Source organism: Lytechinus pictus, chromosome 17, assembly GCF_037042905.1.
Source record: "Lytechinus pictus isolate F3 Inbred chromosome 17, Lp3.0, whole genome shotgun sequence".
Taxonomy (NCBI): Eukaryota; Metazoa; Echinodermata; class Echinoidea; order Temnopleuroida; family Toxopneustidae; genus Lytechinus; species Lytechinus pictus.
This window is the reverse complement of record NC_087261.1, coordinates 20,899,860-21,044,038: the sequence shown is the minus strand read 5'-3', so window position 1 is coordinate 21,044,038 and position 144,179 is coordinate 20,899,860. Positions and strand designations below refer to the sequence as shown.

The following is a 144,179-nucleotide window of genomic DNA, read 5'->3' as shown; positions in this document are numbered from 1 at the left end:
TGATTTTGATTATAAATTAGTGTATTCATTACTTCTAAATATCATTATAAAAAAGCGATGCCGCTAATTATGATTGTCAATTTTGATTGCCCAAATCGAGAGAGAAAGAGAAAGAGAGAGAGAGAGACCACTAAGCGCTCAACGAAGATGAATTATCATAATGATAATGATAATAATAAGCGCTTTATTTACCTAGGGTAGCCACTTCGGTTAGGAAACTGCTCCACCTGCGGGCCCTGAATATCATATCATCATCATAATTTATTATTACCCTTCTCCAATCTTAATGCTGAGCGCCAATTAAGAAGGCAGAAGGTCACATTTTTATATGTCTTTGGTATGACTCGCCCAGTGATCGAACCCACGACCTCCTGTTCATGAGGGGGGCGCTCTACCACTGAGCCATCATGCACGGTGAATGAATAATGTCAGATCTATTTTCTGTTCTAAATCAGATAATAAGCAACATAAACAATTGTTACATGATACCAGCTACAAATAGATGTTGTAAGTCAAAATGAATATTTTTATTACAGGCACCTGGCCTAATTGTATGCAACCTATGAGATGGGTTGTCAAAAATGATCACCGCCGTCGTAAATAAAAAAAAAATCACAAACATTTTTTTTTTTTTGTCCAGCGACCATGTCGTTGGTTATCGTGTGTAATATGGTTGTGGAACTTTTTTTTTATCAGTCTCTTACAGATGGGGGTGCTTGGTGGCGCTTGCCCCCCCCCCCCCCACACAAAACAAATCCCGAGAGTTTTTCTGAATATGTAAAAAGCTATAACAAAATATGATTTGTAACAAAAATGTCTACATTTTTGCTTCCTTGCATCGCTCGGTCGCAACTTTTTTTAAACTTTGCCCGATATGCCATATTGCGCCCCCTCAAAACTTTTGGCTCCGTACGATACTGTTTTTAATCCATTATGGATCTTATCGTTTTGAATAACATTAACTTTGAGGAAATAATTTTCACTCATAGAAGTATTATTTCTTTTTGTGGGTAAGGATGAAGTCATTCTGGTAGAAGTACTCAACTCCCCAGGATCGCGTCCAGTCGTTCATCGCATCAACGTGCTCAATCTGATTAACATCAAATGAATCTGGAGAGAGGAAGAAATAAAAGAAAAAGCGGGAAAATGAATTTTGAAGTAAGAAAGAAAGTTCGTAAATACATGGATACTGTGAATAAGTATGGAATTACACATAAATACATAAATAGAACACAAAAAAAACATTGCTTTTAACATAATCATTGAACTAGTTATGGTGTGTATAATGGAGAATGTTTTAAACTTTGTTTTTGTTTGTTTGCTTGTTTTCTTAATTTTCTTTTGTTGCTTTGTTCTTAGAAAATATGATTTTTTTTTGTCTATAGGCATTTTTTTTTCGTTTGGGGTATGGATTAAAATTGGGTACAGAATATTAAAGATCAAAGGGACCAGAGTATTAATTCATTGCCTAAAAGTATAATTACCATATAATTATAATTATATAATACCGTATAATTACGAATGAACATTATAAAATTTAGCACATCACAATCTCCTACTGTATAAAGCTTCAGCAAAACAGATTTCATGCTCAACAAATTAGACAATTTTCGCCCTCAACGTACGGATGGTTTTAGAACACAGAAAACAAATTGTCAAATGCTCTTAATGAGAAAAAAAAAAAAAACAAACAAACAAACAAGAATTCTTTGTCGAAAGTTGGAAAATCAGAGCAGCAGTTTTGTCCTTGACTATTTGCAACTTTTCTTCAACTCCGAAACTCAAGACGTAATTGCTGTTCGGTTCACCCCCGACTGTCTGAATTACTACATTTCGCTTACCGAAATACCTCTCCAAGTCTTTAGGATCTGTCGTGTGCGGGGGACCAGCGAAAACGGAATGTTCAAGTTCAAAGCAGTCCAGGAGATACCGTCCATCGTCTTTGAGTAACTTTGATATGACGTCACAGTACCTTCAATAAGATATTAAAAAACATCCCTCATTGATAGTCTAAAATAAGCCATCGCAAGAAAATATTAAAGAACAAACACAACAAAACCAATAAAAATGTGACTTGCTTCGATCATAATTCTGTCTAAATGATAATTACAACTGGAATTCTTATATTTTTTCCGTTTTTTTTATTAAGTATTCAGAGGCTTTCATTGGTGTGTTAAAAAGTGAATACCTTAATAAAATCTCATAATTCCCTATAGTGATAATAATGCCTAGAAAATGTAGATGTCTTATGATTTTGTTTAATTGACTTCAATTTTCGTTGTTTTTCATAGGCCCCATTTCCGTATTATTTTGTACAGCCCCCCCCCCCCCCCCCCCCTCTAAGGTGGTTCGGGGTATTCAAACGCAAGTATGTCACTAACTTTATTTACTTGAGAGAAATGTTTAAGTATTATTATTGTTCGAGTTCATTTATTGATTGTGTATTAAAGATAAATTCCAGTAGTTGCAGTAAACACTGATTTCATGAGAAAGTCTGTAAAACCAGGCTTAATTGTCAGAATATCATCGAGGATCTAGATCTGGTACAGTTACATAAACTGAACTTTGTGAAATCTAGAAATCTACGCTGAATAATGTTCAGACTGAACTTCCCCAACACAGATAAGCGCACGTGGGACAGTGTATAATTATTGCTTCGAGCGTCGGGCCCGACGCTCTACCCGAATCCTGTGCTTATTTGCTGATTTCTAAGCAATTACACAATTTCTTCCAGAATCCTTTGGCACATGCGTTTTATTTATACAAACAGACAGTTTGGTGGTCATTTCATTGGATTCTGTACGAACTCATTTTGATATCGTTACCAAAACTAGCATTTACCTTTAATGTTTGCTTTTGTATATTTTGATATTATTTGATTCAATAAAAGGCCTTTGGAGGGCTAAAAAGTATGTCACTAACATATAATATAGGCAAGATATATTACTAGTATTACATCACGGCAGAATTGGAATTGATTATCGAATAGATGAAGTGAGGATAAAAGGTAAAGTATAAAGTGAATAGATAAACCCAGAACGTATTGAAAAATAAAAAAAATGAACAGTGTGCTTCTTGAATAAATAAACAAATAAATAAATAAATAGATATATAAATAAATAAATAAATAAATAAATAAATAAAGTACATGTAAATTAATAATTAAATTCATAAATCAATAAATGAACTAACAAATTAATTAATAAAAAAATTAATGAACGAACAAAACAAGTAAATAAATAAACAATTAAATAAAAGAGCTCATATATAAGTTTATAAATAAAGAGGGTAGTAAACGTAATTTAGCATACTACAAACCTTTGTCTATCTGATGGATTCATCGCTGCATAGGATCCTCGGTCCCAGATACAATCAAACTGACCAATGAGGGCGCTCGTCACACTGAAGAAATCACAGGAATAAAGTCGTATATCACAATCAATGCCCTGAGAGAAAGTCAGATAACGGGAAGAATGTTCATTTTAGAAAGAAGCCAGTGGCGTAATGAGCCAAATATTTTGAGAGGGCTAGATATGGCGTATCATGCAAAATTCAATAAAAAAAAATTGCAAGCAAAAATGTCGACATTTTTATAGCAAAAAATCTTATTCTGTGATAGATGTTGACACTATATTCTGAAAATAATATATTTCTTCCTTCTCTCTTTACTTTTCTTTCCTCTTAATTTTTTTTTTTCTTGGTAGTTAAAAAAAAAATATGTACGCCACTGAATGAAGCACAGTGCAATTGAGTATAGGTTATATGTGAGGATTATCTTTTCTTTGGGGGCCGGGAGGAGGGAGTGGATTAAAATTGTGTAAAAGCTAATATCAAAAGGGAGATATAACTAACTGCAGAAATTAAATAGAAAGGAGAATTCAGCAGCCGCGGAACGGTTTTGAAAGTGTGTGTGTGTGGGGGGGGGGCTTTCCACGAAAACAATCATAATCAGTTGTCATTTTCACGTTTTTGTACTAGTTTTTGGGGAGAAAGTGGGTGCTGGAGGCCCCCAGTCAGTTCCGTGGCCACTTGAATTTACATTTGGAACAAAACGTTATATAGAAAGCGAGGGGCCAAGGGGGGGGGGGGGTAGAGAGAGAGATACAGAGAGAGGAAAGGTGATCAGACGGGGGAGCGTTCCATATACATTTTGTCCGACCTGACATCTTTCCTTGATCGCGATTGGCTGAGAAGCACTGTTCCTATGGTTACTCTCGGATAAAATGGGACTTGTCGGATAAAACGTCTGACAAGTCCTGTCAAACGGGCCTATTACAAGAATGAATTTTGTGAGAATTTTGAAGAAGTGTTTGCTTCTATACATGCTATATGGGTCGTCAGCCACCATTTTTTTAAAACCAATGCACACCTTGTTACCGATAATGCATATAGCTTTTCCATTTATTTGAAAGCAGGATAAAATAGCATCGTAGAGTAAATGCCTTGCTCTCGGGCATAGGTGCTGCGGCCGGGGATCGAACCACTCGGCCACGGCACCTCCACAACCATGACAACAGTACTTTAAACACATAGAATACTGAATAGCGCCTTCAAGAGGGAGGGGGGTGGAAACAATATCAAAATAATGCTAAAACAGATCGTAAGACATGTATGTGAGATGGTCGACGCGTTAATTTTTATCATTTTGCAGCGTTCATCAACTCTGAATGTAGCATTAGGGCTTGGTGGGGGGGGGGGGGGGGGGGCTATTTGGTATTTGAGACTACACATGCATCGAGAATTGCCGAACAATCGGTCACTGTGTTTGTCATAATCAAAGCAATTGAAGGGAGAGAGAAATATAACTTATGAATAACTTGGGCACTGTCTAAGGTATTTATAATCCGCTTAAATCTACTGGCTAGACATACATAATTGAATAATATTAATGATAACAGTTATTAAATTGCCACGATTGCTTTAAAATATTCGTAGATCTTTCTTTCCATGTAAACCGCCAAAATCGGAGAAGCCGTTCCGAATTGGGCCAATCAGTGTTGATAATTAGCCAAGTCCATTGTCATTAATTAAATCCATTCTTGGATGATTATTCCCTGGCCAGGCAAAAGAAGAACAATGACAGCTACCGTGTGATTCACAACCCGACTTATCCGAAGGAAATCCACAGTTTAAACTCAGACAATGAATATGGGGCATAATTCATCGGCCACTCAAACCCCACCCAACATGATAAAGTTTACGCCATGTTAACCGTCAACATGGTTAGGTGCAAACACGGCCGTAGTCCGCCGTACGCATTTTTCTTTTAAATCAAGTTATTAGAGTTGGTGGAGGGGGGGGGGGGGCACGACGCGTAAACAAAAAAATCGAAGAAACCCAAAAGCAAGAGAGCGAAGTGATCGAACTTGACATGGGGGCGCTTTTGCATTTCTGAGGTGAAATTGAAGGTTTTCGTCCACACTTTTGGTAAATTTCGTAAAAATGTATAATTCGTGGAGATGGTGAACCTGGAAAACATAAATTATGGTGTTGGTTGGTGTTTAAAATAGGATAACACCATCGATTTTACTCCAGTGTAAATTTGTGGGGTTAGTTCAACACCCATGGGTGTTACTTCAACACCTTCAGTGGTTACTCTTACCATTCTTACAGTCATTGGTGTTATGTTCAAACTCTAAGGTGTAGTTCTAACACCTTTGCGTATCGTCATTTAGGGACTTCAATGTATCATGTTTATTCCAGTTCTTATAATGTGCATGAGTTAAACGCATAATGATACAAATAAAACAACTTAGAATATGCTCATATTTCTTACAACGCCATGTACAGGACACTTAAACTGTCTTTATTTCCCTCCTCAGCCACCCCCCCCCCCCCCTCCGCGCCTTCACTCTCATACATTAAGATGGAATTGTTAAATATAATTTGCATTTGTTTCCAGGGTTGCCACAAAGTCAAGCTATGCTTAATATAGTGCCAACCCCTGCAAACTTGTTAATACTCTTCATGTTATAGAAATTGCAACCTTGTTCATATTTCGTTATTATTATAACATATTTTGTTATGTATTATCTATTTTCTTTGTTATTCTGTATATTTATAAAAAAGTTGAAGAAACAATAAATGAAATGAAAAAAAAAAAAAATGAAATCATCGCCACGATTGTAACCGGCTACATTCAAGTTGATGCACTACCAGACCTTTCGAGGAATGGGCATTACTACTATGCCATGGCTGGGATTCGAACCTACGACATTGAAAGGCATGCAGGAGTCAGAACTACTATACGGTACGGCAAAAAATAAAGGTAGTGCATGGAAGGGACAGTTACATTTTCATGAACGCAAAAGCAAATGGTTGTATTTTTAAGAATGAAGTACTTCCAATATCTGACATCTCTCGGAAAATCACAGTTTTGAATGTCATCGTGCCTCGTGTCAACGGTTGTGCATATCAGAGCACATATCATATTTCAACGACGAATAACAGCGGGGGTTATCATTATAATTAATTTTTCCTGTCGCGTAATCCCGATCAGAGTGATGACTCAGGAAGCGTTATCAACTGACTTTGTCAAAATGTGAAAGCTAAAGGGGGGTATAATCTTCCTTTGACAATGGTGCCCAGGATCTGGAAAATGAGACGATTGCATCAGCAGGAGAGCGGGGCGGGGAGGGGAGGGGGGGGGGGGGTATGATTGGGAATGGACATAGAAGGTTGGTAGTGTCGATCGTGGGGGGGGGGGGGCATTGCAGCACGTTTTTCGTGAACGCCAAGTTGCCCCCCTCCCATTCTGGCTGGATCCGCGTTTGAAAGCTTGTATAAAGTCAGTGACAACATGATGTTTTCGGGGGGGGGGGTAGTGTTATCTGTGTTAAGGGGCGGGGATGTTAGCAGCATATTAGATAAACATTTTTGGACAGAGAGAGAGAGAGAGAGGAGGGGGGTGGGGGGATGCAGACAAACATACAGATAAATGGTCCGACAGAAATATAGTCACAAAAGTAAAACAAAACAAAATTAAATTTTAGAGGATTCAAATTGCCGGGAGCTGGGGTATTATTCCTCAAACCCTTATTACATCCCCTATTTGCTTCTGCAGTAGTTCTTGTAATCCAGTATTCCCCCGATCGAGCAAGCACTGTGTGGGCCTAAATGCACTGGCATGACTGGCTGCACGTGTTCACATATAGATCACAGTGAAGCAGTATGTGACTGTTTAGCTAATAAAAAGAAATATATAAGAGATACTCTAAAAGAAAAGGAAAAGGTTCAACAATGCACCATTAAGGTGCCTTTTGGGGGACACTCAGATCACTGGTCTTGGAACGTTGCACCTTTAAAACCACAAAGGTTCGAATTTTACATTTACATGGTGCGTCCCATTGGAACCTTAGTGGTTTTAAAGGTGCAACGTTCCAAGACCAGTGATCTGAGTGTTCCCCAAAAGGCACCATAATGGTGCAAGGTTGAACCTTTTCCATTTCTTGGAGTGTATCTCTTACATTTATACTCTCCAAGAAAAGGAAAAGGTTCAACCCTGCACCTTAATGGTGCAACCCAGTGCCTCTTTGGAAAACAAATGTGGAAACAAAGGTGGTTCTTCCACAAAGGTGGAAGAACGCCCTCGAGGCGTATCAAAACCTTTTTCGAGGACTCCATCATGTCCATCGGTGCTGAAACGCCCTTATGCAATGCATTATTGTGGAAGCTGCAGCTAGGGGTGTTTTTGCGCAAACGTGTTGAGTAACCAGCGTTTTTTGGATAAAAGTGTAGAGTATCTCTTATATAGTTACCTTGAAGAGTTTCCCCTGTGGTCCATCTTTGATGTCTTCCTCTTCGTATTTTATGTCGTGACCATCGAAAAATTGTCTGCAAGCCATCTCAGCGATCTCAACACCTACCACGGAATAGCCCTTGTCAGATAACCTAGGAATACATTTAATGGAATCATGAATATAAAAAAATATTTTTTTTTTTCCTAATTGGGGGAGGGGGGCTAGATGGACTTCACGCTTTTCAATAAATTAACGAGATATTACCGTGGGCACAGTTCATAGTTCAGCTAGTATAGTTGAAATGGGCATTTTTTTTCACACAAAAAATCACTCATTATGTACTAACATTTTATATTAGTTATTTCTAAAATTAACTAACCAGCACATAGGTTATTTACATTTTGTTATTTCATTTTCTTTCAATGCATCTGTTTTGAAGAACAGAAGATACCCATCATCTATATTTTTTACAGGAATTTAAGTGTTAAAATTTTGTTACACATCCATTTTGAAGGTAAGATTATATTTCAAATGTGATTATTCAATGATTTTGCCATTATCTTTATTTCATAATTGTTTCCAGAACAAATATCGAACAACGCAAACTTGAAACAAAATTGTAACCAAGCGCCCTCTGTCGATGTGGTTCGGACAGTAGCGGCAACCAGATATTTGAGTCCAATGGAGAAGAACTCATGTATTACCATTTTATGTCGAGCGATTTCCCGCAGCAAGGTAAGAAGAATACCGGGTTCGTCTTCCCTTCCACCAGCTTGCCGTGATGCTTCACTAACATTCTAGAAGGAAGAAGTAAACATAAAATCAAATTATTGGTGTTAAGTTTATTAAACTACTGCATGTGTGTAATTGAAGGACAACACCTCAGGATGTAAAGTTACACCCTGAAACTTAAACATAGCACCAATTAATGTTAAAATATTAACCAAATGTGTTGTGATTGTTAAACTTATACCATGGACTGAATACTGGAGCAAAACACGTGGCACGCGCTCTAATAGTTATGTATACACCAATGGTTTAGGGTGTTTCAAATTCGCTGCAAAGGTAAAATCATCATGAAGTAGGATATTAAATTTAGTAAAAGTTGACACCTTTTCCGTTGCTCTGATACACAAAATGACTAAAACACATGATTGTATTCATTTTTCTTATGAGATGACTATAACACTATATGACATTTGACCTCTGACCTGTTCGGAACCTTCATGGTGAACCTAGTTTTGCCTTTCCTCCACTGCTCAAGCCAATCCTCTAACGACATGTGACCGTCTGACACCTCCCCGAATTGATTCCTCCTCACTGATTGGTCCGTAGTCTCCGCTTCTGCCTGCCCATTGGCTGGCTTTGACTCCGCCCCATCGTTCGAATTTTCCGCTCTCGTTACAACGGCGCCGTTTACAACTTCAGTCCCAGACACTGTATTTGGAGTTGTCTCCGTTGCCGTATCTCGCTCTTTTGATGCTGTTGTGGTAGTTGCGGTTGATGTTGACGAGACGATGTCTCCATTGCCATGATTGTCAGTAGCCTGTGTTGTAGGAGCATTTAGACGTGTTGTAGGAAGGCTGGGTGTTGGTTCGCTGTTGCTGTTGCTGTTGAAGCCATTCTCTTGATTTTCTCGTGATTTTGCTGATGAATTTTTCCGCCTTTTCGGGCTCGGTTGTACGTCCTCCTCCAGCCTTGAAATCGAGCTTGACTGACCTGATGAACTGCTCATGATGATGATGATCAATGTCCCGAATTAATACAACGACCTTGTCGCTCCCTGTAGCCTAATTATTCTCCTGCAAAAAATAAAAGAAAGAAATCATAAACGAAAACAATGTTTTTACCTAAGGAAATTAAAGTCCCACTTTACCTGACCGTGCTGACAGTCTCAGTAAAGATACAACACAACAGAGCAATCGATTTACATCATTCCCATTACAACACGGCATGCTCATAAAATGGACATATCATTCTGGACCCTAAAACATGACTTGATTTATGCAATATATAATCATTTGATTTGTATGGTCGACATCATTCATCATAGACTCACATCTTTTAAAATAGATTTTTAAATAAAGTTTACGGATGTCAAAGGGGCATCGAAATAATTTAAAAGTTATATATCAATGTTAACTCTTACAATCAACACATATAGTAGATTTTTTTCTTTAATTAATTCGTCAAAATTTTGCCACATCGCACTAAAAAAAAGATAACAAGAAATAAAGTAAAAACAAACAAACAGACAGCAACAAAGACCATGGAATAATTGAACTCCCGTAAGACAATATTTCATTGTATATATTTAAAAAAATATTCAAACGGGAATTTATTTTAAAGGGGACACTTTGGGTAGACTTATTTTGGTTTTCCCTACCCTCACCCCCCTCGCTGACACAAATGACCAGAGGTTCAAGAAATGCCGGTTGCAAGAATACCCAGAAGCCGGGACTCCACCCCAACAAAAAGTGGATTTAAATAAAAAGAGAAAAATCCAACTAGCATAACGCTGAAAATGTCATCAAAATCGGATGTAAAATAAGAAAGTTATGATATTTTAAAGTTTCGCTTAATTTCACAAAACAGTTATGCACATACCGGTTGGTATGCAAATGAGGAGACTATGACGTCATCCACTCACTATTTCTTTTGTATTTCATTATATGAAATATGAAACATTATAATTTTCCGCATTGTCCTGTGGAACAAAGTTTTACTTCTCCCTGGACATGTGGAATTACCATTTTTTAACATTTTATGGTTCAGTCAAGTTGGTTCTTATTGTCAAATCTGTAAGAATTGAAATATTGTATAATTCAAACAATAAAAAACAAAAGAAAAAGTGAGTGAGGGACATCATCGATTCTCTCATTTGCATGTGACTAAAATGTGCATGTAACTATTTTGTGAAAAATAAGCGAAACTTTGAAATGTCATAACTTTCTTATTTTACATCCGATTTTGATGAAATTTTCAGCATTATGCTTGTCTGATTTTTCTCTATCAATTCAAATCAACATTTTTCTTAGGTGGACTTGACCTTTAAACAATAATCATACAGGAACATTTCAATTAGGCAATGAGTCCATGCGTGCGAATTGCTACCGCAAATTGAACGTCTCGCCTTCTCCTTTCTTGTCAAACCAAACCCCAACACATCATCGGCTAAATCGGTCCCAAATTAGCGCTTTCTAACAAGATTGTCAATTTTGTTCCAATTGCCGCTCCCTCGGATAATAGGAAAACGGATTCTGAATATGATTATGACAAATTTGCACGTTGACAGATCAAAGCACGGCGATACACCGAGCCCAACCATCGCTGATGAATAAATTTTAAGCCCTGGTTAAGACTCATAATCAGATTGACTATAATACAGGGCCTACTTGTCAACCATATTGTCTGAACTGATTAAAAATTGTATTGTTCTTGTTGTAAGTACAGTCACACAAAAAATACATAACGAATCAGCTTTGGTTAATGAACTCAATTACTTATTCAATCATTTTTTAGACATCATTTTTTTGAAGAAAACAAAAAATCCGCTGAAATTACATTTGTTACTTTTTCCTAATGTTATCTTTATCTTATTTCTCGTAAGCCTAATCTCCTTGAAAGTATGATGACAATGAAAAAACTTAATTTCATGTAATAAAGAAGCGTTTCATCAATCGACTCAAAACTATCATTCTGCATAATTAGAATTAACATTAAAAACAACGTTTCACTTTATAACAGTGAAAATGTACTATCATTTCATTTATTTATTCATGTGTTATTTATTCATTTATTTATTTATTTATTTATTTATTTATTTATTTATTTATTTATTTATTTATTTATTTATTTATTTATTTATTTATTTATTTATTTATTTATTTATTTATTCATTTATTTATTTATCTATTTATCTACTTATTTATTTATTTATCCATTTATCCATTTATTTCTCAATTTAATTTAAAAATGTATAAATTCTATTTAATTTTGATTTTTACAATAATTATTGCCCAGGGTTACGTGCAATGGCATGACTAAGATCAGGACATTTTCAAATATGCCCCCATCTGCCCATAGGCCTACACTAACCTGAATGTAAATGTACAGTATATATAAGCGGCATTTCAAGTACTTTAAACGTGACAGGAACATATCCACTTTTTCCACTAAATTCCTTTATAATTTTAGGAGCATAATAATGAACAAAAATAGATTCTGGCACTGGCGTACAGATGGAGGGGGGGGGGGGGGCTTGAACTAAGAAAAAAGAGGAAAAACAGAGGGGAAATGGGTGAATATGATGAATAATGATATTTTCTGAATATGGATGTCAAAATCTAAAACAAATTTAGAGTTTTTGTATCAAATGGGTACATATTGCTCGCTCGTAGCTTTAAAGATATGTTTGCTTATATGCCATATCTGCTCCCGTATTTTATTTTATTTTTTTTGGGGGGGTCAACATCCTGTAAAAAAAAATCTTCAAATAATTAACTTAAGAACTGAAATAAGGCTACGTGGATACACTCAAGTTCATGGTTTGTGATTCGCGAGCCAACTGTCATGTGCATTTCGGGAAAAAGCGTGGGTGGCGATAGAATATTACAAGTTCCGGCCCCACAAAAAAATAATATGGATCAAGTGTTGGTTTTCATGGGAATAGTACAAAATAAAGAGAGGAGGGAAGGGATGGGGATGAAGAAAATAAGAAAGAGGATAAGAGAGAAGATGTTGGTGCGTGACAACTTCCTGAATATTACAGATTCTGATCAACAAAAATATTGAATTTTATGGGATAAGTAGAGCAAGATAGAGAAGAAGAGAGGGAGGGATGGGGGAAGAAGGACAGAGAGAGAGGGAGAGAGAAGGAGAGGGGAGAGAGAAGAGTGAAAGGGGTCGGTGTCGGTGGAAAAGAGAAGGGGGCGGGGTCGAGTGTGTGTGAAAAAAATACCACACACGCAAGAAGAAAAAAATGCTTCATTTATTTTTTAATGAACGGATGACCGTGTTTCTTGATGTCGCCGCCTCCTTAGCAGGGGTGCTGACGTCACTACTATGCAAATGAAATGAAGCATGGTGGGAGATGAGTGAATGAAATATATATGAGTATATCGACACAGGAAGGTGACATAGTTACGAATGGTTTATGATAAACTAGTTTGGCCAACAGACAATCTTGAAAGGTCATGTGCATTTCATGGAAAAACCAAGACATGTAGGGGATTATCACGTACATCTTTCTCTGCGCCCCCCCCCCCCTCCCCATCTCACATGAAAGTTGATCAATATCTAGTGCTACCACAGAGCAACGTGTTTGATCACGAATGGACATACATACAACAGGAAAAAAAATAGTTGCTGGTAATATATCATTTACGAGTATTGGGCGATTTTGTATTTTCTTATCTGATTCGAAGAGATAGCTATGTAATGGTAATTACATGTATTTGATTTACATATCGTCTATAGTGTGACAACGGGAAGCTGTCCAAGCCCCCCCCCCCTTCGCTGCCCCCTCCATTCTCATCGGCTGACAAAATGCTGGAGTTACGATTGGAAAGGAATAGAAACAATGACAGGGTGTGATAAAAGGAAAATGAAACATTAGCATGAACAAATGAAAAGTAAATTAAAAAAAAAAAAAAAAAAAAACCAAGGAAAAGCAACAACTTGTGAAAACGGGCCTTTTTGTCTCTCCCAATATGATTTTTTATATGAGCTTAGCAAAATGTCAGAAAAACTCTTTAGAATGAAGCAAACTTGGCAAACTGAACAAAAAGAGAAATGAGCAACGCAACCATAATGTGTATGACATGCGTGAGGCAACCTTTCAAGAAGTCGCTGTCATAATCATGCAATATTATATAAATATTATATTCTAAATAAGAAGGGCGGAATTTCCTAATCATTTCACTTGTTTATCTATTAATTTTATTAATTAATTCATTTGCATTCATATATACACTGTCTTATTTATTCTTTCATTCATGCTTTAATCCATCCATCCATTCATTCATTCATTCATTCATTGTTTTATTCATCCATCCATTCCATCGTTCATCTCATTATTCCATAACTCTTTCATTCACTCATGTATCTATTTGTGAATTTATTGATTCATTAACTGACTTAATTGCATCTGTCCTTATTTCCAGTTCTAGTCGTTCACTCTTATAACAGTACCATGATGTATTGTTTGTTTGGAACGACTTTAAACAATATGGCGTTCATGATGATCTGATGAGATTTAAGCACAACCCACGATTGTATTCATTCTTTCAACATACACAACCTATTTCTTCCTGAGCAACTTGGGCCGTTGCACCAGATATGGTTTGTTATAAAAAGGAATTTCTGAGTAACATAAGACCAAAAATTGCCCCCTTCCTTCACACAATAAGCCCCCCAAACACCGACCCCCTTTTCAGCGTATACAGGCCTGTACGACCGTGGTCTATCAAATTACAGTTTAGCGTTGCCAATTTTGCTTTCCGAATTAGGCTACAGATTTGGGCGCAAATCTCGGTTCAGGGGGTGTAGGATGCAAAAGCATGAAAAGTGCAATCAACCTCATTTAACACCAGAGGGTTTTCAAGAACAATGTTGAAATAATGTAATTGAATCTGAATAAAGCGATAAGGATTCAATACATAGTAAAAGCGGGAGAAAGCTTACTGTTTTTTGTTTGCTTGGTTTTTTTTACCCTTTTTTTGCTGTGTACTGTGCCTGAGCATGGCCCTGGGTGCTGGGGGTACTGGAGGACCCCTGGAAGACAGTTGACATCAACTTCATTTGGGAGCGACCCCCCCTCACCTTCTTTGCTTGTCAATTTTTTTTTCGTACCAAAATCACCTTAAAAACAACGGCCCCTCTTGTAAAAATGGTTCCCATGATCCTGTGATTGAGATGGCATTAATACTTTCAATCATCATATCTATTTTGTAATTTTATCACCATATTATACATACAAAATTGTGATAAAACAATTATTGATTCAATTGCTTACTTTTATTGTATACGATTGTAATTATCGGGATCAGAGTCATCGAAAGCAGCTTGCGAAAATTCAAAAGCCTGATCGGGGCGATGGGGAGATATTAGCAGAAAATCTCTTCTGATAAAATCGATGATACTGACGTTAAGAAAATATAAAAAACATAGGCCCTATACCACTTTAGCTGGAACAAAACCAATATAAAAATATCTAAACAATGTTAACTATTATCCATGTCGGATATGACAATAGTTTTAATATGTAAAAATATATTATAATATAAAAATATATGTTTTAATATGAACAAATATATTTGATATGGTTAAAAAAAAAAAAAAACATTAACATTCATAATATCTTACGGATGTCGTGTTTTGCTTCTTTGGTAATTATTTTGCACTGTTAAAAAAATATAAATAAATAGACATTTCAGTAAACACCTTCAAAACATTTTAGACTTAATATTCTTAAAATGCAAGTTGAGGAATATCATGAGTATAGAGATGAAAAATTGTTCTACATAAGCGTTATCAAATATTACGTAAGAAAATATTTCTGAGACCTGTTGGGCAATATAATAAAAACATGATATGGTAGCTGGAATAACACTCCCCTTTTCTTTCAACTTCTCACCCATATTTCTCATCATTTCCATTCCTATCCGCGTACCCCACCCCCCCCCTTTTTTTTTTTTGCTCATGACACGCAACCCTTTTGTTTGGGTGTGGCCGTGAATCTCCCCCAAATCTACTGGATTTTGGCTCTTCAACAATTGGGTAGGATTATCCTCTTAGCTGAGGTCAGCCCAGCATGGGTTGATCCCATACTAAAGCTCTCCTATTTAGTCGGCCAAATTTCCGTTTCCAAGAATATGTGATTCCAAGGGCCTTTTTCACACGTGAATCTTGAATCATCATTGTAATGATGATTGCTCGTGACTGTGATAAGCGTTCGTGATTATAATCATGTTCTGGTTTGGTTTCACACGTGCTAAATATTCGTCATTAGCCTTATTTTTTCACTAGAGTCATCATTCAAATTACGATTTTTTTTAACCGTATGAAAGGGTGGTTTATCACATCCCGTTGAAATATACATTGTGAAGCGTCGTGGCCCAGTGGTTAGACTCCAGACTTTTTGAAACAGAGGTCGTGGGTTCGTATCCCAGCCATGGCGTAATTTCCTTCGGCAAGAATAAGACCTCCATTGTGCTGGACTCATCCCAGGTGACGCAAACGACTACCTGGCAGGAATTTATTCCTCGGAATGCTTGTGCGCTGTACAGGCATATGGGAATAATGCTATTGTCAAGATGATAATAATATCAGATTTCTTTGAAAACGCCCAGAGTTGTTAAATCGTAAATGGCCATGCGCTTTAATAGAACCAACAATTATTATTCCTTATCAGCTTTGCGATGAGGGAGCGATAATGATTGTGATCCCATATCTGAATGCGTTAAAAATGATAAACTAAGAAATGGGATGGGGGTGACGGGCTCTAATCTCCCCTTCAAATTTTATTATATAATCTGGACATGAAAAAAGACAGTTTCTTTCAATTTACTAGTGTTAATTTCTTATCTGTTCTGTTTGAAATTGTACTTAACAGAAAAAAAAGTACACCTGGGGTCAAAAATATATTAATACGCCTACATTAAATATTTCCGTGACAATAATATGTGCGTGTCTTGCAAGAACTGTTATCAGTAATTCATGCAGATAACAATTAATACGGTAAAGAGAAAGTTAATTAAAAAACACATACGAATACGTCACACACGTGGATGAAGAATTAGAAATCGATAGCTCATTATGCGTAGCTAATGATCAAGAATTGATATACAGAAGAGCATAGTGTTGAAACAGAAAACAAAAATGGGAAAGAGATGGGTCAGGTACATTTTACAATACGACTTTTGGCCCTTCTCCGTTTGACGATCTATTTTCTACTTGAAATTTCCTTACATCAGGGAGGGTGCCGTGGCAAGATCGGTCTGAGGCCCCTGACTGACACTTGCAAATCAGGGGATCGATCCCCCGGCCGGCCACGGCACCCCCGCCAGTGAGCAGCGCATTTAGCGCTGTGTTATCCAACATTGCAAACAAATAAAAATTCTATATGTATTCTTGGTAACTATTATGTGTGCCCCCCACCTTTTGTTTTTAAAACGTGAAATATCTATAGATAGCCCATGTTCAGAAGAGGAAGTTGGAAGTTCTCGTATTGATTTGCCCTAAAACAGCTGTGACGTGGAAGATGGGGAATACCAAATGTGTTTTATTGGATACTTTCTCAGCAATCGGGTTTGGAAGAAACCGAGCTGAACATGCTGAAGTGCAAGTTGCTGTTCCAGTTGTTTTGAGCAGCCTCTCTTATGATGGCGTAGTCTAAAGTTCTGATTGCGAAGATGATTGCCAAGCCAGGCAAATGTCATTTAAAACTATATCAAGCAAATTACTTGCTTGAATAATGCCCCTTTTATGTTCTTCGTCGTAAACGGGAGTGGTACGCCTTTTCTCTGTTCCGATTAAAAAATGTTATTAGTACCTGAAAGGCTGGACTGATATTCGAGCATCCGGCTATCCGGAGTATAGCTGGCCGATATATTGATGATGGATGAACGACAATGACACCCCTGCCATGCAAGTTCAAAATATTTCAGAGAGCTATACTGAGTTCACTAGCAGATTGTCATAAGATCTTAATATTGCATCCGACTGCCGACTGGCTAAATATACGAAATATACGGATACAAAATCAAAACACACAAAGAAAGAAATAAAGTCCGTCATAGAAAAGCACAATGCTTTCAGGCCATATACTTGGAAATATTAAATATACAGGGAAAATTATGAAATAAAACCAAAATCCAATAAGAAAAGAAATGATGCACAGGTAAGAATTCTTATTATCAGCAGGTGTTTGCCACGCTTTATCGGCATAGATTGAAATTTTAAATTTAGAAAAAAACGAAGAAGACGGGTTTCACTCGAATAATTAACAAATAAATAGATAGAAATAGAAAACTGAAACAAAATAAATGGGGATGGGGCAAACAAGAGAGACACATTTTAGAACACCAGTTAGCCATCCCCATCATTATCATCACCACCACAACCACCAACATTACCAAGATCATAATTATGCATGGCAATGAAAATCAAGCCACGGCTCTAGTAACGTATACATTTATTTATGTTTTTATTAACCAAGTGCGTTCTAGTTCAATTCACGGTGATTTTTGTTTTCATTTGTTATTGATATCATCAGACAATAGTGATATTGGAGAGAAAGAAAAAAAAATGAATAAAGTTGAAAATGATTCGACTTCATTGTCTTCAATAATTGTTACAGCTGCCCTTGACGATGTAACAAGCTAGATAATCATACCCTTTCTTTGTCCTTGATTTCTTTGTTCGAAGTCCGTACGACAATTCTATTTTGGAACAATTATTGTTAAATTGCTTGGGTAGCCATTTTATCCCCTTTGTGCGGTTTTAATATGACTTAAAGTTTGGATGAGTGTGCGCGTGGGGGACGTCCGCCACAATTGTAACAAATACAAAAAAAAATAAAATAAAAAGGGGGACAGCGTTAACGTGCATCGATAGTCCTGAGGTGAAATATACTCTGCCTTTACATGACGGGACGAAACTCATGCTCTCTCTCTGTAAGTTCGGTTATTTTCAAGTTACAAAACACCGGTGAAACGCAACTGACACGACTATTTTGTATTTTATAAGACGAAGTGATTATATAATTAGAGCCTTTCATTTTCGAAGACTAGATAAATGAAAATGAAAATTCGTATTTAATTGTTCGAAATAGAAATCAGAAAAACAAATTGATCGTGGACACGGCAGCCACTGACTGAGCAGCACCGGGCCCGTTTCATAAAGAGCAACTACCATGGTAACCTTGATTTTGATTGGCTGTTGAGCCCTGTTGCCATGGTAGTTGCCATAATGGCAAAGTTACAACAGTTGTAACTCTTTATGAAACGGGGCAAAATCGTCGTTGCCAAACAGGGTAACAGCGACTCCTTGCTTTTAACGTCTTTTTGATCTGACAGGTCCGGGGCGAGAACCCCGACCTCCTGGTTGCGAGACGGACGCTTTAATCACTGCGCTTGATACTTGGTATCATATTGCTACCCTGGTTGTAAGTGAGCAGCGTTCAGGGAATAAATCCTACCGGGTACTCATTCACCTCACCTGGGTCGAGTGCAGCACAATGTGTGTAAATTTCTAGCTGAAGGAAAACATGTCATGTCATGGCTTGGATTCGAACTCACGTCCCTCTGATTGAAAGAGGGGAGTCGCAACCACTAGACCACGATGACCCACACTGAGCCTACACAAAAAAGTGAGGGGGGGGGGTCAACACCCAAGACCCATGGTAGTCCCTGTTGGTGTGCATGTAAACTTTGCACAACTCTACACGTATCGTAAATCGAATAATATTGCCGTAGTTTGTTTACAAATAGGATATATTTAGTACTGAAAATAATTACACTCATGTTCAAGATATCTACACAAGCCCAATGCTTATCATTTTGTATAACACTTTATCTTCAATAGAAGCCTGCACTCTTGATAATACGCAATTCAAAAAGATCCGTTCAGGATATGTCAAAGAGACATAGGGAATTGAGGTTTGATTAAATTCAAGATATATTGATATCAATTCATACAAATGATGATTAGGTAACACAGTCAAATTACCTTCGAATTTGTCCATTAGCATTCCATTTTCGGAGAAAGCCGAAATGAACTTATCGAATATGAAATGAATACATTTCTATTACTTCTCTATAAATACGTATGTTATACTACCAATAAGAGCAATTTTATTTGAACAGATTTCCATCTTCTCTCCCTTTTCCAAACGTTTCCAGCATTTAATTTAGGCCTATGATCATGATGGCATGATTGTATTTCATTTGATGAATTCACAATTATTATTTGCAAATTATTATAATTCGTACTGTAAACATTTTGAATATATCTCATTTAATATTGGAGATAAAGAACAGAAAATGATACAAAAGTATTATTGCCCAAAACGACTGGATATCCGTCTAGCCGAACCAGTTCGTAGTTACATCAGGGACAGTTTTGGTCAAATGACCTTTCATTTATTTCATTATGATAGGCAGATTTCAAAGCAGGATATAACATATGCATGCCTTACATAGCAGGATGAAGAAATTGAATTATACCAGGTGACTAGAATAGCACACCATTGAAGACTCCATGAAGGTATTTGTTGCATTTCTACTTTGAATGCATATTGTAGCATGTTGTACAATGTACTTGGCAAACTCGCATTTTTGTTCTTTGTGGATGCAAATGAAAAACACAATTGAAAATAATATATGAATAATCAAGACACCATAAAGTTGGTGCTTATCTCATTAAATTTTAAACCACCATGCCACTTTAGTACAAATGACCTTTCTCTGATCATGCGCAGAATCTTCTGATCATGCGCAGAATGGAACTACGAACTGGGGGGGGGGGGGTACAATGAATAATTGCATATGCATACTGGATTGAGTTTGCGGGCTTGTCAGAACTTTACTCCAACTCCATTCTCCCTCGCCTGTTTCCATAGTTCGTTGTCTGATAATTTATGGGCGTTCTTCACCAGTTATCGTCTCCTGTTACGTAACATTGCTGGAACATTCGTGGACGGATGCTGAACATTCGTGTAACAGAGAGCAGATATATCCCAACAGCCCGACATTCCAGCCTTTTGGTCTGCGATCTGGACAAAAAAGGTCTGACCTTCAGAGTGAAATTGCCCCTGCTGCTGACAAAGTTTATGCAACTCATACAAAGCACGGTAGTTATTCCCTGGCTAGACCCTGGATAATGCCCTTGTCACACCACCAAAACCGATATCAAACTGTCGCAGTGGAGCATACTGGAATGTCACTGAAACAACGTTTACACAACTTTGATCGGATTGCATTCGGTTTCCCGGTGTCACCGACATATAACGCGTAGCATTATGCCCTGGATGAGGGCGTAATACCCCTTTTCATGCACATATTCGGATCATGGTCACGGATTTGATTGATCGGGTTTTGATTTCTGGACCGGTAGCTCGGATGTTTTAAAGTGCCCGGGGAGGGAGAGGGGAGAGGAAGAGAGAAAGAGACAGACAGGCAGAGCGGGGAGGGAGTGAAGAGAGAGGGGAGAAAGGGGGAGAAAGAACAAAAGTTAGGGTGAAAAATGAGAGAAAGACATGGATAGATAGGGGAAATAAAGGGAGAGAGGGGTAGGGAGAGAGGGGGGGGGGTGGGGAGAGGGGGATGGGAGATGGTTGGGGTCATTTTAAACAAGGTATGCGAGATAAAATATAAAGTCACACAGAGGGGAATCTGTAGAAGGAAGAATTCAAATAAAATCTTGACAAAAAAACAAACAAACAAATTTAATCGTTTATATCTTGCTAAATACTTAGATTCAACTTATTGTTGTCGTCTTTTCAATTTAAACTTAAAGCGTAATGCACGAATGTTTATGGGTGTAGATCTACATCAAATGGGATGGAAGAAGTGATTTGTAAAACACAAAATAAGACCACATTTTATTGAAAACCACTGACCTGGGGGGAAGACTAAAGGTTTGAAAAAATATACCCAGACAGATAATAACATAGACGACCTTGAGACAATTGTTACGTAATACGTGTACCCAGACGTACAGAAGGGGAGAGAGAAAGGGAGAGGGAGAGAGAGAGGGGGGGGCGGGGGGCAGATGGGCCTCGTAGGTCCACGGGTAGAAAGGTAGGGTAGAGACAATACTAGTATTTGGAGGGATATGAGATAGAGGAGGAGAGAGGAAGAAGGGGGGCGGAGGAGGAAAAATGGGAGAGAGAGTGAGAGGAGGGTTGAAGGATGTGTAAATGGGGGTGAGATACGAGGAAGGGGGTGCATGGGTGGATATGAGGGAGTGTACACATGCAATAATGCAATAAATTATTGTATTCCGAGGACATTAATACCCTTTTTACACAGGATTTTCTTAACCCCGGACTATCGCTAACCCCGTACTATCCTTAACCCCGTACTATCTTTTTTCCTTTTCACACATGCCAAATCGTTATTGCTAACCCCGGATAAGGAATGCTTGCTTTTCACACACGAATCTCGCTAACCCCGGACTAGTGGTAGCTCATGAATATTCACGAGCACACTGAGGGTTCATTCCTTTTTACACACGCTAAAATTTCCTTAACCCCGTACTATAGGTGGGGCTAAATTGCCATTTAGCCCCACCTATAGTACGGGGTTAAGCTTAGCCCACTTTCGTTTTACACTAGCGATCTTAACCCCGTACTATCGCTCTTAGCACCGCAATTGCTGGGATAACCCTGCTATTTTGCAGGGCCAAATAATCCCGTACTAAAGGTGGGGTTAGCCCACTTTGCAAAAATGCTGTGTAAAAAGAAAGTGGGCTAAGCTTAACCCCGTACTATAGGTGGGGCTAAATGGCAATTTAGCCCCACCTATAGTACGGGGTTAAGGAAATTTTAGCGTGTGTAAAAAGGGTATACCATTAAGGGCATTTATAATCAATGAAATAAAAAGAAATGAACAAAAACGAAAAAAAAATCATGTGAAATAAACGCTAATCAGAAAAAAACAGTTACAGCATCAAACTGCGGCATAGCAACAGCACTATTGGAAACAGCAAAATTTGTTTTATTTAATAAAACCGTGGTTTTTTTTTCTAAATACGACCAAATTTCCGCTTGGACAGCGCCTTGGTCCGGGGTCAGTTTAGGTCACCGTATCACCTTGTATGTCTGTGAAGGGGTTTATGTTTACATAATTCCTTCTTTTTTGTCGAGTCATGTCGCATTACAGCGTGAAACTGAAAAGCGATCGAACGAACGAAAACAAAACACACAAAAGAATGACATGAATGAATAGACGAGGTTGGAATGGAATTATGAGTAAATTGAACAAATTGAGGAAAAATACAGGCCTTAAGCCTCAGTGTATACGTTTAATCCTATTGAATTTGTTGTAATCTTTATTAATGGTATCATACATGGACATAATTGTTATTGATCGCCAAATCCATCACCGTCTTCCAGTAATCTTTGCTACATTTACCTTTTACGTGTTTGTATAATTCTCACATTCTGTTTGTATGATTTTCACTATTTTTTTTTTATTTCTGATGAAATGTCTATTGGGTTATATTTGACGTTATCGGAACGCGCGGACGTTTAACATAATAATCTAAGCCATTATATCAAATTTTACTACTTTGTTTCTCCATTTATTTATATCCACATCCTCATTTCATATACTTCATAATCACCATCATCATCATCACAACCACCAACCCCCCCCCCCCCCCCCATCACCACCGCCACCACCATCACCACCACCACAAACATTACCACCCCATTTCCCCCAACAATTACCACCACCATCACCATTACAATCATCACTATTACTACCACCCAAAACGGTAAATTGCCAATTCGTCTACTCACCACATGGCCTACCTTCATTTAGTCTAATGCCATTCTGTCCATCAACATTTCGTCTAACAACCATTCGGTCCAATAACCATTTGGTCCAATCATCACTTCGTCTAATTAATCACCAGTTCGTCTATGACAATTTCGTCTCATAACCAGTTGGTCTATTATTCGTTTTATTTTCAATCATCTTGCCCAATTATCACTTAGTCTAATTAGACCAAATGGTATAAGGACTGAATGGCTATTGGACCAACAGGTTATTAAACGAAATGGTGAGTGGACAAAATGGCAATTAGACCATGTTGATATTGGGCGAACTGATGGTCGACCAAATGATAGGAAACGAGATGGCAATTGAACGAATTAACATTGGACCAAATGAAAATAAACCCCAACACCATCGTTGTCACCATGGTTACCGTCACCACCATAACCACCACCACTACCATCATGATACAACCTATTCAAGAATTAAGGCTCTTCAATCAATCAACATATGTCAGGATTAACCTGTCAATCAATCATTCTTGATATAATAGTGTAATCTTATCTTCATCCTCGAATATACGAACAAAATAAACAATGAATTCATCTTCATAATTTTTCAAACGTGTATTATAAACTGCTCTCCAAAACAATATTACCAATTCATTCACAAGCCCCTCTTCGCGCATGACTTGACGAAGGATCGATCACTCATGCATGCATGGTTAGTCTAGGATTACATTACGTCCGTTTCAGCATCGTCAACAAGCACAACGCGTGCAAACAATGTTTTTAAGACATGTCTTCATTAAGTGCCTATTTTATTTCATACATGAGAAATTTAATGATTCATCGCAATAGGGATTGGCGGTGATTCATTGTGTTTTTATTAATTATGAAGTTATGCTTTGGATTCAAATCCATGTCTTTCATGACATCACACCTCGCAAAAGAAACGTCACAAGTGTTATTTTTACAATTCTGTACTATACATGCTATACATGCAGGAAACACATTCCATATCATATGGTTCTGATTTGGATATTAAATTACTTATTGTTAATTAAAATAATCATTTGATTTAACTCATAGAAAAAACTCCTAAACAAAACATTTAGACACACCGTGACCTAAGGATCATACAGTTTGTTAATAAAACATTGATTGACGCACTGATTAACGAAACAATTTTAGGTTCTCGATGATTGCCTGGGTGATCATTTGAGTAAAATTATTTTCTGGTTTGCAGATGTATTGTATTATTGACACACTGAATCAATAATTCATCAATTTGTAAACGGTTCGAATGATTAGTTGGTTATTTTTGTTACTCAGTTCGTTGGTTAGTCAGTTGGTTGGTTAGTCAGTCAGTTGATTGGTTAGTCAATTGGTTGGAAAGCCAATCGAATGGTTTATACTCAGTTTATTGGTTAGTCAGATGATTGGTTAGTCAGTCAGTCGATTGGTTTGTCAATTGGTTGGAAAGCCAATCGAATGGTTACTCAGTTTATTGGTTAGTCAGATGTTTGGTTAGTCAGTCGGTCGATTGGTTAGTCAATTTGTTGGAAAGCCAATCGATCGGTTACTCAGTTAATTGGTTAGTCAGATGTTTGGTTAGTCAGTCAGTCGATTGGTTAGTCAATTGGTTGGAAAGCCAATCGAATGGTTTATACTCAGTTTATTGGTTAGTCAGATGATTGGTTACTCAGTCGATTGGTAAGTCAGTTGGTTGGTTAGTTGGTCAGCTGATTGATTGACTTGTACGTCTGTTTGCTTGGGTGGTTGGGTTACTGATTGGTTGTTTAATTCTTGGTTGATTATTGACTTAACTGTTTGCTTGCTAGATATATATATATATATAGACAGATAAATAAACTATCAATTGATTGATTGATTGGTTTGGTGTCCTTGTCAGGGTGATTAAAAAAATACGTTAATCAATGAACGCTCGATGTGTCACATTTTTGTTAAAGGAATGCTCCGGGCTGAACATATTTTCTCTCAATAAATACAGTACAATTCACAAAGCAAAATGCTGAAAATTTGATCAAAATCGGATAACAAATAACGGGGTTATTGAATTTAAAAATTTACATTATTCCGGTGGAAAAGTTCTAGGCATGTCTTCATGAATATCCATTAGGAAGGCTGATGTTGTCATATCCCCACTTGTTATTTTGTATTTTTATTATATGAAATTAGGTTTATTCAAAAAAATGTCTACCGAGAACTAACAAATTGGAATGACAACTGATTAAGTGCATTGAGTTATTTATTGATGCAACTTATATCATCATAGTGGATACACGTCATAATGCAAATCTGAAAATTTTAAAGGACAAGTCCACCCCAACAAAAAGTTGATTTGAATAAAAAGAGGAAAATCAAACAAGCATAACACTGAAAATTTCATCAAAATCTGATGTAAAATAAGAAAGTTATGACATTTTAAAGTTCCGCTTAATTTCACAAAACAGTTATATGCACATCCTGTTCGGTATGCAAATGAGGGGACTGATGACATCACCAACTCACTATTTCTTTTGTATTTTATTATATGAAATATGAAATATTTCAATTTTCTCCTTATTGTCATGAGAAACAAGGTTTCATTTATCCATGAACATGTGGAATCACCATTGTTTGAACATATTGTGGTCCAACCAAGAGGGACCTTATTGTCAAATCTGTGAAAATTGAAATATTGTATAATTCAAACAATACAAACAAAATAAATAGTGAGTGAGTGACATCATTAACTCTCTCATTTCCATATCACAGAGTTGTGCATATCACTGTTTTGTGAAAAATAAGTGAAACTTTAAAATGTCATAACTTTCTTATTTTACATCCGATTTTGATGAAATTTTCAGTGTTATGCTTGTTTAATTTATCTCTATCGATTCAAATCAACATTTTTCTGGGATGGACTTACCCTTTAATAACTTCGTTATTTGTTATCTGATTTTGATGAAATTTTCAGCATTTTGCTTTGTGAACTTTACTCTATTTATTTAGATATAAACATCTTCAGCCCGGAGTATCTCTTTAAATGTGTTTAGTAGGGCTCTCTAGTTGGACTATACTCAGTGACATAGTTATATCAACATGAATATACTACATGATATAATCACCTATATCATAAAAAAGAACGAAGGATATGACCAGAAATGCGTTCACCATTTCTTTCTTACCCTATAGTCTTAGCAACCTGGGACCCAAGTTAGAACATGCCACAATCATGACAATAAATCATAAGAACGTATCTCCCATTACAAAGTACTACTTAATACGGACATAACAGAATGGTAATAAATCATTTTATATGAGAGATAGCGCAAACAATTAATTTGTTGGCACTTTAAAAAATGGTTCGTTTCTCCCCAACAAAGGAATGAAACAAAAGCGTTGCAACGGAGCGCATTATGGCCTATCCGCCCCTTCGTTAAATTGGAAACGCCAGCGTATTTAGTAAACCAAATAATAAACCAAACAGCATTGTTATTTGGATGAAAAACAAATAAAGTGAAGGCCGATTCACAAAAGATGAAAATGATCTCATTTAAATGTTGGTTGTTAGGTTCGGCTCTGTTTTTCCACGTTGCGATGTTGAAGGAAAATTGAGAATGTTTTTGACACACGAGACGGATTGGTTTATCAAGTTTATTGTCATTTCTCCAACTTGACGGACTTTTATTGGAAGGGAGTCTAAGAAAGAACAGCGGGAGAGGGTAGGAATAGATGACGAGATGGGAAATGTGAAGAAAAGACAAACAAAGGGACAGCAAAAGCATTTCAACGCATCAATTTATTTGACAGTAAAATGGTTATATATACGCACGGAGACAATAAACATATTTATTGTCCCGTGCACAGAATTCAAAATAATCGCATAATGTCGCCTTATGCATGTTATTAGGGGCCAATAATGAGCATCAAAAGAACAACGATCATGTCATTTTAATAGCGCGTGGTTATAAACTTAGACCAATAATTGTGTCGACTTATACACTGTAGTATCTAAAATAAAAAGGGAAGAGAGAATATGGTAATGAAGGAGGTAAGCCTTCAGATTAAAGTTCACTGTATAAAGTGGCTATAAAGATTTCATACTCCAGCTAGAATCCCCGTCAACAGTATCTGATGCAAACTTGTGTACAAGAAATATCTTGAAACGCAAATCTAACATGTCGAAGAGAATCCTCAATCTACGAGATTACATATGAAAAAAGGGTAAATAAACACAAGTAATAAAAACTTTACTTTATCAGACTTTCAAGCTTTTCACTTGCCCGGTTTCTTCGAATTAGAATTGCATTCCATACGATCATCGAAAAAAAGGCTAAAAACTAGTAACTAACAGGATAAAAGCTTCTTTGAATGGTTCACTATATAATGTCCAGGTCCAAAAAAAGAGACATTGTCTACTGTTAAGGGATCGGGCTAACGTCACAGTCATATCCAGGTTACAGACTCTGTTCATTGATCAAAGATCAAAAGAAATAAGTTTGGTCGGTTTGGAAGTGCCATCATCAGTGTGACTAGCACCATAGAATTGACCTTATTATGATAGACGGTATTATGTCACAGACACACATTTTTACGATGGCTTCCCAACGGTCAAATCCAACACCAGTGTCCCGTTAAACACAAAGGTTAGCGATTGATCGTACGCTTGATTTTCACGATTGATTGTACATTGTAGTCAATGCAATCAATCGTAAAAAAAATGTTCTACGATCATTGCTAAGCTTTGTGTTACGGGCCCCAGATACCTGCTATAACTGGCATGAACAGGTCAGTCACTCCAGTCCTATCGACCTGACCACAATTAATGAAAGAAAATGGATCGAAAAGTGGTCTTTCGGCACATTCCAGTCAGGTAATAGCCTGAAATTAATCAAATAATGATCAAATTTAAACCTTAAAGACGGATGATCCAAATTGCAGAGTTGTATTAACTTAATCTGGGCAATGTTGGGATATTACCTTAGACATGTTAGAGGGCTATCGGACCGTAGATCACCATATTGTTATTAGGACGCTCTTCTATAAACCTATCAAATTAAGCCTAAATGGTATGTTTTCATGGTCCCCAAAGCAGGCGTAAATACTCAACGCAAAATTAAAAAACCTTACAGGCCTATGTTAAATCGTCGTTTTACCCATCGATTTTCTGATTTTCAATGAGTTTGGCTAATCAGAATCATGAATATCGTTCTTACACACGGGCGAACAGAACAAAAAAAAGGGACAATAATCACGATAAAACAAAATACGAAAAAGGGTATTCTCCGTTTCTAGTTAAGATTCGATACGCGCGTAGCGCTTTATGGATGCCTAATTTACCAAGACTTAGAAAAAAAAATATTGTTACGAAAAATAATCGAACATTGAGGGGAAAGTGTATGTTTTTAACCAGGGGTCAGTCATTCGCGTTCAGAGTATTTCTTAAATCTATAAAATAATAATATAATAATCTAAATTTTCTTGCGCTCTAAATATCCTTGATTATGGAATGTTTGGATAACTTTGTGACTAGATGTGAGGGTGGGGGGGGGGTAGAGGATACGCGGGTTGCAACTTGCAAGTCGAATTCAGTATTTAGCATAATGTAGGCCCTAACACACATAAAAAACATACCAAAACAAAACAAAACAAGACTGTTTTGGGTGGAAGTGTATCAACGTGTGCACCTGTTTGTATGTTGGTTTGAAAAAAAAAAACATTCGGTGCAGATCTAGATCACATTAAAGTTGCATAATCAGTAAAATCCCAATTTTCTACAGCTTCAAATCAGGTGACATAATGCTACTTTCACACCAACGATACCAACTTGAAACAGACCGATAGTTCATCATTGATACCAACATGATCGCTTTGGCCGGTCTGGAATGAATTTCGTTGGTGTGATTTGGGCATGAGCCGTGTTTGCCTATTACTCCCTTACGAATGTTGTGATCGTGAGATTCGTGGATTATGAAATAAGTAGAGCACAACAATCTAGTTTTACACGCCATATATAGGGAGAGATAATGCACGAATGTTGAGCCGAAGGTCCAAGCAATTATTTGAGTGACCATTGCTCATTATTGACCAAGTTGACCACATCCAAAATTCCGGAGTCAGGACGAATACATATTATGACCTAAGTGAGCACAAAAGCAATGCCTAGGGAGTTGTAATAACTGGCGCAATAGCCGATCGCCCACAAAATCGTTTTTTTTTTATTCTGTAACTAATATTCATCCCGCCTGGCTTTATTTCGATCAGTATATAGACATGAAGAAAGGAATGTCTAACAACTATCGATTTTGATTGAATAAAGGAGGCTTTAGTGCTAAACGCTTTCATATTATTTTCATGACACTAAAGAAAAAAAGGAAGATGTTTCAAATTTAAATAAGCTGTATGAAAAACCCAACTTTAAACAATTTCGGAAAAAAAGGTTTTAAAAGAAGTTTAGAAAAAAAAACATTGTTTGTAGTTTCAAACAAGCTGTTTGACAAAAAATAAACAATAAAAAAGTTATTAAACAGAGCAAAGGGTTTAAACAACGTGCTTAATATTTTAAACAGCGTTTTTAATATGGTATCGCAGACAGGTGTGTTTTTTTATGTCAGCAACATATTCATGATATTGGTATTTAGATAATTATGAATAGTGACGACTGACGAGACAAACTTGGGATGCTTACGAAATGAAGGTGGGACTTTCTTGTCATGGCCTCAACTTTTAATATGGTGTTAACGAAGTGTTTATTGCATGGGGATATTAACCAGCAGGAGAATCTAGGGTAAAATATTTCGTTGCACTTCGATGAAATATTAAAAATTGAATAACGGCATTTTGAAGTATGCTGTTGGTCTTAAAAAAAACATGAAAAGGGTATGGTCTGAACGTACTATATAATCGCACTAAATAGGTCTGAATAAGACTTGCGAACGCATAGGCAAAATCACATTTCAAACCCACAATGAAATGAAGTCATTAATGATCCGATATGATCTATTTTATAGGATCATGATTCGATATTAATACAGAGATTTGATTTCAAAGTCAGAGGGGCTCTCATCAATAAAATATATCTTAATTTTTATTTCGGTCAAAACTTCATAAATTTTCTCAAACAATGAACGATCCGACCATCTAGCAAGTTTATGACCCGATGGGCGATATCATGAATTCAATACTTATCATACTCTCCTCATTGTTTATTCAACTAAATTCACCCTAACAAATAATAAAATACTAATCAGCTTTTAGATAGCGTTCAAAACATTGGAACAGCGTCCGATGCGTTTGACAGATAAGCCTATACCGTAATGCTTAACAGGAAAATAAAAGACAATGCTGATCGAAAAAACAACAACAATCGTTACTTAAATTTATAGTATTAAAAAGTTGTGGATAACTTACCGATTAAGCGAAAAACAGAAATATGTCTGCATTCGTGCGACGATTCTAAGTAGCCTTTAGTTTGTTGATCCAGCAGAGAACTCTGTATTTATCACTTACTAAAGAAAAAAACAAATGAAGTGTCATTAACAACTATCGCGATATTATGACTCTCAAATTTCCTGGTGCGGATATCGCCTGTATTAGTTTTCCCCTCATCCCTCCTCGCGTTAGAATGATACCTCGTTGAGCTAAGCCGTGTTATTTGTAGCTGCCGTTCGCTAATCATGGACACAGAGAGCGTTAACGTGGTTAACGAAAAAAAAAAAAACGAGCAGCCGCTTGCCAAGCCTACATCAGCCCCAGAGAGAGGGAGATAGAGAGAGAGAGGGGGGGGGGGAGGGGTGAACATATGAGGGGGTTATTTCAATCTGGGGGCTATCGTTGGTTGCACCCCTCATCATGCAGTCATAATGATGAGTGATTCAAATTAACTTTTAATGAAAACAAAAGAGCAAAATTGTCATTAACATTGGCATGCTCTCAATGGTAGAGGGCAGCAGATAAAATTGAATATTTCGGACAGTGTATAATATCAAACAGCGTCGCTTCTGATGGCGAGCGAGAGTATAACTCTCACACTTCCAGTTTAATAGAATTGATTAAAATAGATTCACAAACGTACAGCAAATTTAAATGAATTAAATTGTGAGAATTTACACCTCCGGTGGTGTTTTATTTATGAGATAGAGCGCTTCGAGAAACAATTGATTTAATCACAGGAATTATGTTTACAAAGGAAACTTAAGCTTTGATTATATTGAATAAATTCAACATGGGTGCGAGGGAGTCAGTTCCTCTTTAGTGCCAAGTAAATGCGTCTTTTTGGCCCCCACGAGATCTAGCTCAGAATTATTTCCGACTCTGAATTTGGTTTCCCCCCTGACAACTATAAAGTTCATCAAGTTCACACGTCTGCAATGACAGTGCCAAATTTCAAATTGCTTACAGTGACAACGTGCAACGTGTAAGAAATGTGCGCATGTATTTATCATACCGTTGTCATGGTGATTATGATGACAATACAGTTGCCACCATTTGTTTTCCTTGCTACTGAAACCTGTTTTATAATAGTACTTTATGTTATCAACTCAAATGTATCTTAATTTTGTTTCCTTCCCAAAGATCAAGAATAAAACAAAGAATCATAATCATAACTACTAATTTTGTTATCCAACAATGTTTGGGAATATTTGCTATAATTAGTGAGTGGAGGAGATGGATACGCATTATTTTACAACATAAAGGTTTTTTGCTTCTCTGACATGCTAACTTCCTTCCTTCCTAACCATGCTAACCATGATCCTAACTTTCCTAACATTGACACGTACAAATGACTGGCGTACACTGGCAGATGATTTTACGAAGAAAAAAGGGAGAAAGAGAAAAATAATCAAAGAGAAAAGGGTGAAATATGACATCATCTTCAAAATAGTATGTCATAATCTATTACGAAATTAGATTTAGAACTTATGCTCTATCATGTCTGGCCCCATCTTTTTATTTACTTTTTTTTTTGGGGGGGTGGGCTCATCAACTCTTTTAGTTTTGACGTTGATGTTTATTATCTAAATGTTAGCGTTAGGAGTGGTCATTGTGATGTTAGAGTGTATCGATGCATTTCCCCTCCAATCGTCGCTATTGGAACCTTGATTTTCAAGATTATCATTTGCGAATATTACTCGAAAAAGACTACAAAACTATAAAAGAAAGTAATCTTCAAATCATTAAAGTAAGTGATTCCTATGAAAACATATATAAACAAAACTTTTACAAAATGTTTATATATTTTTTGCCTAAATCGTTGTGTTCCAGTAATTATGTTTCTTAGGAATGAAACAACAAATAATATTCACAATTTAAAGGTGTTGGTTTAGCCTTTAATCCATTTTCAGAGCTTATCAGACGATGTAGGAAATCAATAACTTGACGTCGATAATTATGAACGAGTTTAAAGTGCCCTAATTTTCCCTTCCTTTTCTCTTTTCATGCAACGCACACACCCATTTGTGATCATTAGGAGCTATTTGAACAGTCGGAAGTAATTATTTTGTAAGCCCCCAGTCATAATTCAAAATGGTCCGTTTCGGGGAACCTCGATGTCATTGCCATTTGCCCCAGCTTTTCATAACTTACAGAAACATTGCCAGTGCTTTTAGGGTTACCATGGCTTCGTGGCGTTACGTAAAACAATGATTAGGATCATAATTCCCGATGTTGATTTTTGTGATTACAAGCATTAATCTCAGGAAATTTAGGTTCAAATAATCAATTGAATAATGAAAATGAAAATATTGATATTACACACTAACATGTAGTTAACACAAATTAATTAATCATCATCATAATCATCAACACCACCACCACCACCATCATCACCACCATCACCATCATCAACATCGTCATCATCACCATCATTATCATCATCCTCATCATCGTCATCATCATCGTCATCATCATCATCACCACCACTACTATCACCACCGTCATCATCATCACCACTATCACCATCATCATCACAGTAATCATCATCGTCATCTTCATTACTATCACCATCTTAATCATCATGATCATCGCCATCGTCTTCATCATTATGATTATGATCATCACCACCATCAACATCGTCATCATATTACCTGAGAAAGTATGATAATCCACTGAATGCAAAGGGCAAAAAATGAAACAATAAATGTTGCCCTCTTTTTTTTTTTTTGAAAAAATAATGTAGAAAATAAAAATGGGTAGCTAGGCTTCAATACGCGCAAGCGAATAGCCTACTCTATTCCAAAATTCAAAGATTGCCTCAATCTACCTTGTCGCAGTCACACGATTCCAAACCAAGCGGTGGTATGTCATTGGAAATAACGCATTATCTCTGCTCGGTTAGGATACCAATTCGCTGGTGTGACGGGGACGTTACCTTGGGAATAACCTTGAGGCACCAGCGTCTAATTGGTGGAAACCCGATTTGAAGGTCAACGGATGGGCGAGGCCAAAGACGAGGTGCTGTTCCTAATTCCTCCGCGCCTCTTGCGATTTCTCGATAAACATTTTTCCGTTTAGTGTTTGTTTCTTGTTTGCAAAACGTTTTGTGAGGGAGGAAACGTTTTTCCCCACGCGGAATATATTGAGCCAAATATGAATTGCGATTCGAAAATAAGGATAAGTGTGTGTGTAAAGGAGAATTTCAAGGTTACTGGTAAAGGCTAGGTAACCTTGAAAGGAATCAAAACTCTATTTTGTGTTTATAACCGATATCACCTTGACCACCATTGTATCTATTGCCTTTATTATCACAACGACACTACTGGTACTACCATTTTCGGATTTTCGGAGCGAGGCTGCCCCAGCCCCCACTGCAAAAATTCTGGTGTTGATTTAACACCAGCCCGGAATCTATATATGTCCACACCAGAGAAGTGTTAAACAACACCGGTTTCCGTTTGGTCTAACACCAGATAGGTGTTTATACAACACCAATTAGTATTAAAACAGCATCGGTTTGATTCCAAACTGGTGTTGTTTCAATACTTCTCTGGTGTGGACATATATAGATTCCGGGCTGGTGTTAAATCAACACCGGGGTTTATTTGAGGTACAAGGAAAAGAAAAAAAAACAAAGGGAAAGAAAAACGGAAAGTAGATACGAAAAAAGGACGAAGAATTAGGGGAAGAAGAAGGAGAAGGAGAAGAAGGAGAAAAAAAATGACTATCTACAGAATAATCATAAAATTTCAGTTATTAAATACAATTTTTTTAAAGAGGGCAGCATTCTGGTTTGTATTGCAGAATGTTTGATTTATGCAGGGCACACACCACTAACTATTTCCCCATAGACTCATGTGTTAAAAATGAGATTTGAAAAAATCGCAAAAAAAATCAGTCTTAATAATGACACCGTCCAAACATTTGGTAGTTCATCCAATATCCTTCCAACATTAAAAATATGAAAAGGTTTTTTTTTCAGCATTTTTTCGCTCTACAGGGGCTCAAACCCAGACTACGTGCAAATTGGTCGCAGTCGCAGTGCTCACGTGGTTTCTTGAGCAACTAATTAAGTTCCCATTAAATCCAGCATTGACAACTTACTTCTCTCCCATGGGACTGAATAGATCCAGTAGTAATCCCTCTCTATGCCAATATGAAAAAAAAATGTTCAGATATGCACCGTTGATTTTATATGAATATTTTTCTATACTAACCATTACGTCATTTTAGTAACGAGTCTAAAAGGGGAATTCCGAAATTGCCGGATCCCTTTAGTGGTGTGCGGCCTGCATAGAAGAAGAAAAAATATATTCAAACCAATATACCGCCCTCTGCGAGCATGCTAATCACAACAAGCGATCGGTCTTGGCCGAACGGTCGAAGGGCTTGCCTGAAAATTCACAGGCAAGTCGGGGTCCTGAAACCGGACCACAAAACTTATGCCCAGTAGCTGCTAGCTAGACATTTTGTTATTAAAAACAATTCCAGCATTTCAGATGGTCGGTCGCAAACGTAATTAATCAAATGTAATAGATAAGCCACTCTCCTTTCACATTCTTAAAAAGATACAACTGTTGTTCCTGCGCAATTCCTATTTCTCTTCTCCTTTCAGATAAGACAGATCCCGACCAAAAGTGTAATACTAGGTAACATTAATCTAAACACACACACCCACACACGCAACACAAACACACTCACCCGCACGCACAGACCACCACCATGATGACAAAGGTATAAAGTTCCGAAGTGATGACGTCACTTTATTTAATTTCAGCGTTTTTATTCCATAACTCTGAGGGGGCATGATGACCCCTACCGCAAAACATAACATTTAGAATTAGGCCAATAATAATATTGACTTAGATGAGGCTAATTATGTATTCATGAGATCATCTTTGGGCCCCATGGACCGATTCCCTCCAAAATAGGGAAGAGGATATATTTCATCATGCTCCACCGAAATATGGTATCAAAAATGAAAAAAAAAATGAGGGCAAACTTCGGTATTCTATGATTTGGCATCACTTGGGATTCGAACCTTTGAGCATGGATCATACTGCAAATGGACCGAGACCGAAGGCATTTTGCCCTCGTGTAAACATTTTGCATCATTCCCAAAGCATGCAAAGTCAACGCAACAAAAGCGCATTTTGTTTCATCCACCGACAATCACCGCTGCTCATGTTGCCCTCTGTACGTGTATTGTTTTGGAAAACCAAAATGGCTAAAAGTACTTTAAAAATGTTCTTGGTCGAACCTGCGTTCTTTATTCAGAGAGCCCAATATTTACCACACACTCCTTTATGTCTAAAAAAACCCCGTAAAAATATGATTTATTAGGTATGTTTTTCATTGCATCGTAATTCTGCAGTATTTTCTTTTAACACTGGAACCTTGTCAAGGTTAAATCTGCCTCATGCATTTGTGTTCATTTTATTTTTAATGACCCAATGATTATCTTCCCAAATGTGTCCACTCCAGATGTTTTTTTTTATTGCCTCAAACATGGGCAAGAGTCACCTTTTCCTATCGTATATGCTTTTATCGTTTAGATGGGTGGAACTCCTGAAACTGCGATGTTGATTTTTTTTTTTTTTGGGGGGGAGGGGGGGTATCGAAATTATTTACATTATGCAAATTACAAACGATGGGTCACACTAATATATTTTAGGTATCCCTCAAAACAATCTGTCTGACAACCCTATAAGACAAACTTTAAGGTTATCATTGACAACCTTTATTCAAGAAGATAAACAATAGAATGCCGGTTGTTGTGATTAAATAACAAACAAAAAAAGAAGAAAAAACATGCTCAGTCCATTTGTAGTACGGTCCACGCTATGAGGGAGACAGCTTTGAGAGAGAGAGAGAGAGGGGGGGGGAGAGATAAACAAATAAACAGAGAGAAAGACAGACAGAAATACATCGAGACAGAAGGGATAATAAAAAACATAACAAAATGAGGCATTATGTTTAGGCGAGCGAGTCGAAAAAAGATTTTATTCCCTATTTTTGTATCCATATTTGAACATCTTCCTTGAAAAAAAATCATTAGACAGTCAAAGAAGAATATTACACAAAGTGACAATTTACGGTGCGGATAACATCACAAAAGCTCGAACAATGTATATTTTGTACAATGCTGTTGTTCGAATGATAGTTGCAGTTTTCATAAATAACATTATAGCCACTGTATGAATCATTATTAATTTTCAGTTTTTTTCGCAGAAATCCGCGACGTCATTTTCTTGACAGTATTTTTTACAGATTATCGAACAAAATAAATGAATTTCATTTTATAAAACAACTTATTGACAATCTTGGAGTTCTTCTTGGAAAAGACATTTTACAGTTGTGTATACATATCGAAATAGGCTATACTATTAGAAAATACAAAGCATAAAAAGAAAAGGCAAGTTAGGACGGTATAGTTATTTACAATTTCGCTCATTAGTTCTAAAAGTATCAAAATATAAATACAATTTATTTTGTTTGCTTAGACGAGTATTTACATTCAACTGTTCAAGATGCAATTTTGAAATAGAGAAAAATATGGAAATAGAACATGTAGAAAACGAGGTCATAGTTGATGCCGATAAGTATAACATTCTAGACTGCATATTTTAATTTTAGCAGCGGTACACACCACGTCACACTATTTCAATAATTTTATATACATAGGAATATACATATTTCATTTTCATTTACACGAAACCCGCTGTTTATAGTCAGGGATATTTTCGGTGTTTTGCCTGAAACCATGTCATATTTAGGTCTCATGACGCGATGTCATCGAGTCCATCTTTCATCATGATCATCGGACTACATTCTCTTTTTAAAATACCTTCATCTACTCATCCACATCTATACATCTTTCAAACACTACTTTGTTCAATGGATCTCGTCACACCGTAGAGGTCCGTAGATCAAGCTACATAGTGATTTCTCACCAGCGGTTGTGCCACAAACACAAGAGGGCACATTGCCAGCGACACGAAACAACACCTCGACAGTTGTATCGACTATTAACGCCATTAATACCGGGAATGACGTTCTCATTGACAGATTATAATTATTAATAACAACTCTGGATAAGATTCCCGTTACGATTGAGGTTTGTAAAGAATGTTCTCGACCATGACGGTGTTGTCAGGTTCTTCTGTCGCCTGTTGCTCCTCTACGTTGTCCGATGAAACATAGAGTTCATTTTTCACCATAGTTTCGTGAAAGCACGGAAGCGACCCCCGTAACCTCATGCTCATACTCAGGGTACCCACCCCACTGTCTCTGGGATCAACCTCCGCGTACGCATAGTCCGCTGAGCTATACACGTGGTCCTTGTCCATTGCAAATGACAACTCACTAATCGGTTCCGGTTCATAGATATGCTCTTCTTCTTTTATCCGCGCGTCAAGCGACGTTCTCCGAGGCAACGCGGGTTGCTCTCTGTTATCAAGAAGCTGCGACTCCCGCAGGAGTTGGAACTCATCTTCCGTGATTTCGTAGATGTTGTGTTCTGGATTCCCTTGCGGGTTGTACAGTTCGTTGACCACCATGGTGGTAGTTTCTCTAGGACTACAGCATTCGCCACTATCCTTAAGCGTCAGACGTCCGTTCGACACCTTCTCGATGGGGGAGTGCAGAAGCGCTGTGTCCTCCACCAGAAGATCGTGCTGGAATTCGTGGTAGCTAGCGTACTCGTGCTCGGAGGTTCCTCCTGGCGTTACGGCGCGGTGCATGGGAGTGGAGTGAAGGCTAGCCCCTCCTTGGCTAGTTGTCTCGTACATGTGTGGCTCGGCGTTTAGCTCCCCCTTGTGAAGGTAGGTGGGAGTCCAGGAGGATCGGATGTGAAGAGGGCTCCAGGAAGTTCGAACATGGAGGGGTTTTCGTTCATACTTGGTCCTCCTGGAGAGAGAAAAAGAAACATAAAACTTGTTGAACAATAAACTGAAATACATCGATTTCATTGACACGTATGAAATAATGACATTGGATTATTGAACCTCGTCTCATCGGTTCGATACTGACACGTCTCTTCTATTCGTCACAGCCATTTACTCATTACCACAAAAGCCTTAAACACGTCGACCAGTCCACCCCTATTGTGTAGACCTTTTCTGTAAAATAAATCTAGCATTCTTGATCATTGGACCCTGTTCATTTAATATTCGAATATTTCACATGAAGGGGAAAGGAGTCTGAATGGTAGAGAGTTCAATCCTAAAACAAGATGAACTTCCTCGACTTATAAAGTATAGTTTCTTGCAACGTCTCATAAATGTTTCTGACGCGGTCACCGCAGTGACAACATGGACACGTTGCAGCAACATCCCCGCTGTTGGGCAAAGTGCTTTTCACCTTGTCTGGATAAGTCGCAGAGGTGTCTCCATGGTATGGCCGAATAAACTTTTATGTTGGAGGCATCCCTCTTACTGCAGTTACTGAGACAACGCCGAGACATCCCAAATACGTCTCTTCGGTCTTTCTGTGCCCCGTCTTATAAAGAGTTACGATTGAACCAATCAATCACAACTATGGAAAACCAGCAACGTCAACATCTAAAATACATGTTTGTTCAAAATATTTTTTGTTAGATATGATGTGATACATTTATAGTTTTCTTGAATATTCAGTGTGCTTCTTTTTGTTTACAAAGGACATTGTGCAAATTTCCTAAAGAAAAAATTATGACGCTGGACGTTGATGGATTTCCACATACTTGAGGTCGATCGGATCAATCGTAACTCTTCGTAAAACGGGGCCCTGGGGCCCTTTTCATAAAGGACTTGCAACTGTTGTGTCTTTGCCATTGTGGTTACTACCATGGTAACCTTGATTATGATTGGCTGCTGAGCCTTGTCACCATGGTAGTTGTCATAATGGCAAAGTTACAACAGTTGCAAGTCCTTTATGAATCGGGCCCCTGGTCTCCTGCAGGTCTCTGCGACGTCGCCGATAGGTCTCGCAGACCTCCCAGAGACATCGCTAGGTCTGGAAAAAGTCTCAAGAAATTCGAGTGTGGTCGATTTTATTGTGACTCCTTAGAAACTCCATAATTTCATGAGATTTCTCGGAGACTTCGCGAAAATTTCTCTGCAATTAGCCAAATCATGGCCTCGCAGCACAAAGCTTAGCAGTTGATTGTGGAGCTGATTTCTACGATTGAATGCATTTAGTATTGTGTTTGATTAATCGTAAAAATTAGCCACAAGATCAATTGCTAAGTTTTATGTAACGGAGCCCCATGAGTCGCAAACTAGTTGCGAACAACGTGCAAGCCAATTGAGGTACCCTCTAAAGTTAAATTTCCAATAATTCATGCAAGACTCTTGACACTTCCTTGTGCCAAATCCCTGACCTGGGATAATGTTCCAGTCGCGCGAATAATCGTGCAGTTTAATATAGGGATAGCTAACGCCCACCCAGGACGTCTATCCGAACTTTTCGCATTTACTACGGAGACACTCTCTACAATGCTTCAATTCCTTTGAAAACTTTGAAAATGCAAGTCAAATCACAATGGAGAGCTGAGAGGCTTTTGTCGAAAGTTGGTCGCCCGGGAGGGCATCGGAATCTCTTGACTCTGGACAGCTACATATTTGTAATTGTTCGTCCGATGCAAATCTTCGGATGATCTGCTATCACAGTCCACCAACCTTTGACAAAAGCCTCTCAGCTCTCCTTTGTGATATTAAATAATTTTGTGATATTTCATAGGAATCGATGCGTTGGAAACAGTAATTTTTTATCCGTATTAATGCGAAAACTCCATATTTTGAACTTGAGGAAGGTTATTTCTTACCTCTGTCTGCAGTAGATGAACAATAAGGTCATCACGATGGCAACAAGGATAATTCCACTGATAATCCCAATAACGATGCCTGTCATGTAAGAAATATGAAAAAGGGGAAAGTTATATTTAGACCGAATGGCCTCTTTGCATCTATTCAAAATATGCGCGCCTTCATAATGATGAAAACCTTCATTCGTAAGGAGGTTCCGTAGTGATGTATATTAGCACCTTGCATGTTCAAACAACTGTTCATTATTTTGATTCACGCAGTTTTGGATAACAATGTTGAAACAAAAACAGCTTGAATCACGTTTATGTTGTTCAATATGTATAATCATCGTAATGGATGAGAAATACTAATTGCCAGGTCAGATATAAAATGACTTAAAAAAAAGATATTTTGAAAAATAATCAGAAATACAGTACGACCGAATGCAACTTTCTGTCAAATCAGCTGCACGCTTTAATATTTTGATTGCGGCGATTATTTCAAGCTATGGATACCAACCACACAGTTAAGACAAATTACAAAATCGACTGAAGACCTACCCCACCCCACCCCCGCCAATCCAGAAAGAGGCAGACAAAAAATTACGGCGTTAAAGGGCCTATTCGTTCACAAAACAAATAATAAAACAAAGAAATTGCAAACAACGATATAAGCCGACACATTAGAACAGGGATACTTTTATGAACCCCCACCCCCACCCCCCCCCCCAAAAAAAAAAGAGAATAAGACAGTTTGAGTTATATAACAACTTTACCTGGATTACTGCTTGACCTTGGCGATAGCGGCACGAGGGTGGTTTCTGGTGATAAAAATACATACAGTTATTATTCAAATCAGAAGTATTATTTTTTCGGGGGGGGGGGGGCAATAACATTCCTTTCAATAACACCACACCAATTATCATTTCACATTATTTTACTGCAAGGTAAAAAAAAACCCTCAAAACCAAGCAGAAGCTATGTTTATTACCAAAGAAAATTGGTATCGAAATTGAAATAAGAGCTACCACACTCGATTTCTAGCTATTCTTGTCGCGTGTCGTAGATGGCGTAATCCATGAATTACGTCCAGGGGACATTGGATGTTTCATGAATGGAACATTAAAACGACAAGGTATCAGCAGTCGAGCGTGATGTCAAGCATAACGTACAAATGGCTTTCCAAAAACGGCCCCAGGTTGTCAATCCGCTTCGATTTGCGCCCAATAATACCTCAGTCACATTTGCTCTACGGCGCCGTACGGCGAGTCGAAAACAGTCGTTTTAATATTTTATTCAATAGCTAGATTATAGGTGGTTTGAATAAAAATGAATAAAACGGCTTTTCATGACTCGCCATACGGCCACCGTAAAGCAACTTTGTGACTGAGATATAAATGGTGCCCGTAATATCCCCAGCAACCATAAAGCAAAAGAACATCAAAACTTTTCTCGGAGATTAGCTAGTACAATATAAATAGTACACTCTAAATTCCAAGGATTCAAAATAAATCCGAATCGGCTGTGGATAGTGACCTGCCGAATGTTGGATTTACTTAAAATCTTTCCGATTAACTTTCAAATCTCAAAAGATTTAAATTCAAATCTTTTAGATTTAAGGTTTAAAACTAAATCTAATATTTGGCTGGTCACCATTCACAGCCGATCTGGATTTATTTTAAATCCTTGGAATTTAGAGTGTAGCCTGTATAAAAAAAAGAAAGAAAAGAATTCGTCTTACATTTTCAAAATATTTCAAAGAAAGTGAACATTTATATAGTCATGAACAATTGATATGAAATATTTAGTTTGGTGATCGAATATAAATCCATAATTACTATGAAATGGAACGAGAAATTAAGCATGTTCAGAGAGAAGAGAATAGGCAGAAGACGACAATCTTTAGAAGATTGGCCAAAATAACAGAGGTGTTGGTTAATATCACGTGACATAGAAAAAGCAAGATTCCATGGTCAGAATGTAACAGAACTCTGTTTGATGGGCGATCGTTATTTTCATTCAAGTCGGACACACATCAACCAACAGATCGGTTATTTTAACCAAACCTTTTCAAAAAAATATATCTTCACTTGATAAATTTGGCAACTTCATATACGGATGAAACACACCAGTATGCAGGTTAGTATAGACCATAAGACAGAACAGTGCGCTTAGAAACACCCGTAGTAAGCGCCTTATAAATGTTATGTATTGTTATTATTTATATGATTATAAAACAAGCGTACCATCACCGTTAGCGGTTAGTATAACCGTGAGCGCGGTAACCGCAATGAAACCACGATGATTATAATGGCAAGGATACTAAAAAATGAGTTATCTTGGTTTTAAGCACAATTGTGTTATTGTAAATGACAAATATAAACGTTGATAAGTTGGCGAAGTGTTAAGATAAGATAGAATGATCAGGTGTATTTATTATGTCTGCAATTACACATTAATATAACTATGATTGATACCATTTTATTTACTACTCATTTGAAATCGTTCAATTTCACCTGCTGTCAATACCACGTAATAATGATTGGAGTTGGAGGAGGTGTTAAACTCTTGCTTCGTTTCCTAAGATACCATTTATTTGTGACTAGGTGTGGGAAAACCCAGCAAGTAAAGTCGCTTAAAAATAATATTGAGTGAAATATCCGCGCCGTCTATACTGGAAGTGCTATAATTATGATACGAATTTTATTACTACTGGACAGGTTGATTCTCACAGTTCTTAAAAATAGAAAAAAACATACATTGCTGATGTTGTTTAGTCTTGTCTTGGCATTTCACTTTTAGACAGCAAACATTGTGCACTCTCGCGGTCAGTTTGGCGCACAGATCAGATAGTTCATTTTGGTATTTATTAATTTTTATTATGTCAATTTATATATTGCAAAAAAAGGAAGTAGATCAGATGAGAGCACCATGATATATGTATGCCTGCTAGAAAGAACGCAATCTCCCACAGACGGTGCGTTCCACAGTGTGTTCACAGCGCGGATCACAACGGAAAATCATACTGTTAATTTTATAAATCTAGCATTTTCATATGCGTAATATTTTGGATACTGTGAGCATCGAGTATTCATACCCCATAGGGATCCAGGGTGTGGTATTGTCTTTATATCTTTTTAAATTTTAACATTAAAACATGATAAATTAAATTTTTTCACAGTCCACTGTGTAAACATGATATACTGTATGTACACTATGGAACACACTGTGAACAAAGAGTGGGGATACTGTGGGCGACTGTGTTCTCTCCAACAAGGACACGAGTGAATCATATACACTCTTAAAACAAATCAGTCAAATTGACTAGATCAGTAGTCAGCTGGGTGCAACCGATATGTCTAGTCACATTTCTGACGTACATTCTAGTCAGAAATAACTCTGTTCTAGTAAAATACGACTCTAAAAATAGCCAAACATGACTAGAATAACAGTTACACCCAGCTGACTCGATTAACTAGTCATTTTTGACTGCCGTTTGTTTTGGGAGTGTACATGTATGTCAATATGTATGATGTAGGAGGCACGACGGTGGATGTGTTTAGTGAAGATTTTAATTGCCCTACCGGACGGATCGGATACGCCGGATAACCCGGTCATACGGGTTGCACTGGATGTTACCGATTCCTTCGATCTGGAGACAAGAAGGGTTGGTACCTTTCTTCTTGCTGTATAAACCAATATCACAATGAATCAAATGAAATACAATGTTTCATTTTAATGTACTTATTCTCAATAAATCTTTAAAGCCCTCCCCGCTACATGAATGAATCTGCAGAAGAAAATGAATTAAGAATATATTTTCATGGAGTTTTATGGAATTGTTTGACTTGAACTTCAACATGTGAAACTTAAACCTATTATCATTTATTTTAAGGATACAAATTGGTATATAGGACAGATGTTGTTTCGTCTGAATAATGTCATGGTAAACAGGGAGTTAAAATGCTGTAGCGTTGCAATGTGCCTGTACATGAGTTGACGTCAGGATTTACATTGCCCTCCGACCTTGCATCATTCAAGCCCTTTTCAGTGAACTTCAGCTCCCTTCAGCCATGCTTATTGATACAATTGGATCTCTCCGAGAGGAGGAGGGGGGGGGGGGGGGTTCACAGACATTGGACAGCATCCGCGAGAGAGAGAGAGAGAGAGGAGGGGGGGGGGAGAAAAGTGTGTTTTTCGTGGGTAGGCAATCAACGTGCGCAACGCGAACAGAGTATAAAAAAACAATAAACAAATAAAGCTTATTGATACAATTGTATCTTTCCGAGAGGAGGGGGGGGGGGAGAGTCACTGCCATTGGACAGCATCCGTGAGAAAAAAAAAACCGTAAAAAAATTGTGTTTTTCCTGAGTAGGCAATGACCATGCGCAAGGCGAATAGAGTATAGAAAACGAAAATAAATAAATAAACCCTAAATCCAGAAATCACGATGGCCTAAAACGCGAATAGAGTATGTCATTTAAACATCTGGACATCTGCTCAAAAATGCCTGTCTAAAGTGTCCTGTAAGGGCATTCCTTGAATCCTCTAAATAGAGTGCCTATTTCGACATGATTCTCGCGGATGTTCTTTACTCTTCAATGGCAACCCCCCCCCTCCCCCACCCACCCCCGGGGAAACTAAAAAAAAATATTTAACATGTTTTAGCAGTACGCGCAATAAGCAAATACGTTACCTGTACATATTGGGGCGACGCTGCCCCACTTGAATCCGCTGGTGTGCGTCTCACTTCTGACACACTGCGTCTTTTTGGCGCCTTCTAACTCGAAGCCTTGGACGCAGCCAAAAGTGACAGTGGCACCATACCGCGTGTATTTCGTATCGATGGTGCCATTAGCAGGAGGAAGCAGTTGGTCGCAAAACCCATCGGTTGTACTGAAAACTGAATGGAAAGAAAATGAAATAGAGGTCATATCCAAAATGTATTTCTTGGGAATTCTTTCGACATGTTTGTCTTGGATACAAGAAGGGAATCGTCTAAAAATGGGAGGCATACTGCTAAATTTGGGGGGTGGAACGTATCTTTGTGCCAGGTTGTTTAAGATAGGGCCTGTAGGCTCTTGTGCAACATATTCGAGCTTTGACTCATGAATCCTGACATGGATAAACGTTACCCAAGAGAACAAGTCCCTCTTTTAAGTAAGGAATATGATGAGAAAGGAGGGCATCGCATTAAAAAATAAAACAAAAGAGTGATACAGGAGAGAAAGAGATGGGGAGGTGGAGAGAGAGAGTGCGATAGAGAAGGGGAGGGGGAGAAAGAACGAGAGATTTATGAAGAAAATAGAGATGATGTAAAGGTAGAATATAAGAGCGGTGTACATAATTATACAAATGTTGCCATTTTTGGGAGGGGGATGGGCAAAGTTTTTCAGTGTCGGTTTGGTTAAAAAACAAACAACAACAAAAATCAAAAAAATCATGCAAATTATGCATAACTTTTATCCCAACCCAGGGTAAGAAAACACACTAACACTGACTACAGAGCATGTACATGTAGGCCAAAGCTGGCAATACATGAATTAAATGTTCTCTTGATATTTTGAACCACAGGTTTTGGGTGAAGAATATTGGTGAAATCGCAAAGAAATGAAGATGCATAACAGCGATAATTAGCTTTCATGAAGATTGCATACAGAAGGATACAGAAATAAGTGTCCATGGGCGATTCCATGCTAGAAAAATCTGCCATTTTCACAACATTTTTCACTCTACTGTCCAAACGAACGAAGAACTTCAATTTGCTTTGTGGTAATATTAAAGTACTACTGGGTAGACATGCAAAAAACTGACAACCAAAAAAAATATGTTGTCCATAGATGAAAATAGAGCTTAAAATGTTGCGTGTCGTACGGGACATTTCTGCGTCCCGTACGGCACACAAGATTTTCACCTATAATTTACCCATAATCAATTTTTTTGAGTTGGTTATTAGTTTTTCACATGACTACCCAACTATAGCTTTATCATTGACAAAAAAAAAACAATTTTATTGCTCAAGCATTCGGCTAGGAAACTAGAAATTGTTGTCAAAATGTCCCGTACGACACGTATGGAATCGCCCCCATGTGTTTGACGTGTTGAGGGGGGGGGGGGGATTTGGAATATAATACTGCCGAAGTCTGACCGTCTGAGATGATAACAAGAAGGGGAAGAGAGAGGTGAGAGTAACGGATGGGATATACTTGGCAACCATGCTAAGTGCAGACGCAATGATAGACAGGTGCCTAAACTTTGCTCTATATTCACTATTTTATTCAGCATAAAGCGATTGGAAACTGACCAATACGTGGGTGACCTAATCCAAATAAAGATGAGTTTTATTATAAGCTCAAAACCCTTTTAAAGTATCTTACCATGTTAACCACTTAGGATTTTAATTCCTATTTATTGAACTGTTGAAGCATTAACGATTGCTCTACGAATGTGTAAGTTTGTATACGCAACGCACAAATAGTTGATTTGAAGTGGAAATGATAAGAATTATATTTGAATTTCTTTCTTTCGAGACGTGGTCACGTAAAACAAACAAAAATGTATTACGAATAGCCGCAAAGAGAAATGTTGAATGAAATATCAAAACGAATGTAAGTGAGGCAAGGTTAAATGTAAAAAAAAAGACAAACTAAACATAAATGTTACTCGGTTGGTGTGACGCTGTGGCTCTTAGTTATAAGACCTCGACTCGACCCTCTTTTGCGGGTCTGCCCCTCTGCCCCTTCACGCTTACATCATTTTGAATCCTCTCATTTCCAGGCTCCTTTTCTCGCGTGCCAAAGATGTGTTTCCCCGTGGGGAAAATGAGGATTAAATTTGGCTTTGGAGTTTGTATCTCACTGTGTCATCAATTACAGCACATGTTATTAGTGTCAGGATGATGTTCTTTCGTAGAGGTGCGGGGAAAATTCGCTTAGATTTGTTCACACAATTACACGGATTTTTTTGTTGTTGCGTCTATATACCGCTCAAAGTGCACTAAGCCCACATGATTACGGACGTGTAATGCATTATTATATGCTTGTGTAAATGGTTTAAACCTGGTTCAAAATTATGATTTTGAACCCATCGCTGTTAATATGTCGTAGACACTCCAGTGAAACCGACTCCAGACCGATCAAGGCTTTTACCGGTTATTTCCAATAATGTACCATCGGTCGATTGGGAGTCGGTTTCATCTGCGACACTGAAAAAGCTCAAATCCTGACCATTAGTACTGTTGCTTTTTTAGATTAGTACTCTTAAAGCGTATTGTCTGCGAAAAAGTAGGAATATGTGTAGTTTATTATTTTCTATCAAGAATATCCAGCAAACTGATACAAAATCAACCATTTTTTATATTTTCTACACATTCATGAACATATTAAACAAAGTTCTCAGTGAGCGTAAACTTTCCACTTTCTAAAAATAAAACCCCCACTGTACAAAAAAAAAACATGGGGGCGGGGGTCAGGGTATCTTAAAAATGGGGATGGCTCGTCGTAATGGTGACGCCTCTTGTCTCACTTATCGATTTACAGTAAAGCCACAGACCTAGATGTCTCCATTTGCATTCATTCCCCCCCCCCCGTAATTTTTTCCCCATTTCCTTTCTTTTTCTCCTCCGTTTTTCACTACATTAAAAAATAATAATGAATGGTCACCCCTGCTCCATGCTGACGTCCCTGCCTAGTTCTATTGCGTTCTCTTATTTTTGCCTCAAGTCATGTGCACTAACTTGCATAAAAAAACCAAGTCAGCTGCAAATAAATGTGTTCTGGAATATAACGTATACCATGCCCTTTCCCTTGCTAATCATTAGGAAGGTTGAATATTTGCCAGTTTCCTAATAAATTGTTAAACCTTGCCAAGGATTCTTTCTCGAGGGGTATATTCGAACAGATTTTTGTTTCGAATTTCAATTTCAATTTTAATCCATAAGAAGTAATGCACTGGCGGATCCAGGAGGGGGGGGGGGGCACAGCCAGCCCGTGCCTTCTCTTTTGAGAGGCACAATTAAAATTTGTAATGTAAAAATGCCGTTAAACCAAAAGTGTGCTCCCTTTTGAAAGTGAAGACCTCTTTTTATTTTTTATTATCATTTTTTTTGCTAGTCAATTTTTTTCTCGGGCAAATGTGCCCTCCCCCTTTCCAAAAATCCTGGATCCGCCCTTGAGTACATGCACGATGCTCTGTCTGAGGTGCGTTTTTATCAGTGGTTGCAGCAACTGCACAAGAGGTCGCAGTAGTCTGCTACAAAAAAGAAAGAAAATCGACTTGGAACGACTGAGGACTCAAAGGCTTTTGCTAGTAACTTAGAGAGACATTTTCCTCCCTCTTCGCACCCCTTTTCTGTTTCCTATCATCTAAAACCTTAATGTAGTCTGGGTATATGGAAGAAGATATCTAGAAAATAATGTTTACATTAAGTGTGATGAAAATTAAATCAGGACCTAAACTTTGTTCTGTAACCATGCTAACAGCAGCCATAATGTAGGGAGATACCTGTCATTGCGGCGCAGTGTACCTACGAAGTTCGAAGATGTCACGAAAATTACTAGAGCGAATTGTTTAGCACTGAGAAAAATTCATGAAACGATACACTGATGTTCGAGTAAAAAATAGAAAAAAATCAGACTTCATTTACCGGAGTAGTGGTTTGGGCCACCACAAATTTGGCGGGAATTCCCGGAGCAGGTGGAACTGCATTTATCATCTGTCACCCTGCTGGAGCTGACGTTCTTTGGTAACTGGTTGATGCAATGACATCTTTTGCCCGACATAGCAGCATGTGACGTGTTTTCAGTGCGGCAGAGGGTGAGGCAATCGTCTACACTATCGGTTCCCTCTGATGATGTGAGGGATAAGATAGGCTGGATGTTGGAACCATCAGCTGGGTAGCAGCCCACGTATCCAGGCTCTAGTTAATTTAAAAAAAAGTTGGTTGATATGAAAACTAAAAGTAACGGCCGTTTCCTACGGGTGTCAGTCGTTAATAAAGATGCTGTATCCACGAGTACTTCCAACCCTCATCACCGAACTCCATAGTCATGGAAATATTTATCACTTGTCTGCTCTTTAAAAAAGAGTACATGTATATATACATTTTTTGATAAATTTAAACGGTTAACACATTATGGCTATCAAGTCAGAATATGTGTCAGATGATGGAGTAAAACGAGTTTGGTTTTTGGATCGTTTTCCCTCAGTTAGATATTGTCGTATTTATTGCACTCTATTATTTTAATGCACATTTTCTTTATCATTATTCAGCATTAGATTTGATATGTTCCCAATATAAATCTTTATGTGGACAGATAGTGGAGTGCCACAAGGTCAATTTTGGGGTCATTTGTAACCTGCTATTGGTACCTTAAATGTTTTATTCATTTAAAGGGTATTAACGTTGCCTATGCTCATAATCATGATAATGTTTAACGGTGATTTGTGTAATGTCCTTCCACGCCAAGTACGTAATGTTGAGTACCGCAAGGATCCGTCTTTGGTCCGTTACTCTAGTACTGACCTTGGCATATCACTCCAGCGTCTTTACTATGAGTGCAATCTGAGTACTTGTAGTTTGTGAAGTGGCAATATGCGAGACTTCTTTCATCTGAAAAAGAAAAGACAAGAACGAACTATTTGTACAACTTCTTTCAAGTGAGATAAATTCATGATTTCATACAAACACACCAGGAGATTGAACAAAATGAGATACATTTCTTTGCAAACGACTGCAAAATAAATAGGAGTTGCAGGGTGTAGAGGGACAACATCCCATTTTCAAGTGTTGAAAAGAGATAATGTGCTCATATTGACAGGCGTAGCACACTCCTCAATCTATTCAGGTTCGGAAAAGATCAGGGGCATGACAGAAAAGCGAAGAGGAATATAAATCCAATGCATCCATTTTCATAAAAGAACAAAAATAATCTATATAATTATATTTGGGGCTTTCTTGTCCCCCGATTAAAATTTCCAAACTAACCTCCAACGCATGACATGTAACCGTTGTAGTAAACCGGTCCCGTACCGGATCCAAATTCCTGACTGGTTTGAAACCTCATGGCAGCTCCCGGGTATCCGGCTTGCCGGCATATCACCATGCCTATCTGAACATCAATGGAATCCCCGCAGTAGGTTCCCCAGATCCCATCGTTGTGTATTTCAACTCGACCTTCGTTGGGTTTGGCCCCTCCAACCAATCGAACGTCTCCTATTAAAACAAGTCATGCAGATCAATGTCACCACAGGCCTGCTGATAATACTTCATCATTGCTGCATATTGTTTATTTATTTTTTTAGTCAGAAATAGTACATTCTTAGGTGGTTTTTTTTCGTGATTAGACCTCTTCAATGTTTCCAACCTCTTTCCAAAATATTCATTTTTTTTCGAGAGAGAGCTAATAACTTCAATTCCAATAATTGTACACACCCTAGGTAACAAATAATGGAGAAAACGTGTCATAGGCTATAATGTGATAGATGGATATGTATGGGATGTCATCTGTGAAAAACACATCTTGTCACAATGCCATGCAAATATATCGTAGTTTTGAATGGTCACTCTAAAAATACACACACCAGAGTTGAATTCATACAGGCCTGTTGATGAAATTCAGTGATTACAAGATTAAAATTTCACTGGATAGCCACCTTCCCCATTACACCTGTTTAAATATCATGAATGTTGGATAAATCGTAACATATAATCGGAAAATGAAAATTGGAAATAGTTCGATTAGCTGCAAGCGCAGGATAACACATTGATTTGAGCGATATTTTTTTCAGGAAGAGAAGAAATGAGTCAATTCAAATATTGTGAAATAACAATTAACAAAACAAAAAAAATTGACAATAGTTTACCTGAGGCATTCGCCCACACCATACCAGAACAGTAAATATATATGATCCACAGCCCGAGGACAAAGGCAGGGTTAACAATACTGCTTCCATGAATCGTCGCCATGACTTCTAAAAAAGAATAATGATAAAAAGAATATTATCGAATTAGACTTAGAAATAGTTTGTCAATGGTTTTTGTCTCGATGAAAATTGTTGACAACCCATCGATGCACTGTGGTTAACTACACAGTTTGCACATACATAGGACAAGTCCATCCCAACAAAAAGTTGATTTGCATAAAAAGAGTAAATCAAGCAAGCATAACACTGAAAATTTCATCAAAATCGGATGCAAATTAAGAAAGTTATGATGTCAAGTATCGCTCAATTTCACTAAACAGTTATTTGCACATCCTGGTCGGTATGCAAATGAGGAAACTGGTGACATCATCCACTTATGGATGATCCATTATATGAAATATTATAATATTCTCCTCATTGTCAAGTGAAACAGCAATTAATTCATCCCTGAATGTGTAGAATTACCACAGTTTAATACTACATGTATGTGGTTCAGTCAAGTTTGTCCTTATTGTCAAATCTGTAAAAAAATGAAATATCGTATATAGAATTCAAACAAAAAGAATGAATAAATACAAATTAAAAACAAAAGAAATAGTACGTGAGGGACATCATTATCTGTATCATTTGCATGTCACTGGTTGCAAATATCACTGTTTTGTGATAAATAAGCGAAATTCGAAAACGTAATAACTTTCTTATTTTATATCCGATTTTGATGAAATTTTCAGCTTTATGCTAATTAGATTTTTCTCTATTCATTCAAATAAACATTTTTTTTCTGGGGTGGACTTGACCTTTAAAAGCACTTTCATAATGTTAATCTGCCTTGAGACATACCTATATCATGGACATGGCCGTATGGGAAAGGTTTTTTTTTTTTTTTTTTTTTTTTTTTTTTTTGGGGGGGACTTTGGGAGCGAGCAAGACGCATACAACTTTTGAAAAAACTCGGAAGTGAGGGAGGAGGGAGCGAAGCAACTGAGCTTGTCAGGTTTTTTTTCCATTTCCTAACACGATAGGCCTATTGAAGGATTTTGTGCATTTATTTAGTTAACAATTATTCAATTTTTTTAGAATTTATTCTTATTCATTTCCTTTAATTTTATTGATTGATTTAATTAATAATTGATTTATTTTATTTTATTTATTTATATGTTTATTTAATCATATTTTTTCATTAAGTATATATATATATGAATATATCGATTAATATACACACATATATATATATATATTTTTTTTTTTTTTTTTTTTGGGGGGGGGTCATAGCTCTTGTCTCAGTCACGAACGTAACCATAAATGTAGTAAATGTAGCCGTTTGCACATGTTGTTTCCCCCAACAAGGTCATAATACAGCGAAGGAGTAGTACCGTCGAACTGATCATGAATATGTTTTTTTTCTTGAACAATCTTAAAAAAAAGATCCGGTCTGCTCTTAACGTGGATTTATGTTACACCAGACAAATGAAATATTTGACATTTAGAGTGCGTGACATCATTATCTCCATCGTATGCATTCTCTCGGTATTATAAATTCAATGCTTCTGTAAAAAGTTTCAGAAAAAAAGATATACCACTGGGGGGGGGGGGTACTATTCGACTTTTGTCTGAACATTTCAATGGATTGATGCTGGCATACACCACAATTGTATCAATATGACTTCGATGACTATAGTTTTAACACAATCACACACAACGACTGTAGACAAACCAACCACAATGATTGCAAATCCACTTTACTTGTGTCTAAACAGGAAGCTATCGAACGATCGGACATCACTTCATAGAACTCATTGACATGATGATCAGGAAATAGACAAACTTGATAATAATACCAATAAGTATCCAACATCCCCAGATGGCATTTAAGAAACACGTTTAAAATCTGTATTCTGTATAAACAACTTCCCAGTCGATAGTAGTAGAATAGCAGCTTAGTAGAAAGAGTTGTAGTCTTCCGTATTACGGTATTGAAAATAGAAGTAAAAGGAATAGAAGTAGTAGTAGTAGTAATAGTAGAAGTGTACTTCAAATATATAAAATTGAGCAAATGCATTCATTACCTAAATATTAGTTTTTATTACCCAATTTGGACAGATTTTAACCAATAGTTGTGTGGACAGTATGTTGCCCAGTGATGGCCAAAAAGTTTGCCTTTTTATGCCCAACCTTTTTAAGAGTGTAGTAGAAGTAGGTGTATATTAGTAGAAGTAGTAGTAGTAGTAGTAGTAGTAGTAGTAGTAGTAGTAGTAGTAGTAGTAGTAGTAGTGGTGGTGGTGGTAGTAGTGGTAGTAGTGGTAGTAGTAGAAGTAGTGACAGTATTAGTTGTAGTAGAGTAGAGTAGTAGTAGTAGTAGTAGTAGTAGTAGTAGTAGTAGTAGTAGTAGTAGTAGCAGTAGTAGAAGTAGTAGTAGTAGAAGTAGTGGCAGCAGAAGTAGTAGTGGTAGTAGTAGTAGTAGTAGTAGTAGTAGTAGTAGTAGTAGTAGTAGTAGTAGTAGTAGTAGTAGTAGTAGTAGTAGTAGTATACAGTAGAAGTGGTAATAGTAATAGTAGTAGTAGTAGTAGTAGTATCAGTAGTAGTAGTAATAGTAGTAGTAGCAGAAGTAGTAGGAGCAGAAGTAGTAATGGTAGTAGTAGTAGTAGTAGTAGTAGTAGTAGTAGTAGTAGTAATAGTAGTAGTAGTAGTAGTAGTAATAGTAGTAGTAGTAGAAGTAGTAGCAGCAGAAGTAGTGGTGGTGGTAGTAGTAGTAGTAGTAGTAGTAGTAGTAGTAGTAGTAGTAGTAGTAGTAGTAGTAGTAGTAGTAGTAGTAGTAGTAGTAGTAGTAGTAGTAGTAGTAGTAGTTTACAGTAGTGGTAGTAGTAGAGGTAGTGGTAGTATTAGTTGTAGTAGTGGTAGTAGTAATAGTAGTAGTAGTAGTAGTGGTAGTGGTTGATTGGATTATAATTGAATATAAATACGTAAATTTCACGAATATAGCTGCATTTTTACATACACAAAAGATCTACTTTTAAATTGACGACATTAAATACAAACAAATATCAACTCGTGAGTGTATGAATAAATGTGTATTGGTAAAATCAACAGGTAGAGAAATGAATGAACAACAAATGCACAGACGAATAAATTAATTTGATACAACAACAACAACACAAAAATAGACACAAAAACAGTCTTACTAAGCTTAACGAATGTCCTAACTTACCTACGACATGACAAACGTCAAAAAGTGGGAAACTGTCTTTATAAGATCAGGCTATTCCAAAACGTGTACTATTTTTCGTTATTGAACTTGTTTTCAAAGTTCAACAAGCACACAGACAGGGGTACTTGTTCGTCTGTCACTCTTATTAGAAGGCAATGGACCGTTTACCTAATTTATTCATCAATACTCGATTATGATTGGAAGTTTAATATGCATAAGCATGGCCCACTAAACGATAAAAGAAAAGTCATTTTGAGGGGTACTTTTGGTTTACACCGCACACAGTTACATTTATAATGGTAAAGTGACTCACTCTTCTGTTTTTACTGGGAAACGAATAAAAACAAAACCAAGCCATATTTTATGCCAATATTTGAACAAATTCATGTTGATATCATCTGGGTGTCACGACCCGCTTGTGCTTCCAGAGAGAAAGAGAGAGTAACTTTGCTTGTTGACGAATATGCACTATATTACCGGAATATATTTTTTACCACAAAGATGACACATATTACTCAATAAACCGTTTTGAAAATTGAAAATAAGACATCTGGTTATGAAGAGTTGGAGACCTCGCACTCAGAAAGGGTGTGTTTTTATATATTTCTTGTGTTTTTTCACTCTATTAATGATGTTCGAAATCTTTTTTTCACAAATCTCCCCACACACCCACAGCAGACGATTTCTCTTTAAAACGATATGTGTGTGTGCGTGGGGGGGGGGGGGGTAGGGATGCTGGTTTACACAGGACGTAGCTGAGGTGCCAGGAAGAAAATAATGGGGGGTGAAATAGGGCAAACACTACTCTGGGGGTATTAAATACCTTTTAGGCATGCTAGAGTTACATGCGTGGAATTCCAAAATGTGGTATGGTTCCGATTTTGATTCCTTCTTAAATCCAACCTTTCATTTTTAACTGCAACCCAAAGTCAACTTGGGTGTTAAAACTAATTACACCAGTTGGTACCTTCAGAGAACCCACCCTGAGTTGTTAAAATTACACACTAGATATTGAACATAACACTAAAAAAGGGTAAAAGTAATAAGCAAAGTGTTAACACACAAATGTGCTAACACCGAAAAAAAAACTAACACCGTGATAATAATGAGTGACGTGGTCATCTATGTCTACGCACACCGATCAACACAACACTTTTTGATATGTAAATTATGCAACTTAACACCTTTATGTGCAACTTTTTTTTCAGACTAGACATACATGTGCAATAATGCGCAACACACTATATAGGCTTATATTAACATTGTCCATTAACAAGAATAAACAACAAAGAACTGTGCTCTCTTGAACATAACAAAAATATGTTTTATTCACAGATGTTGTATACTTGGGGTTAGCTAATCCCAATAATCTTCCTCATTATAAAAGAGGAGTCATCGTTCCGTATTTAGATATTATGTTAACGAGGAACAGGAGAGTTCGGATACAACACAGGCAATACGTTACAAGGTCGACATTACATCATCGTTCCTTCCTGGCTTCCACCCATCCCACCCCCTAGTCTATTGTGCAAACCCTTCAATCGAGTAAAGGGTCTGAATTGCAGCCTACTCATGCCTTGTGTACTATGTACTAGTCTTTGCGTGGAGACACACTTGTTGATCAAAGTTTCAATCAGGGTCTGTGCCTGCAGACTACCCCCCCCCCCTTCAATAAGCCAGTTCCACTCTGCGCATGATCAGAGAAAGGTCATTGGAACTTAAGTGACATGGTGGTTTAGAATTTAATGAGATAAGCACCAACTTTGATGTCTTGATTATTGATATATTCTTTTGAATTGTGTTTTTCATTTACATCCACAAAAAACAGCAATGCATCCACGAACGACTGGTCTTTCACAGTTTGTCAAGTACATTGTACAATATGCTATAATATGTCTTCAAAGTGGAAATGCAACAAATACCTTCATAGAGTGTTCATTGATGTGCTATTCTAGTCACCTGGTCTATTCAATTTCTTCATCCTGCTATGTAAGGCATGCTTACGTAATATCTTGCTTTGAAATCTGCCTAGATTAAGATGAAAGAAATGAAACTAAGGTCATTTGACATAAATTGTCCTTGAAGTAACTACGAGCTGGTCTATACACACGGATATTTTTGCCGTTGAAAGCACTTCAGAATACCCTAGACAAACTACTTTGATACGTTTTCTAAAAAGATAAATGTTAACTAAACATTTGAAAGGTTGGAGGAGTGACAACATTTTCTAAATGTTGCATTTACCACTTTAAATGTATCTACCCAACACTTAAAATGTTGGATTCAGCTTTATACAAGGTTGGATGTAACATTTGGAAAAGGTTGTCACTCCTCCAACCTTTCAAATGTTGATTCAACATTCGATTTTTTAGAGTGCCGGATATGCTAAAATGAAATAAATGAAATACGGATCCTTCATTTTAAAGCAGCTAAGAGCATTAAACAGAATAGAAAGTATTTTCACAGTGTTTTACCAAATTATATTGTTCCTATTAAACAAAATGACAAAATAGGAAAACCATCAGTGAGTTAAACCACCCTTTCACACGGTTAACAAAAATCGTAATTTGACTGATGATTCCAGTGAAAAAGTGTGAAACCAAACTAGAACAAGATTAAAATCACGAACGCTAATCACAGTCACGATAACAATAGCAATCATTACAATGATGATTCAAGATTCACGTGTGAAAAGGCTCAAAGTCACATCAAGATATCAATACCAATTCAAAGAGTAATGGACTCATTATAAAAAAAAAATATTCATTGATTAAAACATATAAACAGCGCGTCAGTTTCATAAAGCGATCGTGCATCGCAAGCTTGTTTTGAACACCAAATGTATTGATTATTCCAATTTGTGTTCAAAACAAAAGTTGATTATATGGATATGGACGAGGATTTCGTTACCGTGACTACTAACGATTCAATTGGAAATCTTGAAGATAAATGGTCAAAACAAAATTCAACAAAGGACCCTGTATGATAGTTTAATACAGTCATTGCGATAAAGCAACATAAAAGCGTTTTGTTTCTACTAGTTCATTGCGGTCGGAAATGAAGGAAGATTAAAGTGGCCATGGCTTGTCTTTCTTCGACACGTTTGACCCATGACAAAAACAGACAATAAACAACAACAACAGCACAGACCGCCTGCGTCCTTCTCGGACCTACGTCATGGCGTATGATAAGCATGACATGCATAAAATCAGGTATACCTTCATAACCAAGGATAGGTGTTAGTCAACACGTACCTATCAAGATCTCTTGTCATGCCTGTAATATAGCTATGGGCCCGAACAGTCTTTGAGGAGCTTAGAAGTGGGATCACAATTCCTTTTAACATGTTTAATAATAATAATAATAATAATTATTATTATTATAATAATGATAATAATGATACTAATGATAATGATAATAATAATAATATGGACCATTCATATAGCGCAGCTACTATATTAATATTTTCCACTGCGCTTAACATTTTGGAATCATGCATTTTTATTACTCCGGCTGTAGCCGAACCGCTTTATACGCGCTCAAGCATTCGAGGAATTTCTTCCCATCAGGTACCCATTCACCTCAGCTGTGTTGAGTGCAGTACATTGTGGGTAAATTTCTTGCTGTGAGGAAAACACGCCATGGTTGGGAATCGAACTCATGTCCCTCAGATTAAAAGACACAAGTCGTAACCACTAGACCAAGACCCCCTGTCCCGTCGTTAACGGTTAGTATTTATACATTTTTTCCTATTTTTATATCTATTTGTCTTAACTCTATTCATATGTGTTTCTTTATTATCTTTATGTTTTGTATTGAATACTTTCATTTATTTTTTTATTTGATATTTACTTTATTTATTTATTCATTTATTTATTTATTTATCTATTCAGTCATTTATTCGTTTATTTATCTATTTACTTATTCAATCATTTATTTATGTATTTATTCATTTATGGGTTCGTCCTTATAATTTCTGACAAGAAAGTAATGACTTTGATGTGTGCCCAATTATCGACTTGTTAAACCTCAGTTCGAGTCATACCTTAGATTGTCGATAAAGTAAAGTTAAACATAATTGTTTAGAAGTTTAAACAGCTTATTGTTAGAGTGATCGGCTTAAACAGCGTGTTATCTTTTCTCTGTCATTCTGATGATAGATGAGAAAGTGTCAACCCATTCGATATACAAGGTGTGCTTGGAGGACAGTCGATCAAAGGTAAAATTTTGAAACCCTGGGCAGCCGCTGACAAAACTTATCTAACAATGTCACGACATTTTTATAATGTTTTAGTGCGTGCCTTATCTGATGCAACTAAAGAAGTGATAGTGTTCTCGGGGTGTTGCTGAGATGAACAGAGGCATGGGGGGGGGGGGGAAGTATTGCGATAGATATGAGCACTTGGTATAATTGTATAGAAAACACAGCAATTGTCAGACGTGTTTGCCTAAATATTTTAGACAATGACAGCACAAAACCACCCTCCTTCTTACTGGAAAATTCTGGATGTACCCCTTGTACAACTGTCACCCTATTTCTAAACAAGGGCAGATGCGTGGGAGGTTTGGGTGACGTGTCGAGAGGTACAATTCTGTAGAAGTAAGGCGACACTTTGAATGGCAGTTTCAGGAAGCAGCGGAGAGTGCAGTGCTTCATTTTTTTCCTTATTTCGTAAAAATATAGATATGATACAGGGCAAGGGAAGAGAGGGGGCATTTACGCTAAGGTATTTTTTTTTGTCAAACATGTAGCCCCTTTTTAGGGGGTTGGGGGCTTATCTATCAAAGTTATGCAACTCTGCAACAAAAAACTATTGTCCCTACATCACTTATTCATATTAAAGCTCATATTTACACGTATATTGCTTTTGTGTATGTGAGGGGGGTAGTCAGCCCATCCGGTAATCTGTAACGAGCGCCCTGCAAATGTTATTATTATTTTAATTTATATTAAAAAAAAAGAAATAATAATAATGGAGGGCAGAGCACTTCTAAAATAATTTCAGTTTAAGGACGGCACTTATAAAATGCACATGTAGTCAAATAATACCTTTAATGACTTCGATATTATAATGACATGTATTTTAGGTTCCTGTACCATTTTTGTAACCAGGAAATCCCCCATTAAAATGTATTCGTGTTTGTTTTAAACTCTTCAACTTTTATGATTGCTTTACGTTCATCATCATAAACAATGACATCATGTACTACATGCGTAATTCTTGTGCTGTGCAACCGCATGTCACTGTCCAGTTACACATACTGAACCGAATCCAGATAGAACAAAGCTATAACATTATATCCAATGACATACCCTCGGTCGGTTTGGTGTCGGTTTCGGTGGTGTGACCGGCTATAGCATTTAAAGGTAAATTGCCAATTCGTCCACTGCCAACTTGTCCACTAACCACATGGTCTACCTTCATTTAGTCTAATACCATTTCGTCCATCAACATTTCGTCTAACAACCATTTGGTCCAATAACCATTTGTCCAATCACCAGTTCGTCTATTACCATTTCGTCTAATAACCAGTTGGTCTTATACCCATTTTTTTCCTTCATTTTGCACAATTGACACTTTAGTTAATTAGACCAAATGGTATTTGGACTGAATAGCTATTGGACCAACTGGTTATTAGGCGGAATGGCATTAGACTACGTGAAAGTAGACCATATGGTGAGTGGACGAACTGATGGTAGACCAAATGATAGTAGACGAGTTGGCAATTGAACGAGTTGGCATTAGACGAATTGGAAATAAACCCATTTGAAAAGGACCTCACCGTGGCCTAAAACGTTTGACGTTGATTAATTCAAGAGTGATTCATGAATCTTCAACAAACCACATTTTGAGCATCATGGTTTAGCGGAATGTAGACATAGCGGTGTCGAAACCGCAGTAAAGAGTAAGAAATGACACTTTTCCAGGGTTATACATTTTAGTCATCTTTGTCAAGTGTAGAAGGCAATTGTTATCATTGTTTTACCTAGATGCAAGCAGGTCTAATTTGACATCCGCCTCTCTACTATGTTGTAGAAATGAAGCCCTAAAACGATTTGCACCTGAAATCATTTATTTAGTGCTTTAAGAAAGAGGAATAAGTGACCGGTAAGACCATCCAGTTGTTTTCATGCATGTGTTAAAATCATTGTGCCCAGCAGAAATCATATGGTGATTTTTCGGTCACATCTAAGTTTCCGAGATCTTTGAAATTTCCATCCATTAACTGTTGCTATGATTTATTTCACTGGCGTACAGATGGGACGGGGTGGGTTGGGCGCCATGACCCACCCCCCCCCCCCCCAAAAAAAAGTATTCATGACCAAAAATAAAAGGAGAAAGGGAATGAAAAGGAAAGGAAAGAAAGTATGTGAAATATGATATCGTTTTATTAGTATTTTTTTCCAAAATCTATTACAAAGAAGATTTTTGCATTAACTAAAGAGTTCAACATGATTACTTGCTCGCTCACAGCTTTTCTGAAATCTTGCCCCAATACGCCATGTCTGGCCCTTTCAATGTTGGGGCTCGTTACGTCACAGATTATAGCTCAAGTTAAAAAGTAATTTGAAGAGGTGCCAAATACAAAGATGACGATATCTAATTTAATCAGTGTGTACATAATTATACTCGTTGAACACATTGATTACAGTGTAATCAATTAGGTTATTTATTTATTTTGTTTTATTTATTAGTGCTGTTTAATTAACTGACAATCAGATCCATTATGAAATAAAACTAAGCTGACACCATGGATCCGACATAGGATCCATGCTGATACATTTACCTTACACTACACCCATCCTATATGTAAATCTCTATCTCATACACAGTGCAATTAAACAGCAGAATGACGAGACTTGCTGGCGTTGAAATATTGGTAAAACTTAGGTTATTTACAAAATGAATGGTACATTCCATGAGCATTAACTATTTGCTATACCTATACATTTTCAAGGGTATGCTAAAATAGTTTGATTGCGGCCATATTGATGCACTGCGTGGAAACGTATGGTGTGAGTTGGCGAGAAGGGCGGCGTCATTTTACCCTTTTGAACCTCTTCCCCTTCTTTCCATAATTTCTCTATCAAGTTCATTCATCGGTCGGTTATGGCGTGGTGACTTAGTTCAGTTGCAGTGGTTGTGAATTAAAGACACAGGTTAACACAACAAATGTCTTATAAAAAAAGGGAAGTCGATTCATTGGATAATATTCAATATAAATATCATTATATTAACACCCAGTAGGACAAGAAAAAAAAATCACATCCGTGACGGTACTGTCAAGATACCTGCAACTAAACTATCATATATTTTTTTGGAATGAATTGAATTAAATTGTTTTCGTTATTTTATTTTTCATCCTTTTTTATAGAACTACGTAACATTTATTCGGGTGCAATTTTTTGAAGGCTTCATTTCCATATCAGAGACACAGGTAACGACAAATGTGACTTTCCAGTTCATATATATATATATATATATATATATATATATATATATATTCATATCCCTCTTATGAATACTCGTGAGTATGTTAGATAAACGATTCGTCAATTCGTGATCATGTGACAAAGAATAATTTCAATAGGAAAACACAGGCCTAGAGTAAGACTAGGTCCGGCAACATTAGATTTGGTCGAGATTGGTTAAAAATCAGCAAGGACTAGGTTCACAAAGTTTACATGGTTTAAGAGGGATATAAAACAAATATATCAGGCTTTGAGAAAGTATAGTGGGAATTATCAATCCTTGGTTGGACTGGCAATGTAACTATTTTTCCCGAGGGGCGAAGCCCCGAGGGAAAAATAGAAATATATATACACATATATACATATATATATAAATATATATACATATATATATAAATATATATACACATATATACATATATATATACATATTTATATATATATATATATATATACACATGTATTTATATATACATATATAACAATCAAAGAAAAGAAGAGAATAAGAGGGGTGTTTGCAAAGAGAGACAAAGTCGGGCCTTCAGACCAAAATAAGAACTTAAAGTTCATTGACTTTTGAGAATCGTGAAGTAGGTCCATGATTCTTGCAAGGAAAAGTCATTTCAGCATTTCCTGTTTCCTGAACAAGGGAATGGCGTGATAAAAGGAAAATAAGAGGGAAAATCGGGGAAGTGAGTGAGAGAAGGAGAACGAGAAAACCAGGTATACAGAGGGAGAAAGAGAGAACCAGACGGCCAGAGGGAGAGAGGGGGGAAGAGACAGACATACATACAAACTTACTTCTAAGTATACTTATGGACTTAAAACTTAAGTAAGAAAAACAAAATGTCCACGCACATAATCCAGAAGCATGTGTGACATGTATAAATATATCAAAGCTCCGTCTTTCTCCCCCTTTCTATCTATCTTTCTCTCCCTCTATCTATCTATCTCTCATCCTTTCATACCCCACCCTCCCTCTACCGCCCTCTCAATTCCCCATCCCGTTGTTTTACTATAAAAGCGTTTTTTTACAATTCATGTTAACGTTTTTCTTTCTTTGTGTTTTCTCTTTTAATTCAAATTTCTATATTTGAAGTGTCTCTGTCAGCCTTAACTAACATAAATCTTGAATAAAAAAGGTTTCCATATTTTTTTTAAATAAACATGATATCAATACCATTGTTTTACTGTAAAAGCGTTTTTTTACAATTCATGTTATCGTTTTTCTTTCCTTGTTTTTTTTTTCTTTTAATTCAAATTTCTAAATTTGAAGTGTTTCTGTCAGCCTTAACTAACATAAATCTTGAAATAAAAAAAGGTTTCCATATTTTTTTTTTTATATAAACATGATATCAATACCGTACAAGTATATAAATAAATACAAACTGATGATTGCATTGGGAAAAATCGCGAACAGGACGATAAAAAGCAGGAGGGGCCTACAAGATAATATCGGCGTTTTTAAAAACATTTGACGTTCTCTACACAATAAAAACATTAATTTTTTGCAACGCTGTTTACTAGATGAGCCCTGCAGTAGTTGCTTAAACGGTTTAAACAAGTGTTTGAATTTCAAAACTTAAAAATGAAAAAACCAAAATGATATTCAGTTCTAAATGAAATGAGCATGGGTGTTTAAACTGTTAAACACTTCTGTAAGTATATAGCGTTGTTTATATAATTTTAAACATCGTTTTCACCGTGTAATGCATTTCGGGGACCTATCCCCCCATCGTATTGACAATAAATGCATAATAAATGTATCACTCATCATGATTATGACAGTTAAAAGTGAATAATTTTCGTGTCGGTTGTTTAATTGCTTCCTCTTTTTAAATATACGCTTCTTTTGCCATCAAAATCATCGCCAATCGTTATATATCGTTAGATCTTATGATTATATTTGAAGATGAAATATAATTTTGCAATTTGGCTTTATTTGTTTAAATGAAAACTTAAATATAAACAATAGATGAAAGAGAAGTCGTAAAAGCAATTCAATTTCGAACAAGGAAATCATTTCGAGGAAAACAAATCTGGAAACAAAATCATCTTGTCATTGAGGCCTGGATTCTTACAATTTCTACTAATTATGATTAAAAACTTTTAAAGGGTGACACCAGTCATTAACTTTTGTGTATAAATGACTGTTTTTGTATTTTATATGTTGTTGTTATTTTTGTGAGTCTACACAATGGATAAAATCTTACTCATATTGCAATTTTGTTTAAGATGCAAATGATATCCAAGATATAGTATACATTTAAGGGGAATCCAACCCAAATAAAGGATTATTTTTAGGGGGAAGATAACAATCAGACAAGTTGATACATGTAAGTTTGAACTATCGGAAATAATTATAATAAGAAAGTTATGATTTTTTTAAGTTGTAAAAATCGGTAATCACTATACCCATGGAGACTTCAAATTGGCCGCATTTGTGATGTCAAAGTGATGTAGGTAAGAGCTACTCTTCCACTTACTGCAATGTATAAAATAGCTAAAATGTCATTAAAAAAAGTTGTACTTCAAATTATATTTCTCTGTCATGACGACTTAAAACAATATGCTAACTGGGTTATATTTTGATTACTGCCCCAGGGGAATAGGTACTTAACAAACCCCCAATCCTGATAATTAAGTACATGGCCTATATATGCCTTTTGTCTTTAATAATTTACTTACCCAGTTGCCAATTTGAAATTAACATAGTCTTAGGGATTTCAATTTTAAAACAGCCATAACTTTATTATTGCTTGCCCGATTTCTTTCAAACTTTCACCATTCTGTTTTCCTTTTTCTTTTTCCTCTTTTCCAACACTGACAGCAATATAACCAAGGTTGGGTTCCCCTGTAACGATTTATCATAGTATTTGGGAGAAGTTCTCTTATTTTGTGAAGAATGCATTTGATGATTGATTATATTCGTGAAGTGTGACGATAAACTCTTACCAGTTTATTTCCTTATAGTCGAATTAAATAAGTATATATGCAAAGAAAAGTATAGGCCTGTACGATCGAGGCCCATCAGAGAGAGACGCCCCCCCCCCCTCTATCTCTCTCCCTCTCTCTCTTCCTCATCTCTTTCATTCTCGTCATCCTCTTCTCATGATTACTCCTCGGTTCCACTTCCTCCTCCATTTATCTTCTTTTCTTCCTCTACCATCAATCCTCCTCTCATTATTTTGTGTGCACCCACTCCACTCTCACTTCTCCTTTACGCATCCATATTGCGATCTATCCGAATATCTGCTATTCACCCTTGATTCGGATCGCGGCAATATCCAAAATCAACTCTTTAAAATATTGATGCAAAACTACCATTTTCATACTCAATGAATGTCTAAACCACTATATTTTATATGATAAAATCAATTGTGGATTCCTTGCCAGTATAACAACATGAAAAACACAGAATATGGTGTTGATTTTCTGGCTGTAAAATTGGTTAAACAAAAACAAGTTATTTGGGCAACTACAGCTGCCAATGGCACGACACGGCTATGGGCAACTATAGCTGCCAACGGCTCTGAAAGAGTTAATACTATCCTTTTACCCCCTTTTGAAAAACTCTCCCAAACGTAATGAATAATGTCAAACTAGTTGGAAAGATGTTGAACTTTCCAATGGATTACGAAAGCTGGAAGTTGCTGCCACATGCACGATAATGTGACAGGTGTACGAAATGTCCTACTTTATCATGTTTATTCATACCATTTGCTAGCTGGCTAGAAACGCAGTTGCAAAGCCAAATACAAATACATGCGAGCTTCATCCAAAAGCAACTAATAGGCTTTCTCATTAAATTAAATACAAAAGGTTTAGCAATTAATACCAATTAAGTAACTTACCGAAATTGATCCACGAGCGTTGTAGTCCCACTCCAGCTAAAGTTAGTACTGAGTCAGTGAACGAGTGAGCGGGACACACACACGAAGGTCACGGGGGACGGGCCGCGCAGGAAGCTCGCGGATGACGAGGCACGGTGGAGCAGGGCTCGCTGCCAGAAATTGAGACAAGAGGGACGAGTTATTGTAAGAGTAAAAAAAATCCTTGTGTTATGAAAGGTTTTATTTTCCTAGCTACATCTGCCAAGTTCTGATCGAGGGAAGGCCTGAAGGAAAAGAGTAAGGGATGGGGAAGGGAAATGAGAGAGAGTCATGGAGAACTTGGAAATGAACTGGAGAAAGCGAGAGAGAAGCTGGGGATGGCATGGGGGCGCTGGCATGCCTGAAATGGAGGGAGAAAAACGAGAGGAGGTAAAAGATAGGAAGAGAGATCATGAGGATGAATTGAATAAACTTGATTTTGATTTTAAAAAAAGAATAAACACTTTAATTCAGGGAATATTTTTTATTTTTTTATTATTTTTTTTTACCAGCGCACCTGTCCGACACTGCACTTTTTTTTAAGTTGATGATTTCGACTCCCATGACTCCGGATTATCTTTACACTCTCTTCATCAATTATAATTATTTGGGAAGCATTAAAAACAGACAAGATACTATTATGACTTGTGGGGTCGCTGTGGTCTAGTGGTTATGACTCTCGTCTTTCAATCTGGGGGACGTCGGTTCGATTCCAAGCCATGGTGTGTTTTCCTTCAGCAAGAAATTTACCCACATTGTGCTGCACTCAACCCAGGTGAGGTAGATGGGTTCCCGGCAGGAAGAAATGTAGGCAGCACGGCTATAGCCGGGGTAATACTAATAACAACATTATTGTAATGCGCAGTTGAGTATATACAGAAATTGCGAAATATAGGTGTACAATTATTATCAATATCATTATTATTATCATGACTTGATAAGACCATGGATCAACAAATGGTAATTGTTTAATTAGTTCGCCATTTTTTTTCTTGCCAGTAATAGCCCGGGGATGGTCAGCAGTGAAATGTAACTGAAAGTAACCGAAAGAAAGAGAGACAAAAGGAAAACAACCAGATCATCTCCAACTCACTAAAAATAGTAATGACATAGATTATGCTGAACTATGACTAATTACAGTCATAGACGAAATGTCAAAGAATGAATATAGCATATGATGTACAGTCACAACAATGAAACCTAATCCAAACCAAGTAATCGTATGTCATTGGAAATAATGTTAAAATCGGTTTGGAGTCAGTTTCGCATGTGTGACTGACGCATGATCGTATGAGCGGGAAACATTGTGTTCAATTTGTTACGAATTTGACAGGATTTTATTCGTATATTTTGTTTTGTTTTCTATTGCTTTATATTTCACTATATATACATATTATTCATATTGAGCCCCCCCCCCGAAAACAAATGATTAAAAAAAGTTTCGCAAAGACATGCAGTACTGTAGGGCACTGGGGTACCAAAAAAGCTATCTATCTAGATGTCACGAGGGCATGAATACTATCATTTCAAATTGAACCCATATTCTTCGAATTTAGATACAAGAACTTCAAACAATCAAATACATGTCCTACACTTCGTCTTCATTGATCTGGAGTTTTCCGTCCTTGATCTTATCAAGTTAAACGATCATGATCACGTGATGCGTGACGTGTATATTCCAAGATCGAGGGAGAGTGTGTGGCAGGAAGTTTCATGTGAATTAAATTGAACATGTTCTTCAAGCTACGACTAAATATTACACATACACATCGAATATCTTACTCATACACATCTTCAGTATCGATTAATGTACAACAATGAAACAACTCTTGTGAGTGTGTCATGCCTGCGATGACAGTCTTGATGACTGAATATGGACCTGTACATTTTCGTTATCTGACGTTACTGAGAAACCCATTTCATGTGAGCTGACTTTGTACCGAGAGACTAAATTCGCGTAAAAACGTTTATTGACGTAATCGAGAAACTAAATTTACGTTTACTGACGTTACTGAGAACCCAAATTCGCCTAACTAACATTGCTGAGAAACCCAATTCACAATAACGAACTTTACCGTTTACTGACGTTACTGAGAAACCCAATTCACGTTAACTGACGTTACTGATGAACCCAATCCACGTTAATCAGACACAGAGTGGTATTGCTTATATGGTAGTTTTATGAATGATGCTTCCTTTTTATTACTAGAGACAAACAAGTAAATAACAAAGGGTTCAAATTCATAATTTTATAAAGCATTGTATTGCTAACTAATTACATTTTTTGTATAAAGAAAAAAAATGTGATTAAGGAAACGGTTTACTATAGCCTACATCCTTTCTGATGTGAGGGCCTCCTTACAAATAAACACTTGGGTTCTCTTGATCACAACATTCATAATACTTCTGCACGAAAGCATGACGTAAATTGTCAGCATAAAACAATGATTTGATAACTCATATTGTTTACATGCGAAGACAGGGGCGGTTGCTTAGCATTCGTGACGATGCTATGAGGTTTACAAACATCAACTGTCAATCACACACCTTCAACAATCCTTGACCTCTACAAGCCACGCCCAAATTTAATCTAGGCAGTGTTCCGGCTGTTGTCTATGTTTTCGTTCATACAATAGTTGTAATCGCCTGATAATCACTCAGATAATAATACATCGGTGAGGGGGGGGGGGGGCTGTAGCTAGCCCCATTTTTTACAAAAAAAGAATAAGGTTTATTTAGTATACAGGTAAGTTTCTTGACATCCAATTCCAAGATATAGAAATGAAACGTCATTCATTCTTATTCTAAATTGCATTTGCCCATACAGTTTTATAATTGCGTGTATATGTAAGCCTATTTATTTGGTTATTTATTAATTCATTTCATTTTATATCTATTTATTATTAATCTTTCGACATAAATTTCAATTTATGTATGTGTCCACTCATTCATTTGTATCCTTTTTATTCATTTAATTTTCCATCAGTTCGGGCACTCGCAAGTGTTAAATCTGACTTTTACTCAGCCTTCCACTAAATGCTTTAATTTCCTATTATGCCTCTGTTGATAGAAGACTTTATTCCAAATGTCATAGTTCTGATATCTTTACTGCTCATGTCATTACTTTCGTTATCAATCGAATACGATGCTTGGTGCAGTTATGCACGGATGTTGTGTGTTCTGATCAGTAACGTAATAAGCCGAATTTATGAAGGGGCTAGACATGTCATGAGGGGCAAAATCTCCTAAAAGCTGCGCGCGAGCTAAGCGAGCGAGAAATTTTTTGTTTATCACAAGGCTCTAATTTTGTGAAAGATTTTGACAAAATATTCAGAAACTGATATCACATTGCACCCCTTTTCCTCCACCTTAGTCCCCTTTTTTCCCTTTTGTTTTCTTGGTCATGAAAATTATGGGGGTTCCATGGCCCAAGTCCCCCCCCCCATCGGCACCTCAGTGGTCTTGGGGTAATCGAACTGCGTTTGCACTCTAAAAGAAGGTTTACCCAATATTGGGTAAAATGGGAACATGCATGTTGGTTGGGTAAAAAGATACCAAATATTTTGTAAATTTTACGCAATGATGCGTTGAAATTTACCGTAAAACATGCAATTTGCCCTTTTTACCCAATATTGGGTAAAATTTTACTCAGTGTTTTAGAGTGCATCGCTTATGCCAGTGTTTCTCAAATTTAAATATCCGAAAACCGAACACTGTCCTTTGAAAGTGAATTGACAGGCAGTGAAAGGTGCTGAAGCTGCCAATATAATACATGTTACTTGGATGGATTTATACTTTACTTCACAGATTAGCAACTTTTTTTTTTTTTTTTTCCTCTTCCTTTGTATTCTTACTTTAATTTGGTTGCGCTGACATCCTCAATTCCAAGATCGATTAATCCCCTACTCAAATCTTTGAATCTATAAAAAGAAGAAATAAATTAAAGGGAGAAATAGAGAATGATCAATAGCGGTGTAATTGTTTTAGTTCAGTCCTAATGAGAAAAAAGGGTAAACCAATAGCAATTGTGGCATATCGATTGCACGTGAATGGGGACCCCTCAAAAGTACAAGTATATAGGAACATCTCAAGATCTGGAATAATGTTTCATTTAAGCCCTCTGCTTCAAATTTCCTATACTTTTTATATTCCCCACTATAAAATAAGAATTATGTCTGTTGCAATATTGGGGTGGGTTTTACTCTGACTGGACTAGGCCTGTTGCGCAGTATCAACGAAACGAAAACAAATGATTTAACCCCCCCCCCCCCCCCCCCTGCACGATGAAAATGCTATTTGAATTGGAAACAGTGCGGCGGTTAACTTCTACATGAACTTTTGTTGTAAAACAACCATGCCTAATTAATTGAAGATTAACTTGTACAAATCAAACCTTGTTGTCTATTCAGTTTAAACGCTTGTTTCAACTGTTAAACCACTTATGTTAAGTTCATATTATAAACAGCGCTTCATAAAAACTTTAAGCTTTATTTAGACCTTTAAACATTCTGAAACTTCCCATTGACCTCAGCCAAGATAGTTGGCCTTCTTCCAAAATGCCTGAATCAAAGGAACTTATCACCAAAGGAAAGGGGGATTATGTAATCGTACCTCACAGTTTTCACCAGGGATGAAGAATTTTGGATTTATTTCAAGCCCACTACCTCATTCCTTCCCTGTCATTTGAATTTATTGTCTTTTTTTTTGGGGGGGGGCGGCGGCTTTGGCGTATTCTATTTTACACCTTTGCGACGGAGTGAAAAAAAAATCGGTACGTATCCTGTCATCGTGTGTGTCTAACTCAGAATCCTATCGTGAACATCGTTGTATACATCACCGTAAGTTTATACCATTACGGTGAGGGGTCCGGGATGCGTCCGGCGCCGTCAATCGACTATTACAAATGTTTAAACCCTGAAGCCTTCTAGATTGGTTAATGAATATGAAACGTAAACGGCAAATATTTTATTAGTTCATTTCAGATTTCACATTTTGCCCTTCTACATGTTCTACGAAAAAGTATAAAATGTGACTATGGGCCTCCCTATTGTCTCCTAGCCAGAACCGTGAAGCCCCCAGTGATTTACGGTTCCGCCTTGGATGAAGAATGCGAGAAGTTTTTCATTTCGTAATCTGCATTGGCGGCATGCAATACTGAATTTCAAACTATAATTTAGGTGGCATATTGACCATGTTGGCAACGAAATATAACGAGCATTTAGGAGCAGAGGGGGGGGGGGGGGTTGCAATAAATACGCGTACAAAAAACGTAAATAAATAAATAAATAATTACATACATAGTACATACAGTACATACACACACACATATATGTATATATATAAATAAATGAATAAATAGACAAATAAATGAATAAATAAACTTTAAATGATTATGTACCTAAAAAGAGAGTTCATAATAATTGTACGACTGAAATCTGGATAGTCTGGTTAAACATTGTACGTTTGACGTTTAATCCTGCCGGGTACCCATTCACCTCAACTGGGTCGGGTGCAGCACAGTCTTGATAAATTTCTTGCTGAAGGAAAACATGTCATGGCTAGGATTCGAATCCACGACCCTATGTTTGAAAGGCGAGAGTCAGAACCACTAGACCACGTCGCGCCCACATATCACACATCAATATAATAATCTAATCATGCTAATTAGTTTATTACTTATCCGATCTATGAATTCTTTCCGACGTTTAAACTCAATGGAAAGCCTTCGAAAATATGGTAGATAATAATGTAAATATTATATAAACACTGAAATTCAATTTTATCACTCCGATCTTGCAAAAAAGTATTAGCGTCCGTTTTTGTATTGAGTGGGTCTTTATCATGTTTGTTAAAGCTTTCCTTTTCGTTTAGTAAACCACTGTAGTGACCTCTCTTTTCTCTGTATTTTTCTCTTTTTTAACAAAAAAGCCCTTCAGAATTTATATTGAGCAATTACGAAATTACAAATCATAAAAGCGATAGGAAGAACCGTGTTTTAGTACTATAACGATTTTTTTGGAGGGGTATTAACTTTACCAATAAAATCAAGTTTCACATCGCATGTTTTCAAAGAATGAAGATGTCATTTCTTTCTTATATTCTTTCTAATTTGCTATGAAAACGTTTGAAAATATTGTTATTTTTTTCATCTCAACATGTTTTGAATAACGTAAATTGCCGAATCGAGAAAATATGATATACAATAATCATGAGCTATATTTTGGTGTAAAGTTTCAACCTTCGAGATTCAAGCGCGAAACGCAATTTGACCCGAGAAATAATTTCTAGTTCACAAGGAATCGAAATCTTTTTCATCAGTTTTCATTCGGTCTGAAAATACGAGTCTCGTATGACACATATCAATTTGCAGCAACTCACAAACATGATAAACTCGATTTGATGAATACATCTGTAGGCCCCCTCGACTGAACACCTGAAAAGCTTGATTATGACTTTGCAGTTTTTACATAGGCGATTTGTTACTAAGTTCACGACAGGGGCATCGATCCCTGTTTCGGATTGGGTTAGGGGTGGGGAGGGGAGCAAAAGTGAAAAAGTCAAATATTTCAGCTTGTTCTACGTGTCATATTATAACACAGAAATTTGCGTGGGAAATGTGCCGAAATATATGATAATTTTGTGTTTTTATAGTATTTTTATACCAAGTTTGATAGATTTATAGTGCTTTCCAATGGTTTCTTAAAACACATATTTGCATTGCATATTATAATTTTTTAAGTTGCCAACATTATTGGGGGGTGGCTAAATCAATATCCCCCGATTCCCCCGATCGACACCTCTGGTTAAAGATGTTGATCTCACAATCCTGTGGCCGCAAGCATTTTAGTGGTGGTGCCGTGGCCGAGTGGTCTAAGGCGCCTGGCTATACATGTAAAGTCCGGGGTTCGATCCCCGGCCAAGGCACCTATGCCCAGTGCTTTTTTATCCTGCTTTCAAATAATAAAATGGAAATGCTATATGCATTATTGGTAACTTGGTGTGCACACTTATTTGTAAAAAAAAAAAAATATGGGGGTAGCACCTTAACCTTTAATAGTGTTGATGTTTGAAATGTAAACTTTAAAAATATACAAAAAGTACCTAAATGTCCACCATCAATCAGTTGAATGGTTGATTCTATACAATATGACTGGAGGGAATAGTACTTGGGGTGGGCAGAGAGGGCTTTATATACTGCCAATAACATTACATTATAAACGACACAGTCAAACAATTTTACTAAGGCACGGTTTTTTGGAAGCATTTAAATGTAGGGACGTTGAGTTTTCTAATTAAATGTCACAGTGGACTTTATAAACGTAAGTAAAAATAAGACACAAATATAAGTTTTATTGTATTCCTGAATTTCTTGAGAAGATATACCAATGAAAATGCTGAGCAAATAATTAAAGGATTTGCAATGTATTTATGACATGGATGATCTCATTTTCATTGTCGTGATTGTGCCTTTGATCCAAGAGAGAGTGACAATTAATAAGTCAGATTCAGATTCGGATTCAGATTTATTTCCAACAGAAATGACAAAAATACCGATACAAATCAATTTCATACATTTATAACAAATATTTACGATACAAATCATTGTCATTATAATTATATTAAAAACATCAATGATAATTAACATATAAAGATATATACAAAATATGGTGCATTTTGTAGACAAATTATGATATATAATTTAAATAGAAACAAAGGTATATGTGGAAATGGGAAATTCACTCAAAAGCATAGCTTGTATAATGTGAACCTCTCTCAAGGAAGAGAAAAGAGCAGAAAGAGAGAGAGAGAGAGGGGGGATAAAGAGAGACGCAATGGTTGCTATTTGCCTACGGATACTTACTGAATAGATTAAAAAGAACAAGATAACCCACAGAACAAGACAAAACTAAAAAAGAGTAAATAAAACGAAACAAAAAACAGGACGACAAAAGGAAAAATAAACATAAATAGAAACAGGACAAATTGCGACAGAAAATATGATTGCGACAACAAAATGATAATGACTAATAAAAATAACTTGATGTCTGAGAGGAGATGATAGCGAGCGGGAATTAGTAATGAAGACCTCGGTAGGATTTAAGTAAGAGGTTTTTCAGTTTTATTTAAAAAAATGTATGGAAGGGCTGTTTTTTATGTTATTGTCGAGGGAGTTCCAAAATCTAGGGCCATCGAACATAAATGTACTCTTTGCCAATAAAGTTCTAAAACGGGGTAAATGGAATTCGTTAGATTGCCTAGTAGGGTAATTATGAAAAGACCGATTAAGAGGAAACATAGAATCAAATACACGAGGAAGGGTATTTTTGTCAAATTTTAACATAAATTGTCCTAAATGAAATAAGTATAGGTCGCTTATCTTCAGCAATTTGCTATAAAAAAAAATAGTGGGTCCGTGTGTGAACGAAAAGCTGAATTATGAATAATACGAAGGGACTTCTTTTGCAGTAATAACAGTCTATCTAAAATGGTTTGATGAGTGCTGCCCCAGGCAAGTATCCCAAAATACAAGTAAGGTAAGATCAAAGAAAAATATAGCATTAAAAGTGACGACGACGAAAAATGATATTTCAATTTATTGATAATGCCAATATTTCGCGAATATGTGGCACTTCCAGGAAAGCTTATTATCAGCGGTAACACCGAGAAATCTAATGAATGTGACACTTTCTAAATTAGTGTCATCTAAAACAATGTCCATGGGAAGTGTATTTTATTAAAATCAGACAAACAAAAACTGACATTTTCAACAAAACTGAACGAGGAATAACAAAGATATGACAATACAGACATTCTGTGCTTGTCTTATGCAATGCGCTACCTGATGATGTCATCATCTCCCACTTATTTTTTTTCGTATTTTATTATATAAAACAATTATTTTCCCCCAGAGAGGTATTGGTATAGGATTAACTACTGATTTGTAGTGTAAGTAAAATATTGCTTGAACTTATTTTTGTTTCAAGGGAAACATGATTTTACCTATATACATGGGTGAGAATATGAAATAATTATGATGTATGTTATTCAATAAGAACATAAAGAGAGTCACATAAAATTGTTAGCATAACTTCTGCAGAAACACGACGGCATACATATAGCTGTTTTCACAAACACCGATCATTGAAATTTGTTTGTTGAATTTCACTTCATTTATTGAAATATGACCGTCATGATCATCTTAAACCTTGGGTAATCTTTTAACATGTTTAAGGTTCGAATCTGTTCAACTTCATTTCCTTGATTCAGATATTGACTTAGTAAATTTAGTAAGGATAAATCTATTTTGAGATCAGCTATACTTCATGAAATGCCAAAGAGTCAAGCTTAGATTAGGATGTGTAATATCGATCGAGGGTTGATTGAACTTTTTATACCCCCACACCCCCTCTATCTTTAACCGTTTATTTATATTTCTATTTCTGTCTTCTTCTTTCTCTATATACATCCCCTTGCCCTTCCCCTCTCTCTCTCTTTCTCTCTCTCTCTCCCTCTCCCCGCCCCCTCTCCTTCATCACCTCTGCCTTTCTCTCTGTCTATAATTGTATGTACATAATTCCTCTGTATCTAGCCCCCCCCCCCCCATATGCGTCAAGGCCTAGCTCTCCCTCACTCGGCCCATCTGTCTCCTCTCTCTATCTCTCTCTTGCTCTGTCTTTTCCCTTTCATTTTCTTTTCTTTCCATCTCACATTTCAAATCTAGTTTTTCTATTGATCTATCCTGCTCTCATTCTACACATATGGTATTTAAGCCATCTTATCCTATGTGAGTATTGATGATGCCCCCCCCCCACACACACACAAACACACAAAAAAAAAACGATTCCATGAATAAGACAGCAATATCATGTGTCACTTTTCATTACCTATTTAGATCAATCTTATTGCTTAATCCCCCTTTCCTTTTAAGATTAAACGATCCCTCATCCTCATTATCATTGGTTTCCTTACATCATTATCATCCATCCTCTCTTTGTAATATAATTCTGAATTCTGAAATGTCAAATGAAAATGTTCGTGCGTGGAAAATAACGTTTCGTTGCAGTGTTCAAATAAAGCTACACTTCCAATTGTTTAAAGGGTAAGTTTGATATCCTTTATTGTCCACGGGTACCAGTCCTGGAATGAAACTGTCGTACTCCAAAAAACTTTATCTCAAATAAGCAACGACGAAATATAGGCTATATGTTAATAAGGTGCCAAAAACGCATGACTGAATTTAAACATGCGTGTCAAACAGTCTTTCTCTCTCTCATTCCCCTACATGTGTAGCTACGTCAGTAACTGTAACGGTAAGAAATGTGATACTAGTAGCTGTTGGAGTTACATCAGCTAAGAGAGAAGTGAGAGGGGAAGCTTGATGGCCCGGTTTTAATTAAACGGATACCGAAGCATTTGTATTGTTACGTAATCGGTGTGAATAACTTCTGTGATGTATCCATGCCTTTCAATCACCCTGCTCAGTCAATTCCAATTGCGCAATGATGGGGTTGGGGACAACGTCTCGTGAGCTTTATAATGATTTTATTAAGGGCAAAAAAAATTCATCGTATTTTTACCTTACATTTTTTTTTTAAATCAAATTCTTGGTGAAATCTGGCTGATGCAACATGTCACACGTCAAATTGGTGATGATATTGTTTATAAATGAATAAATATTGATCTTGCTCGCTTTGCTCAATCGAAAGATTTTCCGAAAACCTTGCTCTGTTTCAAATACTTACTCCTGGGGCCCGTTGCATGAAACTTTTTACCTAAGAAAACTCAGGTTGTTTTTACCGGAGTTTTTGTCCTGTGTTAAAGTCAATGGAAGAAATCAGACTAACCTTAGTTTTCTCAGGTAAAAGTTTTATGCAACAGGCCCCAGGTGACCCATTCTCCCATCACAATTCTGCACTATGTTTTTTTTTTGGGGGGGGGTTTGTTTTTATCCACTGGTCAATTTTCTCGTTGTGTAATTTATTAACGTATTAAAATGTTACAATGGTTACTACGTCATCGTACTCTTTAGAAAGTATCTTGAATGTACACTTTTCTGCAAATCTAATTCTAAGAATCTATCATCCCAAAGTGCAATATTCTAAGGCATATATATACAACTACCAAGACAAATACACTGTTCAAAATACAATCGCACTTCAGTATGCTCAGCTGGTCTTTCATTTCACAATGTTGCATTTGTTTCAAATAGCAGCGCTTTGTATCCTCAGGCAGAAAAAGCGCTTTATAAATCCAGCTATGATGATGATGATTATTATTACTAAATATTGTTCTTGAATGACCGTCGAAAATATTAATTAGGTGTGATTTTGTGGAAAGATTTTTTTTATTTTTAGACTTATAAAGAGTCATTCTAATCTTTATATAGAAGTGTCCTTTAGTTGGCGTCCAAATTATTGAAATACATAGGATTTGAAACAATGGATGGTATCTGAGCCAATATGAGTGGGGGTTAATCTAATCATCGGATATCTCTGACATGACAGTTTAGTTTTGGTTGGCCTACAAGCCCTACACCCTGGATGGATCTAATGTTAGGTGACACTACGCAGTATTCGACGAGTACGAGCATGTTGATGACAATAATGATGATGGTGGTGGTGGTGATGATGATGATGAGGGTGATGATGATGGTGATGGTGATGATGGTGATGATGATGATAGTGATGATGATGATGATGATGAGGGTGATGATGATGATGATGATGATGATGATGGTGACGATGATAGTGACGGTGATGCTATTACACGAAATGTACTGAAAATGGGGTATTTACCTTTAAAAAAATCTACGTTGGTTTTCCAAAGGTAGACTGACATGGGAGTTAAGGGTCAGTGAATAAGTCTCCGACTTTGATCCACGAGGTCCGACAACAGCACTCGCGTCCTTTGGTAAGACGTTTATCTACATTTGCCAATCTCCACCCAAGGGTAGTAAATGGGTTCCAGTAGGAATGCGCCCTATAAGAGTAGCCGTGCTAAAGCCAGGGTAATATTCAGCCCTCAGAATCACTAGCGTTATATTAATGAAGCATATTTATCATCGTTAACCCCAACACACCCACACACCCAACCATACCCCCTCACACACACATACACACACCCTTGTGGTTGCCCTTGTTGTCCGATCATGCAAATGCCTTTGATTATAAAACACTTACTCCCAAAACACATACAACCAAAGAAGTCAAACATGTCAAACTTCATAACCAGTATTGATGACGTTAATGATATATGGGGCAAACCACTATGATCACGATAATACGTTGAAGCAGGTTTGGCCTTTTCCTTTTATTTTTGTCTATTAAAAAAAACCCTCCTGGGCCCCGTTGCATAACAATTTTGCCATAAAAAACTCCTACCAATTTTTTTGTCAGATTTTTAATGTGTAATTTTCAATGGCATAATGTTGTTTGCCCGAGTTTTCGTTTTATTTGCCAGAGTTTTTTAAGGTGAAAGTTTCATGCAACGGGTCCCTGTTTTCGGTGAACTGTAAAACAATTTAATATATTCTATCAAGGTATCCACTCTTAACCGTAATCACGTCTTTTTTTTCAAACTGACCTTCGAATTTTTAGATCAATTTATAAGCGTTTATATAATTTATGTATGTTGAACCTTTTTATGTGAATACTTTTTTTAGTTATTGGTGAATGGGCTACCCTGTCAACGAATTAGAAAATAAGTAAATGAATATATAAATATTGTCGATTCCCATTGTACATAATGTTAAAACCACAGAGAATGGCGTGTAACCGCGTTATAAATATTATTGCCTATTTTGACATCAGAGTGAAATTATGCGTAACATTCTCCTTTCTGCTTGGTTGCATTTTTGTTTTTTTATTGGACATGCATGTCTTTTCATATTTTGAGAAAATTTCTCAGTTATTATCAGCAAGTTGAAATGAAAGCAACGAGCAAACAGTCCAAAGAAACACTTACCACAACTGAATTTGAACGATGACGTCACCAAAGGGGATACCAGAGGGCACAACCCGAAAAAAAAAACGATTTCAATAAAAATCCGTAGACAATGACACAAATACCTTCGTGTTATGGACCAATAAGCGCGTTATCAATCCACCTTTTCAAGCAAAGCCAACCCATCCATGTTGTGTTGTTTATGAGCGAGGGGGAAATACTGAAAGTTTTCCACGAGATCGGATTTCGGTTGCCCCCGAACTGAATAACCGATTGGAAACATGATTCACAAACAGGTACGCTATACGGATAATGTTTGGGCTGCGGAACGCACGGAAGCCGACTTTACTTCAAGTGACTCACTTTATTGCCATGGTTACGGGGTCCCCATACTTTGCGTTCACCCGTTTGTTTGCGTCGTCTTACTTCCTCTAAACCTATTCCTTGCGACGCTCAACGCCTACCCTCTGCGGTGAGGTGGTTTTTATCTTGCTGACTTTCCTCGCCAAAGGGGCGACCTTAGGGTTTCCCCTTGCACTTCCCCTCTCTTTATTTATACGCCACCTGCCCTCTTCTTTTCTCACACTAACCCCCTCTCTCTCTACACTCCTCTCTCCCTATCCCCTTTCCTCTCTCACCCATCCCCTTCTCCATATAATGCGCCCTTTACCCCTTCACTCGTTCTCTCCATCCCCCCTACCTCCTCACTCCCCATTCTCCAACCAACCCCCCCCCCCTCTCTCTTTAACACTTGTTCTCTCTCTCTCTCACACCCCCTCTATCTCCCTCAGTCTCTATCCCCCTCCATTTCTTGTCCATCCTGTCTCTCTTTATCTCTCTCTCTTTGTCTCACCACCCCTCTCCTCCCTCCCATGCCCACTCCCTCTATTCCCCCCTCCCTCACCGCCCTTTCCCCTCTCACACCGGCACATCGACACACCCACCTACACATAAACCTCAGATTATTATTCCCCATATTCCCTATAGGCTATCAGCCTACCACTCAATACTCTTTAAACATATTCAGGGAAGGTATGATATTCAACGCGTTCCAAAAAATACAGATATATGTTTATTTGGCGTCTGGAGAACTCATAGGATTTTTTTTTATATTATACAATGACACACCTTCGGACATGTAAGGGATTGAGTGTAAACTATTTGCCCCAAATATTTGATGCAATTTAAACGTATTTACAGTAAATCTGAATAGGTGTGTAGAGAACAAAAATAACATGAAAAACAATAACTTTTAAATTTACGGATACTACCCGCAATATAATGCTCATAAAAAGACATTCTATGCGAATGATGCATCGGAGGGGGGGGGGATGAGCCACTCTTGGAAATACTATCGGAAACTTTGGTTGACACTTATTTTATTATTCACGTATAGCAAAATATATAAAGTCATCTCCTTCATCACACTTCATCTTCATGAACATCACGACAGTCTCCGAAAAATGACAGGTCAGAACTTATATCCAATCTCGCATCGCCCGACACAGGTCAATCCTGGAGCTACATGTACACCAAATTAAAAATGAAAGTAATTAAAGGGATGCTCCGGGCTGAAAATAATATGATATAAACTGATAAAGAAAATCAGACAAAAAAAAAAAAAAAAAAAATTGATCAAAATCGGAAAAAACAAAGCTATGGCATTTTAGAGATTTGCATAATTCCGGTGAAACAGTTCTAGCATGTCTTCATGAATATTCAGTGACCAAATTGATGATGTCATGTCCCCACTTGTTCTTCTGTATTTTATTATATGAAATTAGGTTTATTCAAATATTTTCTACCAAGAACTGAAAAAATTTGATTGACAAATGATTTAAAGCATTAGATATTCATTGCTGCAACTTTGTGTCATTATAAAGGAAATACATTGTTCACACATATGTATGAAAAAATGATATCATTATGATTTCATGTAATAACATAAGAAAGGGAAAGTGGGGATGTGACATCATCAGCCCACCTAATAAATATTCATAATGATATGCAAATATTCTAATTTCACAAAATATTGCTAAAATTCAAAATTCAATAACTCCACTATTTGTTATCCAATTTTGATAGAACTTTAAGCATTTTGCTCAGTAAATTTTACTTTATTTATTTGGATGTACTTATTTTCAGCCTGGAGCATCCCTATGGAAATCAGCGGCCAACTCAGCGCAGGTCATGATAGACTGTAGAGGGTGATATATACGATTACGTCTTTCCACTATCAAGGCAGTGGCGTTTGGAGCCTTTTACAGAATGGTGAGTTGAATATCGAGCAATGTAGGTGACCATTCATGGCAAACTCGACATAAAGTTGCACACTATGATTAGGGTTTTCGCGCCGGTACGCAGACCGCTTTCGAGAACACAGCAAATGTATTGTCAGGTGCCCATTTTGACAATGACAACCAACTAAGAAGTCTTTGTCGAAAACTAGTGAATTAAAACAACAGTTTTGACTCGGAACAAACATATTTGCATTATCTCAGAGATAACAATTTTCTTTGGGGGGGGGGTCACCTGTGCATACTAGCGTTCGGGTGGGTGTACTTGTCAGTACATTCATGATATTTGGGGGAATGAACAGTCGTAACGAATGGTAATAATGGTAATGATAACGCTTATCAAACCCACGCCCTGTTGACTAATAATGTGGCTTTTAGTAAGTGAAAGTCATCTTCTTCGATTCGTTAGTTGGACTTTACCCAGTTGATGCGCCTAGCAATTAATTCTAGTTAGTACCATCTACCTCATTCATGTAGGCCATTTTCTCAGGATTCTACATGTATATCAAAATATCAACGATTACACCAAACTACATGTATATGTTTTATTTGTCCATATAACGTGATAGATTCTGTAAGAAAATATGCAACACATGCATGACATGTAGGACAGATATTTGATAATCATTATCAAGGTATTTTCCATGATATAACATCTCTGAAATGACCGCATATCCGAAGCCTATAAGAACATAATAGTATGTTGGTGGTGCTTGTATCTTGCGTTTTTCCCCGAGAGCAATTGCTTTTTTATGCTGATTCCAGACTGGCAAAAAAGCTTCTTTAACAAAATCAATCGCTCTTTTTTTTTCACTAGGCACGCTAGGGACTAGCTCGCATATAGCACACCGGAAATACATATATATTAGGTTATTATTTACGAAATGCACTCTTGTCGACAGAGTAAGAAAAAAAAAGACGAGGTTAAACTTCTTTTGTGTTATATTTACTTATTATTTTTACATTATATTCAGGTTTTTAATGATAACCATACATATTTATTGAATATTCCGAACTTCTGAAATGCTTTACGAATGCTCTCTTGTCGACAGAGTAAGAAAAAAAAGACGAGGTTAAACTTCTTTTGCGCTATATTTACTTATCATTTTAAAAGCTATTCAGGTTTAAAAAAATAACCATACATAAAAGAAAGAGTATTGAATATTCCGAACTTCTGAAATACAGAATCCATATCTGTTTTATAAATATCTTAATACGAAAACGGTAGTGAATGAATAAAGAAAAAAGGGTCAATGACGTTGGAATGAAACAGTTTTCTAATTCAAACAATCGACACATCAAGTACAGTTGGGAAAGCAGAACTATTCAATAGATTAACATTAATATTGCATTTTCCCCGGGAAAATTGAAGTAGTATTACCAAGATCAGGATAAGGATAACGGAGAAGAACTAGAAAGTGGAGGATTTTTTGTAGTTTTTTTATGAAAGAACAAAATTTACTTTTAAGTGCATCAACGAGGCAAAGTACCTATAAACCTATAGTATCAAGAAATTATCCTATATATTGATTTTATTTCTCTCGTTGAGTCACTTCCGGAGCGATAAGGTTAATCATTCATCGTTGTTATGCATTAAAATATTGGTACAAAAATCAAAGTTAGGAGATGCTGCCAAACTGAGAAATCGCATAATTCTAGTACTTCAGTTTGATTATACTGGAGAATGAAAGGGATTCGTCCATACGGACTGAAAAAAATGCAGTGAACCCCACCCCCCACAAAAAAAAATGTAAGAAACTCAACTAAAACGAAGCGCAATAGAAATGTACCAATAAACATTATAAACGAAATGTAAAATCGTAAATTTAAAGAAAAAAAATAGTAAGCAAAAGAAAACAATGAAATTGTTGTCAAAGTTAACTTTGAATCACACATAGGTTTTAGATTTTGACTGCCTAAATATCATAATCACAAAACTATAATTACTATTGAGCAGTTATGAAAATCGGGAAATGAGATAGGCAGAGAGTAACGAAGATAGATAAGGAGATAAAGAGAGACGGAAATATAGATAGAGAGAGAGAGAGAGACAGACAGAACTGAACTTCAAATGAGATTTTAAAAAAAAGTGGTTCTAGAAAAATCTGTATGCAGTTAAAATAAGTTATTTATGAAAATTGATGTTATTAATGCGAGAATAACCAGATAGCTTAATAATTTGAGATGACATTGATCTATGAGTTATGTTTTGTATTTATTGTGATCGTTAGCAGGTTGACAAGCCACTTGGAGTTTATAGCTGAGTGGATAAAGCCATACTAAGCATTTTATGATACCACCTTTCTTCCATTTCATCATTGAAAAAAGGACTCTTTTAAGACTTAAGTGAGATGAACTGTTGGCAAAAATAAAATGAAAGAGAAGGGAATACGTAACAGAAGGGCCGGCGGAGCGAAGTTGAAAGTGGGGGGGGGGGGCACAGGGAAAAGAGCATCTAAAAGCAAAAGAAAAAAAAATGACCCCACTCACACGACTCATGAAACTGATTACAAATACGGAGGGGGGTAATGATCTAAGGGATCCAAAAAAGGGATGAAAATCTAAGAAAATGTACCCTTTTCTGCATTTGTTTTCCTATGGCATCTTTTCTGAATGTTGGTCTATCAAAACCGTGAGCGTGAAGATAACATCAATCCTGGAAACCATCATGATAAATGTCAATGTTAGATGCGTGATATCATTACATAATTGCCATTATTTCATGAAGTACTATATTCTTGGCATTTGTTCTAAGTTTGGTGATAGAAAACAATGTCTAGATACCCAAATCACTGATACGAGAAGGGGCCCCTATGGGGGCATGTGCTAACGGCTTAAAACAGGTCCTTCTTGGGTATGACAGGCCAGGGGCACATAACTCGTTCGTGAGGGGCATGTTTCTTTGGTAAAAGCCGGGGCACTTATACGATAAAGGGCACTTGGTAACACCTAAAACGGGTCATTCTTTGCGTAAAAAGGAAATTTTTCTGCTTCAAAAAGTGGGAGGGCACTGTGCCCCCGGCCCCCATACTCGCCACCCCTGCATGATATTACTATGATTATCCTTTTGTTTACCATAGCATTCAAGGCCAATACATAAAATGGGTGAAAGGGTACTTGATAACATATTAATAGGGCATGAAATGAAAAAGTGTAACTACATCGAGTTCCTTTAGTATAGAATGGGACATGGAAATATTCTTCAAGATTTGTTTTCGTCTGACTTAAGCCTTGATATATTTTATATGTATATATATATATATATATATATATGTGTGGGTGTGTGTGTGTGTGCATCAGTGTTTGGCTTGCTTAAAAATGTGTGACTAACTATTTTTCATGGCTTTAGTACAACAGCCAGCTCGGTTCTCTGTCTTTTATACATATTAAGTAGACACTTTTCGCCCTAACAACGCGAACCTTCAATCTGTGGTTCGTGTGCAAAATTAATGTTGCTACTATGGTAACAACGCCGAGAGCCATATGTGTGATGCACACACAAAATAATCCGAAGTAGCTTAGCACGCATTTTGTTGGAAGGCGAGATGAGTAATTTAGGCCTACACACCAAATGGCACGAGTAGCTTTGCACACGCACAGGTAGTCGTACTTTTGTTTTGAATACCACAATAGCAGTTCTTGAGTCCAGTGGCGGATCGGGGGGGGGGGGGGTATTTCCGGCCCGCGCCCCCCCCCCCCCCCCCCCCCCGTTTTTTTTACCTATTGAGAGTCAAACCCAATAGCAGAAAAGTGAAAACTTTTTTGTTTGTTTCTTTGGCTTATCAAATATTCCTGGAGAAAATGTATCCCCTCCCTTTTTGGAATATCCTGGATCCGCCCATGCTTGAGCCATAATCGAATGGAACCTTCACAATTCCTCCATCAATTGGACAACATGATTTTCGGAATATCTCTACGTTCATATTTCTATATCGAACAATAAAATATGGATTTTTCATTTCCTCATAGCGTGATTTCAGTCTGCGACAGGGAGCACTCGGTACGGGGAAGTCAACAGACCGTGGCCGTACTCGAGCTACGTTCCCGCGTCCTGTTCTAAAGCCTTTTCGTTCGCACTATCGATAGGTACGGTACCTTACGTTACGTCAGAGTAGTGCGACAAGCATCAACGTTCAAATGTATGTAATGTTTACAGTTTGTTATCAACATGGCGAACCTACACAGAGCGCGGGAGATGATTGTCGCTGCCTATGTTTGTGACATTCTAGACGAAGTGGAATTTATACTTTTGCATGAGATGCATACCCCAACCAATGTTGAAAAAGAACTTACACTGCACTTGCTGAGCTGAGTAATTTTAACTATAAATATAAGTTGATTTATAAAAGCTTGACTTGAGATGGCATCAGGAATTGCTACACGTATGTGATGCGACACATGTGCATGCCGCATGTATGCAGTCGCACACAGAAATTGCCGCTCTGCGTTGCATATCGGAGCGGACGCTATTTTGCTCGATGACGGTCTCAGATTCCGCGGTACGGAGATATTTTAGGAGGTCGCGCATGTGCAGATCGATTTTCGGCTAAAGTTCCCGTCCTAGATTTCTCCCGTCGTGTATCGAAAGCACGTTATTAAAAAAAGCAAGCCTCATTTGTTGCTTCCACAGCTAGCCCGAGCGCTAGGACGACACACTTGTGGCAATCCTCCCAAATCGTAGATGCCACTGTTACAGTAGTAGCAACTAGAATTTTACACACGAACCACAGATTTAACGTTTCCGTTGTGGATGCGAAAAGTAAAAAAAAAAAAAAAATCATGTGAACCAACTCGCAATGCAGGACAGTTTTTTTTTATGACGGAGTCAAAAGTCTCTTCCAAAATCAAGTAGCGTCGTAGGTCCGTCTCCGTCGTTGAGCGAAAAGTTCGGGTATGATTTTCTTTTAGAGGGGAATGCAAAACTACTTGTTTATTTCATGTATGATAAAAGAGCAGTGCGTAGTACTTTATGCCTTCCCCAAGAAGACGTGACCGGGAATTGAAAACTTGACTTTCGTGTGTTTATCAGGCGCCTTTTCAGACAACCGTACCCCCACTCGCACACTAATAGAAAAAGGATAAAAAAAAACATTCACATGCAATGGCACAAAAAAGTCGTACACACAAAAGGAAAACAACTACAACAACGACGCTGGCTTATTATTGATATGAAGAAGAGGACAATACATACGAAGAAGAAGTAGAAGATTGAAGAAGAAGAATAAGGAGAAGAACAAGAACAAGAAGAAGAAGAAGGAGAAAAAGAAGAAGTAAGAAAGAAAGAAAGAAAAAAAAAGGAGAAAGAATAGGAAAGGAGAAAGAAAAGGGAAAAGAAATAGATAAAGAAAGGAAAATGATAGTGAAAACAAGTAGAACTACAACAAAACCCACAAGAGACAGAGAGAGAAAAGAAGGAAAACATCACATTTGTCCCTACAAATATAAACTCACTAGATATAAATATATATTTGAAAATCTTTGACTTAAAAGTTTCTTATGAAACTGAAAAGGAAACACCATATGGATCCATCATTTTACTACAATATGTTTGGTATATAGGTATATGAACATCAGGTTTCCAAGAGCACTTTGATATTTTTCATAGTACAGCGTTGTCATTTTCATATTTTGATCATAATTATTTTTCTGTTCTATTACTTCTAGACTAAACTTGAGCGGGGCAAGGACGATGAATATAAATGTAAAAAGGGAATAATTAGAGAAATGGGGAATACTGAGAGAGAGAGAAGAGAGAGAGAGAGAAGTGGAAAGACCAAGGGAGAGAGAAAGATGGGATAATGCAGATATGTATTGATAAATAACTATTCAGTATGCTTTCGATACGTTAGGGCGATTCATTGAAATAAAGCATGGATAATTTGATCAGAAGAATAAAAACAAATTGCATGGACAACAAAGGACGGTATTTGATAGAAATCTGTGTCCATTAGGCAGACAATCTAAACATTGACCTTGATAAGAATTAAAAAGGCAACCGATTCTCCATTAGGGTAGGAAACGTATGAACAAAATATTGATATAACCTTTTCTTTAAACTGAGCAAGTTCTTCTTCTTCCTTCCAAGATCGCACTTAGTCACCTGCGTTTTCACTGAATGCAGATGAAGCAAAGTTTTGGTAAGCATATTGTCGGGATTTCATACACGCATTTTAAAACCCCACCCTCATTTATTTAATTTTTCGACAGATTTCGAACTTTCAACCTTAAATTAAACCTTCGTAAGGATATATATGACAGCAATATCATATCTGACCATACATGTCTAACCTGAATTAAAGAGCCTCCTCGCTAATTGTATTTGCTCATGTCAAGGTTATTCAATAAAAACAAGAGAAATGAGGGAAATTGTATTTTTGATCCTCGCCGCTGCCCTACTTGGCACTGCTGGTGAACACGTATTTTCTGATAGTGAGGCTCCCCAAGAAAGAGAAGATTGGTTATACAACAATTCGATGGAAACTTATACTGTGGTGTTGACAGAAACAAACGCGGAAGATTCAGCTCGGGGTCCGTCGTTGAACGCCCAGGATGAATCTGTCGATAGCTGGTATGATAATATTACATCTCCTGCTTCATTATTCTGGTACTGGCAACCGGTTTTCTGGTCATGGTGGGTGATACTGCAGATGATTTCAGCACTTCTTGGCATCGTTGGCAACTCTCTTGTCATCACAATCCTTTTCCAAAGACGTAAGAAGAGTAGGTCGACGGACACACTGGTCGGAGCTCTGGCAGTTGCAGATCTTTTCACCTCGATCTTCATGGTGCCACTGCCTTTTCCTATTCGAGTTCCATCAACAGCTCTTGGTGAGTTTTACTGCAAGGTAGTTTATACCTCATTATTTATGTGGGTATCGGTGAATGCATCCATTGTGACCCTAACTTTCATCCCAATCGAACGTTACATTGCTGTAGTCTACCCGTTCCGTTGCAAAGAACTTCTCTCACGCAAGAGAATTTCAACTGCCATCATCTGCATATGGTTCACGGGATTTATGCTGAATTCTTTCCTGTTCTACATCTCGACGGTTGACCCATCTACACAGCACTGCAGCGTGATCTATCCAAGAGGGATGCAGCTCGCGATGGGCGTGGTCCTGTATCTAATTGAGTTTCTTGTCCCTGCGATACTGACCTGTGCCTTCCAATTCTTGACAGCGCGTTCCCTTCATCACCAGGCACGACTTCATCTGGGTGAGTCTAAACAGCTCGACAAATCCAACCCATCAACTCGCCATCTCATGGCAAAGAAACGTGTCCTTCAGACGCTCTTCATCGTGGTTCTACTATTCCTGATATGCTGGGGGCCGTCTAAGACCCTTTACCTTGGCTTCAATCTTGGAATCATTCCAGATTCTTACCCTTATAGCCCTTTCAATCGTGCTCTCACTATCCTAGGATTCTGCAACTCTTGCGCCAACCCTATCATCTATACTGTCCGCTACCCGGAATTCCGCAAGGCCGTTCGAGAGCTATTTACCCGAGCTCAGTACACCGATGCCCCGCTGTTTGGTGATAGAGAGAAGCAACTACCAAGTGACACTGCACAGACACAAAATGCGTAGTTTCTTAATGTTGGTATCAATTGGCGTGGATTGGTAAAAGTGTAAAAAAAAATGTAGAGCCGTAGAGTGGAGTATCATGCGTTCGCAGAAGCACTATTAGAGCAACGCTTGTTTAATTATGGTGACCACAAATACCACTGGCAAAAGATGCTTTGAATGAATTATTTCTTCTTTTTTCGCTTCTACTTGTAAATAGATTTACATATCCTTTTCATGAGACTAGAGGAATTGTGGCTCAGTGGAGAAGTCTCCGGACTTTGAATCACAAGGTCCGGGGTTCAATTCCCACCGCGGCAGGATCCCCTTTGTTTGGTAATGAGTCTATATCTACCTTTGCCCCTCTCCATCCAGGTGTAGTACACGGGTACCCAGTAGAAAGCAATTATCAGAATGCTCGAGCTCCCGATAAGAGCAGCCGTGCTAAAGCTGGAATAATGTTATGCTGCAGTTAGAAACACTGTATTAAACGCTACCTACATGTATATAATTGTTGCACATTATTATTATCATCAATATAAACATAATTTTATCCGCGGAAAATAAAATAACAGCTCACACTTAAAGTATTGTACACTTTTTTTCAGAACGAGGAGAGTGTTTTTTTTTTATAATGATTCATTTCGAAACGTATCCTGGACAAATAAACGTGAGCATGACAAGCAAAGTATAATGATTGCACAATTAAATGTGATATAGATGTTATAATTTATTATTATTTTTATGATGATGATGATGATATTGATACTGGTGTTGGACAGCCTTTGTACATCGCCATTATCTGTGGAAGCAGAAAAATGCGCTTATTGACACAATGATGTTATATTAGTTTCAAGAATGCACTTTCTGAGTCAATATTGTCCATATTGTCAGGAATGTGTTAATGATCAATTTTATAGCAGGTGTACGAACGAGGCTGAATCCAAAATATAATACAACATTTTGCCGGGGGATTCAAGAAATGATGAATGGTAGTGTCAATTTTTTTTAAATAAGCAATGTGTCGCACGTATTATTTTATGTAGTAATTGTGTTTCAATGACAGAAATCAGTAGGATTGCAAAAATAGAACATGATTATCATAGAACAATCAGACAATAAAAAAAAACAGGATTACAATAATATTGTCGCACATTGTTCCACAATGATGATTTATTCAGATTCATCACTAGCAAAATGATAAAACCGAATACCAAACTCTCACTACCCCCCAAAAAAAAATTTAATAAATGAAAAGTTAAATCAATATTTGATAGGTTTGGAGGAGTGACAATTTATTTTTTTCTAAATGTTGCATTTACCACTTAAAACGGTTTGACCCAATAATTAAAATGCTGGATTGCATTGCAAGGTCGGATATAACATTCAGATAATGTTGTCACTCTCCCAACCTTTCAAATGATGATTTTTACATATCATTCTTGAGAGTATTGTTTTACATTGTCTTTGAGCTCGAGCACTTGCAAATGTTTAACTATTTAAATGCGTCCGTAACATCGAAGACGAATTGAATTAAATAATATACTCATTTCGTTGATTGCGCCATTCTAAGCCCCTATTACAGTATTATAGACAATGATTTTTTTTATCAAGCAGTCTTTGGTCAGTTGGTTGGCAAAGAAATACAGGCACTTAAAAACATTTCCAACACAATATCAAACTGTGAAATATGAGCGTTAAGACAACATCTATAAAAATCACCACTTTGTTGACAGTAACTCCTGACGTTTTATTTAAAATCCAATAGAATGCATGTCCTTGAAATTACATAGGGCATATTAGGAATCATTCGCAGACGCTTTCTCTAACGCAGAGAATATTTTATAAAAAGAAACCTTCATATAAAAGCAGCCTTTGTCGAAATCGGTGTCGCATGCGTCCTGGAATCTAGGCAAACGACACATTTGCATTTTTTTTTGTCCAGCCCGGATCTTAAGACGATGTGCTCTCCCGTTTCACCAACGTTCGACAATGACCTATAATCTGTCCATTGTGATTTGACGGGTACTTTCAATAGATTATGAACGTTGCAGAAAGCGTCTGCGAAGTCGATGCTATATATTTCGCCGTTCTCTTGCGGACTATTACCATCATTATTACGCCTACCACTGTCGCAATGATAGTTTGTGATTAATACATGATTCATATTTTCATCAAAATAAACGAAATGGGTCATCATTGTTTCAATTTATTTTGCTTTACTGTTATTATTAACATCACAACTATTATTGTACAAATATATTGTGATCCCCGACAGAAGCTGTACGACCGTATTATGATACCTTTGGTGGGTATAAGCGCTGCGATCTTACCTGGTTACGGAGACAGATTTTACAATCGTCGTATTTCAACCTACGATTATCGTAAACCAAGTATAAATGGGTCATGTAGTGCTCTCCCCTCCATCTCCACTCCTTCTGTAAAAAGCGCTTAGAGACATGCAACTTTGCTTATGTATTTTGCGCTATACAAAAACGTTTCATTATAATTATTATGTAATAGACGCCCCAGGGAAACAGATTTCCCCTTTTAACACCCTTCTTAAAAAAAGATAATGACCCTTTTGAGTTCGGCCACGCGGTATGTACAAATGTCCATGAGCATGATGAGGGAAGGTGTCTCATCATTCACTTATTATCTCCTCAGATTTGGCATCTTCGTGACGTTTCTCAGCATATGACATCACGATGACCGTCTTTCCTCGGGCATGACCCTGCTTAACGTACTCCAATGCCTCGTTGGCAGCCTCGAAAGGAAAGGTCTTCTGAATCACCGGACGGATCTGTCGCAAACAATTGAACATTATACATGAAAACAAGTTTAATCTTTAAAAAAAATGTAATTCCAAACTTATTTATCAATCCATGTGATTTTAGGGAAGTGTACGAAAGGGGTGTGCAAGAGGATCAAAATGTAAATATTACACGGGTGGCTTCGTCCTCGTGAACTGAGATTATTCCAAACTGCGCAAATTGCCTTTAACGGATTTATTTTTAATGGGAGGGGGTGGGGTGGTGGTGGCGGGGGGGGGGGGGTAACAAGTCATCCCCAACCCCAGACAAAAAGTGAGTCGCATACTATTTTTGTTCACGTCCGGAAGTAAGTAATGCTGCCGGTCGCAGCGACTACATCGTACATGTACACGGAGTAATGGTTATGTCATTGGAAATAATACATTTGGTTGGTCAACGAATTTCGGTTTCGCAGATTTGTACGCTTTTACTAGGGATCAGACACTCTATAACCAACGCATCGATTCCTTTGAAAATGCAATTAAAATCACAATGGAGAGCTGAGAGGCCTTTGTCGAAAGTTTGGGGACTGGGACAGCAGATCATCCGAAGATTTGCACCGGACGAACAATAGCAAATATGTTGTTGTCCAGAGTCAAGAGATTCCGATGCTGGCCCGGTCAACCAACTTTCGACAAAAGCCTCTCAGCTCTCCATTCTGATTTTGATTGTATTTTCAAAGGAATCGATGCGTTGTAGAGAGTGCCTTCGTGGTAAATGCGAAAACTCTTTATTATTGATTACCTACAATTTGCTAGAAATTAGACTTTATGGTAGTTTAAGGACGTTCCACAGTTATGTTTGTGCGCATTATGATCTGCGCATAGTTTACACTCTGCGCGCTGACGTCACAATGGATGAACAGGTGATTAATTAGCTGCGGGTATGAGCTGATTTTTCTCATCTTTTGCACTTTAACTGCAGATCCGATGCGTTATTTCATGAAGCTAAATAAGGGAATTATTTCATGGACCATTAAAAAAAAATTCTCTACAATTTCAAAATACTTTACTCTGCAGTACTACCAAGAATCACGAATATTACCCCGAGTTTAAATAAAATGGTAGAGTGGTTTTGATTTTTTCTTCACATAGATACAAAGCATTCGGCGCATTTTTGGTGTTTTAAAAAGCACATTTGCTCTAATAAAAATGCTGATAGTTTAAAAACAAGCACATGAACCCCCATGTTTTAATGTTTGTACCTCTTAGGTATACCTTCCTCTACAACTCTGCAAATTTTGGTGAAAATGACATGGATTTTGAATAAAGTGCAGCATTTATTGTACGTTTGTAGTTTGTTACTGAAAGTTTACATTTTTTAGATTGGGATTTTGTTATCTTTTACGCCATTCTTAAGAACTGACAGTGCTGTTAAACTTACAATTGCAAACAAATAGCACTATAAATAGATTCTCCATTCTAACGATACAATTATTAACTCTCTTGCAAAATTTGATGACTTTTTCATGTATTTTGACTGAGTAATAGAGGTTTAAACTCATTGTAGTAATCTTGGGCGGTCTAAAAATGCTAAATTCTTTTAATACCTCTTAACGTGCGAAGCAAGTTAATGAGAGGTTATCTCGGGTCAGACTAGCCGGACAACAACATATCCCGTCAGCGGTACGTAACAGGTGTTTCACAAGGTGCCTGGTCAGGCGAATTCCTTTGCCCTGGCGGAGATATGTTGCGATGCCAAATATGGTATTTTGTCGGACTTCACTAGGAGGCGTGGCCAAAAAATGTTGCGTTGCGAATTTTGGTATTTTTCGGACATTACAAGGAGGCGTGGCTAAAATTGCTACATCGCGTTAGCTGACGTGGTAATTTCGGGAGGGGGCAAAAGCAAAATCTAACAAGTTAGCATTCTTCTTCGTGGAGTCGATTGGAAAGCATCTTTTATCTCAATTCACCTTTTTTGTGCAACATACTTCCTGTATTTTTGTTATCCGTTCGTTGAACTCTTTAGTTGTGATCCTTCTAATTGCCATTCTAACCCATTCATATAGCTTAATGAACGCTTTGCAGTTGAGAATGTATATTCTTTATCTGGAACATACCTGTATATTTGTGTTTATATCCGTTTGTTGGACTTTTGAGCTGTTTGGGGTCACAGTTTGCTCTCAGGACTTAATTTCGCCACCCCTGAAGTATTCAATCATGCCTAAGGTTAAGCAAGGCAAAAAGTTAAATCAGAGGAAGTCTACTCGTCGTTCGGTCCGAGATGCTGCCAGTCAGCCTTCTCCTGTCGACCTCGATCGAGACAGACGTTGGCCAAGTTTTTAGTTCTACGCAGAGCCCAGCTGCTGGAAGTTCGGCGTCGACAACCAACGGTGAGTTCGGGACAATGGGGGGCTCCTGGCCTCTTGTGACTTCTCCACAAGATCAGGTCCTTCCCCAAATTCAATCGCAAGCTCCCCCTTCTATCCCCCCTGCCCCTGTAGTTGAGGGGCTTAATAGTCATGCTAATGTTACACCAGCCCCCAACCCCCCTTTTCCTACGCAGCCAGATATGCTTAGCTGCGTGTGTGATGATTTGGGCGGGGAGGTGCCTTCCAGTGTTAAGGAGAAGATTTGGAAGGGTGAATTTGTAGAGTTAGGTGGATTGCTTAAAAGGGAAAGCTTAAGCGAGGAATCACAGTTGCAGGCCTTCAGCCTTCGTGCCACCGGGTCCGCTTTAATGCTTCGCCCCCAAAGCAAGGCTCCGGTGATCGCCAGCATAGAACAGTGGACATCTGCATTCCTTATTTACGCGTCCATATACTTGGAGCGACACTATATGCGTGCGCGCGAGCTCCTCAAGTATATGGATATCGTTCGCTCTATTGTGCGTTTTGGGGGTTTCAATTGGCGGTCCTATGACATTCAATTTCGGTTACGTCAGGTCCGTCATCCACATCGTTCCTGGGCTGTCATAGACACCGAGCTATGGCTGACAGTAGCTTCGACGCCCGGTCGAGCAGCGTTTTCGTCTTTTGGGGGTAACCAGCCCTTTCGGCCATACGACCGGTCGTTTCGGCGGGGTAGTTTCCCTTCCTCAGGATATGCCAATAGACAAGGGGCAATTCGGGCCCCTGGCGCCGCGCCTGCCCCCTCCCGCTCCTCACCAGTCATGCCAGTCTGTTTCGCCTTTAACGCTGGGTCATGCCAACGCACCGCCTGCCGATATGCTCACCGGTGCGGAAAATGCTCCTCAGCGGCGCATGGCTCACACGCCTGCAACTCTGCCGCCGCAATTGCCAAACAGAAGCCTAGCTCCAACTCCAATTAAACTTGGCAGCATGCTCCCATTTCTTCGACGGCACCATAATCAACATAATGCAGCTTTTCTGATTTCTGGTTTTAGGTTCGGTTTTTCATTGGGTTTCACAGGCGAGCGTCGCTCTGTGTTCTCGCGTAATTTGAAATCTGCTAGCGAGCATAGGGACATGCTGTTGGAGAAAGTTGGTAAGGAAGTTAGTTTAGGGAGAATGTCAGGTCCTTTCCAAAACCCGCCTTTCAATAACTTTCGCTGCTCTCCGGTAGGGCTCGTCCCCAAGCGAAATCCGGGAGAATTCCGTCTAATTCAGCATCTATCTTCTCCTCGCGGGGCTTCGGTTAATGATCACATTGATTCCGATTTATGTTCTGTGAATTACACTTCATTTGACAAGGCGGTGGATCTCGTTGCACGCTTGGGTGCTAGTGCTCTCATGGGAAAAACCGATATAAAATCCGCTTTTCGCTTACTACCAGTAAATCCCTGCGATTTTGACCTTCTGGGGTTTTGCGTTGATGGCGCGTATTACTTTGATAAATGCTTGCCAATGGGCTGTTCAATTTCATGTGCCAATTTTGAGCGTTTTAGCACTTTTCTTGAGTCATGTTGCCGTAAAATTGCGAATTCAGAGCAAATTTTGCATTATTTGGATTATTTCTTTTTCGTTGGCGCAACACGGCAGAAATGTCGTTCTTTGATGTATCATTTTAAGGCAATGTGCGAAGTTTTTGGCGTCCCGATAGCGGAGGAGAAGACTGAGGGGCCCGTTCCCACTATCATATTTTTAGGGCTTGAAATCGACGCGGCTGAGCAGAGAGTTAGAGTACCCAGGGAGAAAGTAGACGTGTTACAGGCAATGCTCATTGATTTTGTTAAGAAAGATAAGCTCTCGTTGCGGCAGTTGCAGTCGCTAATTGGCAGCCTTAATTTCGTGTGTAAAGCCGTGGCTCCCGGAAGAGCCTTCCTAAGGAGACTTATCGATCTTACTAAAGGGGTCCGCACCCCCAACCAACGGATAAGGCTTTCACGCGGCGCGAAAGAGGACATGCAGGCCTGGCTTACGTTTCTGTCCGATTTCAATGGCACAGTTATGTTTTCACACTCAACATGGGTAACTAATGCTCATTTTCAGTTCTTTACTGACGCTGCGGGTAGCATTGGCTTTGGTATATCCTTCCAGGATAAGTGGGCTCAAGGGAGATGGCCAGCTGAAATACTGGAGAAGAATTATTCCATCGCCTTTCTAGAGCTTTTCCCAATAGTAGTCGGTATACGTATGTGGGGGGCTCTTCTAGCTAATTCTAAGGTCTTATTTTGGTCAGATAATCAAACAGTTGTTTATGTTGTTAATTCCTTAACTTCGAAATGTCCTAGTGTTATGAAACTGGTTCGTTTGCTTGTAGTTCTTTGTTTGGAACATAATATTATGTTCAAAGCACGTTACGTGCCAGGCTCTCGCAATGAAAAGGCTGATGCCCTCTCTCGTTTTCAGATGGACAGGTTTCGCAGGTTAGCACCAGGCGCAGATCTGGCTGGCAGCAAGCTTCCCGCCCATCTTTGGAGCAGCTTCATATAGAGAGAGAGCATCTGTTGTTTTCTTCGCGGGCGCTCGGCACTCATCATACTTACAGGAACGCTTGGTCTGTGTTTAAGCAGTTTCGGCTGCAATATCATTATGATATAAGTATACGTCCTAACGTTGAGCAGGTCGCTCAATTTATTGCTTATCTCTCCTGGAATGGGTATGCGGGGGCAACAATAAGTACATATATATCAGGCCTGGCTTTTACGATGCAAACATTGGGTTGGCCTGATGTGACTGACGCTTTTGTAATCCGGCGGCTGGTAGACGGGTGCAGGCGAAAAAATGCTCGCCGTGATACCCGGTGTCCCATAACCCTGCCTATTCTCAAATCCATCCTAAATTCATTGACTCACGTATGCGTTAATACGTATGATTCGGCATTGTTTCGGGCTGCCTTTCTAATCGCTTTCTTTGGTTTTCTTCGAGTAGGGGAGTTCACGTCTCGATCTAGACATGAACCCGTTCCTTTATCAGAAAAAGATGTTATTATTCAAGGGATGGGTAATCAAGCAAAATTGCGCATTACGATTGCGAAGTCTAAAACAGATCAAACTGGACGTGGATGCTCGATTTTAATTCCACAAAATGTTGTTTCGTATTTATGCCCACTTCGCGCTGTAAATGATTACCTCGCTCTGCGGAGCTCGGGCGGCTCTGCCTTTTTCCGTCACTTTGACTCGTCACCCCTAACGAGGCACCAATTTGGCCAAGTTTTAAAGCATGCCATTAGTTTCTGCGGGCTACCCGTTGCTCACTTCTCTTCCCATTCTTTCCGTATTGGGGCGGCAACTTCTGCAGCCATGGCAGGTGTTCCCGATGTTTGCATTCAAAATATGGGGCGCTGGGCTTCCAACACACACAGATTGTATATTCGACAACCTCTCCCCCCTTAATTTAAGCAATTTTGACAGTATGTTTATCCCCCTTCTGTGTTTGATACCAGTTCGTGCACAATTAAAAAATATACCTAATGTTTCTTTGTTTTTGTTTTTGACAACCCTCTAACGAGCAGTAGATATTTACTCTCTCTCTCGCTTGTTGCCATGGTGACGGCGTTGGTATCTTACCCATTAATAGCCCCATGGGCGCAGGCAGACTTGCTCGCCCACTGTTAGTATATTGTGGTCTTTGCTACACTTATCATGTTTATGGTATCTGTTTACCCCCCCCCTTTAGAATGTACAATCGGTGCCGCTGTTTCTTTCCTTTTCCCTCTTCCATGTGCAGTTATTTGGAGTCTCAACGTGGGTTTGTGTCAGCATTCCACGGAATCGTACGAGAGGAAGGGGACTTTTCATGTTTCGCTGACGCGGGCATTCCCGCTATACCTGGGGGCGGGCCCTCACAACTCGGCACGTGGCCGGGTCATAAAACCAAGGAGCTTCCAACACAAAAAACTCAATACATCCGCGAACAGGAGGACACTTGATTTCTTTGTCGCGGAGCGAAATCATAGAGTAACAGCTGTTTTACCTCCGTCGAGCACTCGCTGGCTCGGACGTCGCGAACGGTTGGAACTTTTTTATGAGCAGATGTTATTGCCTGAATACCTTATCCAGAACTCACACGTGGTACCATCAGATCTCAAGCCCTTACTACAAACTTCACTATTTAGTTACTAAGCCCCGCCTCCCCCCATTTTTATTAGAGCATTATACTCCTCGCAAGTGGACTGAATGAGCATGAATCATCCTAGATGGTTTAATTGGGCGTCCCTGTTAGTTTAATGCACCCCCCCCCTTCCCAGCTTCTTAGCGTGGACATTGTAAATACACTACAGCATGGTTTGAACTATTGGCATCATATTGTGTTGTGGCGGCGGGCTGACTATGAGTCATCCCGTTTGGCGGCATTCCATTTTTGCCACAACACATTATGATTCTTTACTTATTTTGGGCTTCCTGAGATAATATTTTTTATTTATTTAGACCAATTTAGTATATTCCACTCCTCAGGTTATAATGTGAACGGGGCTTGGTTCGTCACCCGATTTGGATGAGGCCACCAGCGAATTCCATTTCGGACCGAACATTAACGTTGCCTCGTTCACATTCTAGTTCAGGGCCGTTGGTGGGGCTTCTGAGCACTAGTTTCTGTTTTAAAAGTTTTCCTGCATAAGCTCGTGTTGCAAACGGGAATCTTTGCTTCGTAGCTTTGCAGATGGAATTTTACGTTGCCCACATTTGGCCACATGACAAACTGGTGTCTTTGTCATGAATGTGGATGGACTGTTTTAATTGTCAATTGAGGAGATTGGTTTAATAACTTTAATTTTTCGCATATGACACATCTCAGGAGGCTTTACGTTTATATTATTATGTTTTGATTGTTGCATTATATTATTTTGGCTTTATTTGACAACACATCATTTTACTTTTCGGTATACATCATTTGGAAGATGCTTTTCAGAAACAATTTTTATTAAACTCCACGGAAACTGCATTTACTCGCCTCTCGTGTATTTTGTCTGGGTTGAGATAATACCTCTTAACGTGCGAAGCAAGTTAATGAGAGGTTATCTCGGGTCAGACTAGCCGGACAACAACATATCCCGTCAGCGGTACGTAACAGGTGTTTCACAAGGTGCCTGGTCAGGCGAATTCCTTTGCCCTGGCGGAGATATGTTGCGATGCCAAATATGGTATTTTGTCGGACTTCACTAGGAGGCGTGGCCAAAAAATGTTGCGTTGCGAATTTTGGTATTTTTCGGACATTACAAGGAGGCGTGGCTAAAATTGCTACATCGCGTTAGCTGACGTGGTAATTTCGGGAGGGGGCAAAAGCAAAATCTAACAAGTTAGCATTCTTCTTCGTGGAGTCGATTGGAAAGCATCTTTTATCTCAATTCACCTTTTTTGTGCAACATACTTCCTGTATTTTTTCCCTCCTCCATCCCCTTGTCACCCCCACTAATTTTCAACGTCAAGATGTTTTGTTTCATGTTATTCGTTCTAACAATGTGAGCTTCGGGCCTTAAGCCTGGTCGCACACCCAAAGTGGGCCGCAAGGTAATTCCATCCAACCTGTTCACCTACTTTTGGATACCTTTTGTATTTTACTTTGGTTTACCAGTTAGTTTAATTCATTTATCATCAGGTGTTCAGGGGGGTGTTTTCGCCCTTGCTGGAGCTCGGCCTTTTCCCATCACATTATGATTCTTCACTTATTTTGGGCTTCCTGAGATAATATTTTTTATTTATTTAGACCAATTTAGTATATTCCACTCCTCAGGTTATAATGTGAACGGGGCTTGGTTCGTCACCCGATTTGGATGAGGCCACCAGCGAATTCCATTTCGGACCGAACATTAACGTTGCCTCGTTCACATTCTAGTTCAGGGCCGTTGGTGGGGCTTCTGAGCACTAGTTTCTGTTTTAAAAGTTTTCCTGCATAAGCTCGTGTTGCAAACGGGAATCTTTGCTTCGTAGCTTTGCAGATGGAATTTTACGTTGCCCACATTTGGCCACATGACAAACTGGTGTCTTTGTCATGAATGTGGATGGACTGTTTTAATTGTCAATTGAGGAGATTGGTTTAATAACTTTAATTTTTCGCATATGACACATCTCAGGAGGCTTTACGTTTATATTATTATGTTTTGATTGTTGCATTATATTATTTTGGCTTTATTTGACAACACATCATTTTACTTTTCGGTATACATCATTTGGAAGATGCTTTTCAGAAACAATTTTTATTAAACTCCACGGAAACTGCATTTACTCGCCTCTCGTGTATTTTGTCTGGGTTGAGATAAATGCGCAATTCTTAAGAACATCAATTTGGGTGAACTTTGAAGCTCTATAGCAAAAAATCAAGCACATGGACCTATGTTAATTTTTGCATATTTCGAATATTAAGGTTCTAAAGTATCTATGTGCAAAGTTTGGTGAAAATGACATGAATTTCACTTTAACTGTGGAACGTCCTTAATAAAGAGTTTGATTTCTCCTTGCCGTTAGTAGTTATTAATTTTTATTTTAGCTAAAAAGGAATTCGATTATGTGAACAATATTTTAAACTGTGACCAAAATTAAACATTGTGCCTGCTCTATTCATGGCAGCCGTGCGAGCAATATGCCTACCCTTTATTTCAATGCGATCGGATAAGGGTAATACTATTTATCAATGCATTCATATTTTAAATTTGCGTAGTTGTTACGTCTTTGTTTTATTATTTGCATTATAGCTGCATACATAAGTTGTTGAAATGTTATTTTTGCATAAGTTCGGATTATGTCTCTGTTCTGATACAATTTGCCTGCTATGTTTATTACACTGTTATTTAATTTGTGTATTGCACTGCTGCAATTATCATTTTGTTCTATATTTTCTTGATTATGTATGTATGAAATTTATTTGAATGAACAATAAAGATCACTACAAAACAAAATGTGAGAAAAACAATGGCCTAATTTTACGGAATAATCAAAGTACACACACAGAAACATCAATTCACCAGTTCATTAATATGCTATGTTACTTTATTCACAAGGTTGTTACTCAGTGGATGTCGAACAGATTTATTATCATTCCAAATATAATAATTTCAAGAATACAAAATGTCAATTTCTAAGAGCATCACTATAAACTGGTGTTGAATCCCTAGTGTCAAAAATGTGTTCCCATTGCGAATAAGAAAAGATCATAATATGGTCCATACTATTCTTTGATAGATGTTAGCCAGAAGTTCATTGACGATTTACTCCAGTTTCTGTTTTTTTTTATAATGACATCAGTGTAGAGTTCCAATTCTATTAATATTCGATAATAGAAAAACATGCATGTATTTGGATAGAGTACTAGTAATACACTCACACAAATATATATATATATATATATATATATATATATATATATATATATATATATATATATATATAATGCATGTTTCTAAAGTAGATTTCCACATAAGTTACCCAAAAATAAACGCATTATTTATGTTTTATTAACCCCAAACTATCTACATTTAATGAAAAAAAATATTCGGTTTTACAAACTTTTCAGCAAAATGAAAATGACAATACCACTTTGGTGCAGATTGGCCTACCTTTCCGTCTTCAATCAATTTTCTTGCTACTTCTAGGGCGCCACCATTTGGTCGATTGAAGGAAATCATGGTAGTTCGGTCATACATGAAATCCTGTTGTTAGAGACATAAAAACAAACTAGCAAGATCATGTTTTGTTAACTATCCTTCAAACGGTATTGTATTACAGGGAGAAAATATGTTTACGACAGACCGGGGGGGGGGGTATACATGACGAGATTTCGAACTGTACATTAGACACGTTAGTTTTGCATTGGTAACAGCAAACTCATCAAATTAGCTGGTGGTGGTTATGTTTGGATAATTATATGGTTGAAGAATCTTAACAGAAAAAAAAACACGAAAATAAAACTAGGCATGTTATTTGTGTTGTTCTAGGCTCTCCGACCCAACCTCTACTAGAATATGTTAATCTTGAATTGAATTGAATCTTGAATCGGTATAAACTTCGTTGTTTAAGATTTGAAACACATGGTTAAACTATATAAATACAGCGTTGTACAATAATTTAAGAACCCCGATTTTTACTGTACAATGCCATCATCAGCGATCCGGTTCGTGTTTAATACGAAGAACTTCATGAAGTATAGATGTACGTAGCACTTGCCTCAATTTTCCATCTGAGTTTGAGCAATGCGTTGATCACCCTTCCGAGAATCATGCCATGTTTCCTGAAGTTGTCAATGAAAGGAACCACTATGGTTACCAGCTTGCCACCTCTCTTCAAGGCGAATTGGCATGGCGCGATGGCTCGAGGATCAATAGTCACTAAGATTACGTCAAACCTTCATAAAGTAAGAAAATGAAATATAAACTACATTGTGCAATAGGTTGCGTCCTGATATGTTGAAGACTGGATTACCGTGCAAATTGCTGCAAAATAACAACGGTAACCATTAGTGGTTTAAATGAGAAGAGTGGCACAACTTCTCACTTAGAATTGTACAGAACTCGTAGCGAGAGATGTGCCACCTTTTAACATAATTAGGAATTGAAGATGGAATTGCTTGAGTGTTGTGTTCTCCGTTTATTCCTGGATTTGTAGGTTTTCGGATCTACATCCCGGAGGGAAATTTGTCTTTGCCTGCCAATATTACATTGGTTGCAGTTGAGTCAATTTGGACATATTTGGTAAAAACACACTTTTCTTCTTGGTAAGATTTGCCCCAACAATCTTGGTGACATTTTCCATAAGTTCACGAATATCATAAAGCATCAAAGAGAGGACACCGAACCATTCTTCACCCCAGTACTAAGAAGGTGACGAGAACAAAAATAGAAGACAGAATATTTAAAAGAGAATGAAACTCTTGGAGCAAGTTAGCTTTTGTGAAAGCAGAAAAATCAAAGAATAAGATCAACAAAACTTTGAGTAAAATAGGACTAGCAATAAAAGAGTTATGAGCATTTGAATGTCGAGATCACTAATGCTATGGAGATCCTCCCATTGGCAATGCGACCAAGATCTGTGATGTCACACACGTACAACTCTCCCATTTGGACACTGAAAATATACCCCAAAACATCTCTTTTTGCTCATTCTAATCATATGACAAACGATTCATCAATGATATAATGTTGTGAAACCTCTGTACTTGTCATCTCATACAGAGAACACCTCACCTTGTGATAGACTCTATAAAAGTGAGAATATAAGTGAAATAAGTACTAAAGTAATGAGGGAGTTGTACGTGTGTGATATCACGGATCTTGGTCGCATTGCCGATGGGAGGATCTACATGGCACTAGTGATCTCAATATTCAAATGCTCATAACTTTCTTATTATTCATTTAATCTTCCTCAAACTTTCAACAATATGTTTCTTTGATTTTTCTCTTTGATATGGATTCAGCTGGTTTCAAGGGTTTCATTCTCCTTTAAATCCAATTTCATTCTAAAACTAGAGATCAAATACTTGGGCCGTTCAGCAAGAGCAGCTTGTATGGTTCCTTTAGTGTAGTCTATGACGTCATCAGCACCTAATCTTTGCACCAAGTCGATACCATCTGTGCGACAGGTAGTTGTCACATGACCTCCCCAAGCCTTGACAAGCTGAATGGCGAATGTCCCTATTCCTCCCGTACCAGCAAGGATAAGAACTCTGTACACGGACAAAGAAATCATTAGTATATAGCAACTGATCACTATCAGCAATCAATTAGTTATATACACACACACCCACACCCATCCTAACATCCCCCCACACACACACACACACCCACACGCACCCCAACACCCCTACACACACCCACACCCATATACAATATTACATACATACACATACATACATAATTATTATATTCCATAAATTATAATCGTTTTATGAAATCGAATGGATATCTATATGCCCTTATAAAAAACAACCGTTATGCATATCTTGAGATTCAGTGAAATTAATGAATGCTTCAATAAAGAGAATCACGATATCAATAAGTGTCTACGAGTGATTAAGTTTCTGATCGGAGAGAAACAAATCAAAGCAAAAATCGCATTTATATGATACCATAATAATATAAAAACCAACATTATCTCACCATCTTATAATATGGTATTCTAAGATAGTGAGATTATTACGGCAGTTGGTTCAATCATTATTTTCTTAAATATGAGATCTCATATTTTATGTGCTACTTCAATCGAATTTAGAAGACAATTCTGGGGATTTCTCGACGTACAGCCCATCCAAAAATGAAAAATTAAAAAGGTGGGACATTTAATAGCCCACTTGATAGTTACCTTTTAACGAAAATGATACGATAAAATTCTTGAAATAGCTTATCTGCAAATAAAATTTGTAAGACAGTAATAATCTGATTTCAATTTTCGTATTCCCCCATCAGTATGATGAAAAAATTGTTACAGAAAAAAAATGGAATAAACCTTTTTCCTGCCGTGCTATTTGGTCCCAGTCCGCATCGGCCAACAAGTGCACCCCAGGTTGTGGTGCAGACGTACGGTATAGAGGCAGCCTTGGTGTGATCGACCATTGATGGTTTCTTGGCGACCATGAAGTCTTTGACCAACACCTTCTCAGCAAAGGTTCCTGGCGTATCTTCCGCGCCTATTGCCACGAAGACCTAGGCATTCACAAAAACCATAATCAATACAAAATATGATTTGATGGTAGCTTGAAAAACTGTGGTAAAAACAATTAAACAGCACCGAATAGCCACAAAGACATATAGGAAGTGAACTGTTCTTTTGTAACTTATGTTTGTGCCACTTGCGTTTCTAAAGCAGTGTACACATAACGCAGTTGGTTTTATTTTACTATTTTTACTATAATTATCATCTATTTTATATCAAGATAAATATTTAAAATCTAAACTTTATATATTTTATGAAATTATATGCCAGTATTATCAAATTATACGCGCAGTACTTTATTGACGACATGCTAACTTGTGAAATGTAAAAAAAAAAGATAAAACAATGGCACTCATGCATAACGACATATTAAGTAGTAATGTAAGTCAATTTTTTTCTGGCTGCAAACAAACTCACCGCATATCTTGATCACGCATCTATTTAACAGAAAATGATTATATTGCCAATACCTCGTCACCTATCGTAAACTTGTCGACTTTCGATCCTACGTCTTCGATAACACCCGAACAATCCCGACCAAGGATGAGGGGTAGCTCCGCACCACCGCACGGCAACTACATGGAGCAATATATATATATATATATATGATAAAGGAGAGAAAGGGAAAAAAAGCCCGCATGATAGATTCAGTTAGGGGATTTTTTTCAACACTTTTAATGAGAACACGTCTGAAAAGAACATTCTCATCTAATAGTGGGTCTACTAAACTGGTGCGTGTACAAAATTTGCATTAACTTACTTTTGACTAAGATTCACAGTTATTTTCTTTTTCTTCACATCCATGTCTATAAACTGATCTACAAAAACTGCCCCGACTCCGAGATTATTATTTTCAAAATTTGTGTAAATTATTCTTCTAATGAACTTCATGGGGAAGGCGGATGCATTTAAAAAATCTATAATCAGCATGATCAGTTCGGATTTATGCGTTCCATTCCCTATATATTCTTAGATGATGTGTAAGTCATACCTAATCTGTATGATTAAAAGTCCCCCCCCCCCCATGAAATAGTTTGTGCTCACCCCTTTCTGAAGGCGCATTTGATCGAGGACGGGCCGTGCGTGTCCAGCTATTATCTGGTGGTCTATGGGGTTGACCGACGCTGCGCATACGCGCACAAGTACGTCATTGGGATGAACGACTTTAGGGCAGGGGTGTTCCGTTGTCATCTCCATTTTGTCTGTTTTGTATTCCCTTGCAGTCTGTGCTCTCATGGTCTCTTTTGATGAAAAGTAGATGAACTTGGATTTCACAGCAGTTGCCGGTTTAGAGAAGAAGATTTTGTAACCGCCGTAAAGGAAACTGCTACCCATGATGCATTGCAAGACATATTTCGGAACTGAGGATGAAAAAATACAAAGAATATTGACAGTCAGTTCTCACTCGAAATAAAACTCCCATTCCAGAAAGAGAATGGCCAAAAAGTCAATACGCAATCACAAAAACTGCAAATCCTCATGGGTCATCTACCCCCTAACATGCACTAAATGCAACATGCAATACGTCGGGAAGATAGAAACAACTCTGTACACGCGCCTATATAACACTAGATCAGAAGTTACCAATTACAACAAAAACAAATCAAACAGAAATACCGTCCCATATACATCACACATTTCAACCCCCCCCCCCCCCCCCATCCGCCCTGGACATACAGTACACAGCATTGACATCACTTCCGTCGAAATAGTAAAAGAAAACAGAAACACGACACCATCATGAGAAGGAAATCTCAAAAAAATTAAGACCACGTGGTATAAACGCGGACAAAATAAACGAGCATCTTCACCCTCTAATAAACTCATCCCTCACACCAGCCCTAACCTAGCAATACGCTGTAATTATGGACCTGACTGATTACCGTAACTATCAATTCTATACTTACGTATTGACTCACCATTACCTTATAACTAATTGTTTATTATTAATTCACCTATATTTTCTTTAAAACAGTACTTATATTCGTTATACATTGCATGGTACGGCATTTATCATTGTTAATAGTATATATTTATTTCTATTTTTTACTATATAATTTATTATATTGCATAGGTTATGTAGATTCGAATCAGTGATAGGTCAATACACCATCACGTGACCGTAGCTGCAAGGATCGCATTTTTTATATTCCATATTTTGACGTCACATCAGTGAATATAACTGCGTTGTATTGTAAACTGCGGCGTTATATTCACTAAGGTGACGCCACTCACTGTCTATAAGTTGCACATCCAGGTAGTTCACTTGATGTACGCGCTAGTTTTTACACGTCGATTTCATGAAGAACGCGCTTGCTGTATTTTTTCTAACATTGTTCATTTATGACGTAGATGGATGAGAGCTGCAGCAAGAATTTCTGGTTAATCGTAAAGCCAGATGATGAATGCAGTCTCTGATTAGATAACTGTATAATAAGAGATATTGCCTCGTCTATACTTTTAATGAATAACATTGCAACTCCCCTTCCAATTCCGATTTCTCTCAAATACTCTGGCTTCAAGATGCTATGTCTACAAATAACGAAAAAAAATAATACCATTAATTATTTTTGCACAATTTGGGTCGAGAGTATTATTGCCTTTGCTTCAGACGACATATACATATTATACATATACAGTGCGTCCCACAAAAAACGAAACCGAGATTTATCGATGATTTATCATAACTTAATCACAAATACAATAGACAAATGACCTACCATTGTAAAGCTTAGAATCTCCTCTTTCATCTGAAATTACTTAGATTATTTCTCATTCACGCATGAGTGAGCAAAAACAATATGAAGAGGGGATACCAAAAAGTCATTTGGCGGGCTGTATCTGGGTTTCAAAAAGAAAACCACATTTTTTAAAAGTCCAATATCATACATTCAAATCAACTTTTTTTGTTTGGGTGGGCTTGTCCTTTAAAGTGAAACCTCCTTCGTAAAACACTCACAAGCTTTTTATATTTAGCACTCTGGTCATCTCATAGTTTGTTTACCAGAGTGGACTAAACATGTTAAAAGAAAAATAATTCATTCTGAAGTACGATTGTTTAATAGTTATTTGCCATTTTCGATGTAACACTTAATTCGTGCTATTTCGCGTGTTTCCGCGTGATTTTTTTCACTAATAGAGGGGAGAGTGGGGTGTTGTTAATGCATTTAAAACTACGATACAAATTACAAAAAGTTTGCATTCATTCTAACAGGGGCCGTGGAACCGAGCGGTGTGGAACTCCAGCCCCAGTATACACACATGAACATGGCCATCAAATTGTGATTTTATTTTCAGAGCCCCCCCCCCCCCCCCACCACCACCACCACAGACACCTTAAAATCGTCCCGCAGCCACTCCGTTAGACATTCGACGATTAGAATGGACAGTGAATAATTTTTGGGAAACGATCTTCTGATGAAGGAATTTTAAACCATTATAATTCATTTGTTTCATAACCTCACCACCTGCAGAATTAGCTCGTAACGTGTCGGTGGCATGGGACATGGGTCAAAGGAATGCAGAATAGACCAGTTCGTAGTTACTTCATGGACAATTTTGGTCAAATTACCTTAAATTTCTCTCATTGAGATAGGCAGATTTCAAAGCAAGATATTATGTAAGGATGCCTTTACATAGCAGGATGAAGACATTGAAAAGACCAGGTGACTAGAATAGCACACCATTGAGCGCTCTACGAAGGTATTTGTTGCATTTCTACTTTGAATGCATATTATAGCATGTTGTACAATGTCCATGTAAATTTACAGATCGAGCATACTGATCTTAAACAAATAGGAGTAATGCCGAAAATTTGTTAACAAATTATAATTTCCTCCTATAAAAGCCTCTTAATTTACTATCTATTGTCCACGGCGGACGGTATTTGAATATTAATGAGTCAGAAAGAAGAGGATCGAGGGTATTTGAATTCCAGTTCATCGTGGCTTAGCCGTGAACCAGAATAGCCTGGTGGTTGAGTCGCTGCCCGGAAAGCAGTAGATGGCAGGTTCGAATCCCACTGATTCCAATTTTTTCTGACTTATGATCATATGATTTTCATTACAGATCGAGCATACTGATCTTATGATTTTCATTTACAGATCGAGCATACTGATCTTAAACAAATAGGAGTAATGCCGAAAATTTGTTAACAAATTGTGAGTAGTAGTTCCCAGTACATTGAATGACATTAATATTGAATGAAAAAATGCACACACAGCATCAACAAACACCAGCAAACACACACAGAGGGTGGGGCGGTAAATGTATGAGATATCAGCAAGGAGAAGGAAACAAATTATTTTGCATATTCATTTATATACATTCTTTTTAACTTAGATTTAAATGACGTAATTGTTGTTGAGTATTTAATTCCATCGGGGAGATTATTCCAAATGCGTGGGCCATAATGCCTTAATGAATTTAGGAGAATTTGTGTTTTAACCTTGGGATAATGAAAATTATTATGTTATGAATAGTACGAAACATCACAGATGCTATCTGAAATTTATGAATATCATATATATTAAGGGTATTGAGATTAAAAAACAAAAGTGTATAGTGTTCATGATTAAATATTAAACAAAAAATTACATTATGCCTGTTTGCGAGTCATTGGTGACCCATGCATCTCCCTAATGATCCCTAACCCCCCCCCCAAAAAAAAAATCAGGCCTACTTACTTTGGGTCTTCATGCAGATGTATATGCTGTCCAAATGTTACTATTCATGCCTTTTTTATATCCATAATTTCATTTTTTTTAATTTGTTTTTAAATACTTAATGGTGTATGTGTCTAATAAAAGAGGATTTTTATACAAATCGATGACTGACAAAAGTCCAAATATCATTGCTATGTCCCATTTTTTTACGAATCGTTGCGGTTTTCGGTGAATTCAACACACTTCTTTACATGCATTCAATTTCTAATTCATGTTCTAAGTGTGACAGGCACAGTCATGTATGGGAAGTGAGGGTACACGTATGTTTACAACCACTGTAATAAATACAAGATACAAACATACCTATTTTTCACCTTTTAGTTTAAAGAGAAAATTATTGACGGAAAAATGGTAACTTACCTCGGATTTGGAATCCATTATCCGGGCAAAAATAGAGCGCAACAGTAGCGACTACACAGACCATCAATGGATTAATGAACGACGACATTATTGTCACTATACCACGGTCTAGTTAAGACTAAAGTGAAACTGAAAAGGGGAAGGCAGATGATTATAAACGCGTGTCCCTGGGAATTATTACTCGTCACACTTCCCCGCTTTCACTTCTCAATATGACACATTAATTCATATTTCAACCTATGAACCTATTTTGCAATTGTGATTCACTGTTACCATGGTTACAGTGCGTGCAGCGGCCGGGTGTGCTGACTCGGCCTATAAACACGGTTTCTTTTTTATATATCCGTTTAAAACTGGTCTGTCACGACTATTGCTCTGACTGAGGTCACATAATTATCATCAGAAATGTTATGATATCATATTATTGCTGGTGGTCATTAAATACGTGCAACAATCCTCCTTCTTACTTCCAAGGCTGTGCATGGTAGCTCCAGGATACGTGCCCGGGGGGGCCACTTCCACTGACGAGTGGATACCATACGCGACCATGGGGTCTCGATAAGCACCCTAAACACGTATTTTCCATATTCTGAAAATGCACCCCTTAACTATGGTGGCCCTGAAGGGACATCGCAAATAGACCACATCGCGAATATTCACGACGTCGCCAATTTCGTCGTGAATTTCGTCGTCAATTTGAATATTCACGACGAAATTCACGACGTCGTGAATTTCGTCGCCAATTTCGTCGTGAATTTGTTTTGCTTGCCTGGGCGGTATGCGGGTTGAAACCAATTCGTCTGCTGCTAATTCATCCACTCACAACAGGGTCTACATTCATTTAGTCTAATGTAATTCTGTCCATTAACTTTTCGTCTAACAACCATATGGTCCAATAACCATTTGGTCCAGTCATCACTTCGTCTAATCACCAGTTCGTCTATGACAATTTCGTCTCATAACTAGTTGGTCTAATATCAATTTGATTTTCCTTAATTTCGCCCAATTAACACTTAGTTCAATTAGACCAAATGGCATATGGAATAAATGCCAATTGGACCAACTTGGTTATTAGACGAAATGGCAGTTAGACCATGTGGATAGTGGACGAACTGATGGTAGACCAAAAATATAGCAGACGAGTTGGCATTAGACCAATTGAAAATAAACCATTGAAACGACAGAACGATGTCCACTGCAGCAGCTATCCATATGCATAGGCGGATCCAGGGGGAGGGGGGCCGAGGGGCCCTCCCCCTATTGGCGGAGCAAAAAAAAAGGAAAAAAGGAAAGAAAGAAAAAAAAGGAGGAAAAAGAGAGTAGAAAAAAGACAAGGGGGAGACAAGTGAAAAAATAAGATGAAGGGAAGACATGGAAATAAAAAGAATCTTTCATGTCACTATATAAAATTTTCGCTCGCGCTTCGCGCTCACATTGCCTGTTAGGAGATTTTCATATCTTGTTCGATATGGAGTTTAAATATCAAGTTTGGAAGTCAATATACAAAACATATTTCAGCTCGAAAATCAAACTATCATTATTTTGCGTGATTTACAAATTGATTTTTAAAATGTGCTCTGTAAATATGATAGTTTTATGGTCTGAATATTAACATTTTCCGCTCGCGCTGCGCGCTCGCAAATTTCGATTTATCAGGTACCTATTATTTTCTAGTGTTCCATAAAGTTGTCAAAATATCCCTTTTCAGGTCTGATTGTCAATTGCGAGCTTAAATCTTTGTATCTTTATTGTATGTCTCAATATTGATTATACAATCCCCTTTTCATGACAATGTATACAAAGATTTAAGCTCGCAATTTGCCCTCGCATTAACTGATGCATCCTATTTATAATTACAAAAGTGCTTGAAATGCCCAGTTTTCAGGCCATAATATCATCAGACTTCGCGCCCTCATTAGGCATTGATGAATAAAATTGTAATAATTGAATCGTCCCTTTTGTTTCATCTCGCGCTTAGCAAGAGGAATAGGAAGACAGTCATCATTTTCATATGATGACATGTCCTACAAGGATGTACCGGTCCTATGTCAAAACTCAAAGTAATTATAATGGAAAAAAAATCATCTCTGTGCGATCCATATCCACCTTACAATTTTCTTACAAAGTGCTGAAAATAAAGCTGAAATTGACTCTTTTTTCAGATCGGAATATCAAATAGTTTAAGCTTGCGCTTCGCGCTCGCTTTGATATTCATGATAAAAGATGTATTTAGAATGCCTAGATTCTAGGTCTAAATATGAAACATGCGCGCGCATGTTTATTCAGATATTCAACTTGTTCTCTATTTAAATCATTATCCAGTTTCAGATCACAATATCAACAATTTTCTGCTCGCGCTTTGTGCTCGCGTCATTAATGTAGGAATTACTCATTATTTTCAAAATTTACAAAACATGAATAGAGTGTCCCGTATATAGGTCTAAATCTCGATTTTTTTTTCCGCTCGCGCTTCTCGCTCGCATCAATTGTTTAGTTATATAGCTATCCTGTTCACGATTACAAAAATTGATTAAAATTTTCCATTCTTTATGTAGAAATGTCAAAATTTTTCAGCTCGCGCTTCGCGCTCGTATCAATTGTTTATTATATACCTATTCTGTTTAAGTTACAAAAAGTCCTTAGAATTTCCATTATTTAGGTAAAAATGTCAAAAAAAATCAGCTCTTGCATCGCGCTCGCATTATTTGATTTTTAAAATATATAACGTCTTCATGACTAACTGCATGCAGTCTTTAACATCTTTTTTAGGAAAATAAACATTGCCAAGAATGTTCAAATTTTAGGAAAAAATACATAAGATTTCCAAAAAGATTTAGCTCGCGCTTCGCGCTCACATTATATAAATAAGGATTATGATATTATATATTCATGTTGATTTATAAGAATAAGCTAAGAAGACTACCCCTTCACAGAAACCAAAAATCATCTTCGAGCGGCCGATCGGGGAAAATATGGCTGGAAAATGATTCCGGGCCCCCCCCCCCCCCCTATTGGCTAAGGCTGGATCCGCCCCTGGAACACCTAAGAGGCAATGCGAGCGCGAAGCGCGAGCGAAAATTTTATATAGTGACATGAAAGATTCTTTTTATTTCCATGTCTTCCCCTCATCTTTTTTTTTTTCACTCGTCTTGCTCCTCTTCTTTTTTTTTTCTCCTCTCTTTTCCCTCCTTTTTTATTTCTTTCTTCCCTTTTTTTCCTTCTTTTTGCTCCGCCAATAGGGGGGAGGGCCCCTCGGCCCCCCCCCCCCTGGATCCGCCTATGCATATGGATAGCAGTGGACATCGTTCTGTCGTTTCAATGGTTTATTTTCAATTGGTCTAATGCCAACTCGTCTGCTATCATTTTGGTCTACCATCAGTTCGTCCACTATCCACATGGTCTAATTGCCATTTCGTCCAATAACCAAGTTGGTCCAATTGGCATTTATTCCATATGCCATTTGGTCTAATTGAACTAAGTGTTAATTGGGCGAAATTAAGGATAATAAAATTTATATTAGACCAACTAGTTATGATACGAAATGGTCATAGACGAACTGGTGATTTGACGAAGTGGTGACTGGACCAAATGGTTATTGGACCATATGGTTGTTAGGCGAAAAGTTAATGGACAGAATTGCATTAGACTAAATGAATGTAGACCCTGTTGTGAGTGGAGGAATTAGCAGCAGACAAATTGGTTTCAACCCGCATATCGCCCAGGCAAGCAAAACAAATTCACGACGAAATTGGCGACGAAATTCACGACGTCGTGAATTTCGTCGTGAATAATTCGCGACAAAATTGGCGACGAAATTTACGATGTCGTGAATTTCGTCGCCCATTTCGTCGCCCATTTCGTCGTGAATAATAAAATTGACGACCAAATTCACGACGAAATTGGCGACGTCGTGAATTTCGTCGCCAATTCCGTCGTGAATATTCGCGATGTGGTCTATTTGCGATGTCCCTTCAGGGCCACCATACTTAACAAGTATTGGCGTGTGAAACCCTACCCTTAACAAGTATTGAAAACAAAGCGACACTCTTGGCAAGTATTCCCTGAAATGAACCCCTAAACAAGTACAGGAATATTTTATTGTTATGGCACGGGTCCTTCGGTCGTCGGTTTTACCTTTACACATCATTTGGTTTAGTACGACCCCACCTTCCACACCTCGCGCAAATCGTACTCTAAACACGTAGCGTTGGGGCAAAAAGGACATCCTTTATAAATGTTGTTTTACCATCCCCGCAACTTTGACCCTAAACACGTAACTTTCCTAGCGAAATAGATACCCTTTTTTCATTATTTTTGTGTTTTTTACACCCTTATCACGTTACGTACGTAACGTGCCCTATCTTGAAAAAGACATCCTGTTTACGTGTTTTTTTGGTCGCGCATGGTATCCACTCGTCAATGTAAGTGCCCCCCCCCCCCCCAGGATACGTGACTTCCCTCATAGGACAACGCCGTATACGTCCTGGCTTGCGCTCATCTGGTACTGGTGTCACTCTTCATGTACCCATCACACACCTAAGGGGATTTGGAGACCGAAATCCGAAATCCGAAAACGTAAAAGGGTTCGTTAATCCGAACATTTGTGGCGTTATTCCGAAGGTTCGTTATTCCGAAGGTTCGATAATCCGAAAACGAAATGGGGTTCGATGTTCCGAAGGTTCGTTAATCCGAAAACGAAATAAGGTTCGTTGTTCCGAAGGTTCGATAGTCCGAAAACGAAATAAGGTTCGTTAATCATTTAGTTTTCGGACTAACGAACCTTCGGAATTACGAACCTCATTTCGTTTTCGGATTAACGAACCTTCGGAATTACGAACCTCACTTCGTTTTCGGACTGAGGAACCTTCGGAATTACGAAACTCATTTCGTTTTCGGACAAATGAACCTTCGGAATTACGAACCTTCGGAAATACGAATCTTCGAATAACGAACCTTTGGAATAACGAAGCTTCGGAATTACGAATGTATGCGATATAGGTTAACCTTTGTTGATGTATTCGAGGCCATATATCGGCCTGCCGCACCGGAAGGGTTAACTTTCTTACACGCTTGCGAACTCCTGGGACCAGTTGCATACAAATGTTGCCATGAAAAAAAACTCTGGCAAATAAACAAAACTCTGGCAAACAAAATTATGCCATTGAAAATTACACACTAAAAAACTCTGGCAAAAAAATTGCCAGAGATTTGGATGGCAAAAATTTTATGCAACGGGCCCCAGGTGTCATTTTATTTTCGGGTTGAACATATTCTCAAATCAAAGACACTTTCACATTTTAAAAATATACCTTAGATCCCCCTGTCTAATTTGAGTTCATAGATTAACACTGCCTAGCGTGGAGGGCGGTGTTAAATGAAAATATTTCGACAAGATCAAAATAATGCTAAAATTTGCGAGGTTTGGAGGTTTCCTATCTGGGAACGTAATAATCATTGTTTTTCAGAGCGATGTATACTCGTAATTGAATCCATTTCCCATTGTTTGTCTGACATGTTTCTAGATGTTTAATGATGAATGCTGAAATGTTCCTTTAAAGCCCCTTTCACAATTGACGTACGACCTGTTTACGACCGCCTGCAACAAATTTTTCCTGTTGTTGCACGATCGATCTCTTGGTGTCTTGCAAGCACTAGCAGTCGTTGTAGACGGTCGCACGAACTCGAGGTGGTCGTGACGGGTCGCATCTGAACTTTGAACACGTTCAAAATCCAAACGCGATCAAATACGATCGATTCACTCGCATCAGGTCGTATCATCGGTCGGGCGATCATCGTGTGAGTGTTGTTCATTGTTGTACGACTTGGTGCGAGAGGTGGCACAACTAACTAGTCGCATTTACTCGAGTGGATGTCGTACAACACTTGCACATGTGCTAGCGACCTACATGTACATGTACAGATACCAGGCTTGCGACTGGATGCGATAATATATAAGCCATAAGACTGTTGCAAGACCGATCACAAATCGGCTTACAACATTGCACTACCGTTGCATTCGCATGTATGCGACCGTTCCACTCGCAATCCCTCGTGCAACACTCGCATGTGGTCGCACGAGCACAATAAGAGCATATGCGACTTACTCGTGCAACGGGGTTTACTGGTTGTTTTTGTTGTACGACAGCTGTTGCATTTGTGAAAGCCTCTGTGCGATATTATGAGATGACTGGCGATTGATGCCTGTTGCAGCCTGTCGCACGACCAAAGGTCGCAAATGGTCGTACGTCAATTGTGAAAGGGGCTTAAACAAACAATGTGAGCGCGAAGCGCGAGCCAATTTTTTTTATATATTGACCCCAAACACGGACATTTTAAGAGCTATATTTTAGAATTATATTAAGAGTATACATATCTCACAATAGTCATCTAATGCGAGTGCCAAGCGCTTGCTTACTTTGTAAGAATTACATCTAAACACATAAAGCACTTGTAGTCATTGTAATCGTGATTAACATACGCATCTCACCATTTAAAGATTGCGAGCGCAAAGCGCGAGCTGAAAGTTTAGGAAATTCAGACTTGAAGAGGGGCACTTTAAGGCTTGTTTGTAGGAATTCCCGAAGACAATACGTATTTTAATAACCGAATGATGCGAGTGCGAAGTGCGAGCTGCTATTTGTGTATATATTGACCCCAAACAGGGATATTTTAAGGAATATTTTTTTTAAGGAATCAATTAAGAGTATACATATCTCACCATAGTCATCTAATGCAAGTGCCAAGCGCTTGCTAATTTTGTTAAAATTACATGTAAACACATGAAACACTTGTAATCATGATTAACATACACATCTCACTAATCAAATGTAATTTAGGAAATTCAGACCTGAAGGGGGCATTCTAAGGCGTGTTTGTAGGGATTCACTAAGACCATACGTATTTCCTTAACCAAATGACGCGAGCGCGAAGCGCGAGCTGAAGATTTTTGATATTCAGATCAGAAAGGGTGATATTTAAGGACTGATTTTAGGAATTTATGGCGAGCAGACATATCTCACCAATCCACCAAATGCAAATGTAGGCATGGACTGGAAATGTTTTATATTCAGACCTTAAAAGGAGGCATGAAAAAGAAGCATATGTCACCACATAAAACAATAATAACTCGAAGTACGAGGAAATATATTTGGTGTATATTGACTTGAAAACGGGAGGTTTTAGTACAACAGGGTTATGTATCTTGTTAAACAGACAATGCGAGCACCAGGAACAATGAAGACATAGGCACTATGCAAATTATGTTTCATAAAGTAATGGAAAGAAATGTTTTCTTATGTAGTCTCACATAACATAATTATAATAATAATATAGCATTATAATGAACAATATTTTCTTCTTCCCCACTACGTTTCTCTTCCTTTCTCCCTCTTTTTTCCTTTTCCTCGATTTTTTGGGTTTGGCCAGCCGATGGGGGGGGGGGGGGGGGCACGTGGCACGTGCCACTCATGCCCACCCGTAGTTACGCCACTGGGTAAAATAATATATAAGCGTGCCAAATATTCTTGGTACCCTGGAGTGAAGGCTCGGTGTAAAAATGGCAGAGGTAAAAATGGCAAAGGTAAAAATGGCAGAGGTAAAAATGGCAGAGGTAATAATGGCAGAGGTTAAAATGGCAGAGGTAAAAATGGCAAAGGTAAAAATGGCAGAGGTAAAAATGGCAGATGTAAAAATGGCAGAGGTGAAAATGGTATAGGCTAAAAGGGTCTTAAACCCACATGCGAAAAAAATCAAAACGCCCCCGCATGTAAGCCCTACATAGATTAACTAAGAAAGGTTCTAAGAAAATAAAAATAATGGAAAGGGTGACATTTTTGAAATCATAGATAGATCGTCTGCATCAAATTGATTATCTTTTGGCTGGAATATCTTATTTCTTCTGGACTCTCATGGACGACCTTCTCATGTCAAATCGCTGTATTAATATTCAATTTTGAAGCACACTCTTGATCGTAATTGTACTTAAATCATTAAAGGGGAAGTTTAACCTCAGTTAAAAGTAATTGTAGAATAGCAGAAAAAAATAAAATGATATTGGTGAGGGTTTTAGGATATCAATCAAAGATTTAAAAAGCTATACTTTTATATTTTAATGATGACGTCATTTGCGAGCAGTTTTTCCATATTTGGTGTATTGAAAATATTAATGAAATGTAATTTTCTAGAAAAATCAAAATGTTTTTTTTTGTATCTTCAGAATATATTAAGAGACAAATCATTTCACTTACGCTCCTGAAATATTTTTTTTTAAAACAATTATGAACCATTTTGTAGTGCATAAAATATCATGGGGCAGCTTCCCATATATGACGTCAAACCCATTGTGAACCTGACATCCACTTGGACTAGCCGCATTGAGGTATTTCTCTAAAGACTGAACTGATAATAATTGTATCATTTACATTTAACGTATCACATTAATCAGGGACAGAGCCAGGATTTTCCAAGGAGAGGGGCACATTTTCCTGAAAAATGTCACGCAAAAAAGTTTTCCACCTAATTCATCCACAAAAATAATTAGCAAGCAGAAAAGGTCTCGCTTTAAAAAGCGGGCACACTTGAGTTAGAACCGCATATTTGCTAAGATTTTAATTGTACCTCTCAAGGGGGGGGGGGGGGGGGGGCACGGGCCGGCTGTGCCCCATGGATCCGCCAGTGACATCAATATCTATTCATCATGATACATCATGATGTGGACATGAAAAAATACTTTAATTACAGAATGTTCAGTTATTTTTTTTTTTTTATCCAGGTTAAATAATGAACGTAGTTTAAAGTAGACCCGAACTTGTTTGTTTAAGAGGGTTAATGGTTGCACACACTGGTGTTTACATTAAAATAAATAGTTGGGTTTGCATGTGAAGCGCTGTTCTGCTTACGAACTTAAGATCCTTTCATCATGCAGTCACTAATTGAAATCATTTTGGCAAGAAAATGCTTGAGTTTAGTCATATAAATGACAGAGTATAGATCTTAAATGACGAAAAACAACATAATATTTAATCAATTTTTATAGCCCATTTCGTCGACAAGAGTCCGGTCAAGGATGATAATTATTATGATGTAGCCTATCTCTATAATTTTTACCTCTGCCATTATTACCTCTGCCATTTTTACATGGCACCGGAGTGAAGGGTGGGGGGGGGCTCAAGGCTATTGCAAAAGTGGAATATACCAATATCCATACTGGGACAGCCCGAGGGGAGGCCGGTACAAATGAAATAATGTGACGTCGTGTATTGTTTTCCCAGTTAAATATTCGGGTTTTGGATACGGTGTTATGATCCAGGTTTCTCTTTGAAATATTCCTCACTAATTTCATTTTACTTAAACGTCATTTTGTCGGCAGGACCAATATTAATTAAATATTAAAGCAAGTAATCTCTCTGCTATTTCATTGAACAAAAACCGAAATCAATAGTAACAAAGTTCAAATCCAATAAAATGATAACAATTGACCAAAGACAACGATTGGAAGTTTTTTTTATATTTGTCAAAACAAGATTCCCAGCTGGACTGGCCCTAAACTTTGTAACTTAAGTGTTTACGTTTCGCCATACCATTGAGGAGAACTCTTGACAGCCCCCCCCCCAAAAAAAAAAAAAAAAAAAAAATTGGATGAGAAATGCAGACTACATGTATACTATCAAAACTGTAGTTCAATCGGAATAATGATTTCGAACTATATCGATGATCCAACAGTGCCTTGACATCATTCGCTTTTCCCCTTTACCGTCTTTGTTTTACTCGCTGTTTCTTGGTCGCGATGTGTTAATATCTTTTTTTTTTTTTTTTTTTTTTTTTTTTTTTTTGGGGGGGGGGGGGGGCATGGGCCCCCAAACCATAAATCAATACGCAAGTAGAGTGCCAATGAGACATCCTTACGCCAGGCATCGACTCCTAGCCGTCATTGGCATAGTGCTAGAACAGTGCTGAAAACCAGTAAAACTGTACTTTAATAAACAGCTGAGTAGCAATTACGTGCCCTATTGAAATAAAACAAACAAACAAACATAGATTATAATGCAGTACTTTGGATACAGGGACATTTGCAGTGGGTGCACGGGGTAAATTTCCAATTCGTCCACTACCAACTCGTCCACTCACCACATGGTCTTCCTTCAGTTAAATATATAAAATATCAAAAAGACAAAAGAAAATGCCAGTCCGTCCGTCAACATTTCGTCTAACAACCATTTGGTCCAATCATCACTTCGTCTAATCGCTATTTCGTCTATTACCAATCCGTCTATATACTAACCAGTTGGTCTAATACCCATAATCTTTTCATTCATTTTATACAATTAACACTTTAGTCTAATTAGACCAAATGGTATATGGACTAAATGGCTATTGGACCAACTGGTTATTAGAAAGAATGGCATTAGACTAAATGAAAGTAGACCATGTGGTGAGTAGACGAACTGATGATAGACCAAATGGTAGTAGACGAGTTGGCAATTGGACGAATAAGCCAGTTCGTAGTTCCTTTCTGCGCATGATCAAAATATTTTACGCATGGTCAGAGGAAGGTCATTTGTACTAGAGTGACATGTGGTTTAAAATCTAATGAGATAAGCACCAACTTTGATGTCTTGATTATTCATATATTCTTTTGAATTGTGGTTTTCATTTACATCCACAAAAAACAACAACGCGTCCACAACGACTGGTTTTCACAGTTTGCCAAGTACATTGTGCAACATGCTATGATATGCATTCAAAGTAGGAATGCAACAAATACCTTCATAAAGTGTTCATTGGTGTGCTATTCCAGTCACCTGGTCTATTCAATTTCTTTATCCTGCTATGTAAGGCAAGCTTACGTAATATTTTGCTTTAAAATCTGCCTATCATAATGAAAGAAATGAAAGGTCGTTTGACCGAAAATTGTCCATGAGTAACTACGAACTGGTCTATTGTCATTAGACGAATAGGGAATAAACCGTGCATGGGGGGGGGGGGGCGCTTCCACCCCTGGAAAAGTGCCTGATCTAAAGAATTTGAAGTATGGAAAACGTATTACAATAATTTGCCTTGGTGAAATATAACGGATGCCATATCACGTTTTCGCATTCTATACCGCCTTATTTTACAACAGATTATATTTGTCCATTCATATTCTACTTAAAGGCCGGCCAAGGTCTATTTCTTATACAACGAGAATCCCTGAAAGGCATAAATAGACATATCGGTTAATGTTTACTGGACCATCATTTTTTTTCCAGGCAGGCTGTAAAAATAAAGGTACTTTGACCCGCCTCCGATATTAACGTACAGTAGTCATGGTAGTAAATCGTATTGTCTAATGATACGTGGACTCGTCGAACATGCAACTATACGTTCTCAGGAAGCAGTGCAGTGTTTCATAATATTCTTTCTTCGTTAGATTTGAGAATGACGGCTTCTTAAAATTATACGGAAGATTTTGGGTGAGTAGGCCTGTATCTTAACGTAACATCGTGTATGAAACGTAGGTAACCAATTGATGATTTATGAACACTTTAAAAGAAATAATTAAAAAAAAATGTTTGGTTTGTTTGCGTGTAGCCGAACCTTGTTCATAGAATGAGTGGGCCTATACCACAATTTCGCAGGTGTCACCAGTCTTTGAACGTATTTATTTTTTTGTAGGCTCCGAAGAATTTATCGGTACGCCAAAAGGAATATCGAACCCCGTGGAATCATGATAGGGATGCTTTTGTATTTCGAATGTATTATACTTGAGTTTCCTAGCCTTGCCAACACGCCCCTGATGATATCAATAATCACCGCTGATAGCTTGTCGTACTTTAATAAGGTGTCTCAGAGGCGGCCAACATTATCTATATAGCCGTATGCAATTTTTCGTTTTTGTATTTTAATTCAGTCCATTATATTCCCATTTCAGCCTTAGTTTATATCATACCCAATATATAACGTGAAACATGAATATCATGGAAAGGCTAATTATGGCTCAAATATTCATGTAATCTATCATTACGACTTAAATCTCTAAACAGGAATTGCCCATGATTATTTTTCACATTCCTCCACATCGCCATTGTGCAAATAAAGAATTGCATGTTGACAATGACTTTGCAATTTAAAGTTTAATGAAGGGTTCGGTTAAGGGATTACTGTTTGATGTCTCAATCCACATAAATCATATACCAGATATTAAAAATAAAATGTACGTTGATAGTACATGTTTCGCTAAAATCAGGTGTACATACATTAAGAAGACAATGAGTAGCAGCATTCAAAGTTTTATTACTTGCTGTCCTGGACATGATGGAAATGGTACATAGGCATATCGAAAATGAACGACTTGGAGTCACAGGACTGTTTACCTTGATTTTATGCACCTTTCTCAAGAGTTACGATTGTAATACAGACATATACAGGCTTTTATATATATATATATATATATATATATATATAATATATATGTAAATATATAATAGATATGTAAATATATATATATTTGAGAGGATGCTATATGTAGATACAGCGATAATAAAGCAATCGACGTAGCCGGGGTTTAGTTCAAGTTTATTCACAACAAGCTTTCGGCCATATTTGGGCCTTCTTCAGGTATCTGAAGTACAAGAGAAACAATATACAAATAAATGTACAAACAAATGTACAAACAAGGCTAATTTAGGTCGTAATTTCAGTCGTTGAAGTCAATAAGAATGGCAGCCGCCTTATGATGAAGTAAACCCCGGCTACGTCGATTGCTTTATTCTCGCTGTATCTAGATATAGCATCCTCTCAAATATAATTATAATAGAAAGCACCTCGCAATGTATAGGTACCTGCTCTTCACAATTATATATATGTATATATATATATATATATATATATACATGTATATAATCAAAATACATTTCCAGATTGAAAGCACAGCCTTCTTGATACAAAGCCCATACAACATGGTTGCATTTATTTATTGATTGATTACTTGATACTGTATTTATTTATTTATGCATATATTTATAAAGGGAGGAGAGCAAACGGTCTTGAAGTTGTTTCCCCCCATCGATCGAAAAACAAGGTTTCATAATTCACCACTCAACCCCCTCGTTTAAATATTCTTCTTTCCTATATCTGTTAATTTCTCCATATTACTTGTTCTCCTTCCTCATGTTCCTCTTATCGTTACTTGAAATAAAAAGGGTGATCACCTTCTATCCCCTATGACCCACTCCTTGGATGTCATGTATACCGATTATCTTTTAAAGGGGAATCCAGCCTTGGCCATAAAATGTTGTGTAGATGTAAAATGTAGATTTCAAATTGGCAACTTGGTAAGTAAATTATGACAAGGGGCAATGACAACTTTCCCATAGGCCATGTACTTTATTATCAGGGATTTGTGGTTTTCTCCTAAGTACCCATTCCCCTGGGGCAGTAATCTAAATATAACCCAGGTAGTATATTGCTTTATGTCCTCATGAAAGAAAAATATAATTTGAAATAAAACTTTTGGGAAGAATGACATTTTAGCCATAATATGTATTGGAGTACATGGAAGAGTAGTCCTTGCCTTACATCACTATGACATCCCATATGCGGCCAATTTAAAGTCTCCATGGGTATAGTGATTACCAATATTTACAACATTTAAAAATTCATAACTTTCTTGTTGTTTGTCCAATATTGTTCAAACTTTCACCTATCAACTTGTCTGATTTTTCTTTTCCTTATAAAAACAAGTTTTTATTTGGGTTGGATTCCCCTTTAACTAAAACAAAAATAGGAGGACCCGAATTCATCCAATTTTGGCAAGTGTTTACAACTGATTTTATTTTCATCATGACAGTCAACGATTCTTGTTCATAATTTTTCTTTTCTTTCTGCAGGTATCAACAAAATTAAAAGACGTTTTCTCCAGGGATCTCAAGCGTTTAGTCCAGTACTATTCCAGGTGTGTTTAGATTTAAAAACCTTTAATAAATCGATCAATGATTGCTTCTTTATCATGTTTCGTCTAAACAACCGACTAGTCTGCGAAATTCAGACTTGAATTCGACACTTAATTTTTGTTATTCTTTTAAATTCTTTGGTGGAGACTAGTTATTACACCCTCTGTGACAAAGAATCCTAACTGCATGAGTGAATGTAGTTTCCTACTTGGTGACGATGTCATATGCCCACTTTTTTCTTGATATAACATGAAATAATTCTTTTGTATTATGATACGTAACCCCTGTGACAAAACAACCCTGCTTGAAAGAACAGGGTCACACAATGTGTTCAGTGTGTTCACATAGTGGACTATGTGAAAATGTGATTCACACTGTTTTAAATATCGAATCTAACAGTGTGAATATATTTCCACACTGTGGACCCCTTGACAGTGTGACTGTTCACGGCTATGTGAAAATGAGACTCACACTGTTTTAAATATCGAATCCAACAATGTAAATATATTTTCACACTGTCTGTGAACACTTCGACAGTGTGACAGTTCACAGCCTGTTCACATGATCGACTATGTGAAAATGTGATTCACACTGTTAGAATGAAAATGAAAAATAGAAAATAACATGCATTTATTGTTCAAAATGAATTTTGACAATTGAAATGCTCCGAAAATTATTTTTCCTAATTGATCGTGGGACCGGCAGCCACTGTGCAGCGCCGAGCAGGGTAGCGGCAGTTCCCATATTTTACTGTCTTTTCGTCTGACGCTGCCGGGGCTTGAACTCCCGACTTCCCGGTTGTTAGACAGACGTTCTACCAACTGAGTCAACACATCGGTGCTCAAATTCAACGATGTGAAGGTGATTTCACATTGTGTCAACACTCCGAACACACTGTGGAACAGTGTCCTAATGAGCCAAAAAATATTAGGGGGCTAGATATGGCGTATCGCATAAAATTACTAAAACAAAAATTCGAAGGAGCAAAGCGAACGAGCAAAAATTTCAACATTTTTATTTCAAAAATATAAATATTTTTTAAAGATTTTGACACAATATTCAACAACTAAAACTATTATTATATTTCACCCTTCTCTCTTTCTTTTTTTTCTTTTGGTCGTGATTTTTTTTTTTTTTTTTGGGGGGGGGGGGCAAGCCCCCCCCCCCCCCCTCCCCCCGTCTTCACGCAAGTGCTGTGGGACACTGTGACCTTTCCAGTAGGGTATTACAACAATGAATCTGATCTTAGATTTTAAATCACAAGCCAGACCATTTTATTCATTCTTGGAGGACATAACTTGAAAAAAAAATCAAAAATTTAAGTGGGGATATTGCATCATCAGCTTGCTCATGGATATGAAATTTTTCACTAAAATGATGCAAAATTTCAGCTATTCCTTGTCCGATTTAGATGAAATTTCAGTATTTGTCTGATTTTAATATTTTCATATCACAATGATTATTTTCAGCCTATGGCAACCTTTTAAAAGCATTTTTTTTTTGTCATTTCATTTTGAGTAGTTTAATTGTTAAAGGATTGCAGCCATCATTATATCAGCTTCATTTATTTACAATCGTGTTTCTATGTTTGGTGTTTGCTCTTTTTTTCAAATAGGAAGTGCAAGTAGCTTGAAAGAACAATATGTTGGATATTATCCCGAAAGTTTCACTCGATTCCCCTGAAGGTCAAGCATTATTACGAGAATCTTCCATCAAGCAAACCTTGTTGATTCGACTATCCAGCAAGCAGCTGAAAAATGGATTCTGTGGTTTCACATCTGTTGCGCACATCATGAGCTTCCACGCCCTCGCACGGAAATACCCTGACACTTCGTTGCACGACCATTGCGACGTTTCCGATATCCGTTACACCGAAGTCAACATCTTTGACCACAAGGAGACGCAGTCAGTGCTCGGAACTGCGGAATATTTTGATAAGAGATTTCAAGGTGCGAGTCTCACTGAGATTGAACAGTTGTTGAAGTTGCAAGGGCTTTCGGTCGTCACGAAACTCGGGAACGAAAGCGACGCCGAGGAATTCCGTCGATTGGCAAAGGAAGCGTTATCGAGCAACCAATCGGGAGTCATTCTTAATTTCTACCACTTTTCCAAAGTAAAGTGGGGTCACTTTAGTCCGTTGGCGGCGTACCACGAGAAAACAGATCGGTTTCTGCTCTTGGATACACGGGATGATCATCCGTATGTTTGGGTGACAGTCGCCGATCTCTTCCCTTTGATCAATACACTGGACTCGAAAACGAAAAAGAGTCGAGGGTTTTTGATTGCCACAAGTAATCAAAACAAACTCAAAGACTCATCTGTATAAACATTTTATATGATGGTGATATCTGCATGGAGAGCATTATGATCAGAGAGGCACTTACACGTATTTAGATTTAGATTTAGATTTTATTCATTTTCCGTTCACAAAGCACAACTAAATCAAAGTTACAATACATAGTCAAATTTAAAGTACAATATCAATCGGAATATGCATAAGAATTAGAAGGTATAAACGATGAGAACGAATGAGAACTATTTCATAATTATCACATTTTTTTTAACTTTAGTGGTCTTCACGAAAAAAAATCCTTTATATCTTATTGTACACTACATCACTGTATTGTGTAGAGATATTCTACTCTCCAACGATGTTCGTTATAATCAAGATTGTTTCAATATGGCCTTCCATAAAATATTCAAAATTGTTGTACGTCCAACTCCATTTTTTCTCAATTCCTACTTCACTTCACAAACTGACCAAGTCATGGTCCTTTGAGAGCATTACAGAGAACAAGAAATCAGAAACAGACAATTTTGTGAAGGTCCCACATATATGGGGTCGGATGTCCATATTTTATGGAATTGCACATATGTGAATTGTGATCACATGCAATACAAGAGTCGGAGTTGGTTAGAACTTAGAAATGAGTCCCTGCTCATCTTTGATTTCGGAAGTTTCTTTGGATGCAACAACAACAACAACCAAAGCTTAATCTATTAGATACTAATTTTCTTGGGTCCCCTTTGGACACAATTTTGTGGGTGTATTTTTGTTTTCCCGAATTATCATTTGGCTCATAAAAAATTTGTTAACTGAAAAATATTTTCCAAATACGTTAGGGAAAGTGAAATTGGCCGGATGTAACAAATATATTAAAACGTGAGTCTAGTGACAATTCGTTAACTAGTTGTATACATACATGAATATATATATATAAATATTTGTATATATATATATATATATATATATATATATATATATATATATACATATATATACAAATCAAACATTCTGTAGCATATGCTGCTATCTCATATTGTTTATGTTTATCTCTAAATCTCATTGGCAAACATTATCTGTTAGCGTATTTGCATTATTTTCAAATATAATTTCTGACATAGCAAGGCGATGATATCACTTGCAAAATGTGATATTGATTCTGAGGACTATATTGTGATGATTCAAACAAGTATTTTCACTCTTCATTACGATTATATAAATACATCCTTTATAACCAATATCATGACTAATTTTATTTGTGTTCTATATACATTGAGGATATTGCTATACTATAGTGGAATATCAGTTATCATTTCACAACGAGCGAAACCATATTCATCCACCATCGTGTCATCATATCAATTTCTGGGGACGAAATACTTGATTGCTCGTGTTCCACTAGGTTTTTAGCGGATTGATATTCTGGAAATAAATAATTACACAAAATTAATGAAAGGATCACATGTACCAAGTATGAACATAATCGATGCAGAAATAAAGAAATGAGAGCAAGTTGAACAAAAACTTTCACACTTTTGTAACAGACTGATAGATAAACAGGAACAGTGATCATAGGCAACAGGGGTCTCTTGCGAACTTCGTTCACGTGAGACGAGAACCCCCCCCCCCCCAAAAAAAAAAAAAAAAAAAAAAAAAAAAAAAAACCTCGGGCAGCAATGCAACAATAATAGCTATCTGACCAGGACCCTGTCTTACAAATAGTTACGATTGATCCGATCAACCTTAACTGTATGGAAATTCATCAACGTCATAATTGTTTATACAGGAAGTTTGCGCAATATATTTTGTAAACAAAGAGAAGCATACAAAATTTTCAAGAAAACAATGAATGTATGAATATACAACGTAATATGTAGGAAATATTTTTAACAAACATGCTTTTTAGGTGTTGACGTTGCTGGCTTTCCATAGTTGTGATTGATCAGATCAATCGCAACTCGGGGCCCAGATAATATAATGGTCATAATCGTTTATGCGATATTGTAGGATGATGATGCAATAAAATCCGGGGCGGATCCAGGATTTTCCAAAGCGAGGGGAAGGGGGCACATTTTCCCTAGGAAAAATTTGACAAGCAAAAACAAAGTTTGTAACCAAAAATAATGGCATTTCGTCCACGAAAAAAAATTGGACAAGCAAAAAAAAAATAAATAAAATCGTCTTCACTCTCATAAGGGGGGAGGGGCACACTTCTGTTTTAACAGCATATTTACTTTTTACCTTACAAATTTAAATTGTGCCTCTCAAAGGGGTGGGTGCACGGGTCGGCTCACCCCCCCCCCCCTCCCCTGGATCCGCCAGTGAATAAAATGTCTTATGGGTGAATTGAAATAGATTTCTGGTAATTGACGAGATTTAGCTTTGTTTACCGGCACGCAGCCGGTAACATCACATATCATCACGTACAAATAACATCGCGCGATCTACATTCATCAGAGAATGCGCGCATAACTCCGTAACAATAGGAGGCCGAACAATTCAAGCGTTTAGTTGTATTCTTATACGGAGAGGCAGCCATTGTTGCCCCGAATTTTGCAGGAGAGGCATGCTTATGTGGTCTGCTCTCTCTAAAATCACAGTTAAGACCAATTTCCTTTACAAATACTTGAACACTTTTTTGTGTGAATCTATATGCACCTTGTTCATTTGATGCTGGATTAAATTTCTTGCTGATACCTGTACCGGATTGTCCAGGACTGAAAATGGACTCGAGCGTTTGCGCTCGAAGTGAACGCAATATCTGATCACCTTTGGAATTCATAGGTGTAAAAAGGTTCGAACATCGCCATGATATTGATTGTTTATTTGAAGACATTGGCATGCTATGATTAGCAATAGCAAGATGAGCTTGCTGTTGACGCAACGGGGATCTTCCAGGGGAATGGCCAATCCACGACCAATCCAATATGGAATTACCGACCGTGCTGGTGAGTGTCTTTGCAATCCGTCTCGCAAACTCGTTTTCCATATCTAGTCATGCAGTTCTACATCTATTTTGCATTTGACTCTTGATTTGATGCATTAGTATAGTGTTCTTAAGAGCTTGCTCGCAAAATAGGCATTTGATTTATTTATTTCTTATATTTTGACAGGGTAGCCCATTCACCAATAAGTAGTGGTCTTCCATACTGTACGTATGGTCACACGTACAGTATATTACTTTCACTCCCCAGACGCCTCCAGGCTATCCATTGGGCCCTGAATAGCAATAAACATATTTACAAAATGCATAACGTATGTACAGAATGTTACGGCATTAAGATTCACATTAGGATTTGAATGTAAAACGAAACATTAACAAACTTAGCAGCAAACAAAATGCAAACAGACACTCGTTTGACGTATAATCAAATATCAATAAATCAAATTAACTAAGAACGACATCTTGAAAATACTGATAATATTAGGAGTGGGCTATACATGGGTCAAAAATACTTTTTTTGTAATTTTGTTATGGCAACAGTTTTTTTTTATTCCTTGTAATGTATCTCAACATGAAATGACAATATTTTTTGTCTCTGGTCCGAGAAAAAAGTGTGCCGGGCCAAAATCCAAAATGGCCGCAAAAATCCCCCAAAATCACATTTTTGGCCACAACTTCTTCATTTGGTGGTCTTTTTCTCTGGTTTGGGTGTCTATTCAAATGTATTTAGGGGCAGGCAATTTGTTTTTCCTAAAATAAGTACTTTTAAACCATTATTTGTAGAGTTAAAAGCTGATTTGACCTAAATTTACCAATTTTTAGAGCCCTTTTTCAGCCAACAAGTAAGTTTCATCGTCTTGTGGTTCTTGCATATTAAACGATACGAGTTCAACAATAGCAAGCAGCTTTATATAGCTATATTACTTTTATTCCTCTACTTTGGGTTTTATGGATATTTGCGAAATATATATCTTATTAAATAAAAAAATGTAATTTATCCATAGGGGCTACACAGTATACAATGTACTGTACATACTGCACTGCATACACATATATGTCCATGCATTGACCATCATGACTTATAACAAGGTCTGCATATAAATAATAATGTCTTAGAAATGAGCTCTTAGGTTTAGAATTAGATGCCTCAGAAATTGAAGATATGTTTTGTCTCAGAAATTGAAGACATGTTATGTCAAATGTGCTAATTCATCGGGCGGAGAGATGAGATACAATGGATTATAGTCAACCCTACATTATGGCATTTACACTGTAGCTATTTTGGGCCCCATTGCATAAAAGTTGCAATTATGGTAACTTTGCCATCCCATGGTAACTTGCATGGAATCCTTGATTCTGATTGGCTGTTGATCAGCATTACCATGGTAGTTACCTGACCCCATAAACATACGGTAGACACAACATCCAGGTAAAAATAACCTCCAAATCAAAAAGATATGTCTAAAAATGTGATGTACGTACTGTATATGTGATGTTTATGTGCAATTTATGTTACTTCGGGTGACATCATGTACATCAGCTGACAAGTAATCAAATTCTAATTCTCAATCTAATTCTAAACCTCAGGAGCTCATTTCTATGACACTATAGTTTATATACAGGTCTTGTTATATTGGTCAATGCAGGATATACATGTATGCAGTGTACATGTAGTATGTACAGTACATTGTATACGATATAGCCCCTATGGATAAATGACATTCTCTTTTATTTAATAAGATACATTTCGCAAATATCCGTAAACTCCAATTTAGAAGAATAAAAGCAAGCTATATGAAAGCCGCTTGCTACTGTTCAAATAGTGTCGTCTAATATCCAAGAACCACAAGATAATGAAACCTAATTTTTGGCTGAAAAAATAAGAAAACGGAAAGTGGAGATGTGACATCATCAGCCCACTTATGAATATTCATAACGACTGTTTTCACAAAATATTGCTAATTTCAAACTTCAATAACTTTATTATTTGTTATCCGATTTTGATGAAATGTTCAGCATTTTGCTCAGTGAATTCTACTCTATGTATTAAGATATACATATTTCCAGCCCGGACCATCCCTTTAAGTTTCTTTCAGTGAATTGGAAAATTTGAATGGACCAGTTTAATTGATTCACAAATTCATGTATATTTTTATGAATAATTTAATTTACTTGTACCTTGACGTATTATTTATGGAGTTATTTGTCAGTTTATATGATTGGATTTTACTGATGATTGGATTTTACTGAAAGAACTCATGAAGATAAACACTTAAAAAAGCCAAGGAGCGAAGTAACCGAGCTTGTCATTGTGCACTTTGCGTTTTTTTAAGAGTGAAATTGAAGGATTTCGTGCACCCTTTCGGTGAATTTTAAAAAAATATAAATTTTCAAAATTTCGCCCCCTCCTCGCTGCGGACGGCATGTTTGGGTTGATTTTTTTAAAGGATGCTTTTCCAAAGTGGATCGAATAACTTCTCCAGGGCCCCGTCTTACAAAGAGTTATGATTGATACAATCAATCGCAACTCTATGGAAATCCATCCGTGTCACAATTTTTCTACAGGAAATTTGCAAAATGTCCTTTGTAAACAAAGGGGGAAAACTCAAAATTGTCAAGAAAACAATGAATTTATGAATAAACATATCTAGAAAATATTTTGAACAAACATGCATTTATAAGATGCTGACATTGCTGGCTTTCCATAGTTACGATTGATCGGATCAAATGTAACTCTTTGTAAGACAGGGCCCTGGCATTTTACAATTTAAAAAAGTATACTACTAGATTTAATGATAATAATAATAAATAATAATAAATGTCATTTTTAATGCGCCAAATCCACTCTGCAGAGTGCCAAAGGCGCAGATTTATCAGTTGATATCTTAAAACTTTACATTCAGATTGAATACATTCTTGGAAGTATCTTGTTCAACAACTTTACACAATTTACATAATTTACATAATTTTACATACCTTTACATAGTTTCAAATTAAAATTAAAAACCTATCTATTCCAATAGTATGTACAGCATCCGCGAAGCTCTTGCAGCGCAATAGAATATGTATAAATAGTTATGCTATATAAATGCATATTAATATTATTATTCATAAATAATTCGTAGAATCGACTTTCCAGACCAGGGGCTGTTTCATGAAAGTTGTCAGCACTGACAAGTTGTCTTGATCCGACAATTACCATAGTAAAAGTCAGAGGCCAGTGCCTCTCAGCCAATCAAAACCTAGGATTTCACTGAAATTTAAACACTGATTTCATGAAAGTCTGTATTACCAAAGTTAATGTTAATATATCATCGTAGATCAATATCTGGTACAATTACATAATTTGAACTTTTTGAAATTGTGAAATCTAAGCTGAAAAAAAAATCGCTAGCACAGTTTAGAACCTGTGTGACGGTCAGTGGCATAACTATGGAGGGGGGGGGGGTGCCCCCCATTCGTGGATTGGTGAGATTTGTCTGCTCTCCATGGATTCCTAAAATCAGATCAGTCCTTAAAGTGTCCTTTTTCTGATCTGAATATCAAAGGTTTTCAGCTCCCGCTTCGCGATCGCATCATTTGGTTAGTGAAATACGTGTGGTCTTCTTGGATTCCTACAACATGTACAAACAAGCCTTAAAATGCCCCGCTTCAGGTCTGAATTTTCAGCCCGCAATATTTGATTAGTGAGAGGCGTATGTATCATGAATACAATGACCACAAAAAAGTGTTTAATGTGTAATTCTAACAAGATCAGCAATCGATTGGCACTTGCATTAGATTACTATGGTGAAGTATGTATACTCTTAATAAATTCCTAAGAAATAGTCCTTAAATTGTCCCTGTTTGGGGTCAATATATACAAAAGTTTCATCTCGCGCTTCGCGCTCGCATTGTTAGATTAGCGACACAGGTACGTATCATGATTACGAAAATTTGCTCATAATATTCCTTTTAGGTCTGAATATCAAAAATTCTCAGCTTGTGCTCGCATATTTTGATCAGTGAGATACATGTCCGTTTAATGACAGTCCTTAAAATGTCTCTATTAGGTCAGTATACCTGGCAATTGAGCGCGCTTTGCGCGCCCACTAAGTGACTCAAAATATTTCTTGGTGCCCCCCATGTCAGGATCAACGGTACGCCACTGGTGATGGTGCATAATTATTGTAAAAAAAAACCGACATCTGTCTGGACTCTGGATTACCATGGTGTGTTGCTTATTTCTCAGCGATGCCACAAAGTCTCCCATATCCTTTGACACTTTTTTTTTATTTATTTAAACCTGTAAACAATTTGGCCTTATTTTTGGATTCTGCACGAAGTCACTTTGAAATCATTATTATCTTTAAATCATGTGAGTGGAACTTTGATTAACAATGCTAAATAATAACGATCTCGTGGATAATTACCATGAAGGTCAGGTCATTGGTCTTGGATGTCTATTCCTTGGCTTTTTTCTTTGCCTATCTTGGACAGTGCACCTTGGTTGTTTCTATTGAGCTCAATTTTCCGGGCCTGGTAACATTGTTTTCACCCATACGGAGCTTTCAGCGACGCATACGTATGACAAGCCCTGTTAATAATTATTCATATTTCCTGATATGCTTCTTTTTAATCCATATACAAGAGCTCGAAAGAACTGAAACGCGAGCCTCTAAAATGACAAAGGAACAAGGGAGCTTCCTGGAAGAGAAATATAAAATCCTAGAAAATGACAAAGAGATCCTGACTATAAATGAAAATCATGCATTCCACAAACATAATTTGATTCGGTCAGGTAAACGTCTCAGATCACCTTCAGGCAGGGCCTTACGCTTTGTAAATTTTTTTAATCCTGTTTCAATTCGTACATTTAATAACCATAACTTAGTAGTATTACCCCCTTTCCCCGGACTATGTCTTATTTTTTTTTTTTTTGTATAATGTTTATGTTCATATTTGTATCAGAACATTCCAAATTATTTTTTGCGAACAAGTTAAATTTCCATTTGTACTTGATTGCATTAAGGACAATATAAATATCTGAATCTGAATAAAAAAATACAATATTTTATATCAAGGATTGTACTTCTTGGTATTGAAAAAAATGTATAATTGATATAACGAAATGGGAACAATGCTAACGGGCTTGACAGAAGCCCTCATCGCCGAGCGAAACTCGCCAATCGGATGACTTGAAATCAGACGTCAGCTACCATGGCTACGGACATTATGGATAGTGTTCAATCGCATATGAATACTCTTCATTGTCATCAATAAATCGCTTTTGATTCTTAGAAGTCAAGTGCTGCTGTTGTTTCACAATCTTTTGATTCTGATAGGCTTCACTTGATTCTTGTTTGATTTGATGGTCAGTTCCATACCTCATATTTTCTTTTGAATTAACCTCTCGAAGTCCAATAGTTTTTGATGTCTTGTTCGTTTTCTTGTACTCGGCAAACTCATTCCTGTGTACCAAAGCGTAATAACGAACACTCTTTAGCAAGAGAAGACATATCATTATTTCCAAATTTAATTGTTTATCTATTGATGACATTTTTTACATCGTCATTAATGACAGAAAACTATGAGCTACAGGCCTAAACAAAGTAGAATATCTTGCTTTGTCCTAGCAACACCGTTTTGTTCAGGTCTTTGTTCCGCCCAGCTCCTATATTCACATCTAGTTGTCATGACGGTGCCCTGACTCAATCTCTTTCCAATGTCGAATAAAACAAAATAATATTTCGCTTGGGCCCTCTACCCCCCCCCCCCCCCCCCACACACACCTAGCTCCTGTCTTAATACAATGGGCATAAAGGTTAAATTTAGGATTGCAATGAAGTTGTTGGTTCAGAGATTAGGTTTTATTAAGTTTTGGCTGTTAAGTTGGGATTGGCTTAACGTGCAGAGTTTCCATCGAAGCAATTGTCGCCAGACAAATACAAATCTTGTGTAAAAATGAGCCTGGTGTGTTCGGGTTGTAATTGTTCTTTAGCAAGTTTTAATTAGATTAAGTTCTAAAAAAACAGGGATTTTGTTGAATGTCTATTGCTGCATAGGCCGAAGTCAATTATTTATGGGTGCTATCATAAAACTACTAGATGGAATAGCTCCATGGTGTTATTATACTGGAATAGTACATGAACCGTTTACCATTGATCATAAGAATGATAAAATGTTAATCTTAATATTCACCTGAGTCGCATGTATAGGAGGGTGACGACTATCCCATATATAACGAGAATAGGTGTCACTACCCCAAGTCCAACTTTCAATCCTGCAGACATTGCAATGGGGTAGAAAATACAAAATGAACGTGAAAACACACATGACTAACCTATATAATGCACTCTTAAAACAAATCAGTCAAATTGACTAGACAAGTAGTCAGCCGGGTGCAACCGATATGCTAGTCACATTTCTGACATATATTCTAGTAAGACATAACTGTGTTCTAGTAAAATACGACTAGAAAATAGTCAAATATGACAAGAATAACAATTGCACCCATCTGATCATATTAACTAGTCATTTTTGACTGATTTGTTTTTCGAGTGTACTTCTACGTCTACGACGGCTACTCGTATAATAGATGTCATGGAAGTAGTAACTACATGTCCATGTACTTCCACTACTACTACTACCACTATACTTCTACCACCACAGCTACTTTTACAGTTGTTGCTACTACTACTACTAATACTATACTACTACTACTACTACTTCTACTACTACCCTGACTACTACTACTCTTACTGTATTACTACAGCATGTCCCACAAAAATGATAATGGTGCTCTAAATGAGTATACTGTATATAATGTTACAATCATAAAGCAGCCTTTATTATATACAAATGACTTAATGTTATGCGATATGGTCCAATGAATACAGAGATAATCATCCTTCTTCCAGCACTCATCAGACATTCAAATTTCCCGATCCAAGTTTCGTTGTAATCATGGTAATGTTGGATAAAATACGTAGCCCAATCACTTCTTTATTTACTTTTATTTTTTTCTTTAGATTTCGGGTCCATACTTCAGAAAAATCGAGGGGTTATTACACTGGCATATCTTACATCAACCATTATATATTTAATCAAACATACCAAATTATATCAAACAATAACCACAAGGAACATAATTAGAACATTTTTTTTTTCCATGACATCTTGAAAAGTTCCGTTTTTATCTCGCCTGCAGAGCGATACTATAGGCGCCGCTTTTCCGACGGCGACGTCGTCAACAAGGTTAAGTTTTTGAAATGACATCATAACGTAGAAAGTATATGAATCTAGTTCATGAAACTTGGACATAAGGGTAATCAAGTACTACTAACATCCTGCCTAAGTATCAGGTCACATGACGAAGGTCAAACGTCGTTTAGGGTCTTTGAACTTTGAGCATGTTGGGGGTATTTGTTGAATTTCCATCATAACTTTTAATGTTTATGGGGCTAGTTCATAAAACTGGGACGTAAAAATAATCAGGTATCACTGAACGTCCTGTGCAAATTTCAGGTCACATGACGAAGGTCAAATGTCATTTAGGGTCAATGAACTTAGAACATGTTGGGAGAATCAATATCGAACTCTTAACCCAAGGTTAAGTTTTTGGAATGTCATCATAACTTAAAAAGTATGTAGACCTACTTCATGAAACTTACACATAAGGGTAATCAAGTATTACTGAACATGCTGCCTGTGTTTCACATCACATGATTAAGGTCAAATGTCATTTATGGTAAAAGAACTTTGGGCATGTTGGGGGTATTTGTTGGCTTTCCATAACGTTTAATGTTCATGGAGCTAGTTCATAAAACGTGGACATTAGGAGTAATCAAATATCACGATACATCCTTTGCAAATTTCAGTGCACATGACCAAGGTCGAAGGTCATTTAACTCTTACTGTGCCAGTCCCAATACCCCTCTACTGCCAGGGGTATTTGAGGGAATCCTAAATTGACCGAAACGTAAGCAGCCACTGATTTTAAAACGGTCATAACTCATTACCCGTACGTTGTATAATGAAACCTTCTACACATGAAATTATGCATGGTTCATGGACTTTATGATCGTGTTATTATCTTTCATATTCGCGTTTGGAAAAATGGAGAAAGATGTATATCTGACATCGTTTTGTTCAATAAGATAAAACCTAGAAAATTATAATTTCATGAACATTTCAAAGAGTAAATGACCTGAGGAATTGTAGAGATACAAATAAATTAAGAAGATAAAATGAAAGTTCAATGTTTACCATTTCGATGAACTTTGGCCATGTTGTAGTTTGAATTGCTGTCATAACTTTGAAAGTTTATAGATGTAGTTAATGAAATGTGGACAATGGGGTAATCCAGTATCACTCCTTGCACAAGTCGGAGGTCACTTGATCAAGGTCAAATGTCATTTAGGGTCAATGAACGTAGTTGCATATTATATGAATGGTATTTTTGTGAATAATTATTTCATAGTCATTTTCAAAGTCAGCAGTGCTGCTATATTGAATCACGTAATGCAGGCGAGACTGCCAGAGGCGATCCACTTGTTTCTTGTTTGTATTTGCATTATTCACATTAATTCTTTTCATAAGCAAATGTAAATTATGTGTAAGAAAAAGATGCTTGAAATAAAACCCCAAATTGCTTCATTAATGCACTCTATAGAATATTTGCTTAAATGTAATAGAATAATTCGTCATAATTATTGGCCATTTGGTCTCCATTACTTGGGAAATTTACATGTTGACAGATTCATTTTCTGGCCCAGCTGATTGACTTTCAACTTGATGTCCTTTGAGACACACGCGTATCGTTGTACGTTCGGCCATCTCGACGGACAGTTTTTCTTACTGACTACACAAGCTACGTAATACAAAACTGTCAAGGAGAGGTTTCGTGATGTGTATAATGAAAAAAATGTTCATATCTTTGTGATTATTTGACTATATCGCATAAAATTTCATCCAGTTGTAGAAAATGAATCTTAATTTACTAGTGTAAAGATGTAAAAAACATAATTTCGCAATTTTGATATTATAAACATTTAGAGTGCCAATAGTATTTTTGAGGACAAACTGTACTATTAACATTTTTCAACTGCACTACTACTATCACACTAATAATGCTACTACTAAATTACAATACATGTAGTTAGTACACTAATACGACTATGCTTTACCTATTAGCCTACGTCTACTTTCGTGTTGCTACTACTAAACCTACTGTTCTCATAATTACTCTTATTGCTACCACTCAACATTCGGGGTTCGAACCCGCGACCCCCGTTCGTGAGGCTAACGCTCTACATACAAACCAAGGTTGGTACGAAGTAATATTGAAGAGTGTTAAATCAGTAATACCTGTGGCCTGAGGGTATGCCTCACTTGATATAGGTGACGTGATGGTGGTAGTCATCGGAGCTACTGTGGGTGTTCGTCGAGAGATTTCAGTAGAGCTGCTCGTCGTCATGTTTGCGGAAAAGGTTGTCGTCAGGTTGGTCTGTGAAGTTCCATTAGTAATCGCCGTGGTGGTCGTCGTACTAGGCGTGGAGGGTGGCACAATCGTCGGCCTGGTCATTGGCGATGCAGTTGCATTGTCTATGGTGAACTCAGTCAAAGTACTCGTGGGAGTCGTGGAAGACGGCGTATTGGTTGTGTAAAGTATGGCATCTGTAAAGGATGACCCGTATTTTGTCGTAGACACTGTTGCCACGTTTGCCGTTCTTGATGTGAAAGACGGGTTGGTTGTGGAATCTGTAGAAGAATATGTGGTGTCTATCGTATACGTCAGTGTTGTTGATGTCGTTGCCACCATTGTCGGTCTTGATGTGAGAGACGAGTCATTTTTGGAATCTGTGGAATCTATCGGAGAAGCTGTAGTTGTCATTGAAGTTGTTAAATGAAAGTAGAAAACTTTTTCATCGGCCGGGAAATTTGATAATATATATATTTTTATTTATGAGCAACACTGTACACTGCAACTGTTATATAACGGCGGATGAAAAAGGGGAATAGGCGGGGGGGGGGGGGGGGTTATCGATTAATAATAATAACGAGAGTAGGCATTTATATAGCGCCTTCTATCTAGAAATATTCTATTCCGACATGTCCGAGGCGCATTGTTATTATCATTACCCCGGCTTTAGCTTGAGCTGCCTTTCAGCGCTCAGTGCATTCAAGAATTAATCCTTATAACTACAGGATAATATACATAATACATGCACTACTTTTTTATGGAACATTAGTAACACCCATGATAATAGATGGAAATGAAACGTGGTGACCTACTAAGAAGCTTAGCTTGTGGGCCATAGGCCACCAGAATGTTAAAAACTTACATTAGCAATCATTTAAGACATCACAGAACAAGCAAACAAAACATTTGAGTAAATAACCAAAGTACAGATATACATATTTAACAAAAGATACACTAAAAAGTAAAAAAAAAAGTGAAATGCAGAAAGCAAACAAATTATATTAGACCTAAACTATAAGAATATGAAATTCTAAAAGAAGAAAGAAAAGAGGAAAAAAATGAAAATAGGCAGAGCTCTATTTTTTGCATAGATAATCGTGGGAAGAATACAATTTATACAGAGAATACAGTTTCAAGCAGTAAGTCCAGGTGATCAGATTTTTTTTTTTTTTTTTTTTTATTTGTCTTTCTTCTGGGACGAATCAAATCATACATAAGTTTCACATTAGGATATAACATTTTAATGAACGGAGCATGTTTAAATCTAGTCATACATGTACCTCATCCTCAGGCCATTGATGAGGTCTGATCATCCTAAAATATGTTTCGTGTATTAAAATTTTATTTTCTTTTCATAGTCTTCATGTTAATATTGTGTTCGTTTGGTATTGTAATAAGAATACAAAATGAATTGAACAACTTACTATAGTCACTGTTCGTGGTTTGGGCACCGGTAACCTTAATCCGTGCCAACATTATGAACACGGTCGTGATGGTGAGAACTAAAACATGTAAAACGAAGCAAAATGACCCCATGGTCTTAGGTAGTTGAGATTCGTATAAGAACAGCACGGAGAACAACAACTCTAAAATATAAAACAAATCGACCCCTGATTGCCCTGAAATATCTACGAGTTTATGCAAGTTTTTCCTCTTTCAATAAGGAGCACACCTTCTATAAAACTGTACTGCGGAGCAAAATGTCAAATATTTAAATTCAGATGTTGACTCGGAACGGTATCAAGACAATATTTTTCGTGACAAGCCCTCAAAGAGGAAGTATGAAAAATAATATTTTCGTGCAACTGTTATCATAAGTTCGATGCTGCAGTCACACCACCGTAACCGACTCCGAACCGACCGATGGCATGTCATTGGGTTATAGCGTAATTGATTTGGTCGGTCTGCAGTCAGTGTTGCTATTGTGACTGCGGCATAGCGGAACAATTCAACTGGTGCAGTGCGACATTCAATGTGTATTTTGATGGGCACGGACCGTGACAAATTTTGTATGGATTTTTCCTATGCTTTATGTGTGAAAAACTCTCCACATTGTTGGTAAAAGAAAATTCCGAAACTGAAAAAAAACACACCTTTATGGGCTGATATTTCCAGACGACAAAAGAAGTTCTGTAATTTGGGGGAAATCCCAGCAATGGCTGCACTCTGAATAACACTCATTTAGAATAAATCAAGATCGGGTGTTACTTTAAATTTTAGGCATGCAGAGATACAGTGTAAGTAACAAGGCAAAATCTGGACTCACTGTGAATCTTTAATATTATTTCTATTTTAATGTTTATACCTAAGTCACATTTGCTCTACGACGGCCGTACAGCGAGTGGAAAACAGCAATTTTGACACTATTTTTTAAAAGCTACATATTGGTCGTTTGAATAAAAATAAATAAAACGGCCGCCGTAGAGCAAATTTGATTGAGGTATAAAGGAGTCGAATTCAAATCACGTAGTTTTGTTTTAAATTATTCAGAATGTAATCGTAATCCAATGTATGGCTCTTCACTGGCTCTTAAAGGACAAGTCCACCCCAACAAAAACTTGATTTCAATAAAAAGAGAAAAATTCAACTAGTATTACACTGACAATTTCATCCAAATCGGATGTAAAATAAGAAAGTTATGACATTTAATAAAGTTTCGCTTCATTTCACAAAACAGTTATATGCACATCTCGGTCGGTATGCAAATGAGGGAACTGATGCCATCGATCACTCACTATTTATTTGTTATATGAAATATGAAATATTTTGATTTTCCCGTCATTGTCATGTGAAATGAAGTTTCATTCCTCCCTGAACACGTGGAATTCCTTAATTTTAACATTTTGTACTTCAGGCAAGGAGGTCCTAATCGTCAAATTCGTAAAAATTGAAATATTGTATAATTCAAACAATAAAAAACTAAATAAATAGTGAGTGAGTAACATCATCGACTCTCTCATTTGGATGTAATTGGCTCGTTTATATAACTATTTTTTTTAAATAAGCGAAACTTTGAAATGTCATAACTTATTTTACATCCGATTTTGATGAAATTTTCAGCATTGTGCTTGTCTGATTTTTCTCTATTGATTTAAATCAACATTTTTTTGAGGTGGACTTGACCTTTAACTAACCTCCGTCAGCCGACATGGCCGTTCGGGAATGTATTTTGAATCCTCAGTGAAATTTTGACTGTTAAAGCGCTCACACGAAATCTTAATTTCAAGAGGGTAGAAATAATCCTTTATAATATTCTCTTTTCCTTTATGTGTTATACTGTTTTTTGTTCACCGAATAATACTAGAGAGGTGGGGACGATTTAGCGCCTACATTTTGGCCAAGCTACAGCCGGGGTAATATTAAGATACCAAGTATCAAGTATAGTAGAGTAATAATAGTAACTACGCTATTAATGGACATGTTTAATTGGTGGTAACCGCTAAACATGCTAAAAGAGCCGTGCATTGTGAAATGGCCCTGGGAAACGGGTGCTTCAGCACCCCAGTATTTTCCTGGGGGTGCTGTGTGTATTATTCTCCATAGTCAGTATCCCCTGGAATTCAGGAAGATGTGACAACATGGAGAAAAGTAACCAAAATGACCTCCATTCTGTAGTGAAAATCTTGGTTTTTGTTCCGCCTTCATAGCAGAGCGGGACTATAGGCGCCGCTTTTCTGATGGCGGCGGCGTTGTCAACATGAAATCTTAACCAAGGTTAAGTTTGTGAAATGTCATTATAACCTAGAAAATAATAGATATATATAGTTCATGAAACTTGGTCATAAGGGTAACGGTGTTTCACTGAACATCCTGCCTGAGTTTCGGGTCACATCACCAGGTCAAAAGCCTTTTAGGGTCAACGAACTTTGGTCATGTTGAGAGTATTATTTTGTTGAACTGCCATCATAACTTAAAAAGTTTATAGATCTAGTTCATGAAACTTGGACATAAGGGTAATCAAGTTCCACTAAATGTCCTGTTTTAGTTTCAGGTCACATGACCAAGGTCAAATGTCATATAGGGTCAACAAATTTTGGCTATGTTTTGAGTATTTCGTCAAGAAACTTGCACATAATTTCATGGGTAATGAAGTATCAATGAACATTCGTCGTGAGTTTCAGTTCAGTTTGCACTAGTCGTAGGTCACATGATCAAGGTGAAAGGTCATTCAGGATAAATGAATATAACCTTTTTTTATCATATGAATTGTGCTTTTTATGAATAATTATTGAATAGTCGTTTTCAAAGAAAACCAGTGCGGAGAATTTACCAGTATGACAAAGCTGACAAACAAGACATTAAGGAGCGCTGCTCTCAGATGTCATATGACTACTTTGAAAGATCTCCTGAAGACATCTCTGTAGAAGATAATTGGATATTCTTCAAGACTTCTCTTTTGTCAATCATGTCTCACATTCCCCACAGGAACTCGAGGCCCAAGACAAGCCACCCGTACATCACCTCGAAGATCATACGGGAAATGAATAAGAGGGACAGGCTATACAAGAAGGCAAGACGTTCAAGGTCACATTCAGATTGGGAAACATACAAAACAAAGAGAAATTCTGTTCAAAGAGCAAAAGAATCAGCTCACAGTGAATACCTTCAAAATGTTGTTGGAGGAAGTCTTATGACTGACGCAAAGAAATTCTGGAGGTACGTCAAAGCTCAGCGGAGGGAGTCGGTAGGAATCCCAACTTTAAAAGTGGGAAATGTTTCCTATGTATCCAATGAGGAGAAAGCTAATGCTCTAAATGCTCAGTTCTCTTCAGTTTTTACACATGATAATACTTCATCGGTACTACCAGACAAGGGTCCCTCACCGTACACACCAATTGAAGATCTCTTCATCAGCTTACGAGGAGTGAATAAACAACTGAAAGAACTTAACACCAACAAAGCCAGTGGTCCAGATGAAATACCTGCTAGAATGTTAAGAGACTATGCAGATGAGATTAGCCCAGTCCTTACTCATCTCTTCCAACAATCCTATGATGAGGGAATTCTTCCAAGTGATTGGCTAAGAGCTCAAGTGGCCAGCATCTACAAGTCTGGCGACAAGAGTAACCCAGCCAATTATAGACCGGTGTCACTCACATGCATCTGCTGCAAGATCCTAGAGCACATTGTATTGAGCCACATGTCAAAATACTTGGAAAAGAATAACATCATCAACCCAAACCAACATGGATTTAGGAAGGGACTGTCATGCGAAACGCAACTTGTTGAGGCCATCAATGACTGGGCATACAACATCGACCAGCAATGTCAGACAGACGCCTTCTTTCTCGACTTTAGTAAGGCCTTTGATAAGGTATCACACAGGAAGCTGCTCTACAAATTGGAGTATTATGGCATTACTGGTCAAATGCATGGATGGATCAAAGCTTTTCTATCAGGCAGATCTCAGTCAGTTCATGTTGATGGAACATCCTCACCACGAGCCAGTGTACTCTCAGGCGTGCCGCAAGGCTCAGTACTCGGGCCTGTGTTATTCCTGCTGTACATCAATGACATCTGTGAATGCATCTCATCACCAATCAGACTCTTTGCTGATGACTGTGTGCTGTATCGCAAGGTCAAGACAAGAGCTGACCACGCAATTCTCCAGCGAGATCTTTCAACATTATCAGATTGGGCAAAACTGTGGGATATGTCCTTCAATGTCAAGAAGTGTGCCCACATGTGTATCTCATTGAAACGACAACCCTTGGCTTGCAACTTTACCATCAGTGACCAACCTGTTCCAACGGCAACCTCCTGTAAATACCTCGGTGTGACCATCACAGACAACCTGAGTTGGAACTCCCATGCACAGAAGATATCCTCCAAAGCTGCTCGTACTCTTGGAATCATACGTCGAGCATTGGGTAAATGTGACCTGAAAGTGAGAGACATTGCGTACAAGCAACTTGTCAGGCCTCAACTTGAGTATG

The 144,179-nt window shown here is 37.5% G+C and overlaps 6 protein-coding genes and 1 long non-coding RNA gene across 8 annotated transcripts in view; 2 read left to right on the top strand and 5 right to left on the bottom strand.

Annotated features, from left to right (window-relative positions):
* The window catches only part of LOC129279796 (probable thiopurine S-methyltransferase), a 16,115-nt gene extending 1,234 nt beyond the window's left edge, over nt 1–14,881 (bottom strand). Inside the window, exons 1-7 of the mRNA XM_054915856.2 lie at nt 14,755–14,881; nt 8,951–9,541; nt 8,444–8,536; nt 7,758–7,890; nt 3,319–3,446; nt 1,842–1,972; nt 1–1,110 (exon numbers count right to left, since the gene is read on the bottom strand). The exon at nt 1–1,110 is cut by the window's left edge and continues 1,234 nt beyond it. Of these exons, the coding sequence (XP_054771831.2) occupies nt 995–1,110; nt 1,842–1,972; nt 3,319–3,446; nt 7,758–7,890; nt 8,444–8,536; nt 8,951–9,474 (1,125 nt within the window). The 5' untranslated portion in view covers nt 9,475–9,541; nt 14,755–14,881 and the 3' untranslated portion in view covers nt 1–994. The remainder of the gene's footprint in view (nt 1,111–1,841; nt 1,973–3,318; nt 3,447–7,757; nt 7,891–8,443; nt 8,537–8,950; nt 9,542–14,754) is intronic.
* A 21,403-nt stretch (nt 14,882–36,284) lies between these two features.
* LOC129281023 (uncharacterized) lies at nt 36,285–54,845 on the bottom strand. 2 transcript variants are annotated; one of them, XM_054917012.2, is made up of 10 exons: nt 54,597–54,753; nt 51,332–51,439; nt 50,454–50,681; nt 49,992–50,078; nt 49,113–49,385; nt 45,165–45,371; nt 44,053–44,154; nt 41,245–41,289; nt 40,490–40,568; nt 36,285–38,592 (listed from the first exon to the last, which is right to left on the bottom strand). In XM_054917012.2, the coding sequence occupies exons 2-10, from the start codon at nt 51,432–51,434 to the stop codon at nt 37,791–37,793; spliced, it is 1,926 nt and encodes a 641-aa protein (XP_054772987.2). In that variant the 5' UTR covers nt 51,435–51,439; nt 54,597–54,753; the 3' UTR covers nt 36,285–37,790. The 2 variants fall into 2 exon arrangements, with proteins under 2 accessions (XP_054772987.2, XP_054772988.2); XM_054917013.2 differs by lacking the exon at nt 44,053–44,154 and having other exon boundaries at nt 54,597–54,845.
* Nucleotides 54,846–56,511: 1,666 nt separating this feature from the next.
* LOC135157188 (uncharacterized) lies at nt 56,512–79,129 on the bottom strand. Its single transcript, XR_010296238.1, has 4 exons — nt 78,906–79,129; nt 69,797–69,862; nt 65,925–66,073; nt 56,512–56,624 (listed from the first exon to the last, which is right to left on the bottom strand). It is a non-coding gene; the product is annotated as an uncharacterized LOC135157188 (long non-coding RNA).
* An 8,408-nt stretch (nt 79,130–87,537) lies between these two features.
* On the top strand, nt 87,538–88,767 carry LOC129280126 (galanin receptor type 1-like). Its single transcript, XM_064112591.1, has one exon. The coding sequence runs from the start codon at nt 87,538–87,540 to the stop codon at nt 88,765–88,767; it is 1,230 nt and encodes a 409-aa protein (XP_063968661.1).
* Nucleotides 88,768–89,374: 607 nt separating this feature from the next.
* Nucleotides 89,375–110,225, bottom strand: LOC129280127 (reticulon-4-interacting protein 1 homolog, mitochondrial-like). Its single transcript, XM_064112303.1, has 8 exons — nt 109,625–110,225; nt 105,585–105,901; nt 105,011–105,115; nt 104,334–104,530; nt 103,369–103,554; nt 102,060–102,237; nt 101,453–101,545; nt 89,375–91,546 (listed from the first exon to the last, which is right to left on the bottom strand). Exons 1-8 carry the CDS (start codon nt 109,710–109,712, stop codon nt 91,388–91,390), a joined length of 1,323 nt encoding a protein of 440 aa, XP_063968373.1. The 5' UTR covers nt 109,713–110,225; the 3' UTR covers nt 89,375–91,387.
* A 10,761-nt stretch (nt 110,226–120,986) lies between these two features.
* On the top strand, nt 120,987–125,966 carry LOC129279983 (glutathione gamma-glutamylcysteinyltransferase-like). Its single transcript, XM_054916040.2, has 3 exons — nt 120,987–121,074; nt 123,490–123,554; nt 125,168–125,966. Exon 3 carries the CDS (start codon nt 125,195–125,197, stop codon nt 125,876–125,878), a length of 684 nt encoding a protein of 227 aa, XP_054772015.2. The 5' UTR covers nt 120,987–121,074; nt 123,490–123,554; nt 125,168–125,194; the 3' UTR covers nt 125,879–125,966.
* Nucleotides 125,967–133,700: 7,734 nt separating this feature from the next.
* On the bottom strand, nt 133,701–140,009 carry LOC135157276 (uncharacterized). The gene is made up of 4 exons (XM_064112333.1): nt 139,668–140,009; nt 138,129–138,629; nt 134,961–135,042; nt 133,701–134,230 (listed from the first exon to the last, which is right to left on the bottom strand). The coding sequence occupies exons 1-4, from the start codon at nt 139,777–139,779 to the stop codon at nt 133,993–133,995; spliced, it is 933 nt and encodes a 310-aa protein (XP_063968403.1). The 5' UTR covers nt 139,780–140,009; the 3' UTR covers nt 133,701–133,992.
* Between the last annotated feature and the right edge of the window lie 4,170 nt (nt 140,010–144,179).

Bases quoted from the DNA above. Each gene is read 5' to 3' on its own strand.
- LOC129280127 (XM_064112303.1), bottom strand. From the start codon at position 109,712: ATGTCGTCGTTCATTAATCCATTGATGGTCTGTGTAGTCGCTACTGTT. The intron at 104,531-105,010 runs GTATTGGCAATA...GTGAATGCCTAG, and splicing joins AGTTTACGATAGGTGACGAG to GTCTTCGTGGCAATAGGCGC. The intron at 102,238-103,368 runs GTATTTGATCTC...TACTTTATGAAG, and splicing joins GCTCTTGCTGAACGGCCCAA to GTTTGACGTAATCTTAGTGA.
- LOC129281023 (XM_054917012.2), bottom strand. From the start codon at position 51,434: ATGGCGACGATTCATGGAAGCAGTATTGTTAACCCTGCCTTTGTCCTC. The intron at 50,682-51,331 runs GTAAACTATTGT...TTGTTTTAATAG, and splicing joins GGTGTGGGCGAATGCCTCAG to GAGACGTTCGATTGGTTGGA. The intron at 40,569-41,244 runs GTAAAGTTGTTA...CTTACATGACAG, and splicing joins AAGGTCAAGCAGTAATCCAG to GCATCGTTATTGGGATTATC.
- LOC129279983 (XM_054916040.2), top strand. From the start codon at position 125,195: ATGTTGGATATTATCCCGAAAGTTTCACTCGATTCCCCTGAAGGTCAA.
- LOC135157276 (XM_064112333.1), bottom strand. From the start codon at position 139,779: ATGGGGTCATTTTGCTTCGTTTTACATGTTTTAGTTCTCACCATCACG. The intron at 138,630-139,667 runs GTAAGTTGTTCA...CTTCTCCGATAG, and splicing joins AACCACGAACAGTGACTATA to ATTCCACAGATTCCAAAAAT. The intron at 134,231-134,960 runs GTGAATATTAAG...TTTGGTACACAG, and splicing joins CTCCTATACATGCGACTCAG to GAATGAGTTTGCCGAGTACA.
- LOC129280126 (XM_064112591.1), top strand. From the start codon at position 87,538: ATGAGGGAAATTGTATTTTTGATCCTCGCCGCTGCCCTACTTGGCACT.